The sequence below is a fragment of the Ailuropoda melanoleuca genome, chromosome 4 (assembly GCF_002007445.2).
Source record: "Ailuropoda melanoleuca isolate Jingjing chromosome 4, ASM200744v2, whole genome shotgun sequence".
NCBI lineage: Eukaryota > Metazoa > Chordata > Mammalia > Carnivora > Ursidae > Ailuropoda > Ailuropoda melanoleuca.
In genome coordinates this window covers 99,071,741-99,215,919 of record NC_048221.1, presented here as the reverse complement: position 1 = coordinate 99,215,919, position 144,179 = coordinate 99,071,741, and positions in this window count along the sequence as shown.

The window sequence follows — 144,179 nt, the reverse complement described above, 5'->3', positions numbered from 1 at the left end:
TTTTTGTTTGTTTTGATTGCTTTTTATGTGAGGTCTCTTTTTCACTTTCCTTTCTCTTGTTTTATTTTTGTCAAGGATGGGATGCACATACTATGCTAATCTCATAGAGTTTTACTGCCTAATTTTTAAAACCTTACACATATTAATATGTCTAGCACAGGTTGAAAACTTTGCAGTTCATTTTCTCTTTGGTTTCTTCCCTAAGACAATCCTAAAACCAAAGCTCACACCAAATCCTTTGGAAAACTGTGATCATTTTATGACAATATTATCAGCAGCTTTTCAAATGAATAGGAAAATGCCGATAATTTTTTTCTGTAAATAATTAATGATAGACAAACAACATGACTAAATTTGTATCTTACATTGTGGTTTGTCTATAATCATATTGATAAGGTTAAGTTCATTAAAAAAAAACAAATATGTGTCTCCTATTCACTTATAAGTATATGCAATTTTATGAGACAATATTTGGTTTTGTTTTGCTTTGAGTTTTAAACTGTTGTTTTGTAAAATGATATATCCCTATATAACATTGAATTTAACTAAAATTACATTTTGTCTTGTTTTTATTTAACTTTGGGAGCTCATAGTAGTCATAATTCTCTGAATTAAGTTTTGAGGAATCATAAAATCTGATTTTTTCATCTCAAAAGATATTGGATAAATTGAGTCATTTAATACTAGATGATTCAGGTTGCTTAGACACAAAACATGAAATATCTGGTTGAAAATACCAACTCACTATAATTATAATCTCCTTTTCTAAATCCAACCTGCTTTCAATAGCAAAGAGCCCTATGAAAACTGAGCATCTAAAAATATGTGACTTTAAGTAAAAGTTTTCATGACAGACATAAAAACATAAAGAGTTATTTCAATTTTTTAACACTAAGAAATTTTGAATGGAATTACAAAAGTGTATCAATATTTTATCCCAGGAAAGTTATTCAAAGCTTTTTGTAAAGCCTTTTTATAATTTGCCTTTTTATAAAAGGACTTTTTCTAACATGTGGAATGGGATTGTGTGGCCTCATAAGGATCAACTCTTATGAGAATAAATAGCTATTTTAGGTTACAGAATCTGTGTGTTATTGAATAAATTTGTAAGGTTCCTACCATATAATAAGACAACAATTGCACATACAAGCGTATCTTTTTATTACTTTACTTTTGTAAATATCACTGACTTGATATTTAAATGCTGCTAACAGTTCTAGGAGCCTATGATTTTATTGCTTTCAGGTAAATTGTCTCAATCAAAAATATTAATGTGACGCTTTTCCAATTATTTTCTGATAATTGTAGGTGTGGTAAACTCTTTGTAGATTAATTTTAAAGAACCTGTATTCAAAGACATTTAAAATTAATTGGTCTTTAATGCACATGGTTGTTTAATAGATTCTTTTTTTCTATGTGGGAAAACTGTTCTTTTACTAGGCTAATGAGTTTTAAGTCAGTATTTGTGGTTGGAGGGAAGTACAAAGGCATCAGCCTCCATGATGAGTGCTACTTAAACAAGACTGAAGTGATGATGGCAAGATGTTTGCAAACATAATCCTCACATCTTGCTGACATAAGATTGTATCTTTAACAGCATTAACAAATGATAAGCTCTATAGGTTGTTTGATGGACTCTTCTTTAAATAAATGGTATGGAGTTTAGTAATATACCAAATTGTTTTGAAATATTCAGTAAAAGTGTCAAGTCTCATGCATAATGTTAGCATTTTACTATTTCATCATTTAAGGTGTACATACTATCACAACGTAAATATAATCATTCCTGTCAGTTTATAATCTGTCATTTTGATTTGTGTTTGGAATTCAGTCCCTTCTGTGTTATATTCAAAGTTGTTTAATTCACTAAAATTCAGTGATAGATACCACATTAAACACTACATTTTTTTTCCCTCTTCTGACTTGTGTAAAGCAATCTGTTTCCCTTGAGATTCTTCCATATTCCCATTTGGGAAAAATGACTCAGTCTATTTGATTTCTTTGTCTCTTTTTACAGCATCAAAGTCAACAGTGTCTTGGTTTAGAAGATAAATAGAACAGCAGACTCACTTCATCTCTTCAAACAGTGATAGAATTGTCCATTCATAAACTACCAAAAAACGTTTCTGAGTGATTCTGCTCTGGGAGGGAAAAAAAATTAGTTTTCTTACCAAATTGTAATAAGAATCATTTTTAAATGCAAGAAAAACTTCTAAAAAGTTTATCTAGGTAGACTTTTCTTTTTTTTCCCTTTCTTAGAAAGTAACTTCGGGTTCAGATATTCTTACACTATTTTTAAAAGCAGTGTTGGCCGCTGATTTTTAGTAATAAATGGTAAGACAAGCAATGAATTACAATTATCTATAGTTAATAATAAGGTGAATTAATAATTTTACACTGCACTATCTTCAGTAAAATTTTTCACTTAAGTTGTAGATAAAACATTTGTTTTTCTAATATTTGTGATATGACAGCAAAATAAATTGAAAATGGAAAGTCTGAAGTCGGAAATGAATCTGACTTCTTCAATTTTGCAGCTGGTAATTGGGCCCTGGAGGATTTAGCTAGTAGACATATTGTCTTCACCTGTAGTACCTGTCTCTTCCAGCTTTTTCTCTTGCCAATCTCACAGGATTTTTGACAGGAACCCTGAGGACAAACACCTAAAAAAAGAAAATAAAACTGGCTTTTGGGGTCAGATTAAAGTGATCTGGGCTTATTCAGTTAAGCCATCCTCTTGGGAATTGAATCAAAATCTGAAAGAAATTTCCATTTTAGTCTGAAGGGGAGAAGTTCATTTGAACTTTGGTCACTTATCCTCTGTAAGTACCATTTTGTTTCTGTTCTTCTGTAGAGACTATTTAAATACTTTCAATATTCTGCTGAAATTCTACCACGCCTTGTAACTTGACTTCCATCTCCATGAATTTATTATAGTTTACAATATGTTCACTAAAATCAGAATGTTTCTGAGCGTCATATATAAGGACACAGAGCCCTGTGGTTAAGAGCTACATCCCTGACAGTGAGATTGTTCCTTCATAGCCCCTGAGAATAGGTAAAATGAAAGAATAGGTAAAATGAAAGACTGAAAACCCTAAAAGTTGAGATGGATGTGGAGCAATCAAAACTTATATATTGCTAATGAGAGTGTAAAATGGTATAACCACTTTGCAGAACTGCTTGGCAGTTTCTTGAAAGTTAGCATCTACCTTCTGACTCTGCAATTCTCCTCTTACTTATTTCAGAGAAAGGAAAAGATAAGCCCACAAAAACTTTTGTACAAGAATGTTCAGAGCAGGGGCGCCTGGGTGACTCAGTCAGTTAAGCGTCTTCCTTCAGCTCAGGTCGTGATCCAGGGGTCCTGAGATGGAGCCCCACATCAGGCACCCTGCTCAGTGAGGAGTCTTCTTCTCCCTTTCTACCAATTGTGCTCTCTCGGGCCCGTTCTCTCTCTCTCTCTCTCTCTCTCTCAAATAAATAAATAAATAAATCTTTTTTTAAAAAGGAATATTCAGAGCACCTTTATTTATGATAACACTCCTGCCACTCCCCTTCCCCTCCAAAACTGGAAACTACTCACATGTCCAAGAACACAAGAATGGATAAAGAACCTGTGGTATATTATACAACAGAATACTCATAGAAACTTTAAAAAGAATAGACAATTGATTGGCAACAATATGGATGAAACTTAAATATTTCATACTGAGTGAAAGAAAAAAGGACAAAATAATAAACACTATATTACCATTTATGAGAAAATCATGAACAGGCAAAGTTAAGTATGAAAAGTGGTTACTTCCTTGGGAATAGAGATTGACTGTAGGAAGAGACATGAAGGCACTTTCTGAGATGTTAGAGATGTTCTGAAATGTAGTTTGAGTGGTAATTACACTAGTGTACACAACTGTCAAAACTTATTGAACACTTATGACTTGTGCATTTTAATGTATCTAAATTTTTTCTCAGTTTTGAACGATTAGGGAAAAAAAGAACTTCAAGTCCATCAGTCTGGATTCAAATGCATATTTCATACCCTATTACCTATATGCCTATAGCAAGATTACTTTTGTGTGCTTCTCTAAAGGAAGCGTAAGGATAATAGTATATACCCTAGAAAGTAATTGGGAATAAGCTAGTATTAGGAATATGATAAACTCGGCATATTTTAGCTACTGTCATATTTTAATGGCCTATTCTTGCTGTTATTTTTCATTTATAGCCATTTTAACAACCAATAACTTTAAAATCCTATAAACTGTACTTCAGTGTATATTTTTTAATATGTCATGTTGTTTTTTGTAACATAATTTTGTGTGTGTGATATTCAGAATTGAATACACATACCTATGATAAAAAACTACATTGGGAGAAATTAATTTGCTTCCCAATAATCTGCAAAACTAGATTTGCTGAAGTTATTAATTTAACACAGATCTGTGTGACTCCTCAACCGAGGATCTTTCACAGCCATCTGGGAGAGGAAAAGAGTGCACAGAATAGGACCTCAGAGTTTGAATGACTGAATAAATGGTTGGTTGTTTCATTTTGAAACTTTATACAATTTGTGTATTCTCTGTGTGTGTGTGTGTGCTATACGGGTTACTATTCTTTACCAAGAAGTTAAGAAAATTCACTTTGTCTACTCTGACACTAAATCTGCTAAGCAGTTGTTCATTTTCCATCATCCAGGGTTTTAATATGGCCTCACTTTGTGCTTAAATTTGTCCTATCTACTTTGAGGTAATTTTGTTTCCTTAAACCTAACATAATAATATCTTGAAACCACTTGATTAATACATCTAATCACCAAATCTGATCTACATCAATTATTTTATCCTTACTAATGTGATCATTATATTTAAATTTATGCCTTATGATTTAAAATTAATTGGGCACAACTTGTTTATAGTCTCTATTTCTGCTCTAGGTTCAGCACTGCTGTCATATATCGGTGTTAATTCTCTACATAAGTGACTAACTTTTCCTTAGAACCCATATCTTAGATACTGTGTTGATAACAAGGTGTAAAAGAAGGCCAATAATAGTGAATGAAATCCATAGGACAATATTGTACTCCTTTTGCTTAATTTAGAGATGGCAAGAAGTTTAGGTAAAATGAGAGTGAGACAAAGATCTTTTGCAGAATGATTTCCGTTCATCTTTTGCAGTTTAAAGATTACCTATTTCAATTTTTTTTAGCCCATCTAGATCATTCAACCCAATACATGTTTAGTAATCAGAACTAAAGGAGCAGGAAAGAAAAGAAAAACAAAAAGGGCTGTTACTGTTTGTTGGGTGTAGGGTATTAAAGAAAAAAGTAATAACACCATTTGGTGATCCCCCTAATCTTATAACTGTCGCTCTGACATAAAACAAAACAACAACAGAAAAACCTCTGGATTTTCCTCAGGTTGGGTAGGGGTTTTGTTGAGAAGTCTGGTTCAGTCTCAAGGCATAATCTGATTAGCTAAGGCTTGCATTGCAACACCCTCATACCACCAGGTGCTTTTCTTATAATAAGTTGTTGATTATATAGTGTATTGAAAAGGTGGGTGGAATGTGCTGATGTTGAGTGTTGGAGATAACAGTTGGAAACCAGTGGGAGCTGGTGTTTATGTTTTATTGCCTTTTATATTCCAGAGATTCAGCCAGAGAAATGAGAGAAGAGCTTTACCTAAACTTCATTATCTTCCATCTATTATCTTCCTTAGGAAAATAATATTTAGCAAACATGATTAAAAATAAATTTTCTCTGGCCAGAGTACAATGATCAATACAGAAGTACCTCATCCTTGTATATTAGATCAAAATATTTTAACTTTTTATATCATGAATATGTGAGTATAATGTATGTTTGTCTTTGGAGTTTTTTTAAAGATTTATTTATTTTAAAGAGACAGTGAGAGAGAGAGAGTGTGGGGGAGGGGCAGACGGCAAGGGAGAGAATCTCAAGCCGAGTCCCCACTGGGCGCAGAGCCCAATGTGGGCTTGATATCACAACCCTGAGATCATGACCTGAGCCAAAATCAAGAGTCAGGTGCTAAACCAACTGAGCCACTCCGGCACTCCTATGTTTCTTTATTAATGAAGAAAAAAAAAATCAATATTCCATGGAAAACATCAAAATGCCCAAGATAACGCCTCATCTACCTTTTCATTCTAGGATGGAATTTGTATAGTTTTATATATCAGAAACAGAACAACCAAGAGTCATCACTGCAGACCCTTCAAAACATCATGGTCCTTGAAAATTTTTTTAAATGAATTTCAGTTTCTCAATAGCACTCCATATCCATGGCATATCTATGTCTCTGTTGTCTCAGATTGAGATTTTCTCCACAATATCCCAAATCCAATTAAGAATGCCAGTAAGCAAAACCAAATTGGCTACAGGAATATAAAAATGTATGGTAAATATTACAACTGAGTAATGTTATTATACAGAAATTTTAAACTAGTCCATGTAACCTTAAGAATATTTTCTGATTCTAAAAAAAAGGCATATTCATGAAAGAAATAAATTTCTGTGCCACATATCACTGATTAGTTCACCCATTCTTTACAATGCAGTTTAGGTTCCTTGAATTTATAGTCAATAATTAATTTCTCCAACTGACCCTCCACACACAAACTACACATATACAGAAGGCACTCATTGAAGACTTTCATTTTTAGGGCATATGTTCAGATCTTGCCTCCTTGTATCATGCTTGCATATCCAACTTAGTCTTAGGTAATATGGCTATCATAAATGAAATTATGACATTTAACAAATATTATTTTCTTCAATCAACCTCTCTCTTGGGATTTTGATTGGAATTACACTTAATCTATATATTGCCTTAAGAAAATGTGACATTTTAAAATATTATGCCTTGCTATGAATCATGCATTTAGAAATTGTTTAATTTGTCTCAACAGTGGTAGTTTTTAACTTAGATTTAATTTAGAGGTTTTATAATTCATTCTTTAAATAGCTAGTGTATTTTGATTCTACCATTAATGCTGCATTGTTTTACTTTAGTTTTAATATTTTATTATTGCTGTTATGCAAATATACATTGATTTTTTAGTTTACTAAAACAATTGATTTTAATAGTTTGCCTGTAAATTATTCTGGATTTTCTACAGATACAAACATTTCAACGTTTCATTATTTCCTGTAATGGTTTAGGAAGAAATTTAATGTTACTTAGTAGCTTATTTTGTTTGTAAAATCTACTTTTTTTCTTTTTTTTAAATTTAAATTCAATTAGGCAACGTATAGAACATCATTAGTTTCAGATGTAACGTAAAATCTACTTCTTAAATTCACAGTTGTTTTATATTACTGGATCTTTTGAAAAGACCCATGTTAATTATGCACTGAGAGAAAGTGATTCTGGCATAATCACACATATATATACATATATGTATAGAAGTATATACATATATTATATATACATATATTACATGTTTATTATATGGTTGTTGCACGTTTGTTATATTATATGTTTATTACATGTCAATATTAAATAAATACTTTAGTCCTAGTGGGGTATTTTTAATGGCTGAGATGGGGCCCAGATGCTGCACATTATATTTCTTCCTTCTTAAACTTCTCCTTAGATATCCACCTTCCCAGTATGAGTTTTTCTTTGTGTAGATTTCATTTTATGACTAAATGGGAGGGTTTAATTTTGTTTTTTGGTAGGATCTTGAGAATGCTGAGGGAAATGGAATGTTGATGTGTATCATTTTCCTATCAAGCACTTGAACTACAGTGGAATTAAATGAATAATGTAGAAATGGCCATAAACTAATAAATCTATCAATCTGTTTCAGAAGTAGCTTGATGGAAATTTGATCAAATGATGCTCATTAGAGGTCAATGTAAATGTTAAAGTGGGATTTTGTGACACTCATGGAATAAGAAAAGCTTCTTTGGACTTCAGGTGATATCAACTGATTTTAGGAGGAAAGTTATCACCATTTCTCTCCATAACACAGTGATCGGAGTTGGAAAAAAGAACATTCAGAAATAACATCCTTTCTATATGAGAGACACTTTCTTCATGACTAATGGCAGCAGTATAGCTTCTCTGAGTGATTTTGTAGACAGTGAATCCAATGGACAAGCTGAAGCTGGAACAATTCAGAAAAGACATGGTGACATCGATCACTGATAATCATAAAGGCAAATTTTTAAATACATCTGGAAATAATGGGAAAATATCATCTCTATTAAGTATTAAAATATCCAATAATGTAACTATATCTAAAAGAGTATAAGTTCTTAAGTGTCATTCACTAAAAAAAAAAAAAAAATAGTATTAAAAGCCCAGAGACAGACCCGTGTACTTAAGATCTGATAAATATGGCAGTTAAAATCTGTAACAAACAGAAATTGTCCAAGGACAATACATCAGTTTTCTAACAGCTTAATGATTAAATAATAATAATAAAACAAATTAAGTCCCTTTCTATCACTATAATTATAAGATATATTTCAGCAGTTTATACATGACTTATAAAAATAATGAAACCATGATTTGGCTGAAAAATAATGAAAATAAATATAAGAACTATATTACAAATAATAAACAGCATTAAAAGACAAATGGTTAATATATGTGGAAGGAAAATTATTACACATCTTGTATATTAAAAATTTGCATGATTAAAAATACTTCATTTATCATGTAGCAGATATATATATGGTCATTGTCATGATTTCTTTGTAATGCTATCAAATGTTAAAGGGTCTACATGCTATAATTTTCACAAAGCTTCCATGTGGAACTTTTCTCCCATACATTATATTTCTTAGGAAATTGGATATGGATAAACAGCAAGGAACACTGTTTTAGAAGAATGCCAAATCAGACTTTCTTTTTTAAAACTATTTATTTATTTATTAGGGAGAGAGAGCATGAGCTAAGGGAAGGGCAGAGGGAGAGGCAGTGAGATTCTTAAGCAGACTCCATGCTGAGCATGGAGCCTGGTGCAGGGCTCAATCTCATGAACCTGAGATCATAACCAGAGCCAAAACCAAGATTCAGATGCTCAACCAACTGCACCACTGAGGCGCCCCCAAATCAAACTTTCTAATCAATTATTTTGATTTGGTCAGATATTTCACTAATATTAATCATGAATAATATTGGTCAGAAGAAAAATATGTCATATGAGGGAGTGGAAATGATTGTGTTTATTTTGCATAATTTGAATGTGATTCACGGTAATATACACAGTGCAGCAAGATCTTAGGAAAAATAAACAGAATGAGCATGATAAATATTTGCATGCTCATGATCAGAACATGGAAATGAATCAAGAACATAGTTAGAAAATTAGAATTTGACGAAAAGAAACAGCCAGAATAACTTGAGTGAATTGCTTAGATTCAGCTCTGGTTAAATTAGTGACAAGACCATAGATCAGTTGATGATATAGTTATGAGAAAAGTCATCTGTGATGGAATATTAGCCCAAATTAGAGTAGCAATCTTTGGGAAAGATTAAAATAGAATTAACCAATATACGTGAATATTGAGATAGATGGGAATTGTGATAGATTTGCTTAGACACAAATTTTACAGAGTCTGTTTGCTTGGACATTTTCTAGGTACTAAAATCAAGATGAATGTCCAGGTTACAGAGTACAGTCTCTATCAGTAATGAAATAAAGATGAGAATCCATACAGGCTTACTTTATCTATCACTGATGGACTTGATCTGTCATTGATAGCTCTATTGCATGGAAGAAATCCCCACTTTCAACAATTATAGAGCAAAACAAAATGTGATAAGCCAATTAATAATTAGTTTTGATTCAAATAGCATTCCTTAGTGGAATTGTCTTTAAGATTCTTATTTTTTGATAAGAAAATTTGGTATTTGTTAAATATGTTTTTCATACCTAGCTTAATATTTTAGTTTTTACAAGAACATTGACAATCACTGTGGTAAGTTGAATTTTTCCACCCAAATTGTGGTTTTTTAAAAAATCAATCAATTAGCCAATGAAGTGTTTATTAGATTTTCTTGTATAGTTAGTTCTGCAACAGGAATTATGAGTAGTCTAGAATAAATGAAAACTATGGTCTTTATCTGCAAGAAGAGGATATGAAATTGAAAAGATACGATCAGGGCATTATAAATATGTATATCATATACATCATGATATTTATAATGTACATGTAGCAGAAAATATATGAAATAAATCTGTGATTTCAACAAGAATTATAGTTATTTCAGTAGTATTTCAAGGGGAATGAAGTTTAATGTGTATTGCAGTAGAAATAGAAGAATCCCTGAGGGGATGTAACTGGAATATTGGGTAACCTTTGGTACACAAAATAGGGCAAAAAAAATCACTTCAACAAAATAAATACATGTGAAGGAGGGATAAGAATGATACATTCAGGGGCGCCTGGGTGGCTCAGTCATTGGGCGTCTGCCTTTGGCTCAGGGAGTGATCCCGGAGTCCCGGGATGGAGCCCCACATCAGGCTCATATGCTGGGAGCCTGCTTCTTCCTCTCCCACTCTCCCTGCTTGTGTTCCCTCTCTCGCTGGCTGTCTCTCTCTGTCAAATAAACAGATAAAATCTTAAAAAAAATGAATGATACATTCATGGGTATTTGAGAAGACTTGGTGGACTAATGAGCTACTTGACCTTAATGAGTCATCCTGAAGGAAGACAAGAGTGAGGAAAATAGCCCTCATATTCCCAGACACCTTGCTTACGTTGCCCGGTATAGGATATATGTGTTAAACATTTAAGTGTAGAGGAAGAATATTTTTGAAAGAATGTAAAGGTTGACTTGTGTATGTTAAAGCACTAAGGTTCCTAAATAAAAATAATTCCATGTAAATTTTCAGACTTCATCTCCAAATGGGAAGTTGAAATGATACAGTGATAATATTTAGTGACTGAATAATATTGAAACTGATATGCCTATAGTATGTGTCATACAGTTTAAAAATCTATTTCATTGATTAAAAAAACTGCACTATCCAGAGTTCTGTGGATGATCAGAATAACTGTGTATGCTTCATAACACAGTTCATTCTACAAGTATGTTTTTATCATTTTATGGTTACAAAACAACTTATTTGATTGTCTAGTTTGGTAAGATGAGTAGCAGAAGGTAGCATGTAACTGAAAAACAAAGCAATTTGCCCATTTATGATCTACTCCTGGTAAGCTGCAAGTTTACAAGTACAACAGCATAAAAGAATGAAGCTGAACAATTTACTTTATAGATGGGAATACTTACCAGTGCATGTTTAGATTGTAGTGAGTTCTGGAACGGAATGGCATAGACTTACACAATATTGAATGATAATGTTCCTGTAATAAATCACATGTGTGACTGGTTTTCGAATGAAAATTTCCTCATAAAGTAGNTGTAGTGAGTTCTGGAACGGAATGGCATAGACTTACACAATATTGAATGATAATGTTCCTGTAATAAATCACGTGTGACTGGTTTTCGAATGAAAATTTCCTCATAAAGTAGAGAATGTAAAACTGGGAGAGAGAGATGGGTGGAGAATATGGAGGCTAGCCTGGGAAGTTTCCATGAGCCAGGAAGAGTGGTGGAGAAGGGCACGAAAATTATTGCAGGCTAGGAGTTGCCCACCTAACATCTGCATATTGTTCTAAATGCAAAGACTCTGGGAAATGTGGTCTAGCTTTCTGAACAGGAGGAAATGGAGGCAGGGTTTGGTAACATAAAGAAAGCAGTCTTTATCACCCTTCCTGCAGACCGAAAGTACTGGGATAGTGTCAGAAAATGAGTAACACAAATAGAATTTGTCTCATCCTGGCTTGCTTTAGGTAAAATCTCAAAGCTGTGTGTCTTAATAGTCACCACATTAAAATATCCAGGCTTGAGGATGATTCAGGATGAAAAACAGCCCTATTTATACAAATATAAGTTAATATGGCAAACAACCCTTTGGTATAAATTAACTGTGCATTTCCAGTGATTACACACATATATCAAACCTTTGGAAGTAGTCTTGGTTCATTTTGACATAGACTCTTCTTAAATAAGGGTATAAATTGTTATTAACTTTTAAATCTCTGAGAGGAAGATTCTTCTTTCAGAAGTTGCATATGAACATAAAATTAAAAGAAGGATATACTCTCTTGTAAGAAAAACAAAATTAAGTATCCAGTTGTGTAGACTAGGTAAATCAAGGACCAAGTGTTTACATTATAAGGTTTCGTAGCAAGCATCGTTTCACCATGACACTTTTCAACCCAGAATGTTTAAAAGTGATCTGCTTATAACACACAATTTAAACAGTTTGGGCTTATGTGCCCCCTTATGAAAGAAATGAGGTTGAGCACCATAGATTTAATTCTTAAGGTTTTAATTGTCTCATACTTAAAAGCATATAAATAAAAACAAATTAGGTAGATACTGTAGACGAATGAGAAACTATAGGCAAAACTGACTTGCAAAAATAAATTTTGAAATTCTAAACAAAATATGAGTACACTGAATCTAACACAGACATATGTATATATAACGAATGTTAATATGTTCATATACTTAATATATATATATATACATATTTAATAATATATATATCCATTAATTTGTATAGGCAAGCTACCTTGCATAGTTATGCATAATACCTTGGATTATTCCAAGAATGCAAGGTGGTTCACCTGTATAAAATAAATCAATGTAGTACAGCACATTAATAGGTTACAAAACTGCAGGAGAAAAAGCAATTGATCATTTTAGAAGATGCAGAGAATGTATGTGATAAAATTCAATACTATTCCTGATAAAAGCTCTTAACAAACAATAAGTAGAAAAGAACTTCCTTATCCTGAAAAGGATATCTGAAAAAATCCAGAAGTACATCTTATTGTGATCAATATGGAAATGTAAAAACATTACCTTTAAAATCCANATGTGATAAAATTCAATACTATTCCTGATAAAAGCTCTTAACAAACAATAAGTAGAAAAGAACTTCCTTATCCTGAAAAGGATATCTGAAAAAATCCAGAAGTACATCTTATTGTGATCAATATGGAAATGTAAAAACATTACCTTTAAAACAAACAAGATAAGGATATCTACTATGACCTCTCCCATTCATCATTGTAAGGGAGGTCCTAAAGCACTCGTAGGAAACAAAATCAAATGTAATATTTATAAGAACTGGAAAGGAATAAACTAAAATTTTAAAGATAACAATATAAAAAGAGATAAAAAGAGCAGTGACCCAATATTAAATATCACTTGTATCTATATGCTTAGAAACCAAGTGTTAGAAGATGCAATAAAAAGATACAATTTCAACCACAAAAAATCAGAAAATGAGAAATTCACCAAATAAAATATCTGTATACTATTAGAGAGAAATTATATAACTATGTGGGAACACATTAAAAAAGACATAAGTAACTGGAGAAATTTAACTTCTTCATGGATATGGAAAGTTAATATTTTAGCAATGTAAACTCTCATCAAAATGATCCACAGATTCAATGCTCTATCATTAAATTCTGGTAGAAGTTTGAATGGAACTTAACAAACTTACTCTAAAATTTATATGAAAGAAGACAAGGCCAATAACAGTCAAGACACTCTTGAAGATCAGGTGAGTGTGAAGTCCAGCCATAAATAAATTGGCCAGTGACACTCAGCAGAGAGCCTAGAAAAACACTCACACAAATTATGAACCTTTTGGATCACAAGTAGTATGGGAGCTGAAGGAGAAAAGAAATAACTATTTATTAATATCATGGTATAATCTGTTCTCTCTATAAAAACAATGTAAGAAGTTGATTCATGGGGCGCCTGGGTGGCAAAGCGGTTAAGCGTCTGCCATAGGCTCAGGGCGTGATCCTGGCATTATGGGATCGAGCCCCATATCAGGCTCCTGGGCTGTGAGCCTGCTTCTTCCTCTCCCACTCCCCCTGCTTGTGTTCCCTCTCTCGCTGGCTGTCTCTATCTCTGTCGAATAAATAAATAAAATCTTTAAAAAAAAAAAAAGTTGATTCATGCCCCCACATAATACACAAAACAATTNGTGTTCCCTCTCTCGCTGGCTGTCTCTATCTCTGTCGAATAAATAAATAAAATCTTTAAAAAAAAAAAGTTGATTCATGCCCCCACATAATACACAAAACAATCCCAAGCAGACAAAATATATAAATGCCAAGTAAAATAATTGTTTATAAGAAAATTAAGAAAACTTAATTGATTATAGAAAATAATTTATTATTTAAGACACAAAATAGGATAACCATAATGAAGAGAAAAAGGTACATTTGACTACAATATAATAAAGACAAAGTTTATTCAAAGATACCATAAGAAAACACCAAAGTTATAACACTGGGGGGGGCAGTGGGTGAGGACATGGGGTAACTGGGTGATGGGCATTAAGGAGGGCACTTGATGTGATGAGCACTGGGTGTTCTATGCAACTAGTGAATCACTAAATTCTACCCTGAAACTAATAATACACTATATGTTAACTAAGTTTAATTTAAATTAAAGATTTTAAAAAAGTTATGACACTGGGAGTTGATAGATGCCGCGTAGATAATCAAAATTTTATAATTTAAAACATGCAAACATATACCTACATGCATATAATCTCTTACAAATAAAAAAAAAGTAAGNCACTATATGTTAACTAAGTTTAATTTAAATTAAAGATTTTAAAAAAGTTATGACACTGGGAGTTGATAGATGCCACGTAGATAATCAAAATTTTATAATTTAAAAACATGCAAACATATACCTACATGCATATAATTTCTTACAAATAAAAAAAAAAGTAATAGAACCTAAGAGAAATATAGGCAAGATACAAAAATAGGCAAGATACATGTAAGAAAATGTGAACTGATGAATAAACATGTGAAATGATGATCAGTATTAGTGAAAATTCACCTGATAGCATTGTAACCAGGAAAATGTAATTTAGACACAAAAAATGCTATTTTATACCCATTAAGATAGTAAAAATTTAAGTCTGTAAATTTAAATAATGGAAGAATATAAAAACAAAACCTTATTGCTCAGAGTATAACTTGAAAAATTAATTTTGGAAAAATTATTATATTCTTATAAGATTAAAAGTGTGCATGCACTAAACTCTAGCAATTTCTGTACTAGTTTACCTTTGACTTTTTCTAGTCTGCATTCTGTGTGCACCAAGATACATATATAAGTACGTTCCTAACATCAGTGCTTATAACAATCAGTACCCTGAGATCCTGACCTGAGCCTAAATCAAGAGTCGGACACCCAACTGATTGAGCCACTCAGGTGCCCCACAATATTGTTTTATTAATACATGCATGTGTTCAAGAAATTATAAAGAAAAGCAAAGGAGTTTTCAAATTTTTAAACCTCAGGATATCTGTGTAGTGAAGAAGAGGTAAACAGAATAAAAATGAAAGCACATTAGTGGCTTTGATAATAATGGGCATGTTTTATATTTACTTTAAAAAGGATATTTATATCTTTCGATTAGCTAAGATATTGGCTATTTATGTTGTTTAAGTTTTATCTCACCACTTTAGGTTTGTGAGGATTGTATGATTTTTGCATCATGAAATTGGTGGAGATTTCGTTTGTGACTACTACATAGTTAATTTTTCTCATTGTTATAAGTGGACTCCCTTTGAAGGTTACAAATTGTTAGACAAATGTTGTAAACTCATAATAGCCTCTGCATGATTTTATTTTTTTGTGTAACTCATCTGGAAAGTTTTAAGGGATTTATTTTCTGTTGTTGAATATATAGGAGATACACACATACAGGGAGGGGGAGAGAGAGAGAGGAGCAAGTCACGGCTGCTATGATCATTCTCCCTAGAGGAGGCTACATGTCACAGGATCTTGGAAGTTCTACAGGGTCAGCAGGGAAGACCTGCTATGAAAAACACCTGTATATGTGTATGTGTAGCAATTTTAGGTTCATAGCAATTGGAGCAGAAATCACAGGGAATTGCCCCTCTTACTGTAGTGGTACATTTGTTGCAATCAGTGAATCTACATCAACACATCATAATCACCCAGAGTCCAGAGTTGCCTGCCTTAGAGTTTATTCTTGGTGTTGTGCAGCCTATGGATTTGGGCAAGTGTATAATGAAACATATCTACCGTTATAGTATGATACACAACTGTTTCACTGCCCTAGAAATCCTCTACACGCCACCTATTCAGTCCTCCCTCCTTCATAATCCCTGGCAACTGTTGATCTTTTTATTGTTTCTATTTTTTTGCCTTTTCCAGAATGTAATATAGTTGAAATCATACAATATGTAGCCACTTCATGGCTTCATAGCTCATTTCTTTTAGTGCTGAATAATATTCCATTGTTTGGATGTACCACAGTTTATCCATTTACCTACTGAAGGACGTCAAGTTGCTTTCAAGTTTCAGCAATTATGAATAAAGCTGTTGTAAACATCCATGGGCAAATTTTTGTATGGACATAAGTTTTCAACTCTTTTGGGTAAATTCCAAGGAATGTGATAGCAGGATCAGATGGTAAGGTTATAGTTAGTTTTGTAAGAAGCTACCAGCTACCTTCCAAATTGGTTTAATAATCATTTTTGCATTCCCACCAGGAATGAATGGTAGTTCCCATTGCTCTACATCTTTGGCAGCATTTGGTGTTGTCACTGTTTTATTTTTTATGTTTTTATTTAAATTTCAGTTAGTTAACATATGTAATATAGTTTCAGGTGTACAGTATAGGGAGAGAGAGAGGGAGAGAGAATATCCTCAAGCAGACTTGAGCCAAAGTCTAGTCAGCTACTTAACCAACTGAGCCACCCAGAGGCCCCTCTTTGTGTTTTAATTCAAGTTTTGTATTATTTTCATCATTACAAGGAATAAAATAGATTTAGGGTATAAAAGTTAGAAATGAGGCAGTATTTACCATGTAAAATAAAGATTGTTACTTATACTAGATTTATGGTAGTTGCAGATGAAATGAGCTAAATCTGTGGAGGTTCCTTAATTGCCACAGAGATCTAACTATAATAAAGATGAGACTGAGTCCATACTAGGATTACTAGCTATTTTATATGGATCCAGAATGAGAAAATACACAATTTTACTGAAAAATTTGGGTATTCCACTATGACTATTCTACAAAATTTAAGCTTTTTTAAAAATTTATTTTATTGTTTTAGAGCCTTTGTTTAGAAAAAGTACCTTTGGATATACTTAAATTATTGACTAGACCCTTTTCTGTCTCCTTGATGAATCACTTCAGAACAAATATGCAGAGTTTTCCTTATTCAGAGTTTTATTTCTCATTTTAAGTAGAATGATTGAAATTTAGTTTTAAAAGCTCTTGCTTTTATTTTCAGTGCCGCTGCCAATCTTTCAACAGTTCAATTGACCTTTCTTTTCAATTGGTAATAGTGGCAGAAGTAATGACTTTCTCCTACTATAATGATCATAAGAGAACAAATAATTTTTGTAATGACAGTCTGCACTTAGCGAAGAAATGTTCTATAAAAGATTTATTATCATTATTATATAATTTTCTTGTGTGTAAGGCAGTGTAATCATTAGTCTTTACTTTTATTTCTGGTATTTTCTAAGGACTGCTGAATGCCCTTAAATATGTTTCTTAAACTCCCTATTTGTCAGACAATGGATTGGATCAATGTATGCTCCATATTCTAAAAAAAAAATTTTTGAAGAGAATTACGTGCTTTAGAATGACTCTTTTTCTTTTTTCTCATTTTATTAATTTTTCTGGTAGTTGATGTGCTTCCATTTTTAACTCAGATGAAAAGTGTTTAATAATATTTTTCCAATTAATTTACTGTTATTTGATGTTTTCTCTTTCTAAAACCCTTACATTAAGCATATCAATTATCTTGATTTTTTCCATAACACTCATTAATTTAAACTTTTCCTTTCATTTTTGGAAGAATTCTCTCTTTAAGTCAAATTTCTGCAGGAAACACTTTGTTTAATATACCACTCATTCCTTTTTAGTGGCCTTTTTTTTTTTAAATCTAAATGAGATTTGTGATCACCAATTTTTTCCCTACCCAAAGTTACAGAACTGATTGTTGTTCATAATCCTTATGTCCTACCAAGGATTTACTTAAATTAATTATTGTAAATTATTTTTTTCTTTTTCCTGACTGCAACTGTTAATGACTTTAAATTTCTAATGCTATTTTCTCCTTTTGAGCTCTTGAGTTAAATATTTTTTCTATCATTTCTTGCACTTGCAGACAAAAGCTTATATTTATAAGTAAATGGCATGGGTTTTGAGTAGGATGTGGGAGTCATAATTCAAATATTTAGTCCATATAGATGTTTGCTCTAAATAATAATTTTTTTGTATAATGTCAATTTTCTTCTTTGTTTTCTCCCTATTTTATTTTATTTTATTTTTTGACTCTCCAGGTTATTTCTTGGCAAAATATTCTATGAACCAATATGGAGATGAAGGATATATATATATATATCCACTCTACTAAATAAATACTCATAAAATCCCGGTTTCTCAAGTCAATTCAAAATCTTTTAAAATTTTTGTTTTCCTTTAATTAAACTTAATTATTTTCATTACTTATTTGTTGAGGAGCATTTCTTTACCACATAATGACTGTAGCCATCATTTTTTCTATAAGTCATTGTGTTTTATAATAAATTTGTAACCAATAAGAGTGATTTCAGAATTCTGTAGGGATGTATGAAAAATTGACATGATCTTAACACAGGCTGCCATCACTAACATGCCTTGTAGAATGATGTCTTTACTAAAAACAATGCTTGACTATTTCACACTTTTACAGTAATGGCCTTATTATTGTACTATGAAAGATTAAACCTCAGTAAGCCACATTGAACTCTTTAACTATGTTCCATGAATTCACTTAGTTCAAAATATTAACAAATTAGTGAAAGAATAAAAATTGTATAAAATATTATTTCTCATGGATAGGAAAAAGAATAGGATGAAGTAAATTAAATCTAAATCCATTAAAATACTCAAAGCCCTTCTAATGATAAGCACATTAAATATAAAATATTCCATTTCAGAAATACTTTCAGAGATGTTATAAATGGTGAGAATGTATATCATATATAATTTTCCACTTTATTAACTTGATTATATTATAGCAAAGGAATATTATAGGATAAATTAAAGTTAAAAATGCAAATCAACTGCACATATAAATTGACCTCGAAATTGGGTAGTAAATAATTTTAAATGCATCTTTCAGTTCTCTTTTCATATTATTTTAGAAAAATAATAAACTACAATATACAGATGTACAAATTTGAATGCTTATCCAATATATCTCAATCCCAAGGGTCCTGAAATTCCTCAAACTCCTTCTTTCCTTCCTTCTTTCCTTCTTTTCTTATTTATTTATTGGTAATTTGGGCTCTAAAATTCATTTATTGACAAAATCTTATCTGAACTGATACCTAGATTATAGAAATTTATATCCTTCACTTATCCAACTTGGACTGAGTACTTGTATGTTTCTTTGCAAAATTATTAGTGGGTTTAGTTACAAGATACCATCCCTTACCATTTTTAGTATTATACAGTATACATACTCATTACTATTTTATACTGTGAATTTAGCTATTGAATGTCTACCTACATGCATATAAAAGCCTAAATTATTATAAAATTATTACTTGATAATTGTGATATAGGAGAATTACATGGTGTTAAGAAAGTAAGCTAATGTGATGGACTTTAAGAATTTACAGATGATTGAGCTGAGGCCTGAAAGATAGATGGAAATTAGCTAGGCAAATCACTTGCATGGAGTTTGGAATAATTGTGTGAAAGAGCATTTCCAGGAGTGAGAATAGCATGTGTAATGACCCTTTAGCATAAAGGAATATGAAGTTATAAGAGGTAAGTATGCTTATAGTGATGACCATGAAGGTGAGCAGGGAATAATTTAAGACTAGTGAAAGGGTAGGGCTAAATATATTAGAGTTGATATATCATGATGTTGTCCTTAACTGAAGAGCAATAGGGACTCTTTGGAATGTTGACATGGTCAGATTTTGCTGATTTTGGAGTTTGATGTTGTGTGGCAAACAGTGGTAAGTGGAGTAAGTAGACCAGTGGAAAACTACAGAAATAGTCTAAGAACAAAATATAGCTTCTTAGATTGAGGTAAAATGTTGGGTATTAAAAAGAGTGAACAGATTCAAGAGAGATTCAAGGTATGGGTGGAAGGGGGAAGATATCAAGAAAGAAATCAATGCTAATTTCTTGAATGAGTTGAAGGATAATTGACTAATTAAACAGATTTGGCTGAGAAGAAATCGTGAGTTCTGTTTTGGAAAAGCCGATATGAATTCTTTTTAAGACAACCAAGTGAAGATTTTAATAAAACGTTTGAATATACAGGGCTGAAGCTTCAGTCAAATTGCTTGGGCTGAAGATATAAATTTGTGAGTCATCATTTATACGTGACCATTGAACTACAAATATACATATATATAATTGCCTAGGAGGCCAGAAAGTTAAAAGAGGAAAAGGTCTAATGTTGCATATAAAGTTTAAAAAAATAAGAGGTTGAACCCTCTAGGTAAAAAGAGAAGAAACAAGAATACAAAGTGGAAAATCAGGAATATACTGAGTCATGATATTCAAGGAAAAATATATTTTCAAGATATTTTTATAACTATGTTACTGTAAATAAAAAAAACTTATGCATTGAGAAAAATATTTTTGCATTTATAAAATAAAGGTCATTGGCAGAAAATATACTCCAAACAATTAGCGATTATATAACATGTCAATGACTGATCAGATACTGGTTGTAAAGCTAAAGCAGGGCCCTAAGTGCCTCCTTATGACAATCTTTTAGCTGCAGGTTCTTGGAGAGTTTGGCAAAAGGGCTGGATAAGGTGAAGCTAGTGCTCATGGGATGAAGGGGAGAAGATTGGATGAGGGTGTGTCTCATGGCAGAAGTACTTTGTTATTTTAGCAACTGCCATGGACATAATAATTCTTCATTCCTAAAGACAAGTCCTGGTGATTAGTGACTTTAGAAAAATCTTATTCAATAAACTGATGGACTTGGAGTCATAATAGAGAAAAATGTGAGTGAAAATAATAAAATTAAGTTGTAATGTGATTAAGGTTTTTTACATAGCGTGGCTAAGAGAGACAGGTATGTGTAACTGGATAGAGATAATCAATGGAATAAAGTTGCTTTGTTTAACTAAGAATAGTTTTCAAACCAGGGTGACTGGCAGTGTTGAAATGTAGAGGAAAAACAAGCAAGACATTAAATATTACATGTCTTAAATGACAGTGAAATGATTACTCTTAGAAAGAGGATGGTTCTTTTACTTTAAAATGAGGTAAGGATAAAAATGTAGATAGAGTGGAAGACAGATTTGAGAGAATAAAATGAGCATTGGGGAGAGTAACAGACTAAGCTGACCAGGGAACTCACTGGTTTAGAAATTTTGAAATGACGCTGAATCAGTTCATCATGCTATGAATTTCTGTAGAAATTTGCACTTCTGTGTTGTAAATTTTTTAAACGTTTAGAGTTTTCTAATGCCTCAACATTCCCACAAATAGACTTTGAGTACCTTGCTTAAGCAAGTGGGTGCACCAGTGTGATAAAGCTGGTCCCTGCCACAAATTTCCTTTCCTGCCCTGCCATGACTGTGACTTAATGACATTCAACCACATCAGTAAAATCTCATCAGGGCTTTTGCTTAAGTACTCCACCCTGACCCTCAGGAGTCCTCACTCTCTCAGTTCCCCATCTGCTTGGTTAAGCCCACTCCTTTGGTGCTCCCCGCATGTTGCTTCCTGTGTGGTGTGTCACACCTCCCTAATCTAGGGCATGAGAATGTGATAAATCTCTCTTTTTTTTCATATGCCACTTGACAGTGCTGTTCTGCCTCTGCACCAGACTGATCCACAAAAATCCCATTTTAAGTAATATAAGTATGCTTTACAAAATAATCTGTCTTGTTGGATGCAAGCATGAAGAAATGGGATAATTGAATTTTTAATGTGCTTTATAACTCTAGAATCCACTAGCAACAGTGAGTATAAAAAAAAGGGTCAGATTGTTGAAAANTGAAGAAATGGGATAATTGAATTTTTAATGTGCTTTATAACTCTAGAATCCACTAGCAACAGTGAGTATAAAGGGTCAGATTGTTGAAAGATAAGTATGTATGGAGGGAATTTCTCTGAAGAAAGTTGCTATTGTACTCTAAATGCCACTGTTCCCTAGAAGAAAGTATGTGTATATGGGATGGAGTTCCAGTGTCCCACTTAAAGCCCAGGGAGGGTACTTCAAGTGGGAAATTCAATGATATTCAAAGGAGTTTACTTTAAGCGGAGGTGTTAGTAAGCTGACATGTTATTCCTACCTGGGAAATCTAGAGGATGAGAAACTCTCTGCTTTGGCCATAGAGTAGAGGAGCAAGTGGCTGTTACGTTAAGATTAGTTGTGCTCCTAGAATTAATGGAGCAAAAACTGTGTGTGTGTATCTTGAATGAAAGGGGGTTAACATGAAAATACCTTAGATTGTGAACAAAAGGACTACAGAGAAGTACAAATAGGTTCTGCTAGAGAAGAATCTAGATGTGTACTGATGAAATCGGGATGAGCCACTGATTCAAGAAAGTGCATTAACTCAGGTCAAGGGAATTGTAGAAGGGTAACTGTTACATGGTAGCAGTGTCTCCAAAGAATCAAAAAAAAAAAAAAACAAAACATTCTATTAAAAATCTTAACTTATAGAAGTGAAGAAGCCAAGTTACAAGAGTGTCAATGAAATAAACATACTACTTTCTTACTCTTCCTCTTTCCTCATTTCAGCTTAAGAAGGAGTCAGATGCTGTCTTGCCATTTGGGAAAGAGGTGAGCAAAAAATAGAAGCAAATGCCACCCTTACCCCAACATTGCCAGCACAATCACTATAAGCTGAAAAAGAAAGTAGGCTATATTCATCATTAACTAATCATGGCCCTCCGGACACTCTCTGGACTAACCAATGCCATCACAAAGTATATTTCTGATCATCTCAAGTTCCCCAGGAAGAGCAATCCTCCTGGCTTCTATTTTTATCTAGATTGTTTTTACCTATGGCTCTTTATAGTTCATCATCTGACTCCATCTCTAACCTCNGACACTCTCTGGACTAACCAATGCCATCACAAAGTATATTTCTGATCATCTCAAGTTCCCCAGGAAGAGCAACCTCCTGGCTTCTATTTTTATCCAGATTGTTTTTACCTATGGCTCTTTATAGTTCATCATCTGACTCCATCTCTAACCTTTCATGATCCTCCATATATACCAATTTGTGATTCATCATCAAAACAATCTGTATCTGTAGCCCCATCTTTGAAAGTTTGCTTTCAATTGCTACACTGTTGTTGTTGTTGTTGTTTTATGACAGTCTCAAGAAAATAATTACTTGGCAGTGCCCTTCTTGTTCGAGATGGTATCTTCCTGCCTTTTCCTAAAACCCATCCAATTTTTTGAGGTTATCAGCAAGGTCATTCTCCTTTATAGATGGGTGATTATCAGTACTAGATCACTGCCTTTCTCTCCTTCACTTTTCTTACCACCCCTTCAGCACACTCATCATCAACCTCACCCTTAATTTTCCTGTTACCAATTTTTAATGATCTGCCTTCCCCTTAGCCACACATTCCCTTGACCTAAGTATTTGTAAAGTGAGATCACCTCAAAAATCTCATTATCTGCTTCCCGATCACTACTTTTTACTTTCCTTTATTAACTTCACTACCTTAATATGTAATTCCCATGGCACCTTCCAACCCATCCATCTACCATTTGTTGACAATATATTGCCCACACACATTCCCTCACTTACCTCCTTGTCTTTACCTTCCTCCACAATATCTTCTAAAATATTTTTTTTCTAAATTCATATCCACAACCTCCCTTCCTCTTAAAATGACATCTTCTGAACCCTAAGTCTAATTCCTCCATATACTCACTAAATTGCATTCCCTATACAATTAACCCACCTCTCTACAGTGTAATCTATTTTTCACTTTTCTGCTTTCTCATTTCAATACAATACAGTTCAATACAATTTCAATACAATCAGTACAATAATAGCTGTAATATTTACAATCTTAAAGAAAAAATCTCTTTTGAACCTAGATTCTTTATCAGTTGGTTTCTTAACCTTATCTCCTTTTTCATAGTAAAATTATTCTAATTGTTCAACGTTTTTATTATCTCCACTTTCTTACCTTTCACTCCAAAATTCTCATCAGTCTAGCTTTACTCCCACTGTGTCTTACGGATCCTCTTTTCAAGATCACCAATAAACTCCCTGGCTGCCAATCCAATCTTTAGTAAGCAACATTTGTAAAAGATGGTCATTTTCTTTCTTTCTTTTTTTTTTTTTTGAAACATGGGCAACAATAGGGATAAATGGAGAGCAAGTGAGCCAGAATAATGTGAGTTTATTTTAGAATACTTTGGGTTTAGTTTAAAATCTTGCATGTTTAAGTATTTATTTCTGTATGATAGACTCTATTTTGACCTATTGGAGACCCGTGAGCCACTGGGGAGCTCAGCTAAGTGGGGAACATATGATAAAGATTTTCACATTTTGCTCTGCCTCCGGATCGCCTAAGAACAGGCATACAGCAGAAAAGCCTGGACTGGTAATGGGGTTTTACCATTATACAACACATCAGGGCTATTTCATAGGATGTAAGACAAAGCCTGTAGAATCAGAAGCAAGAAAGACAAAAGAGAGAGGCTTCAAAAGTAGCAGGATACAGAAGGGGTGCACTGTAGAAAAATCATTAGTTTGTAAGAAATGCTCAAAGAGTCAGTGTTCAGAATTACAGAAAAATGAGAAAATTATAAAAACAGAAATAGTGAATTCATTTCTACATAATTGAATTTGCAGTCAAAGTTAAGATACATGCTCTGATAAAGCATGTTAATTACATGCAAATTATTATTTTTACCTTAAGCCACTATTCAAAATGACCAGATATCATGTTTATATACAAATATATGCAGGTATCACTGTGTAAGAGTTATGGAGTACACCTAAAAATAACTTCTGCTTCTACCACCAAATTACCCCTAAATTGAAGAGAAAAGCAGATTCCAGAGCTTGTTTCTTATTATTTCTATAATGATAGGACCATAATGGCAGTCTAATGATAGTAGTCCTAGTGACTCCATTCAGGGAAAGAAGTGAGAATTGCACATTTATTTTAGCAAATAAGCATGCAGTTAATTATAGCTCTTGGCTTTAGTCCGCCTTTCTCTTGCATTTTTGGAAGCTGGATTCACATAGTTCATTAAAATAGCGGTTTTTCTAAGAGTTACAATGTTTCTTTAAAAAATAATATGAATATAAAAACTCATTTACAACCTAAGTAGAAAAAGCTTCTCTTTCATTATAAGAACCCAATAACTATTTTGCGCCTCAACAAATGGACAGCTGAATCACAAAGTATTACCAGTATTGATTTTCATCCAGCTTTCAAATAAGTTCATACTAACCATAGTAGTTGCTTACCCCATAAGCCTTAACTTCTGGCATTGTGTATGTCCTGTATTTGTGTGTGCCATTCATTAGAATGTTAATAGATCTTTTATTTTTTAATTGTGCTTGCAAAATAAGTGTTCAAGTCATATAAATGTAGTTAAAGAAGTACACGGTGCTTCTGAGATCCTATGATGACAGACGATTAAAGTTAAGGGATCCCTCATAAGCTTAGTGTGAAGGAATGAGAACAAAGGAACAGCCAAGTCTGTGTTTGGCAAACGTAAAGGCTTTGTTGGAGTGCCATGGGAATAAATACCTTCCAAAGATAAAAATAAGAACAATTCTAACCATGAGTTACAGAAGAGATGGACAAAAGTTGAATGTGACGTGATCCATAAACTCAATCTATACAAGGAACTAAGTAGTTGTAAACTCTCATTTCACCTCCAATAGCAAGAAACATTAAAATAATCCCTTGAACGTGTCACACTACAGAGGGTTTTTTTGATCATTTTGAGCACCGAGCCAGATCTATGTTGCCTACTTTTTTACTGCAACACCCAAATAAATGAACATCTGCTTCATGGGTCCAGATTCAAGAATAATTTTATTTGACATATTTTTTTTCTAAAACTGGAGGGGAATTAAGATACCTGGCAAGTTCTGTGATCTTTAAGTTTTCAGCAACAATATGAAGCTACCATGGAAACACATGTTATCTGTATGCTTTGATTCAATGTTTTTCTGTTGTTTTTGAAAATCTTTTTTTTCTTTTTTTTCTTCTTTTCTTCATATATTTTATNAACTGGAGGGGAATTAAGATACCTGGCAAGTTCTGTGATCTTTAAGTTTTCAGCAACAATATGAAGCTACCACGGAAACACATGTTATCTGTATGCTTTGATTCAATGTTTTTCTGTTGTTTTTGAAAATCTTTTTTTTTTCTTCTTTTCTTCATATATTTTATTTAATTTATTTTTTAATAATATTTATTTTGTTATATTAGTCACCATACAGTACATCCCCAGTTCTTGATGCAATGTTCCATGATTCATTACCTGAATATAACACCCAGTGCACCATGCAATACGTGCCCTCTCTAAAACTCATCACCGGCCTATCCCAATTCCCCCCACCCACCGACGCCCTCAGTTTGTTTCCCAGAGTCCACAGTCTCTCNCTGTCTTTCTCTACTTGACTTATTTCACTTAGCATAATCTCATCCAGTCCCATCCATGCTGCTGCAAATATTGTGTAATCATTCTTTCTGATGGCTGAGTAATATTCCATTTTATATAGGGACCATATCTTCTTTTTTTTTTTAAAGATTTTATTTATTTATTCGACAGAGACAGACAGCCAGTGAGAGAGGGAACACAAGCAGGGGNATTGCTGGATCATAGGGTAGCTCAATTTTTAACTTTTTAAGGGACCTCCACACTGTTTTCCAAAGTGGCTGTACCAACTTGCATTCCCACCAACAGTGTAAGAGGGATCTCCTTTTTCCACATCCTCTCCAACATTTGTTGTTTCCTGCTTTGTCCATTTTGCCATTCTAACTGGTGTAAGATGATATCTCAAGGTGGTTTTGATTTGAATTCTCTGATGGCTAATGATTTTGAACATTTTTTCATGTGTCTGTTAGCCATTTGTATGTCTTCATTGGAAAAGTGTCTATTCATATCTTCTGCCCATTTATTGATTTGATTATTTGTTTCTTGTGTATTGAGTTTGAGAAGTTCCTTGTAGATCTTGGATACAAGTCTTTTATCTGAAGTGTCATTTGCAAATATCTTCTCTCATTCCGTGGGCTGCCCCTTAGTTTTTTTGACTGCTTCCTTGGCTGTGCAGAAGCTTTTTATCTTGATGAAGTCCCACACGTCCATTTTTTCTTTTGTTTCTCTTGCCTTTGGAGATGTGTCATGAAAAAAGTTGCTGTGGCCGATGTCAAAGAGGTTGCAGCCTATGTTCTCCTCTAGGATTTTGATGGATTCCTGTCTCACATTGAGGTTTTTCAACCATTTGGAGTTTATCTTTGTGTATGGTGTGAGAGAGTGGTTAAGTTTCATTCTTTTTCATATAGCTGTCCAATTTTCCCAGCACCATTTATTGAAGAGACTGTCTTTTTTCCACTGGATGTTTTTTCCTGCTTTGTCAAAGATTAGTTGCCCAAAGAGCCAAGGGTTCATTTCTGGGTTTTCTATTCTGTTCCATTGGTCTATGTGTCTGTTTTTGTGCCAGACCATGTTGTCTTGGTGATCACAGCTTTGTAGTACACCTTGAAATCCAGCATTGTGATGCCCCCAGCTTTGTTTTTCCTTTTCAACAATTCCTTGGAGATTCAGGGTCTTTTCTGGTTCCACACAAATTTAAGGGCTTTTTGTTCCAGTTCTTTGAAAAATGTCATTGGTATTTTGATCGGGATGGCATTGAAAGTGTAGATTGCTCTGGGTAGCAGAGACATTTTAACTGTTTATTCTTCCGATCCATGAGCATGGAATATTTTCCATCTTTTTGTGTCTTCTTCAATGTCTTTCAAGAGTGATTTGTAGTTTTGAAAATCATGATTGTATCTTAAGAATTAGAACTTGTTAAATCAGATAACTATCTTTATATGCATAATTTTAGGATATTTTCCTGATTATATAGCCTTGTGCTAACCATGATAGTATGGCATAAAAAAATATAAGAAATAGACAAAGTGACACAAAGAATTAAATATGTAAGTATGTTTATGGAAAAATAATGAGGTCTCATCCCTCTCAAAGATGTAAGATTTCCCACAATCCCCTACCAGTGCAGCTAACCAACATCACATTTAGCCACCACATTTCACATTAAGCAGTTATAATACTGAGATCAAAGTAGTAGTAACATCTTAGATACAGTACTAGCCCTAACTGGCAGACAGAAGGGAAGGTTGCCCTGAGTGGCTCAAGAAGTGGGCTCATGCTTTGGGAACTTCAAATGCAGTTTGGTTGTCATCTTAATCACCTCTGGTGATAAAACAGTGATGACCCCCAGAATCTATGGGATACGTCAGTGGACAATCAGCATTTTCAAGCCCCTCAAGATACGAAATCCTGCATGCTACAGCCAGGATACTACTGTCCCTATTTTCCATGAGGTCCAGCATCAATAATGCATCAGGATTAAGCAAGCAGGACATTAAATAAAACCTGCATGGCAATTTGTGGAAGATGAAGGATTAAAAAGCTAACAGAATGTAATAATATGAAAGGCACACATATAGTTATGCATACATGAGATTAACAAGGATATGCATAATGGTTAAACAAAGTATCACTTACAAAACATTAAAATAATTCAGCAACATAATTCAGGCAAAAAAAGAATATAGGAGAAAACTTAACTTCCCTTGTGTCAACCTTATTCCTAAGACCATATCTTATATAGTAAACCTCGTTCACGTCCTGTTTGAATAACCCATATCTGTTATCACATTAACAAGTTCATTTTAATGGTAAGGTTTTTTTTAGCCCCTACTATTGCAATTTCACTTGGACTGCATACAAAAACTCTACCTTTGATTTCCACCTCCATTTTTATGTTTTTTTGGTGTCATAATTTACCTCCTTCTATATATTGTGTTCATTACCAAATTATTATTTACAACTATAGTTATTTTTAATACTCCTGTCCTTTAGTGTTTATTACTAGCATTAAGTGGTTAACACATGGTTAACTGTACCATATTACAGTTTTAGAATAGTCTGAATTTGTCTATATACTTACCTTTACCAGTGTGTTGTATATTTTCATACATTTTCATGTTACTAATCAGCATTCTTCCACTTCAGCTTGAAGATCTTCTTTAAGCTTTCTTTTAAGTCAAGTCTAGAGGTGATGAACTCCCTATGCCTTTGTTTGTCTCGGAAATTCTTCATTTCTTTTTCACTTCTGAAGGATAACTTTGTTGAATAGAGTATTCTTGGTTGGCATTTTTTTTCAACTGCTATAGAATTTCAGTAATCCAGCAGTTTTCTTTCATTTTGTCCTCTATTTGTCCCTTTCTTCTTCTTTTTTTTATTACCATATGTTAGTCACCATACAGTACATCATTAGGTTTTGATGCAGTGTTCCATGTTTCATTGTTTGCGTATAATACCCAGTGCTCCATGCAATACGTGCCTTCCTAATACCCTTCACTGGGCCAGCCCATTCCCCCACCCTCCTCCCCTATAAAATCCTCAGTTTGTTTCCCGGAGTACATAGTCTCACATGGTCCATCTCCCCCTCCGTTCCCCCCCCCCTTCATTTTTCCCTTACTTCTCCTAAGGATCTCCCTGCTATTCCTTATGTTCCACAAATAAGTGGAACCATATCATAATCATCTTTCTGTGCTTGACTTATTTCATTTAGCATAATCTCCTCCAGTTCCATCCATGCTGTTGCAAATGTTGGGTAATCATCCTTTCTGATGGCTGGGTAATATTCCATCATATATATGGAACACATCTTCTTTAACAGACGAATGGATAAAGAAGATGTGGTCTATGTATTTGTCCCTTTCAAACAAATCTACTAATATTCTGCTGACCTAATATCCTCACTGTGGAGTTCCTATTTATGTCCAGGAATTTACTCCATTATATAACAGGCTTCTCCACAGGTTTTTTCCACACTACCTCATCTCTAGTTTTGGCTTCTGCTGAGATAGCAGAGGGGATCCATGTGATACATGCTTAATCTTCTCTATGTGACTGAGTATTTTTCCCTTCTGTTCCTTTCTAGGCACTAGCAAAAGGTGGTCCAATCACACTCTTGGCTTATGATACAGCAATTTCATTTTACAATATTTATCCAAAGGAATTGGATTAGGATCTCAAAGAGATAAGTGCACTCCGATGTGCATTGCAGCATTATTCACAATAGCCAAGACATGAACACAACTTTAGTGTCTGTCAGGAAATGAATAGATAATGGCAACATGGCACATATGATGGAATATTATTTGGCACACAAAAAAAGAAGGCTTAAGTCTGTCATACACTACAATATGGTTTAACATTGAGACATTATACTAAGTAAAACAAGCCAGTTATAGAAAGACAAATAGTGCATGATTCCACTTACACGCTGTATCTAAAGTTAGTCAAACTCATAGAAACAGAAAGTAAAATAGTGGTTGCCAGCATCTGAGTGGATGGGAAAATTGCTGTTCAGTTAGTACATATTTTCACTCATGCAAATGGAAAAGTTCTAGAGATCGCCTGTACAAGATTGTGTTTATATTTAATACTGAACTCTGCACTTAAAAATTTGTTAAGAGGGTTGATATCATGTTATGTGATTTTTACTACAATAAAACAAACTTTCCCTCTAGATTTTAGCTCAGATTTCACTTACCATGTGTACTCTCCTTCCACTCTAAAAGGAAGATGGCCTACTTTTCTCATGTAAACACCATAATGACCATACCTCAACTATGCAGTTTGTTGACTAGAATTTGCATCGGGGTTTGCATATATAGCTCTCCTACAGAATGGAGAACTTCTTCATACCAGAGTCTGTGCCCTAATCATTTCTTCATCTTTAATGTTTAGTGTAACATTTGACACATAACATGGATTCAATGTATAGTTTCAGCTGAATCTGTAATTTTTATAAATATATGAATGAATGCATAAATGAGTAAGTGAATGAGTGAATGAAGGAATAATCAATATTTTTTAAAAGACTTTATTTATCTGAGAGAGAGAGAGCATGAGCACAAGTTGGGGGAGGGGCAGAGGGTTAGGGAAAAGCAGACTCCCCTCTGAACAGGTAGCCTGACATAGGTGATCCTGAGATCATGACTTGAGCCGCAGGTAGATGCCTAATGGACTGAGCCACCCAGGCGCCCCAGAATAATCTATATCAATACAGTATTGAAATAACATTGCAGCTGAATAAAGTCCCACTAAGTATGCAAAGACTATAAATATAATCACATTAAAAAGTTGAGTCCTTAATGTTGCTTTAGGCTTCATATTTGAAGAATTTGGGTATGCATGAAAGATAGAGATGAAAATAATTTTTCAAGACGGTATACAATAAGTCTTACAAAGAAGAGAGCTAACAATTTATATTGGTTAGATTCTTTGTAAAATGACTATAATGATATGTATGTGTACGGGGTTTGTAATAAAGACTAATTTTTCTCCTTTGAAAAAAGAGAGTAAAATTAAATAAATGGATCTCAGAAATCCTCTTAATTAGATGTAAAAAGAAAGAAATGAAAGAAAAAAACATTGTACTTTTATTTTATAGTAATTCAAATGGCCTAAAAAATCCATATATTTGTTATTTTTGTGTAAAATAGCATAGCAATAGCAACTTTCTGACCACATGTTAAGATCCATTTCCACTCTAAAGGAAGTGAACTCTGCCGTGTTATGAAGAAGCAATGTGTTTTTCAGGCATCTAATTGTGGAATTTTTCACTATTCCTGAAATGTCTTTTTCCAAGTGTGACTGTGAAGTGGGTTAAATTTTTTTTATAATCAAAATGTATGTTTTTTTTAAGTTAAAAATGTTTATTATCAACTTTGTACTACGTCACCATTATAGGTACTAAGGATATAATTGTGAACAAAACAACAAAAAAGGCACAGTTGTTACCTTTTGAAGCTTACAGTCTAGTGGGAATAACAAAAATTAATCATGTATTTATAAACTTTATCAATTCTAGAGGGTATTATGCTAAGCGAAATAAGTAAGAGAAAGACAAATGACACATGATTTAACTCATTTGCAGAATGTAAGAAACAAAACAGATGAACATAGGGGAAGGGAAGGAAAAATAAATAAGATAAAAAGAAAGAGAAGGGCGCCTAGGTGGCTCAGTAAGTTAAACGTTTGCCTTCAGTTCAGGTCATGATCCCAGGGTCCTGGGATAGAGCCCTGACTGGGCTTCCTGCTCAGCAGGAAGTCTGCTTCTCCCTCTCCCTGCTGCTCATATTTTCTCTCTCTCTCTCTCAAATATGTAAATAAAATCTTAAAAAAAGAAAATAAAAACAGAGAGAAGACAAACCATAAGAAACTCTTAACTATTGGAAACAAACTGAGGCTTGCTGGAGGGGAGGTGGGGGAGGGGAATGGGGTAATTGCGTGATAGGCATTAAGGAGGGCACTTGATGTAATGAGCACCGGGTGTTAAATGCAACTGATGAATCACTAAATTCCACCCCTGAAACTAATAATACAGTGTATGTTAACTAAATTGAATTTAAATATAGATTTTAAAAAATACATCAATACATATATAAATGGTTTCAATTCTGAGGGGAAAGTGCACAGTGCTATGAAGATTTCTAGTAGACTAAACTAACTTCACTTAGTGGGACAGAAAGTTTTCTCTGAGAAATTTATATCTGAGTTTTGTGGACGAGTAGGAGTTAATTTGGTGAAGTCCATGTGAATATTAGATTTATCTTAGATTAAGTAATAATTGTTGAAAATATGGTTATGAAGTTCGCTCCATAGTTGACTCTAGAACAACACAGAGTGGGGGGTGTTGACCTCCACACAGTTGAAAATCCATGTATTTGACACTCCAGAAACTTAACTATTAATATCCTATTGTCCGTAAGCCTTACCATTAACATAAACAATTGACAACACATATTTTGTATATTATATGTATTTTATACTGTATTCTTACAGCAAAGTAAACTAGAGAAAGGAAACTGTTATTAAGAAAAATCACAAGGAAGAGAAAATACATTTCCAATTCTGTACTGTATTTATTGAAAAAAATCTGTGTATAAGTAGATTTGCACAGTTCAAAACAGTATTGTTCAAAGGTCGAATGGATTTGCAAGTAAATAATTTCTAAATAAAAGATGATGCCAAAGCTCAATAATAAAATGATAATTAGGCACAAAGTTATCAGATGGTTTAAACCAAATTCTGATTTGANTAAGGAAATAATTTCTAAATAAAAGATGATGCCAAAGCTCAATAATGAAATGATAATTAGGCACAAAGTTATCAGATGATTTGAACCAAATTCTGATTTGAGAATGTGGCAATAAAATGGGAAAATGGAAAAAGAAGGGTATATTTTATCTGGGGCTGTGATATGAATACTGTATCATGTCTAATAATTATAATAAAACTAGGTTTGGGGAAAATTTATAATAATTACTAATATGATAAAATAGAATATAGAATATTTCAAAAATACAAGAAAGAAAACCATACATCTATCAAAAGCTGAAGAAAACACAATAAATAGGCTCAATAAACAAGAATTTCCTGAACTAAGAAGAAATATATTACCACAAAGTAATCACTGCATCTTTGAAGGGGGTTAATTACCCTATTAAAAGGTGACAAATTTTGGTATATTGTTTGGATTCACTTATATGGTATTTTCAAGAAGAATATGTTATTTGCTGATTGTGGGCAACCTGTAAAATGCCCCCAAAGAATCCCTGCCTCCAAGTATTCTTGTCTTTATATAATTTCCTCTCTTGAGTGTAGGTTGCATTTAGTTAGTCTAATAAATAAAATATGACAGACACAATGATGTGTCACTTTTCATTTTAGATTTATTTTGCTTTGAAAATAAACACGTTGGTATTCTCCCCACAAATCTGTGACATGACAATTGCCATTCAAGTTGTATCTGACAGTTGTCTGTGAAATCCACATCTCCATTTTGCAGGCTAAGAGAATGATATTTGTGTCTGGACCCAGTTAAAGTGTTATGATCAGTCTAATATATTCTTTACCATTCTTGGTTCATTTTATCAGTCTCACTTGAATGAGTCAAGTAATCCTGTTTTTCCATAGGTGCATAAACTAAAGGAAATTGGGGGTGGTTTTGAGAAGGCTTTGTTTCCTGAAAAAAGTTCAAAAGAGACAGAAATAATTGATCATGTCCTTACCTCATGCTCCTTGATATTAAAAGTGGATGGTTGGGGTGCCCGGGTGGCTCAGTCGGTTAAGCGTCTGCCTTAGGCTCAGGTCATGATCTCAGGGTCCTAGGAGGGAGGCCCCACATCGGGCTCCCTGCTCAGTGGGGAGTCTGCTTCTCCCTCTCCCTCTGACCGCCCCCCCCACAGCTTGTGCTCTCTCTTGCTCTCTCTCTCAAATAAATAAATAAATCTTTAAAAAAAATTTTTTTTAACGTGGATGGTTGGTTGGAGCCATGTTGGCCATGTTATAAGCGTCAAGGAAAGACCATGGCAGCTCTTATAGAGAAGCCTTGCCAAATCCAGTAACAGCTCTTTTTCAGACTTCTCGTCATTTGAGAAAATTAATCCTGAATTTTTTTTTAATGTAGCTGGAAGTAAGATTCTGTAACTTGCCCCAAACATCACTGATTTGTTATTCCTGAGAAATACACACACATAGATAGTATTGACATATCAGCATCTTGAGTCTACTCTAAAAAGCCACCAAAATAATAGTCCCAATATTCATCTGAGGAGGAAGTCCAGCGTTTTAGATGCATCGTCCATTAGTCTATCTAGATAACTTGTTCTAAGTATATCATGTGTTTGGGTCCTGAGAAATATAATGGTAGTGTTTGTTAGAATGGGTATTTCTGGCTCATTTACCTTTAGAGATTTACTTCTTTAAATTCTTTATCTAGGCTAAATGCAGATATTGGGGTTTTAATCTGAGCTAGAGTTCTGAAAATAACCACAATCTACCCATTTTAAAATTAGTTATTCAAAGAAAACATTATCTATCTATCATCTATCTATCTATCATCTATCTATCATCTTTCATCTGTCTTTTTCATATCTTCACATATAACTAATTAAACCAGATTCTAATATATAGTTAAAGGAATACTATAATCATCCAGCATTTCATGATGTTTATAGAAAGAGTAGGTCTAAGAACTAATGAANATCTATCATCTTTCATCTGTCTTTTTCATATCTTCACATATAACTAATTAAACCAGATTCTAATATAGAGTTAAAGGAATACTATAATCATCCAGCATTTCATGATGTTTATAGAAAGAGTAGGTCTAAGAACTAATGAAAGCAACATATATCTGTCTGGTCAAAAATTCTACTGATACTTGCTTTTTCTTTTAGAGAAGTTACTGGGATGATTAAATCAAGGAGTTTCATGTTCATTAATCCTAAGTGGGTGGCTCATAACCATTAAATATTTATGCTTATTATAAACTGTTACCAACTCAAAGTGAACACAGTTTTGAAGAATTTGTCCAGGTATCAGGTTTAAAATGTTGATAGATGAGTGGGTTATTTTACTTCCTAGGTAAATGTGAATTATATTCTGCCACCACTCCCTCGTTTTACTAGAACTGTGTAATGTAGCATGGTTTGATATGAAGAAACCTAATCTGGAGTGAGAAGGATCTGAGTTTACTTTTGATTCTGGCATTTATTATATGTGTGATCTTGAACAAAACTCTTCTGAACATCTTTTTTCTCCTATCATCTTACTTCCTCATATGGCTGGTTGGGTGGGGCCAAGTGACTAGTGCTGGCCAAAAGTTATAAACCAAGTACTCTTTCTCCCCTTGGGCTATGGAATTTAATTGTTGGAAATATCAGCAGAAGTTGTCTTTCTGTATGGCAAGCAATGTTGCACGTAGTAGCTATTCCAGAGAATAGCTTTGTCCCAGAGAGGACAATACAAAGAGCAACCCAAGCAATCCCCGGTGGACATATAGAAGAAGCAAAAAATAAGCTTTTGTTTCTTAAGCCTCCCATATTTTGGTAATTTTATTGTATTACAACCTCGTATATATTTTTTTCAACCTAGTATATCTTTAATGACAATAATTAAGAGAACTACAACTAGTACCAAAAAAAAGAAGAAGAAGAAGAAAAAAAAGAAAGAAAGAAAGAACCTACAGCGCTCTGGACCTTAGAGGTTGCCCAGTAAATGACAGTCACAGTCATCACAGTTCCTATTGGTAATAGTCATTATCATTGTCACTTGATACTTTGGAAATTGGCTACTGGGTTCTGGAATAAGATGACTAATTTTAAAGATCAGTGCAGTAATTTCCATCTTTAGGTTGAAAGGTAAACGGGATGAAAAAGATGTGACTGAGAAAAAGGATGGAAGAACTGCTTAATTTAGACTGAGAATATTTATAGGAGCTGCATTCTCTAAACCTAACTTTCATGTCTAGAACTGAGGGTAAACAACAAAGGTGACTGTATTTTAAAGAAACGACCCTCCATGGATGTAGCTTTTTTATTCACAGGAAGCTATTGGCTATAAAGCTTTGACAATTTGTGAAAAAAATAAACTGCTATTTGATTATTGCCATAGTATAAAATAAACATCCATGAATCATTACTGATATAAATTTAAAAAAAACACACAACATGAAAAGTCAGAGATACCATCATAACCAAGAGGAGCCTAGGAGCCTTAGACTACCTTAATAAAAGGTAACATTGAAGTACAGGAGCATTTCTTAGTTTCATGATTACAGCTTGCCCTGGCTATTTAAACCAAATTCTGGATTCTGGCAGCAACCTCTGAGGGTAGTACCATGTAGATAAATAATCAATTCAAGCAAAGAGGAAGCCAAGAAAATAAAGTATTCTGGGGATGATATTGCAGAAAAATGATACATCATTACTGTCTCTGCTGAACATTAGAAGGTATAGTTTTGATATCCAGCTTTCCTTCATCTACATGGTCATCCTAGATAATAAAAATGCATTATGTATTTTTTTGTCACAAAGAGAGGACTCTCTTTCATTTTATTCACCTTCTTTGAGTTAGTTTAGCAGTCTATTTAGTTCCATTAAAATAGCAAATAGATTTATGGTCAAGTTGCCTGGTAAATTTTTTTTTCTTAATATGTGTTTTACAGGGTGTCTTTCCTCACACCATGATTTATTTGTGGAAAGAACCAAAAGAATTCCCCTCTGTTTCTTATATCGATCTGCCCCTTGGCTCTGAACAGTCAATAAGTTATTAGCTTAGGGAAAATGTATTACTTACTTCTCTTTTTATATGGGTATATATTTGTGTGAGTATATTCTGTGTATGCGCTCTACATTATTATTAGCTAACTGTATGTTAGACAACAACCTATATACCCTAATGCAAAGGTCTAGGATTCATACTGCTGCCCCTCTAGGAAATTTCAGGATTTATTAGTTGAAAAGTCACATTGAGTGCATAATTATTGCACTTACTTGTCCCTACAGAATTGCCTTCCTTGGCATTTTAAGGAGGTATTAATCAGAAGTGTTTAAAGGCATCGCATAGCACTCCTTAAACCCCCCTCTTCCCTGAAGAAAATTTCTCTTTTTTTTTTCAGCTTTATTGATGTATAATTGACAAATAAAAAGGCAAGATATTTAAAGAATGTATCATGGTCATTTAACATACATAAACACTGTGAAAAGTTTCCCACCATCTAACTAATAAACATATCCATCACCTCACATATTTATATTTTTTTTATGAGAACATTTCAATTCGACCAATTTAGCAAAATTCAATGATAGAATCACCAGGTTTTACATTAGATCCTCAGAAAATTTCTTTTTAGTCATATTCTTCCATTGCCTGGTAAAATGCTTTACCTAATGAACTCAGCGAGGATAGAATTCAGGTATCTTTGTATATTTTTACAAAAGCGTTTTAGAGTAAAACCCAAGATATAGTACCAATGTATCTACGAAGAGAAAGAAAATCTACTTCTCCAACTCTTTCTTAAAGGCCTACTCACTAATAATAATCAAGATAATCCTTGCACTTTAATTTGCTACATTTTTAATGTTCCACAGTTTTTCTCTATCACATAATATTTCTAGGTGAATATTGGATTTGTTGAATTGGGTCCAGGCATATAATGAGCAGACCAATATTCAGTTCCTTGAATTCTATCTCATTTTCCTCTCTGCTCTTTCATAGTAAGGCCAGTTGTCACAAAATCTTCAAATAACTACCTAGTGGAGTATGACACCAGTAAGCTGGTTTCAAGCTATATTTGACGACATTGTTTCCCCTCACCCATATAGTTTCCAACCAGATTGGAGGTTTGAGAAGAATTTCTGCCTTTTCCCACTGTCAGGTGTTGCTAGTATTTGCCTCCAGGAACTGGAGATATTAGCAAACCTGTATAAGATAAAGAAGGGAAGACATCGCTTCATTTATTCTCTGAGCATATCAATGGAAGTAGTAGGGATTACTCCATTACCTGCTTCTTTTTGTTGAGCCACTTTACCTTTACATGAAGCTTAGCAGAACTCTCCACTATTTTCAGTCATGGAGTTGAATGCTCGCCTTTGCATTGGACACAATATAATCATCTATTAGTAATACTAGCATCTTGGACTCTGTGCCACACATATCTTCCTCAGTTTTTTCATTACCTCATATTCATTTGGTGTATTTTTGGTATACCTTAATATATGTTTAAAATCAGGAGTCAGTATGATGAACTTTGATGCATGCAAAATCTTCTCCATGTTCAGACTATAATCCACTGTAGTCCAACCCAAATGTTAACCATAGAAGGAGTTAATGGATTGTGGTGTATTCATACAATAGATATTATTCAGTTATGAACATATGCAAGTTATGTTATACTCCAGAATGGATGAATCTCACAGATGTAATGTTGAGCAAAAACAGCAGACACAGGAGAGAACATACCTGTATATAATGAATGAAAACAGGTAAAGTTAATGTGCTATAATAAAAAGAAGTCAGCTTGGAGTAAAAATGTCTAGAAGAGGGCACAAGTACTTGAATACTATTATTTTATATTTCTTGGTGTGGGTGGTGGTTGTATAGTAGTCTTTATTTGTAAAAATTTGTTGAACTATATAAATGCATGTTTATTCAATTTTTATGTACACTGTGCTTTAATTAAAATAGTTTAAGTAAAGAAAAATGTAGGAAAATAGGGCACTGCAATAGTTAGACTGATATCCAGATCCTTGCCAATGTATATTTGTATTTGGGAGATTGGCAGTGAGGTTGGAATAGAGATTCCCCCTTTCACAACGTGCTTCATGGAGACACAGCTTGACATACGTTTTCTTTTTCAGAGTCTAAGCGTTTTCTCCTATTTTGGCTTCATCATCTTATATTTACTGAAGTTTCTATTACATAAATTTTGCTCAAGAATTTAGGTGGTTCCCAGTCTCATTTTTGTTATTTTACTGGAAAACTCGCAATATAATCATAATTTGGCTACTTTTTACCACCTTGTTGCCATCACCAGAGTATAAGCCATCCTCTCATTTCTCCAGATTATTGTAAGAGAGTCTTAACTGGGTCTCTTCCCATCCTTCTCCCCATCAACCCCAATCCTCTCTTCTCTTCTCAAGTCAATGGCGGAGTGATTCTGAGAAAATATAATTTGAATCTGATTTTTTTTTCTTACAGACCTCTAATAATAACCCATTTCAATCACATTTTGAAAGCCTTTGTAATCTTTCTGACCTCATAGCCTACTTTTTTCTCAAACACTCCTTTCTAGCCACACCAGCCTTCGGCCTATGCCCACGAGTACAGTTCCTTCTGTCTGGATGTTGTCCTTAGATATACTCTTGGTCAGCTTTCTCACTACTTTCACATGTTTATTAAAAATTTGAACCATTGCCCTTATTCTAAAACCCATGCTCCCTTTTTCTTGATTTGTCTCCTAAATGTTTATAACTGTCTGGAATAGTCTATTTATATAACAACATCTATTTCACTCACCACAGGCAGAGATGTCTACCCTCCCACGCCAATTTGTTCACTGCTGTTTCCAGAATTAACCAAGTGCTTGCTAAGGTAGGTCTTCAATAAACGTTTGTTGAAATAATGAATAAAATATGTTATTTTCAATTATGAAACCCTTGGTTTCTTTTTAGATATGTAGATAAGTGTAATGTTAATGAAGATATCATTTTGTCTATACTGATATGAAATGCAAATCCTGGTTTTCATGTTCTTCTGCGTGGAAATCATAAATTCATAGATCTAAATAATTTAAAACAAGCTCACTATACCTTTGGATAAATTTCTTCTGATAAAACTGAAAAACATTTGTAGCAAATGTTACCGTAGAATCTGGTATTTAGGTACTGGTTATAAAAATGATTAATTCGTGCACATACAAAAAGGAAAGGGGAGAAAGAATTTCAGGAAAAATGCATTTAAAAATAGTTCCTAGCATCAAATGGTGACACTCATTCATAATCTTGATCATGGTTAAGGAAGTATTTTGTGCTCCACACACATAATCATATGACCAAATCTCCTTAGTCTTTCTTCATTTAAGAGCATTTTTCCCTACCACATCCCTGCCATAGTGAAGATATTTTGTTAAAATAGGCATAGCAGCAGCAATACTGTTGAAGCAAGAAAATGAAGTAATATCGTGTTTCTCTAAAGAATTCCCAGTTGTGAAAATGCTGTGAAAATAAGTGTTGGCTTGTATATTCAAAGCTTTTAATGAATCTGAAATGAGAAAATGGGTAAAATGAGGAAGGGTAAATTTAGAAAAAGAGAAGAATCATGGGTGGAAATGTAGATGGACTATATACAGACTCAATTAACTTCTATTTCTTAAATGCAGAAAGCAATGAGGTTATTATTTTTAGTATTCTATCTGGAATCAAATATGCAGTGGTATTTCCTATGTGCTCTATCTCACTAATTCGTCAGGCATTTTTGGGGGGGAAGAGGACAGACATGGTTCAAAATATTTCACTCTTCCTCACTATTTCTGTTTCAATAACTATTGCCCTTCCACCTTTGGAAGACTTTAGAGGCCATGCAGGCAGTGTAAATGATTGTATGTATATTTCCTTGAAATGTTACTATTTCATTATTTCTATAATATACTATTTCTGTCGATCAAGTGGTGTGGGAAATTGACAATAATTTAGAAAAAAGTATGTGACATATGTCCTCATGGGGATTATATTTCAAATATACAAAAACCTTAAAAATGGAAAATTAATAATTGTCAAGGTATGTTTCCATTCTAATTAGACTGCACACCGCAGCTATGGATGCTGCCTCCATCCTTTGCCTTTTTGGATAGGGCCTCTTCAGCAGAGACAAGGACTAGAAGGCAGAATCAATGTAGCAACTTCCATAGATACTAGTGAAACAGTATACAAATAGACAAAACCCAACTGCTGAATGCCAGAAGAAGAATACATTGCATCACCTCCCAGGAAAACAGGAAAAGCTGCCCTACTTGGCATGATGTGGTCTTATAAAACAGACAAGTGCCAGGGAACCTGGTGGCTCAGTCAGTTGAGCATCCAGCTCAGGTCATGATTGCAGTATAGTGAGATGGAGCCCCGCGTCTGGCTTCATGCTGGGCACAGAGTCTGCGTGGGATTCTCTTCCTCTGCTCCTATCCCCATTCATGCTCTCTCTCTCTAAAATAAATAAATACATAAATTCTTTAAAAAAATAAAAATTAAACAAAACAAAACAGACAAGTGCCTTGCCCAGATGTTCTCAATGCATTCCCCCCTGCCCTTTTCTGAGATATTTTAGGTATTTTATACATCTTCCAAATTCTATCCCAGGATTTCCCTACATTTAATGGTTTCAAAATTGTACAGATAGTGCTCTCCTTTATCTAATTATCATGTCTGGGTAATCAATCATCTCTCTGCTGAGAAAAGGTCTTACTGATAATTAAATTTAAATAGAATATTTTTTATTCCTGCATATATGTATAAAACTCTCTGTTTATTACTCGGTATATTCAACTACTTTGTATCAGTGGTTGTCCTCATGATCAATATGGCCCATCAATGTATAGCCAGGAATTTGTATAAATAGTCTTTAAACAAAGTTGTATCTCTCTTCATGTTGTCCCTGTATTGCAGTTTGCTCCTATAAGATATAACCCTGACCCTGTGTTCTTTTTTAACAGTCTGCCATTTGCATTCAAATATGAATTAATAAAATATGCTTTAATTAGTTATCAGGCATTAAATAACTGGTGATAACATTTGACTTTTCTATAAGCTTTCAAATGTAAAATCAAATATAGTGATAAAATCATAGTGGCTTGAGATCAAATCTTAATTAGAGTTGTATAAAGTAGATATTTAAATTTATACTCACCTAGAAAGGGGATTGAAGATGGCGGAGGAGTAGGGGACCCCTTTTTCAGCCGGTCCCCTGAGTTGAGCTGGATAGGTACCAGACCAGCAGGAATATCCACGGAATCAGCCTGAGACGCAGGAAGATACATCTGGATCTCTACAAATGAACATCTCCAGCGCTGAGTATCGAGGTACGAAGCGGGGAGCCGTGAAACCGCGCACAGATATCGGAAGCTAAACAGAAGGGGGAGGGAGCCGCCGTGTCAGGGCGCCGGGAAGCGGTAGCCACCTNCTCTGCTCCTATCCCCATTCATGCTCTCTCTCTCTAAAATAAATAAATACATAAATTCTTTAAAAAAATAAAAATTAAACAAAACAAAACAGACAAGTGCCTTGCCCAGATGTTCTCAATGCATTCCCCCCTGCCCTTTTCTGAGATATTTTAGGTATTTTATACATCTTCCAAATTCTATCCCAGGATTTCCCTACATTTAATGGTTTCAAAATTGTACAGATAGTGCTCTCCTTTATCTAATTATCATGTCTGGGTAATCAATCATCTCTCTGCTGAGAAAAGGTCTTACTGATAATTAAATTTAAATAGAATATTTTTTATTCCTGCATATATGTATAAAACTCTCTGTTTATTACTCGGTATATTCAACTACTTTGTATCAGTGGTTGTCCTCATGATCAATATGGCCCATCAATGTATAGCCAGGAATTTGTATAAATAGTCTTTAAACAAAGTTGTATCTCTCTTCATGTTGTCCCTGTATTGCAGTTTGCTCCTATAAGATATAACCCTGACCCTGTGTTCTTTTTTAACAGTCTGCCATTTGCATTCAAATATGAATTAATAAAATATGCTTTAATTAGTTATCAGGCATTAAATAACTGGTGATAACATTTGACTTTTCTATAAGCTTTCAAAATGTAAAATCAAATATAGTGATAAAATCATAGTGGCTTGAGATCAAATCTTAATTAGAGTTGTATAAAGTAGATATTTAAATTTATACTCACCTAAAAGTAATTTTCTCCTATATTAATTCACTAAAGTATTATAGAAAAGCATTCTTAGAATCAGAAGTGATCTCCCACATACCACTAGTGAAGGGTAATCAACAACTTTGCACATACAGAGAATTTCTATGAAAAAAATGCCATTTCAAAATAAAGACTTTAAACATGATATAAAACCTTTTTATCATTTAATAAGTATTGTTTAATTTTATTATTTAATCTCTCTCAAGCACTGCAACAAAAGTTAATGCACTTTTATTATTTTGCCATGACAATTATTTTTGTTCATTGCAACTGTAAAATTCTATAGTAGCTTATCAACACCTACCTTCTTCTTTTAGGAAAATGTACTTGTGTGATTCTTCAGTGTAATTATTGTGGTTCATAAAAACTGTGTTATTATGTTGGCTTAGTATAATATGCTTTTTACATAAAAATAACTTATAGTTATTCTCTCCTCTGTTGGTAATTATAACCCAAGTCCATTGCAGTAATAAACTTGAGCTGAGTACTTGATGGACCACTTTATTTTATTCTAACTACCCTTTTCCTATTACAACTATTTATTATGTCTTCATAAATGTGATGTGCAGCAATAGTAAAATGCAAGACACTGACACATCGTACTCTCTTCCAGAGGTGTGCTTTTTTTTTTCCTTAGGCATAATCTTCAAGTTGTTATTTATTTGGAACATTGGAAAGTATTCCAAAGCCATATTCTCCTAGTTGTTTTCACCATGAAAAAGAGCTATATGAACACTCATCATTGAACAGCACCAACATTCCCCATGAGACATAGCATTGTTGTGTATGGTGGCTTCACTCCTAACTTCACTTAAATGAAGCATAAAGAAGCAGGGGGATTGAACACAAAGAAATCATTGAGTAGGTGGACATATGCTTAGTGGTGTCTATTACTGAGGTTGCAAAAAGCTGGAAAATAATCTAATAAAGTTTCTTTCCTATACTGATGACAGAAGAGATGGAATCTATACAGTATACTTTTGTAGTATATTTCATATATACCCCAGTCTTTCCATTTCAAGAGGTATCATTGTATTAATTTTTTGGTATTTTTTATGATTGTAGAAATATGAACATTTATCTGCAAAGAATCTAGAAATAAGAGCAAATTAGAATTAGACATGGTACCCCCCCCACCTAAAAGATTTTAAACAAGCGCAACTGTTCACAAGATGACTTGTTTATCACCCTACTCTCTTTGCCCATATAAGCACTAGCTTTTCTTGGGAGACGTGGTATCATTCAGAGGCTTTAAATTTACTATATATGGTACCCCAAGTTAAATATAAAAATATAACAGGAATGTCATGTAGCAAAACCTAACGACCAAAAACCAAGAGAAAATAAAAGACAATGTAGAGACACACCTATAATAGGTTCAGATTTTGTAGTTAACAGATATGGACCTTTAGATAACTGTGTTTAGTATGTTTAAGAAATAGATAAAAGAACATCTCACCAGAGAATCCCAATCAACAAAAAATAATCAGATAGCAATTCTAAAATAAAAATATAAAAACTAAAATGAAAAACTCAATAGACAGGTATTGTAGAACAGAGATAGCAGAGGATCAGAATACCAGTATATTGACCAAGAACACATTAAGTCCATGTAGTCGATCCCCTCCTCAGCTCTGCAAGTCAGCTTTATGGCTAGTTGTGTGTCTTTTGCTGCCTTAGAATTTGACAATAAATTGTGGTCTAACTTCATGTAAAGGTCAGACATGTCTGCGAGTTTCCTTTTTTTCTGGTCCTACTATCTGGTTCTCTATTCTTTGTTCCAATTCTTAGCTATTTTAGTTGCCGTGGGCTCCAGTTTTCTTTTCACAGGAACTTTGATGCTTTTGAGAAGCCTCTAGGTTGCTGCTTTCTGCTGGGCAACACAATTTTGCATCAGGAATGAACCAATGATGGAAATAACATGCGGCAGGGATAGGAGGCTTCTTTCTCTCCCCCTCAAGTCTTGGATTCATTCCTCAATCTTTTATGTCTTCAAACAGTTGGAATTTTAATTTTCTTGATATATTTTCTAGTTTTATAGTTGTTCTCAGGAGAAACACTGGTCTGATACAAGTGAAGTCCTCATAGCCAGTAGAAGTCTGTTTCATCTAGTTTAAGTTTTGTTATCAAGTCCTGTAAAAGTTTGATATCATAAGTTTATTTCAGAGCTCTTCTATGGTCAAATACCATAGGTTCTAATGTATATTTTATTTTCTAGATTCTGAATTTTAAATTTAACTCATATGATTTTAAAGGGAGGTTACTATTTTCCAGTTATAGGCATTATTTGCCTTATATTTTGTTTTTCAATTATAATTTTATTGGCTTTCCATAAGAGAATGACTTACACTATTTCTATGTTTATAAAATGTGTTAAAGGTTTCTTTGTTGTCTAATATATTGTTAACTATGAAAAATTCTTATGGCATCTGAAATATTTTGATGCATGTCCATATCTCTCACAAACTGAGAGATTCTTGAGGGCAAGTGTTCACCACTGTAGATGTAGTGCTTCACAAAGGAAAGCTGCCGAAGGAATCCTGCTCCTTAGAATGCTGAAATAAACACCTCTCGTAACTGATTTATTAGAGAAATAGCCCCTTTAGAGGATAAAACTTTTGTGTGGAGATACATTAATACCTCCAAATAATTCATTTCCCCTTCAGCAGAGGCAATATACTTTTTATTATTATTTTTATAATTTCTTCATCAAGTTGTACCAAAAAAAATCAGATGTATTCTTTTAAAATGATTTTGGTTTTGACCATCATATTGTAAATACTTGTTCTTTCCATTTTCTTTGATTTTGGACATTTCCAGTTCTCATCTACATAGTATTCAAGATTTTTTTTTAAACACAAAGTAGGTATTATTAAATGGTACAAGGAGTTTTAAAATATGATATTGTCAGTGGACTCTTAATTCAGAGAAGTCCACATCATATTGTTTCTTCCCAAAGGATTAGAAATTCTGTGTATTGAAAAGCAAAGATCCTGATGATAAATGAAAAGGAAAGCAGTAACATTTTTAGTAATATTCCCTATCATCTATCTATTGATCTGTCTAGCTCTCTGCTTATCTATATACTGTATATATCTCAGCAAGTAAGTGCACATGAGTGATTGTCACATACAGATTTATTTATACATACTTGTTGAGTTTCCCTGGAAGTGATTTTAATTAGTACAATAAAAATTTCACACTGTTTTCAACATTTCTTAAAACAGACTTGGGGAAGAAGGGTATTGAAAAATTTGTTCTAATGCCCATTGTTCCCTTAAAGAAGACTTCTGTTTAGCATCTCATACACAATGGGAAATGTTCCCATTTTCATGTAAAGTTCAGAATTTTAAAATCTTATTATCTTTCAACGTGATATCAGTAGTGAGCAATAATAAGAATTCCTCTTGAATAGTAGATAATACCATGAAACGTCGGCTTTTATTATGTACATTTGAGTATTCTTAAATGACAACCTTAAAATGAAATTGTGCTCTGACCCATAGATATCAAAAAAGTTATTATAAATTTAACTGTTGCTTCTTATAAATGTACTTTATCAAGAGTGGTATGTTTTTTTTCATTCTAATAGTAACAAAGTAAAGAGCTAAAGCGATAGCAACAACAAAAGTACAGATGAAGAATATTCTGATTTAATATTTAGGTAATTATTTAGCAGCTCATAAGTAGCCAAGATGAAATGACAAGATAAAACAACAAAAATCATACATTGTATGTTGAATATGCTATCATTACAAAATTAACACGTGGCTATTAATATAATATTGGTAATTTAATAAATCATTCTGACACACTACTTAACTCTTTCTGAAATACTTTAGGCCCCCACTCCTTTAGTTGAGAATAAACACACACAGGTACACACACACACACACACACACACACATCTTAATAGCAAATTTTTTACAACTGAAAGATGCATTCTGTTTGGAAGTTAACTAGCATTGATCAAGCCCCCACGATAGAGTAACTAATTTCAGAAAGGTATAAAATTTAGTTACCACAAAAATTACAATGTATGTATTTTATTCATTTTAAAAATACTGTTACTTGTAGGGAAATTGTTCAAATGATTTCAAAATTACTTTTTCAATGTCATACAGCTGGCAAATGTTGAATTCTGAATTGTAACTCTAGGCTGTCAACCTTTGAAATGCATGCACTTTCCAGTATACATCACTACTTTCAGGCTTCAATCTAACAGAGTATGACTGATAAATTGGGGTGAGAGAAGAGAGATCATGGCCTTGAAGGCTAAGTAAGTGAGATTGTTGAATATTGGATGGGGTGATAGATGGACACTGTGCTTGGAAAATTTGATTGCATCATTTGTTCATGTGATGCATAGAAGCAGATAGATACAAAATAAGCAAGGAGATACACACATCTTTGACTCTATTCTAATTAGTTAAGAATAAGTCAATGAGGTTTGGAAAACAATGCCATGGTCATTACTGAAAAAGTAAAAGAAGGAGAGAATGAAAAACTAGGAAGAAAGGAATTTGGACAAATGGTACCCAGGAATGAAAAGATGGGGAATTTAAATTGATGTAAAACTGCTTTGCTAGGGAAATTAGACACAATGTGGATATTATTGATAACTAATAAATGTATCTGATAAATGTTGAGGGGAAGGCTATCTTTAATCCCTCATAGACGAACAATATTGTTCTTTTACAAAAGCTATGTGTGTGGGTATTAGTGTTTATTCCATGAAGAAGTAGAACAAAAAAGAACATTCATGGGATTTGTTATCAGGCAACCCATGATTTAAAAAGTTTCCCTATTCTTTAATTTGTGATCATTAGGAGAAAGCATTATCTTTGTGTCTTTACTAACCTATAAAACAGAAATAGAAATATATGTTTGGTAATATCATTGTGAAATTTATATAAGATACATGTAAGTTATGCCTGGATAGTGTAGGCATTCAGTAAAGAATTCTTGTGGATTATTATTACATTATTATTTTGGCAGTATACTTCATTATTTTCTTTTAAAAATACATTTAAACATTTGGTTTTGTTTTTTAATATTTTTAAAGATTTTATTTATTTATTTGAGAGAGAGAGTGACAGAGAGAACACAAGCAGGGGGAGAGGCAGAGAGAGAGGGAGAAGCAGACTCCCCGCTGAGCTGGGAACCAGACATGATGCTCAATCCCAGGACCTGGAGATCATACCTGAGTTGAAGGCAGATGCTTAACCATCTGAGCCACTCAGGTGCCCTGGTTTTATATTTATAACCAGATTCAAAGGAGTTATTAAGATATCCCTTCTTAGTGTTTTTTAAGTATATACATCACTAACTTTTTTATTTTCTGACTATAGTTTAAGTCATAATTACACATCAAAATAAAACTTTTGAATAAGTGTAAAGCATTGATTTTTTTTTTCAAAATCCAACATATATAGGAATATCTTTGCAAACGAAAACAGCATGTTTGGGCAAATGTTTTGAAAGTCATTCAAAACAATAGTGTTACATCAAGAAATCTAAAGATCATTTGATTGTCTTCCCCCCCTTGTAATTATCAAGCATTGAAAAATATTAGCCTTTGTGTTTTTTTTTTTTTAATTGATTTTACTTTACCAGGACCGACTCTTTGGGGACCCCCGAGCCCGATCGCCAGACTCACCCTGCCGACGGGCCGCCATGTCGATATTCATATAAAGACCTTCTTTAGTACAAAAAAAGATTTATTTGTTCTATGATGCATAATATTTTTTTCACTTTTTTGAACACTCAGGATCACAAATGATCTTTAAGTATTGACTCTTCAACTTTTCTTTCATATCTGTTATCTTCACTTTTTTTCATTTAAAAAAGTAATACAGAAAAATCTCTTTGAGTTTCTTTTCCATGTAACAATCTTTTTATTTTTTTTCTTTTGCTGTATTATGTCAGTCTCTTACTTCTGCCTGTTTTAATTTCTTACATATTTTATTTCATGCATAATCTTTTCCCATCATCTATTCCATTCTCAGATTTATCTCCTTTTGACTTCTTGCTACTATTTTACAGAAGCTATATAGTCTTATATTCTAAAGGATATAAATGGTTTATCCTGAAATTTGTATCATATACTTTGAAAGACATTCTTTTTCTTTATGATTTTTAATGTTTCTGACATGGCTAAGTATATATTCACAAGAAATAAGGAGGTTGAATTGTAATTGGTCCTGTTTACTATTTATTTCTTATTAATAAGATCAAAATATTTCTCTGATCAACAGAGGAAGTACAGGTGAATATGTAGAAATCTAAGTCAAGGTCATAGGTTTAAAGATCAATCCATAACAAATATTGCTATCTGGTTTCATTCAATGTTTTTCTCTTCTCTATTATTTTACTCAGATCAAACCAGAAATTATAATATCCATTTTCTTGGCAATGTGAAAAAATGCTGTGAAAATTTAAGGGATTATTATCTTAATTTTTCATTTTACAATGTTTTGTTCCTTTTACTATGCCTTGAAACAAAGATAATATCTAGATCATTGGAGGTAAGTTTCCATAGGAAACAGACTCTGAGACAGATTTTATACATGACGTAATTATTGAAGGAAAGCTTTGAGGAAAAATGTACATGAGACAGTGAAGAGAGAAGGACTGATTAGAGAAGATACTGTCCTCTGATGCAGTTGCTACTGAGTAGGGATTCCAAAAGTAGGGAATAGACTCCAGAATCCCTGTTCCAGCTCTCATAGGTCAGGTGTTTTGGGAAATAGCCTCTGAACTGGAGATTTACTTGCAGGGGGCTTGTTGAGGAAATCTCAGGAAACTATGAAATGGGAGTGTTTTCACGGAGGGAGAGACTGAACTGAGATATTGCCTCTGAAGCTCCAGCAATTTCTATAAGCAGCTGCAGCTGGGATGGCAGTTCAGCTTTGTTCTGAACAGGAGTGAAAAGACTGGTTCTTTTAAACCTGCATCATCCAGTTATTGTTATTGAACATGGGCCCTGTAATATTGTGATTAAATATGTATTTTGTCTTTGTCCCTGTTTCTGACACAGAGCTTCTAAAACTCTTGGAATATCCTAAGTGATGCCAGTGATAAAGGCATTTTAATGTTCCTAACAAACCCCTATCAGCCACATCTGAGTTTATGTTAATGCGGTGACTTGTGGAAAACGGTTAAGAATGAAACTTGTTGCCAGGGGATCCAATCTTATCATTGGAGGATTGGAAATTTCAGTCCCGCCTCCTGACCTCTGGGGAAGGAAGAAGGGCTGGAGGTTGAGTGGATCACCAGTAACCAATGATTTAATCAATCATGCTGTGTAATAAAAACCTAAAAGAAGAGGGTTTGGAGCTTCTGGGTTGGAAAGCACATGAGGATTTGGGGAGCATGGTGAGCTGGAAGAGGGCACTGAAACTCCATGTCCTTTCCCACATACTTTGCCCTGTGTATCTCTTCCATGGTGCTGTTTCTGGGTTAGATCCTTCTATAATAAACTGTCATCCAGTAAGTAAAATGTTTCTCTGGGTTTTGTAAGCCATATTAGTAAATTAGTAGAACCCAAGGTGGGGGTCATTGGAATCTCTGATCTACAGATGGTTAGCACAGGGTAATAACCTAGACTTGCAACTGGGGTCTGAAGTTGGGTGTTGGGGGACAGTTTTGTGAGATTAAATCCTTAATCTGTGGGATCTGATGTTATCTCCAGGTGGATGGTATCCATATTGAACTGTAGGACACTCAGCTGGTGTCTGAGAATTGTTTGGGGTGTGGAAAAAGCCCCCATACTTTGAAAATTGGTATTAGAATTATTTTAGGCCCCCCTCAGAGAGGGCTGGTAACGTTGGTTGAGATAACTCCCTTCAGCCAGGGTCAATTGATGGAGAGGGACAGTCCTGCACCATTAACAGGCAATATTCCTGGCAGCTTGGGAGAATGAGTATCCTTGTCTTGAAGGGCACCACTGTGTCTACAACAAGGATATGAAAAGCCATTAAAATGTGTGTAATGGGAAGGCATATTTTTTAAATGTTTACTCATTTACTCTAGGTTCTTGTATACCTTTTGCCTTATAATTCCATACTGACTGTATCCACAGATACATATCCCCTAGAATAAAATGCAATCATTAACTTAAAAGTCTCAAATAGTTTTTGTATAATAACAATACTATTACTTTAAGAGTTATTTTTTAGTAAGAGAATTTCTAAATCCTTTAGCGTGCCAGTAACTTATCAGGAGCCAGAACTGCAGAGCTGTACCTCACTGTTTCATGGAATGGAAATCTTATCAGAGAAGGGGAGAGGTGGAGAAAGTATTTCCATGTCAGAGGGCTGCAGATTGGAAAGAAACAGGCATGCCCATCTTTGTGCTTTTTTTTTTCCTCCTCCATTTTTATCTCTTGCTATGGAACTCCAGAGAGAGAAAATGTTAGAAAATCCCAAAAAATCAGGCAGCCAAGGTTGAGTAATTGCACCCTTGGGCTGGGAGGCATAGCTTGGGAGATTCCAACCTCTAAGCCATCTCCAGTATGTCCTGGAGAGAGAGTATATCATTTGTTGTAACATGTGGCATAATTGGTGGCTTTACAGAGCATTGCTGGCTCAGTAAGTTCTATGCAGGGCATGCGCACATTCCAAATATTCCAATGAGCCACAGGGAATGTGGGAGGGCTGGACAAGAGGAGGCAGTCTGGGGTAGAATAAGCAGGTGGAGAGAGTGGATACTTTTGTTCTGGTACAAATTTCTGAGTCCACTGACTATGGCAATGGCTAATGTCCCAGTGTCCAGAGACTAGATTGAGCAGGTTGCAAATTAGTCATAAATCCAGTGATCCGATCAGCATAAGCCAGCACAGACCAAAAAAACCCCCAAAAAAACCCAAAAAACAAAAACAAAACAAAAAAACCATTCTGCAGCCAGGATTCTGAAGCATATTCCCCTATCCCAAGCACTCAAAAAGTCATCCAGAAGATGAGCAGGCAATAGAGAGTATCTGAACAATCACCTACAAAAGGCTGAGTCATCAAAAAAAAAAAAAAGACTTTAAACTAGGTTAAAAAAGGACTATGAATCTGAATTGATTGCATATTTAAGTGTTCATACTGGAGGAGATCATGAAATTATTAATTAGCAAGCTACTTTTTTACTTCCCAGGTAGGATAGGACAAGGGAAGTAATTACCCAGTTACAGGACACAAAGGTGCCACATTTTGAATAGCATAAGTAGTTGGAGTGAATTTATTATGATATTCCATATGCAGGTGAATTGACCTCACTTCAGAAACCTCATTTAATCACTGCCTTTCTTTCATTTACTTGCTATAGTTAGCACGTAAAACCACTAGAATTTAAAAATAATCTCATTGACTGAGAACCACATTGATCAAAATCCACAAATATCTATCAGTTTTAAAGTAAGTGAGAAGGATCTTCTTGAACTCAATAAATCTAAGGCAAAATTGCAGAAAAGTAAAAAATGAACATAAAAGAAAGTCATGCAATGTTGCAAATATTTTTGAAGAATTAATGTGTCAGAAAGATGAGTCGTTTGGAATCCTGAATAGAAGGGCCTAGAATCAAACTGATCTTGTTCATACTTCACTGTCTGGCAGATATGAGAATTCCTGTCGTAAGAAAAGAGTAATCTACTTGAGGTCAAAAGGTACATTTATTCATTTATTCAATCAATAAATACTTGAATGCTTAAATAATTGAGGCCCCCATGCGGTGCAGGAGGCATTCAAAGATGAGTAAGAAAATGGGCCCTGTCTCTAATCACTTCACAGTCTTCTGGAGTGATAGACAAAAAGAAATAGTATCTCATAAAGGGTATTAAATGCTATAATAGAAGTTGCGGCGAGCATCAAAAGCATCTGGCTTGGAATGGCCATGGAAGGTCCTCTGAGGAAGTTGTGCCTCCTATTATAGTTAGGAAGTGGGCAGAACCATAAGCAATTGAGCCAAATTATTGGTGATAATATTCCTAGAATAAAGAATAACATGCTATATTCTAAAAGACAAAAATGTTTTAACAGGGTATTGCACATTTAAAAAAGGACCTACATTTCACATGGGAAGAAAATAGGATATATCATTGTGAAGATTAACATATTCTTCTGAATTGTAGATAAAGACCAATTCATAAAGAACATTTAATATCACAATAAAATGTTTGAATTTTATCCTTAAAGTAATGATTTAAAGCAGGAATATGTTCTGATTATATATGCTCTTTAGTAAAAGCAATAGTCTTGGGTATGGTAGAGAATTATGTGAACAGAAACAAGAATAGATTGTGAGGAAGTAATAGAAATATATTCAGGTTTTGAAAATATACAAGCATGATGAACTAATCTGAAGCATTTAGACTAACAGTAAGGAAAAAATACAAGAGTTAATTAAGTTATTGAGCAAATTGGATTTGCTGATTCGATGTAGGGAAATGAAGAGAAAGGAAAAATCAAGGACGAGCCTTGATTTCTACTTTATTGGCTAGATAGAAGTTAATGCCACTCCCTAAATGTAGAATGTAGAAGGAGCTGTTTGTCGGATTGTTTGTTTGTTTGTTTGTTTTTCAGGGCAGGGATGGTGAGAAAGAGGTGAGTCCACTTTCTATTTGATCCACCCTGAATATGATATGCTTAGGAATAACTCATATTTATCAAAGTGCGTAACAGGTAACCAACTATGTATGTCAAAGCTCAAGAGAATATTTAGTGCTGAAAATGTTCATTGTGCTGTTCTTCAAATGGTCAGTGGCATGTGAAGCAATGTGTGTGAGTTAGAACAACCTGAAGAAATGCTCAGAATTAAAACTGAAGAGGAACAAGAAGGACAAACCCAAAGAGAATTGAAGTTTTAGATGGTGAAAACAGGCGATCAGAAGCTATATGAGGAAAAGAATACAAGTGCTGGAATTAAGGAAAGACAAATAGACTCCATTCTCAGAGAAGTGCGCTGGAGATCAAGAGGAGGTATAATTTTAAAATTAAAGTATTTATTAAACGATTCCATACCTCAGAGATAGTAAGTCAGAATTAAAAAGTCCCCAATGAATGCATGGGCATCCCGAGATAGGTGAAGTGATTGAAAAATAAGGAAAATATATAGGATAGACTAGTAAAATTTCAAGAAATTTAGCTACAGATTAGGGAATTGTACTTGAAGTTACGTGGAAAATGCCAGATTAAATTTTATTCTTTTTAAGACTGGGGATAAAAAGATTGAGGAGGAAAGGCTATTAATAAGAAGCTGTGATATTAAAATAGAAAGGAATTGTTGACAATGATTCATTAGCAAATCATGGTATTACTGGCTTGTGCACAATAAGAGACCTTGTTTTCTGTGGTAAGGGTTTAGATTTAGATGAGGCTGCAGATATTGCTGGGGGGGTGGGTGAGGAGGGAGATTTGAAGAGGTTTACATTTAATGACCTTTCTACTACAAAAGACTGTATAGTCCTCTACTGAGAATATAGGGAGAATACATCTCTGGGGCTTGAAGAGAGTGGAAAACATCTAGAAAGGAGGTTTACAAAATGGCAGAGTCAACACGCAAATGCTTGCTGGTCAATGGGGACAACCAAACTAATATTGTTGATCATGAATTTTCATTAGATCCAACTCACATGTTCCTGGAATTCCCTCATGCAGTGCTGGATAAAGTAATTTCAAAGGCAAATTTTATAGTTTTGGGTTGATATAAGATCAAGTGTCACAAGAGGTTAAGTTAGAGGGCAATGGCTTACTGGATTTCAGATCTAAGGAAACAGTTGAGGCCACAGAAAGTAGTATGAGGTTTGGAATGAATAGGAAATAATAAATCCAGCACAGAGATAATAGGAAAAATGGAGATGCCAGGAGACAAGGGCTCTATCAAGTTGGAGAAGAGGAGCAATGGGAGGAAGAAGAGAGAGCTGGGCAAATTCTAGGGATTCAGAGTGTGATATAATGTTTAAAATGCCAGAAGTGGACTTTCCTAGAATGTTATCTAATAGAATAATCTCATTGGCCTTAGTATGATACAGTGAGGATGATACAACACATTGAGACAATCAAGCCAAAATGCTAAAATATTTTAAATCCCTGTATCCAGTCAGCCTTTCTTTGAAGCATCATGCTCTGATACAAAAAATACCAGTTGTTTAACATTGGACTATCCACAAATGTTCCTTGTCTCAGTTACTTATTCATACAATGCTGAATTCATATAATTCTTGAAAAATTGTAATGACTCAGCTTCGCTGAATGTTAAATAAAAATATGTAAAACTTTCATCCTCACTAGAGTTCAGAAGATGAGTAAATGTTACCATTTTAGTTATTATATATGCAAAAATTAAATGGACTTAAATATTACCTAGTATGTGGTCTATAAAATGTAGTAAGCATCAATAAGCAATAATTCATTCAAATAATCATATTACCAGATCGCAGAACTCTGTAGCTTGCAAATATAACCCAAAAATCTGAATCCGGTTCCCTGTATGGTTTTAAGGTAAGCAGGTTCATTTAGGGGTAATGGAAACAAATGCTGGCAGTGTTTCAAAGCTAATTTGAGAAAGAGTTGCCTACTTAAAAGGTATTTGTATGATAATAGCCTCCCCTTATTCATTTGAAGTTTCATATAATTAGTTGTTGTTATTGTGGAAGTGAACAAAACATATAAGAAAAATTCACATGGGTATTCATGCAAAGGCTTTTGTGTTGGATTAATTGGAATCTAAAAGGGTAATACAAACCTAAGTATATTTCATTAAAAGGAAGGAAAAAATAACAGAATATAGAGATTCACCTAATTTTTTTAGTTCCTCATTGCAACCAGCATCCTAATGATACATTCAATTTTTAATCTTTATATGTCTTTTGTTTAATTTAATGGAATCTGTTTAGGTTTCAGGCACTAATCTCAGAACTTCATAAACTGCTTCCTTTCATCAATGAAACCATCTGGGGATAAGTTTAGGGTATTTATTAGGGAGATTTTAAAAAGCGCTAATGCAATGCCTTAATTAAAATCTTATAAATTTATAAGTAGTGAGAAGAATCCTATTAATTTAAACCATTAATCTTTTACAAATGCTCTGTCTAAAAATCTTTCGGATCAAACCAGCGTGAACAGTAAAGTATTGTTGTACATCTAATTTTCAGAATTGAAATTATAACAGTAAATAATTGAGGCATATCTAAAGGATTAAATATTGTTTAATGAATAGTGTCTTCACAACATCTCCTAAATACTACCTTTTATTTTTAACATACTTTTTTTTCCTATTACAGAAGTATTTCCAGAATAGTAAAGAAAATTTGGAAAGTAAAAAAGGGAAACACACAAATTCTGCAGTTTCATCACCCCAATAGAGTGTAAATTTCTGTATTTATATTTGACTGGAAAAGCTCCTTCAGTATTGCCCAAGAAATTCACTGAAGGGAGGATAATCCTTGCGGGAAGAATCCTATATCTATAGACAAACAAATACCAAAAACAAAAATAAAACAAAACCAAAAACACAAACAAAAACAGTTCAGGGGCGCCTGGGTGGCACAGCGGTTAAGCGTCTGCCTTCAGCTCAGGGCGTGATCCCTGCGTTATGGGATCGAGCCCCATCAGGCTCTTCTGCTATGAGCCTGTTTCTTCCTCTCCCACTCCCCCTGCTTGTGTTCCCTCTCTCGCTGGCTGTCTCTATCTCTGTTGAGTAAATAAATAAAATCTTTAAAAAAAAACAGTTCAACTTAAACCTCAAACCTTATAAAAATTAATTAAATATGAATTATAGATTTAAATATACAACTATAAAACTTTTAGAAGTAAATATAAGTGCAGATGCTTGGGATCTGGGGCTAGAGGAAGACTTCTCAGATATGACACAAAAAGCATAATCCATAAAAGAAAAAAATGGATAAACTAGACTTCATCAAAATAAAAAGTTTTGCTATATGAAAAACACTCAAAAACTAAAGGCAGTTAAAGAAAAAATATATTTGTAAACCACATATCTGGAAAGGATTTATATCTAGAACATTTAAAGACTCTCAAAACTCAACAAAAAATGGACAAAAGACATGCACAGACTTTTCTCTAAAGAGGAGATATGAATAGCAAATAAGCACATGAAAATATGTTGAGCATCCTTAACTGCTTGAGAATCACTGGGTTAAAACCGTAATGAGATATTACTGCACACCTATCAGAATGGCTAGAATGTGTTTGTTTTTTAAAGGCTAAATGCTGGCAAGAATTTGGAGTAACTAGTTTTCTCATATATTTCTGATTAGAATATAAAATGATACAATCACTATAGAAATTATTTGGAAGTTCTTTATAAAATCAAACTATACTTATAAGATGACCCAGGTAATTGGGCTGTTCAACAGTTCTCCCAGAGAAACAAAAACCTATGTTCACACCCAAATTTATACATGAATGTTCATAGCAAATTTATTTGTAGTTGCCAGAAATTGGAAACAACCCTGTCCTTCAGTGGATAAATGGCCAAGTAAATGGCGATACACATGTATCCATGGCATTTTAGGGGGCAATTAAAAAAAACAAAAACAAAAACTATTGATACATGTAACAACTTGGATGGATCTCAAGGGCACTGTCTGTAGTGAAAAAAGCCCATCTCAGAAGGTTACATGCTACATGATTTCACTTACATAACAGTCTGTAAATGGAGAAACAACTGAGAACAAAAATAAATTAGTGATTTCCAAAATGATAAGCAAGAGCGCAACTCTAGATTAGGAAAAGAGAATTTCTTGGTGGTGAGGAACAGTTCTATATCTTCATTCTGGTGAGGACTGCATAAATAANCTGGTGAGGATTGCATAAATAAATCTTTATACATAGAATAAAACTGCAACAAACTTCACAAGCACATGGATACTTATAAAATTTGGTGGAACTGAGTAAGATCTATAGTCTTGCGTTCATTAATGTACCACTGTCAGTATTCTGGTTTTGATACTATATTTATATAAAACGTTACTGCTGGGAAAATCTAGTAAGGCTGCACAATATTTGTATTATTTCCACAACATCCTCTAAGTAATTTCAAAATAAACAAGTTAAAAAATCAAAGTAGAATAAAGAAAATTAACAGTATAGATAGAAATTGATTGATTTGAAAATAGATGCATTAAAGAAGATAATATAAAATGCTGTTTAATTAAAGAAACAAATAAGATAGCCAAGTGTCTGACAAACAAGGATTAAATAGATAATATTATGGAAATAAGGACACAACTAGGGGCGCCTGGGTGGCACAGCGGTTAAGTGTCTGCCTTCAGCTCAGGGCGTGATCCCAGCGTTATGGGATCGAGCCCCACATCAGGCTCCTCCGATATGAGCCTGCTTTTTCCTCTCCCACTCCCCCTGCTTGTGTTCCCTCTCTCACTGGCTGTCTCTATCTCTGTCAAATAAATAAATAAAATCTTAAAAAAAAAAAAGAAGGACACAACTAGAGAGAGGATATTTTCTAAGCTATAGGTTAAAAAAAATGCCCAATGTACATGAAAAACCTTTGAAACACTTGATTTTTTATAAATAAAAATATGAAAATGAGATAAACCTTAAAATAGTTGGATCAGTTTTAAAAATCTACTCACATAACATATCTGTGCCAGACCATTCAGAGATAAATTATACAAACTTCAAGGAATGGAAATAAACTATTTTCCACTAATGTTATAGAGGTTAGTTCCAGAGGCAATGTGTCCAATTTTGTTATTGGGCTAGGGTATTCCTCAGAAGCCCAAATCAATGCATGTGAGACAGATAAGCCTTACTATAATCTCTGTTATGAACAGAGAAGCCCAAATCATAAATACAGTCAGACAAAATAAATCACATGTATGCAAAATTGAAATTCAGAAGAAAGATATGCTCTTCTCAGGACACTAAGAATTATTTATATATTAGAATATCAATTAGTGCAATATGTTGTACTAAATAGAGAGAGACATATCATATCAAGAGTTGTGAAAAATGATTCCATCGATTTACTATCAGCAGATACTCAAACTTTTAAAAATATTCTTAGCAATGGAAAAATAGAAAGGAACTTCCTTAGCTGGAGTAAATAGGCAAGTATGTAAAATAAATATATTTATCATTGGTAAATATTAAAAAGGAAAATTTATAGGAAATAATATTTATAGGAAAATAATATTTCTTATACTGGTAATAATAATTGGTAGAGTAAAACAAGAAAAAAAAATCTTAAAATATGAGTTAGAAAGGATGAAGTCAGTAGTCACTTTTCACAGATAATATAACCATGATCAAGGAAGATACTAGAGAACACATAAATTATTGGAGTTAATTAGAGTTTGGCAAGTATGGGAGTATGAATCAATTTTGAGAACTCAATTATATTCCTATGTATCAGCTATAAACAGTACATAAATAATATATCATTTTAATGTCCCATTTATAGAGATATAAATATAATGTATGTGGAAATAAATTGAAATATGTATAAGACTTTCATAGAGAAAATTCTAAAATTTTAGAGAAAAATATTTAAGATGTCCTAAATAAATTGAGAGATATTTTGAAGCCCAGGCACCCAAGATTTATCCAATCTAATTCCAAATGAAATTTCAACAAGATTTTTCAGCAGGAAACATTTTATCTCATTTAAGAGAAAAAAATTACCAGTACCAGTACAGTAATATAGATTATTCATATGGGGAAAAAATCTATGCTTTATAAATAGCTTAAAAGTGAGAAAAAATATATAAACATTGAATATTTGTAGAAAAAATATAGGAGATTATATCTTTGTAATATGTTCTATATAAGGAAAATTTTCCTAAGTAGAATGAAATTAAATAACTTCTAAAAGATTGAGTCAATAAAAATAATTCACATAATTTTGTGTATGAAAAGCTATAAAAATGGGGGGGAAGCTATAGACTTAGAAATGGCATATCTAAAAAAATATAAATGAAAAGGATTAGTATCCCTCTAGAATATTTCAAATTTTTCATTAGCTTTGGGCATTCTGAAATGTCATAGCTAGTTGAGAATGTTTAAAAAACTGGGAAATTTTCTTGTTTCTCTCATTATTTCTTCATTNCTTTGTTTCTCTTATTATTTCTTCATTGCTCTTTTCTCTATCCTTTTGCAATTCCTTGTAGATGTATTCATTTCATAAATTCTTTATATGTAAGCTCTGTTGACATATAATCTGAAAATTTCTGGACTTTTTCTTCAGTTCCTCAGCATATATATGTGAATTGGCATGCCAAATGGGGGCTCTCCTTTCTTATCTGTTGAACAGGTCACTTTGGTTACCTCTCCTCTTTCATTCAAGTAAAGCCTACCAGTCTATATGCCTTTTTTTTTCCTATAGAGAGATTGAAGATGTTAAAACAGGCTGCTATGAAAAATGGGGATTAAAAAAAGGAAAGAGTTGCTGATAGAGATCCATAATTAAGTAATTATTAATGCATTAAATTAAAATTGATAAAATAATTAATAATTAATTAATTAATTTTAAATATTTTATTTATTTATTTGCCAGAGAGAGAGAGAGAGAGACAGCGAGAGAGGGAACACAAGCAGGGGCAGAGGGAGAGGGAGAAGCAGGCTTCCCACCAAGCAGGGAGCCCAGTGCGGGGCTTGATCCCAGGCCCCTGGGATCATGACCTGAGCCGAAGGCAGACGCTTAACGACTGAGCCACCCAGGCACCCCATGATATCCTTATTTATATGTAAATATATGAAAAAATGAAGATCAAGAAAATAGGAAAGAATTAATTATATATGTATGTATATATTAATTATATGTGTGTGTATGTATCAATAGGAAAAAGTGATTATATAGGTATGTATTGATTATGTATGCATGCATATGTCTATACATAATATATGATAAATTTATACATATATATATATATATATATATCAGCCTGTTTTACTGTTTTATCATTTTTGATCTCTCTACAGGAAAGACTGTCTGGTAGGCTTTATTTTACTTTCATGAAAGGGGAGTGAAAGTCATATTGACCTATTCAGTGGAAAAGGAAGAAGAGCTCTCATTCGATGTGTCAGTTCACATTCTGAGACTCTGTCTTTCATTTAGCCTATCATTTATAAACGCATATAAGCATATCATTTAGTTTCTTTAAAGGGTTTACATGTGAGTGCCTGGGTGGCTCAGTCGGTTAAGCATCTGCCTTTGGCTCAGGTTATGATCCAGAATCCTGGGATCTGGCTCCCTGTGCCAGGCTCTCTGGCTCCCTGCTCAGCGGGGAGTCTGATTTCCTCTCTCCCTCTGTCCCTCCCCTAGCTGGTGCTCTCTCTCAAATAAATAAATAAAATCTTTTTTGAAAAAGAATTGTTTTGTTTTTAAAGTTAAAACATTTATCTTTTCTATTCAATATATTCTATTTATATTCATTTAGTTAAATGAATATATCTTTAGTAGAAAGTTTGCCAGAATGGAAACAAAGTAACTTGGCCCAGTATTTATGATAATAGTTAATAGTTTTGAAGCACTTAATATTTTTGTCAGGCATGACGTTAATATACCTTATGAATGTGGCATTTAATCACAACAATCATATAAGGTTTGTATTATTTTGCTATTTTTTTCTGAAAAAGAAACTAAGGCTGAGGAATTTTAAGTAATTTACTCATCTCAAAGCTAATATATAATAAATGAACAAAAGTAAGTCAGTCTCTAAAGACTTTCTTCTCTGTGCAATGATTTATTTGGGGCTTTTTAACCTGACATGGATTTGGAACTTTTGTTCTTTTGGGGCATTTCCAGCAATCCTATATGTCTTTAAATAGGAAACCAGACAAACCTATGTAAAACCAAAACCGAAATGGCAGTGAAGAGAGAAAATGGAAGTGGGAGAAGGAGAGAGAGAAGGCAGCAAGCATTCTGGTAAATGAGGAGAAATCGCTATGAATTTCTCTGTCTTAAGAAAGTTATACAAAAGCTCACTGCTAGTAAAACTGAAGACTGTGTGTCAACAATAATTAAAATAAAATAAAACCACAAAGACTTCTAAGGGTTCCCGGATCTCCTGAACTGTGTGTAACTGTGCTTGTTTCTACCTTTGCTAATTTCTGCAAAGTGGCTAAAAAAGTGACAGCCTTTAGAAAATTGGAATAGCCAATAGATGTCTGTAATCACAGGAGAAATGACATATCCAGCACTAGTCTGAGCTGCTCTGCATGCACCACTGATGCTCAATGTAATTTTGTGATTAAATCCAGATGCTTCTTTCCACTTGTAAAATCATATTAAAGAAAGTATAATGTACAACATTAATCATGTCATTTTACTTGATAAATCATAAGGGGTTCTTCTAAATAATCAAAGACACTAAATAATCTAAAAACATAAATGCCATTAAGAGAGAGTAAGTGAAATTCTCCCATGGGTTAACAGTTCAATTAAAATGGATATGCTTCATCAACACCTGCAATTTGCAAGACAGGTAGATTAGGTAACACCATCCCTAAGGTAATGGAGAAAAAAGTCAGGGTAGCAGCATCAGCATAAAGGTTTTTAGAGATGGGTTCTAAATTTTAAATAGTCAAGCTTAATTTACAGCAAGCCCTCTTCATTAACAAACTGCAGGGTTTAATTTCAGTGATGCAAAATTTTTTATTCAATGCCTAGCACACAGTGTTTATTTGAAAGAAGTGTTCTGTTACAAGTCCATTTATTTGAAATATCACAATCTAATTGGGAATATATATGTATATATATATATATATATAAATACAAAGTTCAAATTATGTTATAGGCACATAATGAAATTATACTTAAACACAGAAGATGAATAAGCTATTCTTGGGGAAATCTTAGGTGCTTTCTACAAAGAGATTTCTGGGTTGTAAAGGAAACATGGAATTTTGTGAATTCTATTTATTTGAGTTTAAGTCTACAAACAATGACTACACAAATGTCTACTACTTTCTGGACACTGCAAGAAAAAAGGATAGTGTTACCAGTCGCTTTGGGGCATATACTTTTGTGACAGTCTGACAGAGAAACAAATTATTTCAAATATAATGTGGTATTTTGAGATGTTAATAGAAAGCTAGTCACAAATGGGATTATGAGGAGTAGCAAGAAAAGGGATGGAGACTGGGGTATTGGAGATTTAGGGAAAGGTGTTTGCAAAGTCATGTAGTTCTGAAGGTGCAACTATTTTCATCGCCCACCCCCAAAGAGTCAATATGGTGAATGAGCCTCGAGTGGACAACTTTATGAAGTTGCATTTATTCTGGCACAATTAGAGACAGTGGCTTTTAAACAGAAGAATGGTTGAGCTGACTTTATTTCTCAGGGGTTAATAAGTATAGAATGGAGAAGAGGAGGCTGGGGAGGGAAAGCTGACGAAGATCCGCACTCATTCTCAGAGGCAGTCTAAAGGGAAGAGCCAGGATTTTAAAGACATTTTTGTAATACAATTGATGAAGACTGGTGAATAAATGGATGTGAAGTGGAGAAGGTCAGAGAGAAAAAGTAAAAAAATATGTTTTAGCTTATAGCTTTGGTTTTAGTGTCATACGTAGAAAGCATCACTCAAACTATGGTACTGTCACCTGATAACTGTAGTTAATAATACTGTATTGTAAACTTGAAGTTTGTTAAGAGAGAGTAGATCTTCTTTTTTTTATTTTAATATTTTTTATTATATTATGTTAGTCACCATAGAGTACATCCCTGGTTTTTGATGTAAAGTTCGATGATTCATTAGTTGCATATAACACCCAGTGCACCATGCAATACGTGCCCTCCTTACTACCCATCACCAGCCTATCCCATTCCCCCACCCCCCTAAGAGAGAGTAGATCTTAAGTGTTCTCACCACACACACACACACACACACAAATGTATGCACACACACAAATGTACACACACACACACGCAAATGGTAACCGTGTGAGGTGATATATGTGTTCATTAACTTGATTGTGGTAATCTTCTCACAATGTATATGCCTATTAAATCATCATGGGGTACACCTTTTTAAAANAGAGAGAGTAGATCTTAAGTGTTCTCACCACACACACACACAAATGTACACACACACACGCAAATGGTAACCATGTGAGGTGATATATGTGTTCGTTAACTTGATTGTGGTAATCTTCTCACAATGTATATGCCTATTAAATCATCATGGGGTACACCTTTTTAAAAAGCACATTGTATAATATAACTTAATATATACAATTCTTATTTTCCAGTCATACCTCAATAATGCTGGAAAAAATATGCATATGATACGATCTGATAAGTGCTGCAAAGGTGCCATAAGGTCAGAGAAAGTCATGAAACAAGACCAATCACTGTAACTATTCAAACAAGATACTTTTTTTTCCCATGGAGGGGGAAAAAATATGGTACTCTCAGGCAGTATACTTAGAAGGTGGGGGCTGGGGTTATACTAGATCTGAGATTTATACCATTTTGTGGATTTTTTTAAATATTTGGGAAACTTATAAAATATACAAGTGGAACTATCCTGCAGGCAACTGAAATTCTGCAAATAAATGACAGAAAATTGCAGTCATCACCATTTAGATGCTGGTCGAAGCTATAGGAATACTTGTAACCAGTCAGGTAGAAATTACAGATCAGAAATACGAAGTCTCTTCTGTTATTTAAAGGCTTATCAGTACATACTCTTAAGATACCAGTTTAAATTTGTTGGAGAATTTGAATTCTCATGGCCAATTTGAATCAAAGAGCAAGTGTTTTTTTCTTCCTAGCTTGTAATATGGAAAAGTGGTTTTCTGTATTAAAACATGTAGATAATATTCCACATTCAATTTACCCAGAGTTTCCCCTCAAGACCTAATCTACCAGAAGTCAGGGAAAAACAACAACAACAACAACAACAACAACAACAACAAAACAGTAAAAGTGTTTGCCATTTATTCTACTTGGGGAGCCAACCTTNAGTGTTTCCCCTCAAGACCTAATCTACCAGAAGTCAGGGAAAAACAACAACAACAACAACAACAACAAAACAGTAAAAGTGTTTGCCATTTATTCTACTTGGGGAGCCAACCTTTTTTTTTTTCAGAAGCTAATTTTGCAATTGTCACAGCTTACTTTTATCAGAGATGTGAAAAGGAGTAGCTGACCATTAGACTCAAGGTGAAGTAAAGACCCAATTCAGAACAAATGAGAAAAGAGGGTAGCTTGTAGAGAAAACTTAGAAGTTTAACTCCCCNTTTTCAGAAGCTAATTTTGCAATTGTCACAGCTTACTTTTATCAGAGATGTGAAAAGGAGTAGCTGACCATTAGACTCAAGGTGAAGTAAAGACCCAATTCAGAACAAATGAGAAAAGAGGGTAGCTTGTAGAGAAAACTTAGAAGTTTAACTCCCCTGATAGTAGTACCTTTGCTTTGACTCTTTCCTGGCTTCAGAAAATATAGGTTAAAAGTAAGGAGAGGGAAGACTTCTAAACATATGTCAGGGCCTTGCACAGCAATGTATAAAAGGGAAAAACATTGATAGCATACAAAATGACATTTCAATGATTTGCTTCTCTGGATCTTAATTGTATCTGGCTTCTTATTCACAGTCTCTATCCCCAACCTCTTCCCCCAAATGACCGAGTTCTTCCAGCTTCTAAATAAACAGTATGTGCTTGTTGCCATATTAAACTTTGATTCAGATCCTGCTTAATTTCCATAATCTTTTTAGGCCCCTACATCTCACTTAGATAATGACCCTTTAGCTTGAATTAAACCATGTGCCATTGATCATTTACTTGTTTTCTCTTGGAGTTTAATTTAATCATTGTAGTTTAGTTCAAAAGGACAAATAGCTTTCCACACAGTGTTTGGGTAAGGGATCTATTCAATTATGACCTTACTCATTATTATTGCCTCTGCAAGTTCTGCTTTTCTTACTCTTCTCTCTCTCTAGCATCATTCTAGGGAAATGCTATTAAGCCCAAATTTCCTCACATCACCCCTCCTCCCTCAGAAGCACACAGTTGCACTGAGCCATCCCTCCCTCCATGTGCAAACATTATTGCAGAAATCTCCATATTTGGGGACTCCTGTGGGACACTAACCAACTTGGTTAACATACATGGTCCTGAATTGATATCTACCACCACCTTAACCCTTAATGATACACAGATATAAACAATCTATACATTGTAGTTACATTGCTGGATGTAAATGCTATATCCTCAGCTACACTGATTTTGATATTTTGTATCTACACCTCTAATGCCACAAGCAATGTTGTTATCAAATCTTACAAATATGGGAATGGGAAAAAGACAGCCCCTGAAGTAGGGAGATAACCAGTCCTCTGAGGCAAGAACAGCAAACAATGAAACAAACATAAGGCAATGCAAAATTTTAAGGCTTCATAGTAGTTGCAGTTTTGAAGCTAGGAGTATGATAAGCAGGTAGACACTCATCCATGTATGCCCTTTGCCCAGGGACTCTGAGCACTTTTTCAAAGCCATTTTTGCATGGCTGATTTCAAAATGTGAGAAAATAACTGATACTGGTTTTCCTGATCTCAGCACACAAGCCACTAAATCTGCTGATCAGAAAAATAACCTTCTGTTCCCACATTTATATCACATTTTCTATGGGTCTTATTTTCAGTTCCAATTCTTGCACATGAAATAACTTTGATTTGTAGTCAGGTTTGTTAATCATCTATATTTAGTTACAAACCTTTGTAAGAATTTAAGTATTAAGAATTGCTTGATATTTGAATTTACTTTTCATTTTGCCTCATAGGTTGAGTATATAATTCAGCATTTATCAGTTCCTTTGAAAAATGAAGAATGACTTTCTCCAAGTCTGTTGCCAATGATATATATCCTAGTGGTGTCTGTTAACCCATCCCTACCCATTCATTTTCATGAGTTCTGTATTCTATTCCCCATCAACCTGTTTGCATATCCCAAAAGACCTGTGGTTCTTTTATTTTCAAATCATTGTTATTCAAATAATGTACAGAATATTGTTTTTCTAGAAATAATTATATTGATATTTGTCTTATCTTGGGCTGACAAAGCAAAATACCATAGACTGGATCACTAGGCAACAGAAATTTATTGTCTCACAGTTCTGGAGGCTAGAAGTCCAAGACTAAGCTGCCAGCCAATTTGTTTCCTAGTAAGGATTCTCTTCCTGTCTTGTTGATGGTCACCTTCTCACGGAGTCCTTATGTGGCAGGGAGAGAGAGAGAGGGAGAGAGAGCTCTCTAATAGCTCTCCTTAGGACAATATTAATCTGAGGGTCCTATCCTCATCATTTCATCTAACCTTAATTAAGTCCCAAAGACTTCATCACCAAATACCATCACATTGGGGGTTAGGGCTGCAGCAAATAAATGGGATGAGGAGTATAAACATTCAGTCCCAATAATATATGTATTCAATTTTATAGTAAGTTACATAAATTTAGTCTCATCACTGTTTAAACTATTTCCAGAATTCTCTGCCATACTTGTTTAGGGCATGACATGTCCAATGCAAACAAATAAGTTTTACTTATCTTTTAGCTATTTCTTTTATATCTTCCAGTGATTTATTCAATAAGGTACATGAATGCTATTTATGAGTCATTCCTTATTTAAGAATGTTTTCTGGTCATCATCTATATTAAGAACAATTTAATTTGCTTTGGTGTAAGATTCTCCAAACATGCCCTCTATCCAAAGCTTTCTCCATTGTCTCTTGGCTTTTACTGTTGGAGAGAAGTCTTAATTTAATCTGATTTATGTGTGGAATTTAACCTTTAAGTGTCTCCCTGCATTTAGGATCTTAATTTGTTCATCCAACACTGACAACAAAAACAACCATATCTTGGTTAGGATGTCTTTTAAATAATTTGCCTGAAACATTGTAAATACTTGCAGTGGGCGTACAGAAGTTTACTTCAACTCGGGAAATACTTTCTTATACTTAGCTCTTAAATTACTGCTGTTTGTTTTTCTGTTCCTTAGAAAAACTGTCCCTGTTAGTGGTGGTTCTGAGTTCTTGCAGCTATACACATCTCAACTTTTTTTGTTGGTTTTATGCCCCTGCTTTTATACTCTGTGCAGTTTCATGTTTGTCCACAACATTTGGATTTGATTTTTGAGAGGAATTTTTGTTTTATTTACCTTTCCCCGTGTATGTCATAATTTTACCCTTGTGTTTTACTTTCTTGAAAATACTTCTTTATCTCATGAGTCTTCTCATAATTTCTAGAATCTAGAAATCATCCACTTACTAGTTTCTAGTGTGTATTATCCTACTATAGGCTTGCTCTCCCTTTCTGGCTTTTTCTTGCCTTCACTGAATATTACTTTCATCTAGTTAAATGAATCACTATTAATTGTTAAACTGGCCTAGCATTTTCCTCTATCCATCTTATTTTAGTAACCTGAAGTTCTCATGCTTCCCTCTTCATGCTGAAAATTCTGCTTATTCTTGACTCTTTTTCTGACAACAGCACAATTGTTTTGTGCTTAATTTATTTCCCAGGAGGTGTTGTGTCATCTTGCTCTGTCTCCCTTTTTGCTCTCCATTGGTGTTGGGGGGAGAGGTTTGGGTGTGGTGGAATGAGAGTGCCTGGGCTCTACCACTTGCTAGCCACGTGTCTTAGGCAAGTTATTTCATCTCTCACTTAACCTCTTTAAGTTTTATATTCCCTGCATGCAAAATTAGGATTTTAATACTGCTTCCCTATAGGTTTGTTTTTAAGAGCAAACGAACAAACCATGCAAAGTGGCATATATATGGCACCTGACATATAACATGAGCCCAGCATGAGTTAGCTAGTGTCATTCCTCTGAGCTGCTGAATTTAGTAAACATAGGTAGACCTCAGTGAACTGGTCACAAGAACAGTAACAATTAGTTTTGGGACAGAGCCTCACCTTCTGAGTTTAGGCGTAGTCAGAGAGACAAATCTTACTATTAAACAGTTGATCTTGTTTAAATGAGTTAAAGCTCAAAAATACCAATGTACTTTGTCTAAATTGGTCCATAAATTCCTGGCTAAGGGTAAGTTTCCTCAATTAAAATTGGGATTAACAATTGGTCTTTTTTTCTTCTTTTTTGTACATGTTTTTATAAAAATGATTTTTGGTTTAGAAGATAGACCGAATGAGAGGGCCTTATTCTGATTTCAGTACTCAAAATCTGCCATTTGTGCTGGCTGACTTTCATCATGCACTGGGCCATTAGGACTCATCTTTCTCTTTCTGTTTTATTTTTTCTTTCCTAATTTACCTCATGTAGTTATTTTAAGTAACCTTTACCCTATTAAATCGCCTTCTTTCAACTTTAAGATTCACTTGTATAGACTGTGCCAAGCTTATTTCTTTATGTGCAAGATATAATAAAATCTACACAATTATGTACATGCACAGACATGCCACTCATATTTAGTTGAGAGGAAATGAATTATTTAGATAGATGCCTCATGCCAGTCTATAGTAAACAGGAAATATTTTAGATGATTGGCTTTTAAGAGAGAAGAGGAATTCATTGTCTATTTTTTTTTAATATGGCTTTTTATTTCTTAAACTAAACATATCCATGAGTTATCCTTTCAAATTGCTTTGTTTGCACACATAAGTCAACTTTTTTAAGACTTTAAACATTCTAATAAAAAAAAACAACAGGGCTGCTGAGCTTAATTTTTTATAAATTCTACAGTTAATACCCAAAACAAATAGACTATGTAATAGATATTCTAAGATGACACTCAAGAGTGAGTAAATAATTAATGTTTGCTATTCATAGTTTTATTATTAGAAAATTTCATTATAAGTTTTTTTAAAAATAAAAATTTTCATCGTAGTTATGCTTTAAACTGGGTGAGAGCAAGAGTCTTCATGCTAACTGCTATTTTTGGTGCTTAGCACAATGCCTTGCTCAGAGTAGGTACTCAGTTGATGATTCTTAAATGATTGAATTAACAAATAGGTATTATCATGACTAATAGCCTGTCTAATACCATTGAACTGATGGCAGGATTAGAAAAGATGAATTCCTTTTTATAATGACTTAAATAACTTGGTCTTAAGATAATTTTAAGCAGTGTTTAGAAAATCATAAACTTATTGAGGACGATCCAGCAAAGTAGGTTCTTTAAACACTTCTAGCAAAAAGTAGCACTACGCTTACAAAGAAAACAGAGAAGCAAAAATATACAAACTATGTTTGCCTCAGACCAAATTAATAAACTGTTTTGTAGTATTATCTATGCTTCCACCATGAGGCCTAATTATCCACAAGTTCACCATGCAGGAATTGCATTGAGACTCTAAGTTTGTGTGAAAGGTTCCCACTCAGATTTCATGGGGACTCTAAACTGGATTTTTCAATTCCTCCAGAAGCTATTTCAGTTCTATTTCACTCTATTCAGTTCCACGTATTATCTATTCCTCTCATCATGGTGTGGGGGTAAGAACACTGTTCTTTTAGTGTGGATTTTATAAGAGCTAGGATAAGGTCCACAATCCTCTGTGCCAGAAACTAGCCAAGTTTGACTCCATCCCCATTCTGGGTTGATGAACACCTTTCAAGTCCTCAGTGATCAGTGGTTCTCATTCTAATAACTGCCTCATCTTAATAACCAACAGAGTTAGCAGACTGACTCAGGATGTTCTGTGTATTTCTAATGTTTTGCCAAAAATCACATTTTTTTACTCTTTATATAACTGATAATGACAGGAAGTTTCTCTTAGAGAAAACTTGCTAGAGGTAGAATAACTGGTCCCTTTTTATAGAGAAAAACTTTCTCTCCAGTCCTGTCTTTGTTCCATAGTACGTGGGACCAAATTTTCATCAGACTGAGCACAGAGTAACATGACACATTGAACATATGAAATTTGTGGAAGTGAACTGTTAAAAAGTCAGCATACATGTGAAAGTGTTCCCTAGCATAGTTCTAAGGAGTTTTGAAAAATACCACTTTTGTACTACTCATGTTTAATTTCAGTGTGTTTTAACAAGTTCTTTTGGAATCCTGTCCTAGTACAGTTTCTCACAAAATTTTCCATTAAAATTTTCCAAATCCCCCCAAATCTGGAAATCCGTAGCTAAAAGAAATGATCAATTTTCCCACCATTGTCATCTTCTGTATTGAATACTAGTGTATAAAAGATACTAAATAAAAATATTCCTTAAAACAAGGAATGTAATAATTATAGGAATTCAACTGAAAATAAATTGAAAGATTAAAATGTATATTCAGCATATTCAAACAGATTCATTAGGATAGATAAGTGACTTTTTAATAGACCAGGAATAATAACAACACATCCTGAAAAATTCATGTTACTAAAACAACAAAAATAAAAATAATCTTACATTCATTTATCCAACAAAAATTCATTGTATATCTTCCGTGTGCCAGGGTCTTTTCTAGGTGCTAGGAACCTTTCAGTGTCTAGATTGCACAGAGTGAATAAGGATAATAAACAAACAAACAAATTGTGATGTATATGATGAAGATATAAAGTTATGTACCAGAGTGTTTGCTTTACTTTAAGCAGAATTTTCTGAGGAAGAGATAATTGACCTATGGTCTACTTGTCAGGTGCTGTGCTTGGAAAAATCCGTATTTTATTAATAGAAAGCAAGTATCTGGAGAGCATAAAATATATATTAGTTTCTCTGGAACTACAAAATTGCAAGAAATACAGTCCCTTCCCTCTAGGAACTTGCGATATGGTTCAAAGACCTGGCACTTGCCCTCAGATCTAATATAAGGAAATGGGCTTAAATAATTTGCTTTAGTTTCTGTGTACTGTGTTCTGGCCCTATTCTGAAATTTTTCCATATTTCAACAATTTTAGTCCTCCTATAACATTATAAGGTTGCCCTAACTATCGTATATGAAGAAACTGAGAATAAAAGAATAAGTTTTCCAGTATCACAAGTATGATAGTGTGCTGCACTGGAATTAAATTCAAACAGTCCAGCATACAGTTCACATTCTCAATTTCTAGAAGGAATGAATGTTATGACATAAATGCAGTACTATAAAATCATTTAAAAATAGATTTCTGGATGAGGTCCTCTGAGAAGGTGTCAAGGTATATTTGCTCCTCTTGAGCACCTCATTGCCTTTCCAAGGAAATGTGAGAGAAAGAACCCTTTGGAGATGCTTTCAGTACAACAGTGACAGCAATTATGGCAGCTAACATGACAAACCATAGCTTAGGTTATAAAAGAACCTCTGGTTCCACCTGGAAATTTCTCTTGGGTCATCTGCAATATATCAATGAAGGGTTAATATTATACTAATAAAAATATGTGGGTAATGATTAAAAAAAAGAGATATGATTATTAAGCAATAATAAAAATATAAACAAATGTCATGGAAATATGTTCGTTCTGAAGAGTAATCAGTAGGGTGGCAATTTAAAGGTAAATCATGTTCCAATAGCATTGACAAAGGAGAGAAAGGAAGAGAGAAAGAAAGGAAAAGAAGGGAAGGGAGTGAAGAATGGGGAGGAAGAAAAGAAGGGAAAAAACGTTCAGCCCTCCAGCTATGGCAAGGACTCACAAAGCAGCAACCTTCATATATTGCTGAGGAAAGAACAGCTGAACAATATCTTCAAAAGCCTTCTTAAAATTCATATCCTTTGACAAAGCAGTTTCACTTCTATGACATAAAAAACATATGTGAATATCTAACTTTAACGAAATAATTTTTAAATAATTTATATAATTTAAATTATTTAATGGACTATCATGAAAATATTAAAAATATTAAAAATACATTTATTAATATGTAATCTAGTCAAAATAAAATGAGTTTAAGAGTTGTATATACAGATTTACCTCTGTTGCCTATAGAGGGAAATATATTGGTTTTATCTGTCAGAGTCAATTTTATTCATGTTCGTTCAAAAATGTAGTGAATGGCAATTCAACCTTCTCTAATTCTATTTAATATATGGCACTATAACACTATTATGTTATACGAAATAGATCAGCTTTAGAATTGCTTTATTGCGCGTTTGAATGCATTTATTATAGTGTATCAGTTTTTTGGTCTGGTTTAAGTGCAACCATTTTCTCCATCATTTAAAAAGCATTCTCTACAATTTAGGCATTGTTGACTTGCATATTTCTAGCATTAATTTTAGTTCTTTTGTTTCTTTTAAAAAATATTTGCTGGAGATAATCTGTGCAAACATATCATTTGGCTTTCCCTTATATTTTTAATTAATCTTTTCATATGGAGTTAATTGTAGAATCACATTGAGTTGTGAGAAATAACACAAAGGAGTCTTATGTCTGCTTTACTCATTTTCTCCCAATGAGAAATCTTGCAAAACTATAAGAGCATCATGGAATATTGGTATTGATACAGCTCAAGATACAAAACATTTCCATCATTTCAAGGATCCCTCATGTTGCCTTTTATAAGCACACCCACATCCTTTCCCTCCCCTGCTCCTAAACCTTGGCAACCACTAATTTGTTCTTCATTTCCATAAACATTCCAGTTCAATAATGTTATTACAATAGACTCACATAGTAGGTTAAATTTTGTGATTGGCTTTTCTCATTCAGTATAATTCCATAATAATTCATCCAAGTTGCCATATATATGATTTCCTTACCTTTATTGCCTAGTAATATTCCACAATAGAAACATTTCACAACCTGTTTTACTATACACCTATCTGTTGTATTGGTTTGTTTCCAGTTTGGGGTTTTCACAAAAAACAAACAAACAAAAATTGACATTTAGAAACTGTTAAAGAAATGGAATGTATGGCTTTCTGAGATTGACTCTTTTCAAGAAGCATAGTGTCCCCGAGATCTATATAAGTTGTTACACGTACCAATATTTTGTTTTTCTCTGAGTTGCATTGCATAGTATGCCTGTGTCACGATTTACTTGACCAGGCATCCATTGAAGGACAGAGTTGTTTCCGGTCTCTGGCTACTACAAATGAGGCTATGAACATTCATTTACAGGTTTTGATGTAAACATAGGTTTTCAGTTCTCTGGACTAAATGCCTAAAGTGTAATTTCTAGCCAGATCTTAAGTACATGTTTAGCTTTATAGGTAACTGTCAAATAATTACCAGGGTGGCTATATCATTCAGTATTCTCACCAGCAATGAATGAGTGACCAATTTCTTCACATTCCTGCCAGTATTTGATGAAAATCACTATTTCATTTTTAATTTTAGCCCTTCTGATAGGTGTGTAGTGATACCTCGTGATTTCAACCTTGCAATTCTCTAGTAGTTAATGTTTCAACATCTTTTCATGGGCTTATTTGCCATCTGTATATCCTGTTCAGTGAATGTCTGTTCAAGTCTTTTTTTCCCATTTTCTGATTAGACTGTCTTTTTAAACCAAGCATTGAGAATTCTCTAAATATTTTCGAGATACAAATCCTTGGCAGCATAAGAGGCTTGCAAATACTTTTCTTCCATCCTGTAGCTTATCTTATTAGTCTCTTAATAGTGTCTTTCACAGAGCACAGGTTTCCAATTTTGATGAAGTTCAATGTATTTTTTTTTCTTTTTATGTTTTGTGCTTTTTGTGTCAAGTCTAAGAAGTCCTTGCTGTCCTCAGTTTGAAAAATTTTGTGCTATTTTTTTTGTGGAAATTTTGATAGCTTTGTATTTTATGTGTAAGCCCAAGATCCAGTTTTTGTTAACTTTCATAAACAGTATGAAGTTAAAGTCATTTTTTCCCTGTTTTCCCTCTTTTTTTCCTTTTTGGCTTATGGGTATCTTTTTGTTTAAAAGATTATGTTTCTTACATTGAATGTATTTACTGACTTTGAAAAAAATCAATTGAACATATTTGTGGGGGTGTATTTCTGGATTCTCCATTCTGTTTTCATCAGTCTATCATCTGTCCCTCCAACAGTACCACATTCTCATGATTACTAAAAATATGTAGTTAGCCTTAGTATTGGGTATAGATAGTCCACTCAAGTTATTCTTTTCCACAATTGTTTTAGATATTCTGGGCCCTGTACCTTTCCATATAAATTTTAGAATGTGTTTGTCTAAGTGTAAAAAAAAAATGTCGAGATTCTGATAGGAGTTTCATTGCCCCTATAGATAAGTTTCTATAAAAAAACATCTTTACTGCATTGAGTCTTTCTATCCATGAATGCAATATCCCTTCATATTTATTTGGGATATCTTTTATTTCTCTCATCAACATTTTGTAATTTTTAGTATATAGATGCTATACAGGTTTTATTAAGTTTATGCCAAGGTAATTGATTTCCTTGGAGCAGTTATATATTATATACATTGTTTTAAAATTTGGTTTCCATAAGTTCATTTCTAGTATATAGAAATGTGTGTGTGTGTGTGTGTGTGTGTGCACGCGTGCATGCACACTATTTTGCATGCTACAACTTTGCCAAAATCTCTAATTAGCTCTTGAGAGGTTTCTTAGATTCTTTAGGATTTTTTACATATATCAGCATCTCATTTCAAATAAGGACAGTTATGTTTCTTTCTTTTCAATTTGGAAGCCTTCTTTTTTCATTACCTTATTACAGTGGCTGAAATTTCAGTTTTATATTGACTAAGAGTGGCGAGAGTGGGCACATTTGTTATATTCCCCTTTTAGAGTAAAAATATTAAATATTTCAACATTATGTGTGGTGATAGCTTGAGCTTTCTTCTCTGTATCTTTATCAAGTTGAGGTAGTTTCCCTGTATTCAGAGTTAAGAGGTTTTTTTTTTTTTTTATTATGAATTGATGCTACATTTCATCGAATGCTTTTTCCTGCCTTGGTACGATCATATAATTTATCTTCTTAACCTGTTGGTATGTTGGATTACATTTACTAATTTTTGAATGTGGAACCCACCTTCTGTACCTGCAATAAATCCCACTCAGGTATATGATACTTTGACACATTGTTAGATTTAATCTGCCAGTATTTTGTTGAGTAATTTTGTGTCAAGGATCATGAGAGATATTGGTGTGTAGTTTTTGTGTTTTGTTTTGCTTTTATTTTTACTATCTGGTTTTGGGATTAAGGTAATTGCCCTGAAAAAATGAGTTGGTAAGTGTTACCCCCTCCTTTTCCCCCCCTTAGTTGTCAAATTCAAGAGCATAATGTTTGTAGTATACTCATTATTCCTACAATGGCTGCAGGATACTCTTTATTCCTGATATGGTGACTTGCGTCTTCTTGCTTGCTTTTGATCTCTGTCAGCCTTACTAGAGAGGAATAAATTATATTGCTTTTTTTTCATTTCTTTCTTTTTAAGAACCGATTTTATGTCATTGATTTTCTCTATTAATTTCTTCTTTTCAATTTTTTGATTTCTAGTCTTAATTATATCCTTTATTTTGTTTTATTTTGGTTAAAATCTTGTGACTCTTGTGACTTCAGGTAGGAACCTAGATGGCTGATTTGAGACCTTTCCTCTTCTTAATATACATGTTTACTTTTAAAATTTTCCACCTCAGCACTGATTTACCTGCACCCTACGTATTTTGATATGCTATATTGTCATTTTCATTCCATTCTCTCTCTATATATGTATTTTAAAGATTTTATTTATTTATTTGAGAGAGAGAAAGGGAAAGAGAGAGAGAAAGAGAGCGAGCAGGAGTGGGGGGATGGGCAGTGGGAGAAGCAGATTCCCCACTGAGCAGGGAGCCCGATGTGGGGCTTAATCCCAGGAACCTGAGATCATGACCTGAGCCAAAGGCAGACAACCAACTGAGCCACCCAGGTGTCCCAATTTAAGTATATATTTTTAAGTTACTTTGAAAGTTCCTCTTAAGTTTATGGATTATTTTGATGTATCTGTTTTAATTTTCAAGGATTTAGATATTTTTCTATTTTCTTCTAATTCCTATTTTGAATTTTTTATAGTCAGAGAATATGTAGCATTTTATGTTTTTTTGTTGATTATTATTTTTATTTGTTGATGAGTTGTTTTATAGCCCAGGGTATAATATATCTTTGTGATTATTCCATAGTGCCTGAAAGAAAATGTGTATTCTAATGTTGTTGGTTAGAATGTTCTATAAATATCAATTAGAATGTCTTAGTTGATTGTATTCAAACCTTTGGATCTTTGCTAACTTATGTCATAACTCTATCAGTTACTAAGAGGGGAATGCTGAAGGCACAAACTTTCATTGTGGGTTTGTCTATTCTTCATTTTAGTTCTATCAGTTTTTGCTTTATGTATTTTGAGGCTCTGTTGTTCTGGACACACATACTTAGGATCTTTATATCTTCCTAGTGGATGAACTTCTTTGTTTTATAACATTTCTCTTTATCTTCAGTAATTTTCTTTATTAAGAAGTATATTTCATCTGGTATTAAAATAGTCACTATTGCTTTTTCTTTTAAATTAATGTTTTCTTGGTATATCTTTTTCTAATCTTTTACTTTCAAATTACCTATGTTATTAAATTTCAAGTGGGCTTCTTGTAAACAACCTAGAATTGGGTTATGATCATTTTCCCCCAATTCCTAATGATGTTTAGCTTTAATTACTACTTTAGAGATCTTTTGCATTTAAGGTCATAATTGATATATTACGGCTTCAGACTTTCATTACTTGTTTTTATTTATTTCTTTCATGTCTTATTCCTCTGTATCTCTTTTCATGACTTTAGAAGAAAGTGCTAACTCGTTAATTTCATTTTGGCCATTAGACATTTGTGTACTATCTTTCTGACTTTCTTTCTCAGTTTTCTCATACACATTCCATCAAGAACATGAAATTACCATCAACTCCTTGTCTGTCCTATGCCCTTATCTGATTTAGCAGATTTTGTTTTCTTTGCCTAAAATATCCTTCCTCAAATTTTCCTCTTGGCTACATCTATCTGTTTTTCAAGATTTAGCTCTACCTCTTATTTTATGGGAAACTTGCTCTACCCCATTCTTTCCAGCTCACAACGTTATGGTCAACATTTTACTGTGTAGGTTAAGAATCATTCATCTAAATTTCTATCTAATTCCATCTTTTCTTCAATTTTGGCACATGTTTTGTTTAATAGTTATTGTTTACTTATTCCTCTCCGACACCAGACACTGGGCCATTTGAAATCTTTGCCTAAATCATAACTTTGTCTGTATCTGTCACTTAGTACTGTGCCTGACATGTAGAATTCACTTGATAAGTGCTGATTATATAACACATAAAAGTAATTCACATATACTCGACATGATAAAAATATGTAAACAAAGATTATTTTTTATAATTTTTATTTTGTTGTATTAGTCACCATACAGTACATCCCCAGTTTTTGATGCAATGTTCCATGATTCATTATTTGCGTATAACACCCAGTGGAACATGCAATATGTGCCCTCCTTGATACCCATCACCAGCCTATCCCAATCCCCCACCCCCTCCCCTCTGAAGCCCTCAGTTTATTTCAGAGTCCACAGTCTCTCATGGTTCATTCCCCCTTCTGATTACCCCCCCTTTCTTTATCCCTTTCTTCCCCTACCGATCTTCCTAGTTCTTATGTTCCATAGATAAGAGAAATCATATGATAATTGTCTTTCTCTGCCTGACTTATTTCACTTAGCATTATCTCCTCCAGTCCCGTCCATGTTGCTGCAAATGCAACGTGATGCCCCCAGCTTTGTTTTTCCTTTTCAACAATTCCTTGGCAATTCGGGTCCTTTTCTGGTTCCACACAAATTTAAAGGCTGTTTGTTCCAGTTCTTTGAAAAATGTCATTGGTATTTTGATTGGGATGGCATTGAAAGTGTAGACTGCTCTGGGTAGCATAGACATTTTAACTATGTTTATTCTTCTGATCCATGTGCATGGAATATTTTTCCATATTTTTGTGTCATCTTCAATGTCTTTCAAGAGTGATTTGTAGTTTCTAGAATATACATCCTTTACGTTTCTGGTTAGGTTAATTCCGAGATAACGTATGATTTGGGTGCTATTGTAAATGGAATGGATTCCCTAATTTCTCTTTCTTCAGTCTCATTGTTCATGTATAGAAATGCAACTGATTTGTGAGCATTGATTTTGTATCCCGCCACATTCCTGAATTGCTCTATAAGTTCTAGTAACTTGGGGGTGGAGTCGTTTGGGCTTTCCATATACAGTATCATGTCATCTGCGAAGAGAGACAGTTTGACTTCTTCTTTGCCAATTTGGATAACTTTTATCCCTTTTTGTTGTCTGATTGCTGTTGCAAGGACTTCTAGTATTATGTTGAATAATAATGGTGGGAGTGGGCATCCTTGTGTTCCTGATGTTAAGGGAAAGGCTTTCAACTTTTCCCCATTGAGAATGATATTTGCTGTAGCCTTTTCATAGATGGTTTTTATGAAATTGAGGAATGTACCCTCTATTCCTACACTCGGAAGGGTTTTAATCAGGAAAGGATGCTGTATTTTGTCAAATGCTTTTTCTGCATCAGTTGAAAGGATCATATGGTTCTTGACTCTTTTCTTGTTGATATGATCTATCACACTGATCGATTTGCAAATGTCAAACCACCCTTGCATCCCAGGGATGAATCCCACCTGGTTTTGATGGATAATCCTTTTAATGTATTGTTGGATCCCATTAGCTAGGATCCTGTTGAGAATTTTGGCATCCATATTCATCAGGGAAATCGGTCTATAATTCTCCTTTTTGAGAGGGTCTTTGCCTGGTTTGGGGATCAAGGTAATACTGGCCTCATAGAATTAGTTTGGTAGTTTTCCTTCTGTTTCTATTTTTTGAAACAGCTTCAGGAGAATAAGTATTATTTCTTCTTTGAATGTTGGTAGAATTCCCTGGGGAATCCATCAGGCCCTGGACTCTTGTTTTTGGGGAGGTTTTTGATCACTGTTTCAATCTCTTCATGATTAGTTGGTCTCTTTAAATAATCAATTTCTTCCTGTTTCAGTGTTGGTACTTTATAGGTTTCTAGGAAGGCATCCATTTCTTCCAGGTTGTTTAATTTATTAGCATAAAGCTGTTCATGAAAGTTTCTAATGATTCTTCCTATTTTGTTGGTGTTGGTTGTGATCTCTCCCCTTTCATTCATAATTTTATTAATTTGGGTCCTTTCTCTATTCTTTTGAATAAGTCTGGCCAGTGGCTTATCGATCTTATTTATTCTTTCAAAAAACCAGCTTCTAGTTCTGTTGATCTGCTCTACTGTGCTCCTAGTTTCTAATTCATTGATCTCGGTTCTAATCTTGATCACCTGGCCTCTCGTGCATGGGTTAGGCCTGTTCTTCTGTTCCAGCTCCAGCTTCTTGAGGTGAGAATATAAAGACTGCATTTTAGATTGTTCTATTCTTTTGAGTGAGGCTTGGATGGCATGTATTTTCCCCTTCGGACCACCTTTGCAGTGTCCCATAGGTTTTGGACCGATGTGTTTTCATTTTCATTGGTCTCCATAAATTGTTTAAACTGATTTTTAATTTCCTGATTTACCCAATCATTCTTGAGCAGGATGGTTCTTAGTTTCCAAGTGTTTGAGTTTCTTCCAAATTTTTCCTTGTGATTGAGTTCCAGTTTCAAAGCATTGTGGTCTGAGAATATTCAGGGAATAATCTCAGTCTTTTGGTATCGGTTGAGACCTGTTTTGTGACCCAGTATATGATCTATTCTGGAGAAGTTTCCATGTGCATTCGAAAAGAATGAGTATTCTGTTGTTCTGGGCTGCAGTGTTCTGTATATATCTATGATGTCCATCTGGTCTAGTATGTCATTCAAAGCTCTTGTTTTTTTGTTGATTTTCTGCTTAGGTGATCTGTCTATTGCTGAGCGTGGAGTTTTGAGGTCCCCTACTATTAACATAGTATTATCTGTATGTCTCTTTATTTTGGTTAAGAGTTGGCTTGTGTATCTACCTGCTCCCCTGTTGGGGGCATAGATATTTATAACTGTCATGTCCGCTTGTTGGATACATCCTTTACGAATAATATAGTGTCCTTCTGTATCTCTAACAACAGTCTTTAGTTTAAAATCTAATCTGTCTGATATGAGAATTGCTATCCCAGCTTTCTTTTGAGGTCCATTGGCATGAACAATGGTTTTCCATCCCTTCACTTTCAGTCTGGACGTATCTTTAGGTTCAAAATGAGTCTCTTGTAGACAGCAAGTGGATGGGTCATGTCTTTTTATCCAATCTGCAACCCTGTGGCATTTTATGGGAGCCTTTAGGCCATTCACATTGAGAGTGATTATTGAGAGATATGATTTTAATGATGTCATGTTGCCTATGAAGTCTTTGTTTCTATAGATTGTAAATTTCTGTTCTGTATAACTCTTGGGGCCTTTTTACTTTTATAGAACCCCCCTTAATATCTCATGTAGGGCTGGTTTTGTGGTTACAAATTCCTTCAGTTTCTGCCAATCCTGGAAGGTCCTTACCTCTCCATCAATTCTGAATGACAGCCTTGCTAGATAAAGGATCCTTGGCTGCATGTTCTTCTCAGGTAGAGCTTTGAAAATACCCTATCAACCCTTCCTAGCCTGCCATTTCTCTGAAGAGAAGTCTGATGTTATTCTGATATTTTTCCCTCTGTACGTAAGGATTTTCTTCCCCCTGGCCTCTTTCAATACTGTATCCTTGGATCTAATATTTGCGAATTCCACTATGATGTAACGTGGTGTAGGTCTGTTCTCATTGACCTTGGGAGGGGTCCTGACTCTTGGACACGAACGCTTGTTTCATTTACCAGATTAGGGANTGAATGCTTGTTTCATTTACCAGATTAGGGAAGTTCTCAGCTACAATTTGTTCAAATATCTCTTCTAGACCTCTCTCTTTCTCCACCNCGAACGCTTGTTTCATTTACCAGATTAGGGAAGTTTTCAGCTACAATTTGTTCAAATATCTCTTCTAGACCTCTCTCTTTCTCCACCTCCTCAGGGATGCCGATGATTCTGACATTGGAACGTTTCATTGAGTCAGTAATCTCCCGTAATCTACATTCTTGAGATTGGATTTTTTTAAGCCAAGTTTCTGTTTTAACTTTCTCTTCTACCATCCCATCCCATCCTCCAATTCACTAATGCGTTCTTCTGCCTCATTTACCCTGGCCATCAGAGCATCTAGTTTAGACTGCATTTGATTCATACCATTCTTAATTTCTGTCATATNGCCTCATTTACCCTGGCCGTCAGAGCATCTAGTTTAGACTGCATTTGATTCATACCATTCTTAATTTCTGTCATATTCACTCTCATTTCTGCCCTTAGAGATTCTATATTCTCGTTAATATTTTCGTTTAATATTTTTTTCGAGCCTACACATCATCTTGACCATTGTTACTCTGAACTCCATTTCTACAATTTGGTTATATCCATATCCATCAGTTCTGTGGCAGACACCACAGACTCATTATCTTTTCTTTGTTGGGGGGGATTTCTCCTCCTCGTCATTCTGATGAAGAGAGGTTGGGGGGATGCCCAGAGCCCAATTATTGAACAGGACCCAGGCAGTGTGCACTTGTTTTATTGGGACCTTAGTGATGTGGGCTTCTTGATTTTTCAGCCCGTCTTCTGGGGGAGGGACCTGCCATGCTGATATTCAGGCAACCCTGTTTGGGTAGAGTAGCCCTGTCCCCTGCAAGGGGAGATGGGGATGGGCACAATGTGAGCTAGTATTTCTGGGCTTTTGTCCTTTGGTGGCTTTCCCTGGCAGTTTTCTGTGACTTTTCTGAGAGTCAGAGTAGCCGTGGCCATATCATATCCTCTGTCTCAAGACAGAGAGAGCGTGGTCTGCTCTCCACTGAGCTCTCTTGGCCACTTTAACTTTGTTCCTGTTGGTGCTGCTAAAAGCCCTGTAGCATCCCGGGTTGTGCGCCCCACAGCCACTCTCCCAGCCCTCACTTCCAGGTCCGGTACATCTCTGTCCTTTGTGCTTCTAACACCTCCAGCCATCCCGGTCCCACGCACTCCCAAGCTCCCTGTTTTGATGTGGTTTGTGCGCACTCTGGAGTGTTGGTTTTCAGTCAGATTGCGTGCGAGCTCCCGAGCTCTCAGTTTCAGTCTAGTTCGAGTGTGCACTCCGGGGCACCGGTTTTCAGTTTGGATGCACATGCGCACCAGAGCTCCCAGTTTTAGTCCGGTACCAGTGAGCGCTCCAGAGCTCCAGTTTTCAGTCTGGTCACAGGCATGTTCCCAGGCGGGTCAGTCTGCTTTTCCGGAGTCCGGCCCGCCCCCAGTGCAAGTGGCTACTGCTTCCTGGTGCCGAGCGCGGCGGCTCCCTCCCCCTTCCATTTATCTTCCGATATCTGTGCGAGGATTCAGGCTCCCCGCTTCGTACCTCAATATTCAGCGCTGGAGGTGTTCATTTGTAGAGATCTAGATGTATCTTCCTGTGTCTCAGGCTGATTCCGTGAGTTTTCAGGATGGTCTGGTAGATATCCAGCTGGACTCAGGGGACCAGCTGGAAAAGGGGTCCCCTACTCCTCTGCCAACTTTTCTCCTCCTTGCAGAAAGTGGTAGCTTTTCGGTTCATAGAGTTTCTGCTGCTCTTTTCTTTGTTCTCCAGTTGCATTCATAGGTATTCAGAATGGTTTGGTAGCTCTATAGCTGAATTCCTGGGACCAATCGAACTTTAGGTCTCCTGCTCCTCCACCATCTTGGAACCAGAATCCAAAGATTATTTGTTATTGTTTATTTTAATCTGCCCTATTTAGACAATAAAGTGGTAAATCAGCAAGTAGTAAAGAATTTGCAACTGTGTACCCAGTACTGAATTGGGAAGAGCTGGAAATAAATAAATCAGCTCCCTATCCACAGGTTGATAGTAATTTTTTTGATAAGGCATGCTTATACTACAAGGTAGTGTAGACTATCCAAAAACTAATTGGGGTTCAATGCATACCTGCGTCAATGAGCTTGTGCACTAATCAAGAAAGGATAGACAACGTGAGTCTGGAAGCAGTGCTTTTCAAAATGTAATTTGCAATCTATTATTATATTTACAAATTTATTTTTTTCAAACCAATTTATTTATAGTTAGGACCAACAATAAAATAGAAGCGGTTTTGTATGCAAACTTGGGAAGCGTAGTTAAATTACTGTGCTATTTTTTTCTCCTTTACAAAAAGAGGGTATTGCATAAAATCTCATCCCTGAGTGTTAATGAAATAGGAAACAAAAGTCTGTGTGTTATAAAAATTGGGGACCTTTGAAATATAAGCAGAAATGTTGCCAATTTGCTTATAACAATGAAACAATATTTTTGTTGATGGAAAATACTGTACTCTAACATTTTCAATACAAAATATTTTTCATGAACAAATATGTCTGAACAGTGTCCTCTCCAAAGCCCATAAACATCTCTGAAATATTCTCATATTAATGAGCTTTAATGATGCACTTGAGTAATACCTAGGTGACTATAGCGCTACTTAGAAAAGAAATACACCTTTCAAACTAATTAGAGTTCTTGAATGACATTGAAAGAAGGAGCTGGTTAAATCATTTTCTCCAGCACTAGGTTTAATTGACATAGATATAATGCCAGTGATAATTTTATGCAATTGCAAGATCAGGAGTTTAATATATCTGGCAGTAAGGCAGGGATTTGCTTTCTCTGACAGTGTCAAATAAACCTCTCTAATCCTTTTCTGTTAGCTTTCCCGTATTTTTCAGCTTAAATTTAATAACAGGCTAAAAAAACCAAGATTCCACTAGTCTTCTCAAAGCTCAACCATAGAGAGAGAGAAAGAGAGAGAGAGAGAAAAAAAAAGATGTTATCTCAGAGAGGTTGTGGCTCAGAATCATTAAAAAGACTAATGGCAGGATTGTAGGGCTAAGTTTGTAATTACCCTTGCACATCACAGAGGCACCATCTCTCGTAGTAAACACTTTATCTACTTTCATCTTGCTTCCAAATCACCAAAATGAAGGCAACAATCCAAGAGGGATTGGATGATTATAGTTTTACAGGATGCTTCAAAATATTTTGTTGGATGTTCAATTTGTCTTACATATGAAGCTTGTTTATTCATTTACAGGTCATTCTAAAGCTTTGCTATGTAGAACTAAGATATTTTGATTTAGTGAATTTCTCCAGCATATTTCCTGTAACATTTAACGCTTTGCAGTTTAAAATTGTGATGGTCTGTCTGGGCCATTTGGCAGAGGTTATAAAAAGCATAATTTTGTTAAAGCCTCTGAAATAGGCCAAATGATTTCCAATGAAACAATCTTTTTTACTTTGTTTCAATTATAAATTACAAACTACAGAGCTCGAACATGTCTGAAGTCTGGATCTTTTTACCCTTTGTACCCTTGGGAAATTCCCTAAGTTTGTTTCATGCTTTTCTTTCTGACTTGTTGAAAAAAATGCCTAGTTCATAATTTTCTTTCTTTCTTGATTGTTGGTCAATATTATATAGGTGTTCATATGCAAGGTTCTTATTTTTATTATTTTATAAGGCTTCTATTGTTATGGTTTTTATTAATACTTAGACCCAAGAGTTATTTAATTGAATATATTTTGTGTTTTGATGTGGCTCTTTTTCTCCTTTACAATCTATTTTTAAGCATACTTTAGGCTGAATGTGACCATGGAGTGTAGCCTCTGAATTGTTTCCTTTTAAATTCATTGAGGTTTTCTTTGTCTAAAGTATAATTTTTTTTAAAGTACAATTTTTTAAAAATAAATATGCTGTGGGAATGAAAAAGGCAAATTGTAGAGTACAATTCAATACATACTTTTCAAGTCTTCTGAAATCAAAGAATATAATCTGCAATAAACTTATTGTTAAAAAATTAACAACATTATTTTAGTAATAAAAATGGAACAAAACACATAACAGGAAATAGCTAGAAAGATTTAATTGCATACAATAGAATAATATGCAACTGTTAAAATTCATGGTGTAGAAAACATTACCATGATATATTATTGAGAAAAGCAGGTTATGAGTATACAAATTATGTTTAAAAAAATGCATCTTATTTTTCTCCATAATTCAAGTGTGAACTTGAGAACAGTACATAACAGCAATAATGAAGAATATAATGCAATACAATCTTATGAAATGAGAAGTGATTCTATTTACTTAGTACTGCGCGTTGATATCTTCTCCCCCTCCTCTTCCTCCTTCTTCTCTTCCTCCTTCCTTTCCCTCTCCCCCTCCTCCTCCTCCCTCTTCTCTTCCTCCTCCTTCTTTTGATATGGGAAGGGAGAATGGTTTGAATATGGCAATGACAAGCAAGAACAGTGGCACAAGGATCTTATTCCAGGTCTAGTGAGTGAGATCTGTGGTAACTAGAGTTAACAAAGATTCTTAGGGGGAGGTTCAGGTTTCCATTAGAACAAAACTTGAAGGAAATATTTAGAGTACATGATGAAAGTATAAGGTATGTGGCTGATAATGGACCATGAATTTCAGAGGATATATGGGAATGGTTTTAGGATTTGAGGAATGATGGAAAAGAAGACAGAATGGTAGATATACAAAAACATGTGAGGATTATTGTGAAATCCGTAAGATACTACCTGGGTGTGGGAGAGTTTTCTTAAGACATAACAGAATAAAGTATTATTTTAAAAATTAATTCTGTTATGTTCAAGGCAGATTGTGGTGTTTGGGTCAAGATGTGTGTGGGCGGTGGGGGGTGTCTAGTGCCCTCTCTTCATCACAGTGTTGGGTAAATAGATAGCAAGAACTGGTCTTAGACCCTGTGTGGCAGTTCCTTCTCATTCCCTATTAAAGTAGCAGAGATCTTATTCCCAGTGTATATGCACTATCTTGATGGCTTGCAGAATTCTGGAGAACATGGATGTGATACCAATCACACAGAGCACTCTTCATCTTAATTAAGTTATGCCTGTATCTGTGCATCTATGAAAATACTTGCAAACTTGCACTCTTTCTGTTTTGTTAAATTCTGAAAGTGATGCATTGAAATCCTCTGTTTCTTTTACAAGCATACCCAGAATCTAGTTGCTGTTGTTGTTTTCCTTTTCTGTTGTTGTTGTTTTTTTCTCTTTCTTTTTCTTTTCTTTTCTGTACAAAATGGTAAGACAGAGAAATTCACCCCAAAAGAAAGAATAAGAGGTAGTACTCACTGCCAGGGATTTGATCAATAAGGATATAAGTAAGTTGTCTGAACTAGAATTTAAAATGATTATTAAGATACTAGCTGGGCTTGAAAAAAAGTATAGATTACACTAGAGAATTCCTTACTATAGAGAAAAAGAACTAAAATCTAGTCAGGCCAAAATTAAAAATGCTACTACTGAGGCACAGTCCCAAGTGGAGGCTATAAAAATGAGGGTGAATGAATAGGAAGAGTGAATCATTGATATAGAAGGTAAGAAACAAGAAAAGTCTGAAATACACAACCTAACCTAGCACCTAAAGGAGTTGTTAAAAGAACAGCAAATAAAGCTTAAATCCAGCAAGAGCAGAGAAATAATTAAGATTAGAGCAGAAATCAATGATATAGAAAAAAACAAACAACAAACAAACAAACAGTAGAACAGATCAACAAAACTAGGAGCTGGTTCTCTGAAAGAATTAATAACATTGATAAACCCCTAGCCAGACTTATCAGAAAGAAAAGAGACAGGGCCCAAATAAATAAAATCATGAATGAAAGAGGAGAGTTCACAACTAACACGACAAAAATACAAACTATAAGAGAATATTATGAGCAACTAAATGCCAACAAATTGGGCAATCTGGAAGAAATGGATATGTTCCTAGAAACATATAAGGTACCAAAACTCAAACAGGAAAAAATAGAAAACCTGAACAGACCCATAACCAGAGAAGAAATTGAATAAGTAATCAAAAATCTCCCAATAAACAAGAGTCCAGTGCTGGACAGCTTCCCAGGGGAATTCTACCAAACATTTAAAGAAAAATTAGTACCTATTCTGAAACTGTTCCAAAAATTAGAAATGGAAGGAAAACTGCCAAACTCATTCTATGAGGTCAGCATTACCTTTTCCCAAACCCAGACAAAGATCCCACTAAACAGGAGAATTAGAGACCAATATCCCTGATAAACATGGACACAAAAATTCTCACCAAGATACTAGCTAATATGATCCAACAGTACATTAAAAGGATTATACACCACAACTAAGTGGGATTTGTTCCTGGGCTACAGGGGTGGTTCGACATCCACAAATCAATCAGTGTGATGCACCACATTAATAAAAGAACGGACAAGAACCTTATGATCCTCTCAATAGATGCAGAAGTGGCATTTGACAAAATGCAGCATCCTTTTTGATAAAAACCCTCCACCATGTAGGGATAGAGGGAACATACCTCAATATCATAAAAGCTATATACGAAAGACCCACAGCAGATACCATTGTCAATGGGGAAAAACTGAGAGCTTTTCCTCTAAGGTCGGGAACGCAACAGGAAGATCCACACTCACCATTGTTGTTGAGCACAGTACTGGAAGTCCCAGCCTCAGCCATCAGACAACAGAAAGAAATAAAAGGCATCCAAATCAGCAAAGAAGGAATTAACCTTTCACTCTTCACAGATGACATGATACTCTATGTGGAAAACCCAAAAGACTACACCCAAAAATTGCTAGAGCTGATAGAAGAATTCAGCAAAGTCACAGGATTTAAAATCAATACACGGAATCAGTTGCATTTCTATACACTAATAATGAAGCAGAAAAAAGATAAATCAAGGAATTGGTCCCATTTACAATTACACCCAAAACCATAAGATACCTAGGAATAAACCTAACCAAAGAGGTAAAGAATCTGTACTCTGAAAACTATAGAACACTTATGAAAGAAATTGAGGAAGACATAAAGCAATGGAAAAAATCATTCCATGCTCATGGATTGGAAGAACAAATATTGTTAATATGCCTATGCTACCCAAAGCAATATACAGATTCAATTAAATCCCATCAGGATTTTTCATAGAGCTGGAACAAGCAATCCTAAAATTTGTGTGGAACCAAAAAAGACCCTGAATACCCAAGGTAATGTTGAAAATGAAAACCAAAGCTGGAGGCCTCACAATTCTGGACTTCAAGCTGTATTAGAAAGCTGTAGCCATCAAAACAGTATTGTGCTGGCACAGAAGCAGACACATAGATCAATGGAACAGAATAGAGAACCCAGAAATGGACCCTCAACTCTATGGTCAACTAATCTTTGACAAAGCAGGAAAGACTATCCAATGGAAAAAAGACAGTCCCTTCAACAAATGGTGTTGGGAAATTAGACAGCCACATCACAGAAGAACTAAAGTGGACCACTTTCTTACACCATACACAAAAATAAACCCAAAATGTATGCAAGACCTAAATGTGAGATAGGAGTCCACCAAAATCCTAGAGGAGAACACAGGCAGCAACCCCTTTGACCCCAGCCACGGCAACGCTTGCTAGACAGGTCTCCAAAGGCAAGGAAAGCAAAAGCAAAAATGAACTATTGGGATTTCATCAGGATAAAAAGCTTTTGCACAGCAAAGGAAACAATCAACAAAACTAAAAGGCAACCTACAGAAAGGGAGGATATTTGCAAATGACTTGTGAGATAAAGGGCTAGTATCCAAAATCTCTAAAGAACTTATCAAACTCAACACCCATAAAACAAAACAAAACAAAGCAAAATCCAGTCAAGAAATTAGCAGAAGATGTGAACAGATATTTCTCCGAAGAAGACATACAAATGGCTGACACATGAAAAAGTGCTCCACATCACTTGTCATCAGGGAAATACAAATCAAAACCACAATGAGATACCACCTCACACCAGTCAGAATGGCTAAAATGAACAACTCAGGAAACAATAGATTTTGGCAAGGATGGAGAGAAAGGGGAACCTTCTTACACTGTTGGTGGGAATGCAAATTGGTATAGCCACTCTGGAAAACAGTATGGAGGTTCCTCGAAAACTTAAAAATAGAGCTACCCTACAACCCAGCAGTTGCACTACTAGGTATTTACTTAAATGCTACAAACATATTGACTCAAAAGGGCACATGCACCCCAATGTTTATAGCAGTATTGTCCACAGTAGCCAAAATATAGAAAGAGCCCTGATGTCCACTCACAGATGAATGGATACAGAAGAGGTGGTATGTACACACACACACACACACACACGCACACACACACACGAATATTACTCAGCCATCAATAAGAACGAAATCTTGCCATTTGCCACAACATGGATGGAACTAGAGGGTACTATGCTAAGCAAAATAAGTCAGTCAGAGAAAAACAAATTTATTATTTCACTCATATGTGGGATTTAAGAAACAAAATAGATGAACACAGGGAAGGGAGAGAAAAATAAAATAAGATAACAGAGAGGGAGGCAAACGATGAGAGACTCTTAACTATAGGAAACAAACTGAGGGTTGTTTGAGAGGAGGTGAGTTGTGGGATGGGGTAATTGGGTGATGGTCATTGAGAAGGGCACTTGATTTAGTGAGCACTGGGTATTATACACAACTGATGAATCACTAAATTCTACCTCTGAAACTAATAATATGCTATATGTTAACTAAATTGAATTTAAATTAAAAAATAAAAAATAACAAGTCCTCATTCCCAATATATTTCTACTTATTTATTTATGTTATCTTAGTACACTACTGTGTTTATACATTGTATATTGTATACACTAAGCAAATGTTCAAAACATTTGAAATTTTAAGTTTAAAAATTAGATATAAATACAAGTTTTAATATTTTCTCCCAACACAGTGATGCATTTCCTTACACACCATTTCATTGGCTTACATGAGACTTCAGAGACTATTACTCTAGATGAGTGATCCTTAACATCCTGTTCTGGAAATAAATGCTGTCTGTGTTAAAAATTCACAATAGTGAGTAGTGAAATAAGATAAATAAGATGAATCTAATGTTTATGAGGTTATACTATATATTTAGAGGACAGTCCTTTAATCTGAAGTTAATTCCTTTTGCTTAACATACTAGATATCAGCGTTTTATTTTCTGCAGGCTACTGACCATATAATGTGTATATATTTCAATTTTTAACTAATAAACTCTATGAACTCCCAAAGTCTATAAACTACAGTTTTGAATAAAGTTATTATATAGGGGCACCTAGGTGGCACAGCGGTTAAGCGTCTGCCTTCGGCTCAGGGCGTGATCCCGGCGTTAAGGGATCAAGCCCCACATCAGGCTCCTCTGCTATGAGCCTGCTTCTTCCTCTCCCACTCCCCCTGCTTGTGCTCCCTCTCTCGCTGGCTGTCTCTATCTCTGTCGAATAAAATAAATAAAATCTTTAAAAAAAAGTTATTATATATGTGCAAAATAACTAGAATGAAGAAGCCACACAGGTGAAGCTGATGAAGTTTGCATTCAGGTTATAATTATATTTACATTCTGAATAGATCTTCACTAAGTCATAGGATAATGTCACTGATGTTCTACATGATAACCAATGAGAAAAACTGAAAATTAGGCCCAATTATGAAAGTTTCCACAGGGGACTACTTAATAGTGACCTTTGATGGGTCCTATTCCATCTGAAGTGGAAAATGAGACTCCAAAGAAATATACCTCTCACTAGCAAAGATATATGTCTTTTGAGTACTTTTGCAAAGAGAAAATGCAACTACAGCAAATACCACTGAAGATGAGAATAGTTAATTGACTGTCATCTTAAGTCAGATGTAATAGTAAAGCTGAATATCTAAACCTAGAAAATACATGCTAAAGTGATGTTAACTTGGACTTAGAGATTAAAGATCTACTTTGGAAGAATCACAGAAAAAAAGAAAGGGAGATCTAAATATTATGGAAAACTCTACAAGAGCAAAAAGAAAATGTAACATGTTTTAATAGTCTGAAATTAAACACACACACGTCAAATATGTTTTAAACCTGATGTAGAATTTATTTTCATTTATTTCAGTATTCAACTTATCTTATGAAAGAATGTGAATAATTAGCAGTATCTAAATTTGATTGGTGAACATGGTGTTTTAAAAGATTATTTCATTAAAGACTGTATATATATATAGTATATATAATAAAGTATATATATATAATATCAGTATATATATCAGTATATATAATAAAGTACATATAATAAAGCTTTTTTTGAGAATAAAGTAGATACACATTTTTGGATTAACTGAAAATCTGTTTTTTCAGTACCCAAAAACACAGGAGCATAAATGTTTTATGAATATCTAATTGATAGGGACCCAGTGGTTTAGACCACCCACTGCACAAAACTCCAATGTGAAAAATAAAGGCAGTGCTGCTCTTTAGAAATGGGCATATTATCCAGAATCCTGCTCACAGGTGATATCTTGAAAACTTGAAGGCATTTTCACTGAACCTTAACTGGTTCACTGGGAATCACTCATCTAGGTCATGCAAATAGAAATATGCATTGTCTTGAAATATCAAGTTGTTAAAAAATAATTTTAATATAAAAAAGTTGTTTTCCCACACAAACATTTTAATTCTGTATTTGACACATTTAATTTTGTGTAAATGCTTAAATACATAACCAATAGCAAAAAAAAAAAAATTTAAAGTAATTAAGACCAAATTTGATCTCCATTGTGGAATCTACATGTTCTGACACAGGAGGAGCTAGGAAAGAAGCAAAATAAATCACTGGGTGGATACCTGCTGAATATATGAATAGGGCCAACCCAGAGAATATTCTGGGAGATGTTTCTCACAGCTAGAAGAGACATCTTTAGGTTCTTTGTTCAATGAAATGTCCTCAGGTGGTCCTCAGAGCTATGAGACTTTTTGAAGTTCTTATAAACACTTATGTTAAATGCAATATAGGCATTTTAATGTTCTGCATACTTGCATGGCAAAAATAGAAGTTTATAGAGTATCTATTTAAAAATTATCAATATAGTAAGTATTTCAGATGTTCTTAGCCAGCAGATAAATGTGGTGAGATATGCAGAAGAATTAGAAGTTAACTCTTTAAGTATTTAAGGTATTAATTATCTTGAGAGGCACAATCTGCTTCGCAACCATATACACATAATCTATGAAGAATGGGGGGAAAGTGGCCACATAATACATGTTATATTATGTAGTTCAAAAACGAGATAAGCAGGAGGGCAGTAGGGAAGTCTTTTTAGAGGAAGTACAACTTAAAAGCAACATACAGAAAGAGGGTCAGTTTCCAGTGTGTGCCCCATCTTGATCCCTGGTCTAAAAAGACTTATAGGTAACTTTGGCTACACAGTGTTGGAAGACATGGATGCAGCCTAATTGTGATGTCAATAGAGTTTCTTTCAGGCATTATACCATCTGTCCTTTCTTCCTTTTCAACACATCACAAAAGATTGGCCCTTCTTTTGTAAAAAAACAGTAATACTGTCAAGAACTTGAAAAGGAAGGTATCAAACTCATGAGTCTATATTTAAAGCACTTCTCTCCTGAATAGCTGCTCAACATCAATAATGTTCATTGAAGAGAAAGTGACATTGTCTCTTCCTTCCTGACCTGAACAATCTGTGGAGGTTTCCTCTGTGATCTTTTGCAGGAAGTGTGTGTGTGTGTGTGTGTGTGTGTGTGTGTGTGTGTGTGTGTGTGTTTGAGACTGATTTGCAGTTTGAAGTTGTAGAAATAAGAGTGCTACTAAAATACACAAACTAACATCTACTGAATGTGATTTCACAGCATCATGATTGAATTTTAATAAATGGGCAGGATTTTATTTAAAAACAATATAAAGAGTGTCTAATACATTTATCATGCAAGATAAAATTACATAATACTGAGTATAGACCATTTTGAAATAGTTGCTTAGAAATTCATAACGGAAATCAGAGGAAAGAGGAGAGACTGTATCCTTATCTCCATGCAGTAAAAACTGACAGATACCCTTCATGTGAAGATTGGATCAGAGTTCTTGAATGAAAATAAAAATTTCTCTTTTAATCCTATGCAGAAATAACACGTGGAAGACATTTTCAGAGATTAGGAAATAGAATACTGATTTTACAAAATATAAATCAAAATGAAACCTAGAGAAGTATAAGGAAAATAAAAACAAACACTTTTGCAGGGCCATATAGTTCTGTATCTTTAGAGGCAAGCATGGTATTAAGTTCAGAAATAGAAACTTAGGCTATCTTTGAATAAAGTATACACTTTGCAATGTTAGCCATCCAATGAAAAATTATTATTTTTCACAGTTGAGAATATTCTTGGTCCTTTGAATGTCTGTATGAATTTTAGGAAAATATCCATTTTTATTAATAAGTTATTGGGATTTTCACTGGAATGTCATTGAATCTATAGATCAATTTGGAAAGAATTGTTAACAAGATTGAGTCTTCTGACACACGGAAAGGGTACATTTCTACACTTATTTAGGTCTTCTTCAATTTTGTTAGCAACGTTTTACAGTTTTCAATTTTCAGATCTTTCCCATTAGTTCTCAGATTTACCTTTATGTATTTTCTGTTTTTGCTGCAACAGCAACTTAAATTCCGGGAACTAAAGGGGACAGACTGACTTAGAGGAATTTATGCCCTTTGGGGAATATAAACAAGAAAAGATAATTTGAAATTGTTAAAAGGCAATAAGGAAACTAAGAAGGCTTTTGGGGATATTATCTGTACTTAGAAATAACACTCCCACTGATAAGATTGAAATGTAAATGTCTCCCTATCTCCTCCATTCTAGGATTCTAAGGAAGGTAGAAGCCTAACTTTAGTCAGTGCTTTATTCCAAGTTGTAAAACTACCTCCAATCTTAAATAAATCAGTTTTTTCTTTTTTGTTTGTTTTTTGTTTGTTGTTGTTATTGTTTTGTTTTCCCTTTGAGTAGTGTCAATTAGCTAACATAGATGGTCACCCCAATTACCAGATCAAGTTAGGATGAATTGTGCATGTCTAGGGGTGCTGTCAATTCCTCTTACTTGAGGACTAGTTATTGTTTATTTCGAAAAAGATGTATGTACAGGTTGTATCTTCTTGCCTACACAAAAGTGTGAGATTACTTTCTGTTTTTAGGATCTCTTAGGGGATTGCTGATGATGTGCATCACATTCTGGTTCAATGATTATTCTATGATAAAAGTGTTTTCCTTCTCTGCTAGCTTTGTGGGGAGAATTTCTGGGTTGAGAGAAGATTTTTTTTTAAATTATATTTCTCCTTCAGTATCCAAAAGATAAGAAAATGCTGGAAAATCGTACTCCAATGAAATAGCACATATAAAGCCCAAAAGTGGAGAAAGAATTTGACTTAGTTGAAAGACAGTACAAGAAATCAGTGAAGTTGATTGGTGTGAGTGAGATGAAGTTGGAAAGAGTTCTATCAACCTATACTATGTAAGAATATTATGCTATAATCAGAAGTTTAGATTTTATTCTAGTGTCAATGAATGGATGTTGAAGTGGTTCAAGCTGTATCTAATTTGCATTGTAAATGATCAAACCAGCTGTTGTGTTGAGAATTAATTTAAGAATTAAGGGGGGAAGGAGAGCAGTTGGTGTTCCAATATCCTTGGAAGGAGCTGTGATGGCTTCAAGAATAGGAAATACTAATACTAAAAAAAAGTAGCCAGATATATTTTGTCACTTAAGTACAGAATAAAGGTTTGGACGAGATGTAGGGGAAAACAAGGTATAAAAATGATCCATATTTTTTTGACTTGAGCAACAAAGTAGATGTTGATGCATTTTATAGAAATGTAAAAAACGGGGGAGAGACAGATGTGGGTGGAGGGAGTGACAGGCAAGAATTATATATTACTTTTCACTGTCTTTGAGCATAATACAATATATTTTTTAAATACTTGCTTTTTGATGATGCTATGGTATTTCACCCTGTGGACATATGCTAATTCAAATGAGCATCCCTCTGATTGTTGAATATTTCTCCATTGTATATTTCTCCATTGTGATTAATATACTTTTAATTAAAGATGCATATAGACTAAACTTGGATTCTTTTCTAAGGATAAATTTGTGGAAACAGAATCTTTAGTTCTATGTAATATTTCAGATGCTTTGATATTGTTGACTTTTGCCCTCCCAAAGACTACCAGAAAAAAAAAAAAAAACCTGTTGATTAAGCAAAGTTAAGTTTATTAGACTTCCTATAATAAGGCGGAATACCAGCTTGACGTATTATCAATAGTGTTTCACCCTGGGGGAAGTGAGGAGAGTACATTTATAGAGTTTGAGGACCTGAGTTGTGTGACAGTAAGGTGAGATTTGCAATGTATGAAATTGGTTGAGATTAGGCAAATATTTATGATAATCTATCTTTGTGGGGTTTTATTGTTGTTGTTTGTTTGTTTGATAATCTGTCTTTGGTTTGGTGTACAAAATAAGGTAAGTGTCTTGAAGTGAGTCTTAAGCAAGCTATTAGTCTTGATGAGAAAACTATTTTAGTTTGCCTACTGTCAGATCTCCCAGAAGCAGATATTTGCTTGTCCCTAACATTTTAAGATAAGGCAAATGGTCAGTATTGTTCAATACAGGGACAGGAACTTATGTTGATTTCAGTCCTCAATATATATTTTCAAATTACTCTTAACGAAATTTGCGTCAACTAATATTTCTCTGTATTTACTGTTTGGAATTTTATTGTTGCCGCTGATTATATTTTTAACTGAATGTGGGGTATGGCTATTGTTAATCATATCATAACCTGCCATGCCACATCTGATTTGTGATACATGTCATAGTCTTAATATAAATCTATACCCTAGGAAAGCAAAAGATAAACTATAATTGATCATTAATTAGTTGATAATTAGAATTACTAAAAATATTCATATGCAAGCCAATCATGCATCTTCTTAGAAGATACTTAGAAGAGAAAGGTGTTGAATATTAAGTCCTAAACTTCAGGGCAAACGTGTCCTTAGAGGAGTCTTAAAGGAGTCACTTCTGCAATATTTCCATTATAGCATTTCATCTGCCAGCAGAGATTAGTGAGCAAAAATGGCTTTGGCGTATTTAAAGAATGAGGTCAGTATTGAATCCTTCATTTAAGTAGGTACAGCAATGTTAGATAGATGGTGATGGAGTCTCTTCCCAGTGGGAAGACATGGGGTGCATCTCTCACTTATCATCCTTGTGCATAGTGACTATCAGTAATAGCTGTGGGAGATTAGCCAGTTTGGCCCATTATATCCAGGCAAAGCTCTAGTAGCAGGTATCAGAACAAGGACACCTAGCACTCTTAATCCTTGTGAAATATAACCTAAGGGGGAGAAATTCCATTTTTGTATAGAAACTTTGCAGGGAAATGCTTTACAAAGCAGTAAGCATTTCAATCTAATTATTTTTCTGTTGACAAAATTGACCTTTCTCACTACAAAAGTCATTCCTTAGAACCTAAAATACTCACAAGAAGAATGTGTTCAGTATTCATTCTTTAAAATTGCAGATAAATATAAAAATTTAAAAACATACATATATGATCTTTTTGATTCAAAAAAGCAAAATGTTAAGGTAACTAACATACTTGTAATTTTTTGACATGTTGAGTGAAGGTATCATAGAGTGTGTATTTAATGATTTCATATTCTAATTTTAGTAACCTACTATTGTAAATTGACATTATTTAATTAATATTTTACTTACGCTTTCCACATATGAATTTAATATACAACATACTTTCTTACGAAGCAGTACAGAGTAATTTTAGATTCTTAGACAAAAATAGATAAGCCCAAAATAAAAAAAATCATTTAAAATCATACCATCAGAAAGTATTTGTTAATATTTTATATGATATTAATATAACATATACATATAAACAATCAGAAATTTAGATCATGAAGTAAAGATTGCTTTTCAGTTTGTTAACAATTTAAACATTTGCATGTATGAGAAAAAATGAACTGTTTGGTGGAGCTGGAAGACAGGATGAAATCATAGAACTATAGAAAAGGAGAGCATACCCTCCTTATATGTCCATACATGTTTTCATTAACATTCTATAAGGGAGTCTAGTTTCTGTTTATTCTTCACCAATGATTTTCAAAGCATGGTCCTTGGAACAGCAGCAGCAGTAACACTCAGAAACTCTCTGGAAATGTAAATTCTGGAGCCTCACCCAGACATACTGAATCAGAAACTCAGAGAGACTCAGCAGTCTGTTTTTAATAAACCCTCCAGGTGATTCTCCTTCATGCTCAAATCTGCAATCCAGTATCTTAAACCTAAGATCCTTAGTAGTCGTGGAATAAGGAAGACAAAGGAAGAGAACTTGGGAGACTTTCCTAAGGGGTGATATCACTGGGAAATTAAGTAGTATTTGAATAACCAGATGGCTAATCATTTGCTTCTTAAAACTTGAATCAAGTTCTCCACCTTTGTGTCATAGGAAATTCATATGAGATACCTCATTCACTTTCTATTTTTGTTCTTATGTTGCTTCAGTTTTAAATTAATTACTAATTAGGTTAGTAGTAACCTTTAAGGAATTGTGCAGAAATATCTTTGCTAAAATAAAAAGTATGCCTTAATTGTCAATGTTGGGTTTATAAAACAAAGATCATTCTCTCCTAAGTAGAAAATTAGTATCATATTCTGAAACATGGAATAACTTTGTTTAATGGTTCAGCTATAAACCATTCTACATAGGGGTCCATGATATGAAGGCTGACAGTTTGTAATGTAGGGTTTAATTAAATTGGGCCCTGCTATAATTAAAGGTTTTGAGTTATTACTGCATCACTCTGGCAAACATTTAATTTTTATCTTGCTGGTGAAACCCTTATTAAAACAGGATATTAGGACAGCTAAATAGAATTTGCTTCAGAAGTGGTTTGGATTTTTAGATGTAATTCAGCACAATACACTGCAGTGATTGTTTTCTTTTTAAATAAAAAAAAAAAAAAAGAGGACTTTGGAAGCTCCAGAAAATGAGCACAGTATGAGATACGAGAGCAAATCCATTTTAAAAAGTCATAAATCAGGTACAGTGAAACTAACTTGAAGAAGAATCTCTCTAAATGCTCAGTGTTGGAAATTTGTCTGTGCTCACCACAAACCGCCCGGCATTTGGGTTCTCAATATTGAGTCTGAGGTTTCAGGTTATCTCAGTATCACTTACACTACTCTAACAGATATTTTCCTATTTGCATGTATAGGAGGCAAAGGAGCAGATGCATCATTAACCTGTTGATTCACAGTTTCTTCTTAGAGCTAATCCTAATTGAAAACATCATCTGTATTTATCCACTGTGGGACCAGATGATTACCTTAAGGAGAAGTATTTTTTTCTAGCCAAAATTCCAATGCAGATTCAGTGTTATTGTCCCTTCTCTGATACTTAGAAACTAAATACGGAGTGTAGAAACACAAAATTCAGCATTGCTTAGAATTTTAAGGAACACTACTAGTCCCAGGGTTCAGTCGGCCACACAGCAAACCCAACATTCAATAAAATTGTGTATATTACATTTGATATCCCCCTTTACAAGACTCGAATTACATGATAGTCCATTACAAACTCTGAAGAGTCTTGTGGTTAAGAAATGTAGGCAACTTTATATCAACATCTGTCAAACTTAATGTACCACAGGCCTCTCCTCCTTTCCTGACCCATCCTACTGTTCCATAGAGCGTGCAATGGAAAATGCTCTTGTAATGAAAAGAGGGCTGGTTGAAGCAGTAAGAAACCCCAAATCAATCCTGCTTTCATTATTTGCTAACTTGTATGAGCTTAGAGAAATTAATTAAATGCCTCAAGGTGCAGTTTCTCATCTCTAAAGTAGGGTCAATAATTACAGTATAGGCATACTGCAAATTAAATGAATAGATAGGTTCAGAAACTTGGTAAATTTTAAAGTGCAATTGAAAAGTTCATTTTAATTTCTGTCTCTTATTCAGAAATTTGTCATTAAACCTGTGAGTTTCCCAGGCACTTTTTTCTCCTCTGTCATCCTATGTATTCTATTGGGCGTCACTCAATATGCAGCAAGTGACGGGTGGGTAGGAGGAGTGCTTAGAAGTGCTCATTGAGCATCATAGGGCGGAGCTTGTTCACTTCGCTAAATATTTATCTCCTGGATATGTTCAGGCAACACTTGTTAGAGCACTGTGCAGGAAATACTATACAAGGTTAATTAACTTCAGGTTCTTTCTTAGGAACTATGAATCAAATTCTTTACCTTTGGAGACACTTCGACTTGAAAAAATAAATTAATCCTCATAATGTAAATAATCCATTGACTTGATCATACAATGAATAAATATTGGCAGGATAGACTATTCAGGTATAATGAAGGGGTACAAATTCATATTCATGTAAGTTTCCACTAATTAGCAATAGTTACATTAAGGAAAATTGTAGTGTCTTTGTATAACAGGGGGGAAAGTCTATGTCAGACATGTAATATGAATATTTTTCGAGACTTGATCCATGAATAATTATGGACTTAGTATAGATATTTGAAGAGATAGTTAGAACAGCATAAGGACTTTTTTGTGAAAATGAGAGGATCTTATGATCAGTTTAAGGACAGAAGTGGGAAGAAAAGATTGAACAGTAAGCCCATGAGTCTCTTCTGGAGATGAAAATCTTTGAGAAGATGGAATAGAAATGACTGACCTCCAGTAGACTTTTTCCTAAGTATGCTTATGACCTGGACCAGACCTCTTGTCAACATGCTAATGGTAAAGAACAGAGTTCTTATTTTTTAAAAAGTAAATGGTGTTAGCAGGATGTATGTGTTCTCTGTAATGCCTCTTATAAATAAACCTGGAATTATAGATTTAAAGAGCACGCATGACTAGAGAATGAGAGGTAGTCAAATAAACACTTTACATTCCAGTAACTAAAAGCATAAACCTGGGAAGCACCAGAATTCAAACAGTTTCTTTTGTGAACAATGTTTTTTGCTTACATCATTCAGAATTTATCTCTTAATCCAATTCCAAACATAGAGCTAATGTAAGAGAAAGAAAATTCTTGGAAACTGTGATTGTTGCCTGCTCCACCAAAAGGAAGTCCTCCATTTGGTCTTGATTCATGTTCGAATCTTATTAATCAAGTTTGCTGTCACAGAAGAATTATCATTATATTAACAATTTAGCCCTGTGTGTCAACAAGGACAGTTATAATATCTCTGTTGTTTTAGCATATCCATCATGTCCATGTTTCTGTGGACAACGTGCCTCACTTACTGGGTTGCTCTTTCAATGTCCCACTCAGAATGAGAATCTCTGGATTTAGATTTTGTTGTTGTTGTTGTAAACTCTCATACAACTGTTAAGCTCCATAACATTTTAGAATTGCTGTCATAGGCTGCCTTTTTATTGACTTCAATTGTATAGTAATGGTTTCATCCAGGACATTGTTCATATCAGAAATTTAATCTTTCAGATACTAAAGAGTCACAGAGCCCACTAAAAGAGAAATTCATATATTTTTATACCCCAAAAAGTGACTGACAGGAAATGATTTCAGTACACGATAGTCACATCTAGGATTTTACTCATTTTACGTAAAGAAGGATCTAACCATATCATTTAATGTCTTAAATGTTTAAACACATTTAATTTTGAAAAGTGACTGTTATTTATGGAGAACATAATGCAGTAAAAATTCCTGCACGAAGAGATGAGATATCCTTACATTTGCTAGTTTGGGAAATAGTCTTTCACTCCTTGACTTCTTTCCAGAAAACTCTGTGATGGTGGCAATCTTTATCAATCTTATAAAAATCACATACGTTAAAAATGTAGTGCAGTTATCTTACTTGACTAGTCCCTATTTAAATGCAAATTTTAGGTTCCATCTGTCATAAAATGAATTTTTCAATAAAAAAAGAGGTGTGTATTTTTTAAAATGTTAATGGTCAGTTTATCCCACTGCATGACTTGGCATTAATATCCAAGCACAAGAGGTCTGTCTTTGGGAGGGGATAAAATGAGATAGATGTCCAGGAGAAGTACCTAAATTTTCTTTGGGGTTAGGAGGGAGATTGACCAACGGAATATGAAAAAGGTTTTAAAGAATCATTTTGAAAATGGTCTCTCAGCATACCTAATTCCATTTTATAACAAAAGATAAAATCATCTTCGTGACTATATATTCCTCAGGGAAAAGAATTTGTAGTTTTTTATAAACCTTATTACTTCATAAAGAGATATGGCTGGGTTTGTTGATTTGAAAATGTAAACTGTGTTTGCCTTTTATTTTTCTTAATGGCTTGTATTTTTGAAAGGAATGTTGAGTGTTGAACGTGTATTGAAGGCGTTATTTATTGAAGGCCCCTATGTACAAGGCACCACGCTAGTCAGTGGGAGGGGAGAGTCAGTCTGTGCTCTGCTTTCTTAGTTTTACTCACCTGAGAAAATATGTTTCACATTTTCAGACACTATGAATTCTTACACCTATTCTAACTGAGGAGGAAATTGGATAGGTGCCATATATATGTAATTACTTCAAATACAAGGCAAAAAGTTATAAGGACCTTAAAGCAAAAAAGAAACAACAACAAAACAAAAACAAACAAACAAAAATAATAGTCAGGGCTGGGGGAAGGGATAGGGGGCAGGGAGAGGAAAAAAAACTGTATGGGTTTCAGAAACCTGCATCATTTAAACCTTAAAAGGGAGCATATGCATATATATTCCTGAGAAATGGTGAAGAAAGTGAACTTTCCACTGGGAAAATTAAATAGATGAAATAATACAACATTAAATATTAAGAATTTAAAATTTTTAATTTAAAATTGCTTCGCACAGTAATTTTAAAGCAACACAAGATAAATTATAAAATAAAGGAAATTTGGTTAGGATGAAATTGTGGAGGACTTTGAATGGCAAGGAACTTAGTTGTAATTGGGGTGATAAATAGAAAACGATGCAAGTCTTCTAAAGAGAAGATTCAGATGTCAGAACTATGTAGATTTATTGCAAAAATTCATAATTTATTTCTGATTGCATTACTTAATGCATATTGGTCCTGTTCTGTAATGTCGATTCCATTTGTAAATGTAACAAGAGAGGAAGGTTATCTCTGATCACTCTAGCCCCAAGGGAGAAGAGCACCAGACTCAAGTTAAGGCTAAGAAAATGACCCTTTGAACCAAAAGGTGGATTTCCCAAATATTGTAGCTTTGTGCTCTTGTGTTCTTTTATCTCCAGGGGATGTCAGCTTGACTATCTCTCTCCTGTACAATGTTGCCTCCCATTTGCCTGATGTAGTAAAATGGATTTGGCTAAATTTCTCACCTGCAAATTTCTGGGGATTGGTAGTTTAAGTTAGCTCTGCTGTGGATCATAGGAACAGACCTCTTTTTTCTTTTTATCCCTCTTTCACCCTCCATTAGATTCATTAATTGTTCACTTCCTCTCCCCATCAGAATGGATAGGTAAATGATGTAGTTCAAAAGATTGACATAAATGTAGCCAATGTGATAAGGGATCTGAGAGGCCAATCATATTAGACCCTCATACTTAAAGTCTAACTTTATTTACAACTACATTTCTGTATTTAGAAGAAAACCCTGGCTTCTGTATTAGGAGAGAATTTAGAAAAAGAATCTGGGTGGCAGGAATTTTTTCTGGGGCTGGATGAGCTATACAGAATATCTTACATCTCCAAAGAAGAGAGTAGGTTCTCAGAATTTTCCTGCATCCTTCATTCTCCCACTTTCCCATCTCTAACCAGGAAATGATCTGTTTTCTAGAGACAGAGCAAAGGCATCTGAGAATAGAAATTGTTTTATGGTGAAAACGTATGGGTCTTCTTTCACAAGCTTTCCAATGAAGTTATTATTTCGTGTGATACAAGTTCACACTTCAGCTATACTCTCGTCTGCAGTATGTCTAGTAGGCATATAAAATTTCTTTTTAATGGATGTTACCTCCCTTTAGTTTCAGTTGCCACAGATTCTTCTTTTTTAATATTTGTATATTTCTGTGCTCTCTTCAGTGAGGAACGTGAGGGAGGTTAAGGGAAGTGGGTTTAGAAGGATGTGCATAAACACTTCTCTGTGTCTAAGTAGAGAAAAGACTTTTCAGTGGTGCTTGGAGAACACTTTAAGATGCTTCAAAGGTAGCAATATTTCTGATTAAAAAGAGAAGCAATACTGATTGAAAAACTCATTCCTTAGGTCACTTATTTTTTTCCTTAAGATTAAGAATGCTTTTAAAACCAGAGCCAAAATCTTGAGGAAACATGAACAAAAATTCAGCAATATAGAAAGCCAAAGGGTTTTGAGGGGCTTTTTCTTACCATTTATTCTGATTCAAGAAGGAAAGCTTCTATGAAGTGAGAATTGCACTTATAAAGTGCAATTATCCTGTTGAAGGCAGAAATAGGCAGAAAAAGATGTTGCTTAGACTCACTGTTAATAAATTGTTATGGAGGCCCATTCTACTCACATAATTCAGGGATTGAAATATGAAGTGCAGCCTTCAGATCTTAAATTGATAATAGCAATTCTGGAAACTAGAAGAGAAGGAAAACAGGTGAAGTTATCTAAAACAGAAATTGCTGCTGAGAACCCTATAATGTCTGCAACAACAAGTAGAATTTAGGTTCTAGTACAGCATTTCAATAAGAAGAACAAACTTGGGGCCCATCAGAGCTAAAGGACTTATGTCCAAGCTATATAAAGTTAATTTTTCTGGAATAAACTCATGTGAACTCACTATCCATTTACATTGTTGACAAGAGACGTATAAGCTAACTTTAACAGCAAAGATAAGAATCTCTTATAATTTTAGCTTCTATAAACTACAGAAAGGAAATCTGAAAATGGTAGGACATCACTCAAAGAAGCCAGTTATATCTTTAAACTACAGTTCCAAATTCTAACCATTCTGTTTCTTTCTTTATCTCTCCTGATTGCCAGAGGAAGGGACTTAGGGAACTTGGATATTTCATTTCATTTATTCATTAATGAAAATACATCCAGAGTGTGAGTACTGAGTACTTAACTATGCTCTTTGATCTCCCCCAAAGGGTATTATATAGGCATATAAACATTAAAAGTAGTTCTAATTCTTTTCATGACCATTATTTATATATATATTCCATTCAGATTTCTTGAACTACTTAGTCTTAGGTTTCTCTCTCATTTTTCTATTTTTTTTAAAGTATCCTGAACTTCAGTTTATTTTCTTCTAAACTTGCAGATCTCTATTGAACTGAGAATTATACTGTGATTATTTCCATTGAAATTTATATTTACCTTAAATGTTTGACTTATTTTTATTATCAACCAAAGTACAAAAAAAGTGTCCCTACTTTCTTCACTTTTGACAAAAAAAACCAAAGTGTCATTTTTTTATTCATGAGTCGTGCCACTTAAGGCTAGAATATATTTCGGTCTTAATATGGAGGGCTTTTTGAAATGGATACTTTTAATTTCCACAATATCTGGAGTACTGTGTGAGGGGAATTATTCAGGATCAAATAAAATAATGGTTATAAAATTCATTTCATTAAAATAGTGCTCAACTTTAATACTCTGTATTATGCAGGCAAAAAGGTCAGTCTATACAAAGTCTGAAGATGAATATTAAAATAAAAAGAGAAAACAAAACAGCTCCAGAATTATCATGTGCATCAAGTTAATGTGTATCCTATTGAAAAAGACACTGAGTAAAATTGCTCAATGACTCTATAAAGGGAAATAACAATCTGCTCAACATCTTGTTCTGGCTTTCAAAAGGAAATCATCATTAAAATAAAAGTGAAATTCTTTCCTTGCACGTTGAAATAAAATAATCAATATATTCTTTAAGTTGTAATAAAAGATTTTTTAAAACCATTGATCTTGATCTATAAAAACAAAATAGCAATATTTTGTTATCTGTGTTTTCTAGCTAGTATACTGTAGGGAAAGAAAATGCAATTATTGTTTCATTGCATTTCCCCATGCCTGATTAAGAAAGAATTGCATTTTATACTTAACTGAAAAACAAAATCAACTACACATCACGGAGTCCAAAGCAATATAGTATTGAATCAGGGATATTGTATATTGTAACTTTTATTAAACTGTAGGTTAATATATACCAATTTGTGGATATAGATGTTATATTAGGCACTATAAACAGGGCTCCATTACGCATTACCCCAGATGACCTCAGTCTCACCTATCCTCTGGATCTGTGCTCTTTGCCTTTGTTCTGGGCTACAGTTGCCTCAGTGATAGGTCATTCCTATGGTATAAAGCCCTGGCTTCAGCTGGCATGACTTAGCATAAGGTTGTCATTAGTGAGCAGACCACACCATTGATCTGAAAAAGAAGCAGGAGACGCAGCACGAGTTTAAGCACAAGTCTTAAACTCAGCTCCGATAAAATTAGAATGACCAAAGCTCTGGCTTTTCCAGGCTACCTAGAAGGGCCAGGTAACATGAGCAGAAGTACCAGTGAAGAGCAGAGCAGGAAACAGGAAGGAGCAAATAAAAAATATAGCTTGTCCTTCCCCTAGACTGTTATGAGAACCAAGGGCTTAATTGGAAGTGTTTTAAAATACTGTCAATCGTCTGTTTTCTTAAGAATTATATCCAATCTGTGATGTATCTCCTTGTGTTTGTTTTCCTTCTTCACTCTCCTCAACCCTGCACCATTTACTTTTTCTCTCAGTCAGTCCTTCCTGGGATTCTACCTCCTAACAGAGAAAATGTATTTAGGGTCTGTTTCCTGGGAAACCTATTTTCTTCTCTTGAATATCCTCTTGATGAGAAGTTCAAGGTTTCTATGGAATACTTTATTATTTTATGTTACTAAATTACAGTTTTCTTAGTGATGTTGACACCTTTATGTCACCTTTGAGGGATAAAGAAAAGAAGAGCAAATGTCAGCCTGTGAAAGGGGAATTTTCTAAAGAATGCTGTTAGGATCGCTTCTCCTTGAAAATATAACTAAACAACATTTTGAAAAGATTTGCTTTTAATCTAAAATGAACCAGAGATAGCCTTGTACTGCTCAACATTAAAATTTTACAGAAATGTTTTAAAACCCAATTATTGTTTAAACTGTGATCTTTTCAAAAAAGCCATTGAGGCAAGAGCATTTAAGCTTCTAATTATTTGACTGATGTTAAAAGAATGTAAGCTAGTAAAATATAACTCCCAATTCTAATATAAAAACATGGTGGAGAATGTTCACTAGGAAACTGCCCTTTGTAGACAATGGAGACATCATAAAGTACCTCTCTAAATCTTTGCCCAAATGTGATGAAATGACCTCATGTTAGCAACAATTCTGTGCAATACCACACCTTCAGGATTACTGAAAGAGAATGTCAAAAGCACAAAAACTATGAGGAAAAAGAGAATAACAATAAATATCAGTGCCAAGGTCTCACATGCTCCCAACTACCCCCACTCTGCCACAGAGCTTAGTAGCAGAACAAGAAAAACTATAGGAAATACATAGTGTTGGGACAATAGGGAAGAAGCCTGAAGGTAAGTTGAAACTAGGAAAATTAACTCCATTCTAAATATGGAAATCCTAAAAAAAAATAACCACAAATATCAGATTATGAACTATGTGGGAAGTATTCAATCCTTATAGGGAAGAATATCAAAAAGTGTCAAACATGTAATTTAAAGTGACAGGCTTTATTTATTTATTTATTTATTTATTTTTTAAAGATTTTATTTCTTTATTCGACAGAGATAGAGACAGCCAGCGAGAGAGGGAACACAAGCAGGGGGAGTGGGAGAGGAAGAAGCAGGCTCATAGCAGAGGATCCTGATGTGGGGCTCGATCCCACAATGCCAGGATCACGCCCTGAGCCGAAGGCAGACGCCCAACCGCTGTGCCACCCAGGTGCCCCGACAGGCTCTATTTAATGAAGCAAGCTGACTCAAAAGTCAAGCACAATGTTAGCAGACAATCTTGACCCATAAATTCTGGTGGAGAGAAAACAAGCCAAAAGGGAGGAAAGAAATGCCTGTTGGTAATTAGAGAGCCAAGAAAGAAGAATAAGGAGATTTACGGTACTACAGATGAAATAAAACCACAACCCCTATCACCAGAGAAAAAAACAAACAAGCTCTACTAAAGTAGTTGGAATTTGCTAGACTGACAGAAAAGAGTGTCGTTAAACTAAGAATCAAGTAAAATACCTCAATATAATAAAAATTAACCTAAGTAAAGAGCATAGAGAACTACTAGAGAAAAGCAGGGAAATTAAAACAAGGGAAGTAGCTATGAAGCAAAAGAAAACCGTAATCTGCTTTTCAGACAGAATTAAATATACTCAAACAGATATTTTAGAATATGAAAAATGACCTTGAGATAGAAATTCAGGAAAAAAAAACAATAAAAAAGACAAAACAAGAATAGCAGAAATAAAAGAGTTATTTGAGCTCAGGAATGAAAAAAGACAAAATTATCTGAGGATCGAAGAATAAATTACAAGGTTTCCAAGAGAGAATATACTCAAATTAAATTTAAATAATGGTATGGAAGGCAGTTAAACAACTAATAGAATAAAAAAAAGAAGAAGAAGAAGAAGAAAAAAGATCAACAAGAAAGTAATGAAAACGGAAGGCAAAGAAGGGATCTGTGTTACTGGAATCTTTCATGAAGAAAAAGAGAAAAATGAAACAGAGCAAATATCTAAACCATATCCCATGAAAACATACCGAAAACTGAAAGTGACCAAACATTAAAACATATTATAAATCCTCTATAATTAAGAATATGGTAATGAAGTAGACAAAATAACAGTTAAGTAGAGAATAGTATCTAAAGTCCAGATTAGACCCAAATAACTGTTAGAAAAATAAGTTACAAAAGAGAAGTTTTGGCTAAAATGAACCGAATGGTATTGAATTGAAAGTCAATATATCAGTACAAATGCATGGTGTTTAATAGATGATAGATAAATAGATAATGGGATCTCATTGAAAAAACAAAACAGTAAATCTTTAAATTCTCCAGATGGCCAAACCGGAACAATTTGAGCAAGAAAATAAATTATGATACTATTAGATTATAACGTTAAATAAAATAAATATCCATGAACCTCTGCCAATATAATAAATAATTGATTAAATAAACACGTGGAACACAAAGGACTGATCTTCCTTATAAATGTAATATGCAAGAGTACATCCAACTGTAATAATTAATAGAGACTGATCCACTGATGTATGTTAAAATAAGAAGATAAAATTTTGAGGAGAAATGGGATTGCATAATCTCAAAGCATATACCCAAGATATTTATTAACTTCAAAGGGAATGATAGTAATTTACAGTGGAGAAACTGGAGAAACCACCTTGCACAAATAATAAAGATCAACATCATCAGTAATAATATATATCAACATCATGGTTCCTGGGATGTAATGCATGAGAAGAACGTAGTATCGTTTCTATGGTAATCTTGGTGAGAAAGCACAACCTCAGTCCATTTATGAGAAAACATCAGACAAATTCAAGCTGATGGGACATTTGGGTAAAAAAAGGAAAAACTGATCAATGGTCTTCAAAAGTGTAAAGGTCTTAAAGACAAGGAAAGAAAGAGGAAATGTTACAGACTTAAGAGACTAAGGAGAATGAACAATCATCTTTAATGTGAGATACTAAATGGGATCTTGGAGAAGTAAAAATAATAGCAGTGAAAAAACTGGTGAATTTCAATAAAGTCTGTAGTTTTGTTAACAGTATTGTATAAGTTAATTTCCTGGTTCTGTTAATTGCACAATGGTTATATGAGATATTATATATAAGATATTTTAAGGTATTATATATAAGATATTAGCATTAATGAAGCTATCTGAGAGATATATGGAAACTCTCTACTGTTTCTGCATTTTTTATGTAAATCTAAAATTACTTTCCAAAATAGTTTTTAAAAAATCAAAAAAGAAAGTGGCCTCCTCTGATGCACTGAAAAGGGATGGCTTGCTGCTATGCTGTATTCCTCTTGTTTCAATGCAACCCTGAGGTGCAACCTTATGAACATAGCTCTCCTGGAAGAGGAAAATGGAAGACAGTCTCAGATGAAACATAGTCCAGATTGTATCATAAATATGGCACCAATTATTAGCTACATATATGTGGAGGAGAAAAATGTCCAGAACAAAAAGACAAGGCTATACTGGGACCAGATATGAAAAAAAAGTGACACAATATGGTTCTGATATGCCCTTGTCGAAAATGTCCACTAATGATGACTTTCTCTCAAAAGATCTTTAGTTCTTTTATAATACTTGGCTCAATTTAGATTTCTTATGCATAGCTAAATAATTTAAAGATGCTATTCCAGTAGTTCTCTAATTTAGATTTCTCAGTTTCTACATCTTTACAGTGCAATTTTAAATTCCCATGGGTTTAGATAAATATTCCATTTTTAATTGCTTTATTTCTCCTCTTTGAAATTTTAGGAAATGGCACAGTCAGGATGAACAGGAGGAAGTTTGGATATCCTATATAAATTACATTAAAGTCCTTCCTGCACTGCAAAAGTACAAACGTACCTATTCAACCTAGGAGTTTCCAAGATGAAAGTCATGTGCTTCTCCAAGTAAGTAAAAGCTGTGTGAAAAAGAATATTAACTTGTGGCCAAAGAAGTCATTGCTTAAATTAATCCTCCAGGAAAGAAAGCTAAAAACAAGTGAATATTGGATGGAGGTAGATGAGAAGAAAAGTTATGATATATGTATCACTTTTTGCAACTGTGTGGTGATAGATGCATGACAAAGGTTTCGGGTTAACGTAGAAAAGATTAAATGAATCAAGGGCACGGGAGATCAAACTCTTTAAAGAATTTGGAATATGTGAACAGTAAAATCATCAAATCTAGGACTAATTATTATAATGAAAAGAAACATTCAAAATAAGTTAAACTTTTCTCTCAATTTCCTTTGGGTTCTATTCAAACATCTATGATAACACTAATTTCATTGTACTGTTACTGTACTGATTCTCCTCTTTGTGCACTTAGTCATGAATTCCTAACTTAGCACAATGCCTGGCACAAAGCAAATACTCTATGTATGCGCTTTAAAGCACTGAGTAAAAATAGTCTATTAGTCATTTCAGGAGATGTTTCATAATAGGGTTCCTATCTCCTAAATTTATTCTTTTCGAAGGTACTGCTATTTCTTAATGCAAAACTTGTGTATATTCTTTTGAATAATTTGGAAAATTAAAACCAAAACCACTAGGAATAACCACTACTGATGTTTTGAATACTATGCTTTCAGTATTTTTTTTCTAATGGGTAACTATGCTTACATGTCTATGTATGCTTATCTCTTCATCTCTATCCATACATTAGGTACTTGAAAATTGTTTTTGCATTTATATGCATATCATGAATATTCATCCTGTCACTACGTATTTTTCTATGATGTTAGTTGTAATTATTTAACATCATTCCATTTCAAGGAGGTACCATATTCGAGCACGTGTTTTTGATTATTTACATTATTATAAGTATTGGTTATTATTTATAACTGTGCAATAAATATTCTTGAGGCTAAATTTGAGCACAAGTATAATTATGTATTTTGTATTCCTCAAGGAAGAATCACTCCATTTAAGTACGTGTACATTTTAAGTTTTTTCTATTTATTGTCAAATTGTCCTCCAGGAATGTTGTAAATCCCAACAGTGTGGATAAAAATAGCTGTTTCCTAACAAAATATGTTCTTTAATATTACTATGAATAAATTGTTCCAATCCAAACAAATTCTGAATTATTTTAAATTATATCATAGAGTCAGACCATAGAATAATATGAGCTGCTTCAAGAATTAAGAGACAATATGAAGAGATAAAAGGAGATAACTTATCTGGTCTGTAAAGCTCACTTGCATTACAGAAGACAATATTTGTAGTTACTTGCAAATTCTTAGTAAGATGAATCTATACACATCTGTCTTCTTGTGGTAAAAACCAAGAGTTCAATATCTACACAAATGCCATTTTATAAAAAGTATCCATTAAAGCTCCAAAACAAAACAAATCAAAAAACAAAAAAGATTGTCACTTCAAGGAAATTTAAAAGTGTTTCCTCAAAATAATTATTACTTCATATGATCCTTTTCTCAAGTTATATAGCTAAGGGTACAGAAACTCAGCTGAAGAGTGGCACCCATGGGAAGCATTGAAGCACTTGCAGCTTTTCCACATGCGATTACAAAGTTTTTCCCCTGAGCACTAATCTCTTAGTGCCACTGTCAATGTAGGGAAGAGACTTGTTGAGACCAAAGCAATTAATACTACACACCACATTGTGTAACGTGGACATATGCATATATTATAACAGATATCTATATATATTATAAAACATATCTATGTGTATATTATGAAAGATATATATATATAAAGCAAAAGGGTTCGTGCTTTCTTTTTCTTGAAATCTTTCTATCTATAGTAAAAATTATACACACACACACTAACATTTGGGGACGCTTCAAGAACTGCTTTGAAAAATATCCCTAAGAGAAAATATACACCTTCTGAAGCATTTTTCTTAACTTTCTAACCTCAACCTCATTCAGCCTCTCCCAGGCCACATTATACATTGATGGAAACATCCTTAACATTAGCCAGTGGGGATTCCTGAGCAATTTGCTTGCCTTTAGCATTCATGGTTAAAGAAGCTCATTTCATCACAATATTCAGTCTGCTTTGAACATAACTTTCATTTAAGGACATGGATTAAGATTTGGGGAGAGAAATGAGTACAGTGATGTAGAAATAATGACATTTTTCCTAGATACTATCTATAGGACAAATTTTTTGAAAACTAGAATTTCAAAGCATCAGTTACCAATATATTTTATTTTTCTTTGTAATAGTTCATTTCCCAGAACAAATACTATGTGCTTGCTAACTTAGACAAAGTATTTAATGGTGAAAAAGGTACAGGCTTTGTTATCAAGAAGATTAAAATATATTAGGGGTCTCTAAAATATGAACCATTAACTATAAAAAAGTTAACATTTGGAAAGTACCATAAGAAAAGTACACGGTGCTATCAGGTATATATATCAAACCTGCACTACTCAGAAAAGCTTTAGGAAGAAAATGGCATATTATGTGAATTTTAAATAAGTAGATTTCTTTCTTGTAAGAATTTTCTCAAACTCTTGCAATATATATTGTATCTATTACCATAAATCCCACAGTAAAATATTATGGTACTGTTTTTCCCAAAAAGTTTTATATTTTTATGTTTAACTTCAAGTCTATGACCAAATTTGAGTTAGTTTTATATGATGTTTAAAGTTCATTTTTTTTTCTATGTCTAATTGCTCCAGAACCATTGTGGAAAAGGCTATCCTTCCTACATTCCATTGCTCTTGTGACTTTGCCAAAAAATGTTTGGCATATTTGTGTCTATTCTGTTTCATTGATTTATGTGTCTGTATCTCTTCCCACATCATACTATCTTGTTTAATAGAGCTACATATGTAATAAACCTTATGGAGTAGAGGGATTTCTCCTTTAATATTATTTGCTAAGATTATTTTAGGTATTCAGGGATCTGGATATTTTCATATAATTTTATAATAAGCTTGTGTATGTACACTAAAACCTGGCTGGCTAAGATTTTGATAGGGATTACATTAACCCTATTGTCAATTTGGAGAGAAATAACGTCTTTACTATGTGAGTCATCTGATCTATGAACATAGTATGTTTTTTCATTTATTTACTAGTTTGCCTTCTTCTTTGCGCCTTTCAAAGTTCTCTTTTGGTTGCCTCTTGCATTGTTGCCAGAGTTCATGATTGTACTTATCAGGAAGAAACTGGGAGAAACAGTTTATGCCATCACATCCGAGTGGAAAGTCTGTGGCTGCCTTCTGTCAGCCCCATAGTATTACTATATAAACAGCCATATGTGTTTTAAGAAAGCTTAGTCTTTTATATTTATCTATATAAGTATCATTTCCTCTTTCCTGAAAATCTGACTTTCATTTGACATCACTTCTATTCATTCTGAAAAACTTTCTTTAATATTTATTAGCACAGACTGCTATTACTAAACTTTTTTAATATCAGAAAATGTATTTATTTAATATTCTTAAAAATTATTTTCATTAGATATAAAATTCTGAGTTGACTTTTTTTGATCATTTAAAAATTTTAGATCCCAAACTCTGGTCATCTAATAAGAAAAATATTGCAGTATGTGACTATTAGCATATAAAAATTTATCTGTTCATAACTATTTATTTATTATATACAAACACCCAACTGCACTGATAAGTAGGATCACAAATGCACTTGAATATCTTCTCACTTTGTATTTATTACCTTATAATTAGAAAAATACAAAACTTTAAAATTTTGGAAAGAGTGTCTATAGTATACTGATTTTGAAATATTTAATACTCTCACTATAAAAATTTCACTCCTCTTTATTATATTTCTCATAGCTTGCAGCCCTATTAAACATAAACTAACAAGCAAAAAATAAACAAGAATATTTTGATTTATTCCCAGCAGTATACATAGCTAATTATGGCTTAATGTGTCATGTTTCTGGAGAGTTTAGCTTCCTTCTGGAATCATAGTGTAGTGACATAGAATGAATAAAGTGCCTGGAATGGAAAAGGAATTGGAATGCTCTTGTCTTTGGAATACTGCCATTTGTTGCCCCTCTGATATTGAGCATTTCACTCAAATACTTTGAAGCTTGGTTTCCCTGCCTGTAAAATGGAAATAATAACTATAGAATCTCTGATATGTGGTAGATTTCCTTAAAATGTCACTTGAAATATTCCTTAATATCTACCTATAGATAAAATGACACCGCATATGCTAAACTGTTTTGAAAACTGTCCAAAGGTATACAATTTTCAATTATTTCAGTGTAAATATATTTTAATGGCCTAAAAATTGGAAAATTTTGAGGGGGTCTTTGGGAAGTGGCTGAAATGAGGCAATATTTTATTTAATTGATTCATCCATCAAATCATATCAATACAGTTTAAGATACATATTGAATTTGTGTCATTTGCCAAATACTGGTTTTAGATTCAAAGCAAAACTAGACACAGTTCCTGTCTTGGGAAATCTCACATGTGGTGTGGCAGATGAAAACAGAAATAAGAAAATGTTTTAATATGGTCAAAGAGATGTGAAAATCAGGAGGAGATTGCCAACCAAGCAGCTAGAAGAGTAGCATAATTAGCCTAAATATGGGACCTCATTGAAAACTCAGAGGGAGATCAAATCTGCCCTCTCAGTTGAGATTATTCTCACGCTGAGCGCCCTGCTTCTAAAAGGAACTTTGCAATGTGCTGTGCAATTTAATCCTCACATTCCAACTTGAAAACTTGAGAGGGTTAGTTCCAGAGTTTGCCCACTCTTAGTATTCTTCTTTTTCATAATTTGTCAGTTTGATCAAATTTTGACTAAAGAATGTGCATTGATTGCTGAAAATGCATTCATTTTTTACATAATAATTTGGTATATATTCTTTTAAATATTTTATTTATTTATTTGAGAGAGAGAGAGAGAGAGCGAGCATGAGCAGCAGGGAGGGGCAGAGAGAGAGAGAGGGTGAAGCAGGCTCCCCCCCTGAGGAGGGAGCCAGACTCAGGGCTCCATCCCAGGACCCTGAGATCATGACCTGAACGGAAGTCAGATGCTTAAGGGACTGGGCCACCCAGGGGCCCCTATTTTTATCTAATATATAAATATGTCCTATAAAAGAAACTTTTTTTCAAAGCTTAAAATTTCATTAATAAATTTATATGTGGCACAAGTAAAGCACCTATATTTAACATTTTGCTAACTTAATCCATTTGTCCTTTTGTTTTACTTGCCGATTCACGAAACAGTAAACTGGGAGAAAGGGAATGGTAGCTTGGGATCTATGGCCAGCTTGTATCGTGATAATGGAAAAGACAGTTCTGATATTTTTGTATCCTATCCCATTTTCCTCCTTACAAAGCATGTTCTCTTCGTGGTAGTGATAGTGATTTTCAAGAAGACCCACCTAAACTACCTGCCACCTCTAAACAGATCAATGGGTATGACAAAGTGAAAGCTACTCCCCTCTACTGACTCAGTGTCTCCATCCAGTGGTGTCAAACAGTCACTTCAAGCAATAAAAGCTGCAGGAAAAGCAAGTTTTGCTTCAATGTTCACCGTTTTTGTATTCAAAAGTGTATAATGGCAAATGCTTATTATCTATTACTCATAAACCTGCATAATCAAGTAAATCTTTAGTTTTTTACTCAATTAAATAAGATGCTGATAATATTCTGGAGGGGGCAGAGGATAAAATGAATACTTTGTAAAAGAAATAATTAATTGAGCTTCTGGACTGAAATTTCCCTTTAGTTAAAAACAAGGGATCAGAAAACTAGGCATTTGGAGCAGATTCCATAACTGAAAATGTGAAAATATTTCTTTTTCATTTTATATATGTTAAAACTTATCTCAGTATAGAAAGAAATTATGACTGTGAAAAGTAAGATATTAATTATAATGAGATAACTAAAGAAAAATAGAGTTGAGTTTTGGCAATAACTTACACTGATCAGTGTAAGTTATTAAGGGAAACATCTAATACTTTTTTTCTCTCAATTCTTGATAATTTTCATAAAATAGCACCTTTTGTTGTTTAAATGTTCCTTTGCTCCTAAAGAAATACTCAACAGAAGTCAAAATTTCTACCTCTGACAAGAAGCATGGTTGCTATGGAAATAATTATGACTTTTGGTATGAAAGGATAAAAAAGCTGGAGAATTTGAAATGTTAAGAAATAAATACACTATTATCATGCAAAACTGCCTGGTAGAAAGAGACATTTAAAAAGTATATACTGAATTAATCAGAACTTTTCTAAATAGAGCATTTTCCAAAATCTTTAAAATTTTGGCAGCTTCAAAACTTCAACAAAGTGCAGCAAGTAAATGGGAACTATGACTATGAACAAATGTTCATCAAATTACAATGGGATTATAGCCTGAAATTGAAAATATTAGAAGTTGAGGATGTCTTTAGTACACCTAACCTACCAAACATCATATTTAGCCTTGCCAGCCTACAGTTTGGCAAAATCATCTAACCCAAAGCCTGTTTTTAATAAAATGTTGCATATGTCATGTAATTTGTTGAATACTGTACTGAAAGCAAAACAACAGAATGGTTTTATGGGTATGGAATGGTTGTACGTGTCTCTGTGATTAACCTTCTTGATCATGTGGTTGACTAGGAGCTGTGGCTTGCTGCAGTTCCCCAGCATCATGACAAAGTATCACGCCACAGATCACTAGGTCGGGAAAGTTCCAAATTCAAAACCCTAAGTATGGTTTCTATTCTATGCATATCGCTTTTGCACTATAATAAAGTTGAAAAATTGTAAGTCAAACCATCTAAGTCAGAGACCATCTGTAATTAGATTGAATTAATTTTTCCAATTAAAAAGCTGAAAACTAAGGCTACCTGGCATATTAATACATGGTGATCTAAAAAATATATATATATATAAATTTGCTTACTTTGCCACTTCAGCACTGTCATACTTTCCCTTTTTGTCTCACTTTTAATACATTACTAATGAAAAAAATGTCAATATAATACCTTTTTTAAATTATATGTATTCAGTTACGAACAAAAACAGTAAATGAAATTCCTTTCCATACCCTTTCAACAGGCAACTTTTATTAAATATATTTTTGAAAACTATGCATATATAAAGAGAGTATATTCATGGGTGAATACACACAAATTTTCAAAGTCTTTATTTTACAGGGAATGTTTACACTATTTCTTTCTTAACTTAATATCATGCATATCATGTAGATTAAGATTTTACCATATTCTTTTAAATGGCTGTATAGTATTGAAACTATGGTGTATTATAGTTAATTACTTAATATGAGTTTGATAGATATTAAGAATTAAAAAATATAAATTTTATATATACATATATAATGCAAATATCACATAAGTAAATACTGCATACGTATATAAATATATATATGCAGTACCAAACTTTATTCATTCCAATTTTGTAAAATCTATGTTTATTCCATATTTTGGACATACAGAAGATATTTTTTAGGCTAAATTCCTGGATATTAGGTCATATTGAAAAAACAAATATATTTTTGAAGTTTTGATAAAATTTGCAAAATTGGCCTTCTGAAAGACTGAAGCAGTTAATAACACCATTTACTGTTAGTAGTGGGAAATTTCAGTATTTTGCTACTTGAATTTAGTATATAAATATTTATAGATTGATTATCATGTGAGGCATTTTGTCAATTCCTAGGCATAAACTAGTTAATGACTAGTAATAGGCACAAAATGTGCCTTCCTATGGGGAAGGTAGCTTTTTAAAAATCTCAAAAACTTCAATGAAAGTTACTACGTAAAAATACTAATTGCTGTTGATATGTACTGGGAGTTCTGTGGAAAAAAAATATTTTGAATGGAACCAGGGGAATCCAATTTAAGTATTGCATTGATATACTATGTTTTGTTTACTGTTTTTATCTAACATGACTTTTTTCCTGCAATTATACTTAATATGCTGGAATACCTTGAGGTATTTTTTCTGAAAATATGGGTTAACTGTAAATTTTTCTGAAAATGTGGGTTAACTGTAAAATCCTAGAACTTTTTGAGACCTGGAAATATTAGTAGTAATAGCCTACAGTAAATCACTGAAATATCCTATTAAAGGCAAAGATTAAGCTACCCTGTGCTTGTACCACACTTATAGGAGTGAACTTTTATGTTCTTTCTTTACTGATCAAGTTTTTTTTTTTTCACATTGCAATATGGTTTACATTTACCCTATAAAACCATAAAACCCATTCCAATGATAAATACATGGATACCATCAGGAGCAATGGCAGCTACAAGTCCACATGTAACCTTTACTCCAGTACAGAGGGACTGATGCTCAATGGTCTCATATACATTATCATTAATATGCATTGTCAGCACAAAAAAACATGGATGGAGCATAATGAATGAATGTTGCTCAACCAGTTATTTCAGAAGAAAAGCAAATGATAACACAAATGTACTGGTCAGAAATTTGATTAGCACGTGGAATCAGATATGTTATTCATGGAAAATCAGTCACTATTTTGATTATTGTTCATGGGATACAAATAAACAAGTTTTATATCAAGTTAAAAGATAAACACCAAAATTTTAGCACAACAGTCCTTAGCAAGATGTGGCATCTGTGATTCAGTTTCTGTATTTTAACAATGAGTTTTGACTGATTAATACTTAGAAACTGCTTTTTGGTTCAAAAAACTCCCAAAATTCTGGTGACAGGGGAAATGGTCAAAATTTCTGATCACCTTCCCAATATTTAGTATTAAAAATATGATTGTGTAGCCCTGGTTTAGACATTTTGAGAAAGGTGAATAATCCCAGTTCTTACTAAATCAACCCCCAGTTTACAAGAGTACAGCAAAATGATATTGCAGAATGTCACTGTTTTGTCATGATGATGGTGATAACATTAGTAAAGATAACAACTGCTATTCATTCATTGCTGAAATGGTACAGAGCTTAAGGGAAGCGCTAAATCAAGAAAGAAGTTTATGTTGCATTAGGGTACACATGTACCACACACACACAGAGTTTAATTCTTGCTTACACCAAATCTTCTGTGGGTCGACTAAATCTACAAATCAGCTGACCTTCATAGTGCTGTTCAGTGGTGAGCTTCTGCAGTTCTGTGGTGCTGGCATCTCAATGCATGGCCTCTGAAAGGGATGAGAGAGGGAGGAAAAGAGACTTCTCTTCTCAGCCCATTGGCTATATGGCTCTTCCATTTCTACATGGGAAATGAAGGGAAGTAAGGGATGTCTGATGGGCAAGATGATCTCAACCACAAATACAATATGTGGATTACTACATTGAACATTCATAACTGTTCAATAGAAGAGAGAAAATCACCCAAACGATTAGGAAAGCTTATGTTTAGAGATACCTAATTTCATTTTTATACACTTAGTTAATGTCTTCAAATTGAAGAAAATGCTCAAAGTACATGATTAAATATTATGACATAAGAGTACTCATTTGGACTTACGAATATATGGAACACATTTTTATGCCTTACTCTGAACTTTTTAAAACAGTTATAATATAAAAGCATTTAGTATATCAGTAGTGAATGACAGCTTAGATTAAATAATATTCAGTATATGCATATATAATGAGATAAATCAATATTATAAATAATCAGGAAACCTAACAGTTGAATAGCAGTTTTCAAAGTACCTTCAAATCATGCTTTCACTTTTGATGAAAAGCAGCTAAGCCCACTGATTAACAGTACAGGCCCTGTAGTCTGATTGCCTGGCGTGCATTTGCTAAATACTTAACCCTGTGCTTCTTTATCCTGTCTGTAAAATATCAGCAATGATAGGACCTAGCTCATGAGACCATGTGCAAATTAAATGATTGTACACATACAATGTTCTTAGAATCATGCCTGGAATATAGCAAACGTGCAATAAATGCTAGCTGGTTTTATAGCTATTATGTAAGCCTCTCAGTTGCTCGTGGGGTCAGTGTTATCAGCCAGATTCCTGAACTGATGGAGACAACCAATCTTAGAAAGTGGAGTAATTTGTCCAAATATCACACAACTAGGAAGAAGTAGAACAATAACTAAAACTCAGAGGTTATTTTAACTTTAAATGCAGCTCTTCAATTCTCCCATTACTCAGGTCATAAAAATCAGTAAAATTTCCATGCATGCTTTTAGTGTTTAGGTAGTTATCACCTGGGAACTATTTTTTTTTAATTTTTAAGTTTTTATTTTAGTTCTACTTACTTGACATACGGTGTTACATTAGTTTCAATTCTACAATATAGTAATTCAACAGTTCCATGCGTCACCCAGTGCTCATCACAAGTGCACTCCTTAATCCCCATCATCTATTTAACCCATCCCCTCCCTCCCCTCCCCACTGGTAACCATCAGATTGTTCTCCATAATTAAGAGTCTGTTTCTTTCTCTTTCTGTCTCTCTTTCTCTCTCTCTTTCTTCCTTTTGCTTGTTTTGTTTTTTAAATTACACCTATGTTTTAATATAAAAGTTGCAGAAGTGAGTAAAAACTAGCTGTCCATTTTCCTAAAACCTTGTAGGAGCTTATGCACAGAATCTATTTCATAAGTTATGCACTGACAAACACATGATGTGTCTCAGTGATAAAATCTTCACTAACATTTTTTTTTCTTTCTGTTATGTTCATCCTCTGAGTTCAAGTACATGGGCAGAGAGCAGTGTGGAGAGACCTAGTGATGTGTTTTAGTAAAAATAGAATGTTTTTCTTAGTCACACAGACTAGATGCAAAATATACTTCTGTCATTAACCAGCTGAACAACAGTAGAAATGTCTTTTTAAATTTTAGCCCTCCTCTGCAGAAAAGGAATTAAAATAGCTTTTCTGTATGTTATTGTGAATATGAAAAGGTAGTTTAAGTTTCCCTTGGCAAATTAAAAATGATTCAATGTATATATTTTCTGTTGGAACACAGATTTTCTTGAATTTATAAAATGGACAAGTAAGAGTCAAACCATAATTACCCATTAAAGGAAATAATCCACTACTATTATTAAAATGATGGTATTCTAGGAGTCATTCAGAGCTCTGGCATAGTTTGCCCTTCGAATAAATTAATCTAAGGTCAGATAAAGGAAAAATAATAGTTGGCTTTCTTTACTTTTTTATTTAACGAACACAGAGAGTTTTTAAAACATCAGAGGCAATCCTAGCCAAAAAAAGAGCAACTGGCAATTATCTGAAGCAATCTGTCCCAATTGCAAACTAAAATATCTACAGGGAACCAGAAATTATGAAAAGGAAAAAAGACCCTGAAAATTAAGACTAAGGCAAGACTAAGGGAGAATTTAATCTACAGTTTTGGAGTGTTCATCAACTAAAAGGCATACAGTACTGAATTGAAAAAAAATATATATGCAGAATTAACAGAGATCACTGGGGTTGGGGAAGCGGGAGGGAAGGCAGTAGGAAAATATTCTGTGCTTATCCCTTTTCTAACTCTGGCTAGGAGACCAAGAGACCTATGTTTTTCACCATCCTACTAATTGGTGAGGTGGACTTCCTTTTCAGAGGCCACCTTCCTACACCTCTTGTATATCTCAGAAAACAACAGGGCAAAAATGTAATAGTTGATGGTGCCCTGCAAAGTAAAAGTTATGACATACTGATTCAAAATATTGTTTCTGAAATGAAATCTTGAACAAGGTGTTACAGTTAATCTATAAAATATAATACCATGCTTACCTGGTAGAATCGATGTGAAAATTAAATGAGGAGGAAAACTTAAATGAGGTAATACATTTAAATTTATCAAGCACATAGTAAGTTTCCAATTAATGTTAGCTAAAACCAGTATTAGTTGATGTGAATTCTGTTAGGCAGAACTGGAGATAAAATTGTTGTACCATTTCAGCCTACGTGTTTTTCTCCCATGCTCTTTAGGAGGCTAGCGGAGGACTGGGCTGCCCAGCCAGTTCTGAACTCAGTGGAGTTGAAATAGGGCAAAGCCTGACAGAAATGGCAGTTATGTGCTACTTTGCTTTTGATGGCTTTAGCACATTTGAGTGTGCCCACCCACATCCCAACCCCTGTGTGTTTACGCCTGACATTCTCTCCTAATAAAAAGGATATATTCTTTTGCTTCTTCTAGCTGCAGGTGATTCTTACTCTGTGTTCTAGATTTCTCTTCCTGTCCCCTATTCAAGGAAACCACGCCAACTACTTGCCACCGTCCCCACCCCTGCTTTGTCATTTTTTTTTGTTTCTGTAAGAAACACCTATTAGCTTCTACGTTATTTAATTCACCCGGTTCCCCCTCAACTTTACTGGCCGCTCAGTCTCAGTCTACTTTGCTGCTAACTTCTCTTTACCACTTTACTTCTCTTTGTGAGGTTCTAGATTTCTGAGACCTCTGAGTTTATTTCCAGTATTCTTCCCCTGACGCATACTGATCAGCCACCCTCGCCTCCTTTCTGTTCCCAGAACACACCAGGCATTCGTTTGCTTCAGAACCTTCATGTATGTTCCCTTTTCCTGGAATGTTTTTCACAGAGATATCTGCATAACTCTGCCTTTGCCTGATAAATGTCTCATATCATCATTAAATATTTGGCCACAATATTTAAGATTGCAAATACACATGCAGAGACATCCTTTTCTTTGCCACAGCATACTCCTTAGACCATATTATTGTCTAACATACAATATATTTCTTATTTGTTCTATGTATGATTGTCATGGGCACTTGAATGTCACTTTATAAACAGTTCGGTTTATTGTTGCAACTATAGCACATAGAAGAGTGTCAGGCAGATAGTAGAGGTCAGTGTATATCTGTGAAATTAATAAGTTAATCGTGAGGGAAAATACTCAAAAAATGTAAACCATCATAGAATTAGACATTTAGAGACACTATGCAGCAAACACAGTGCTATAAAAATCAGATCAATGAGGTAGAAAGCAAATGTAAATGGGCTTTCAGAACTAATACAACTTTCTGTCAAGGGCTTATTATGTCAGCAACATGACTGAAAATTTTATGTTTTAACAGATCTTTTGAGGCTGATGTGTTATCATGCCCACTTTTCAAGGAACAAACTGAGGCCCTGAGCATGTAATTCTTGAGTCAAGTCACACAACTAGTGAGTGGTAGACTTAACGAAGAAAGGCCTGCTAGTCTGACTTCAGAGCCTGAGCTTTGTAAAAACATCTAAGTTATAGGTTAGATTGGAAGATTAGATGACTTAGTACATTTAAAACTTCAAGGCAATTCTTACGCATAATTAATGCTCAATACAAGTTATAATTTGGTTCATAATTTATATTTTTATGTTTATGTTTCTTTATGGTTTGTTTGCTATATTTTAATACATGACACAAATCCTTTTGTTTTATGGGTGGGTATGTGTGTTTGTTTTCTTCTAGCAAATTAGGGAATATATAATCTGCCATCTAGGGTCATTTTTTAGTATACAGATTTATAAAGCGTATATTTCTCTCCTAATCAACTTTAAGGATACAGCGGTGTTTATTTAGTTCCCCTACATAATCACAATAATACACATTTTTGCTTTCCCCATTTCATCTTGCCTCTTAGATTCATTAGAATGGCTCAGAATTTTTAATCTTGTGAAACCTTACTAAATAATGATCTCTTATTTAAAAGCTAAAGAAAACATTGAAAACTGGGTACAGTGATTGTAAATGATCTGAATTCCTGGAAATGTGAGAATGACCGCCTACACAGATCAAAGTCACTTTTGCTGGATATAGAATTCACAGGTGACAAAGTTTGGTTCAGAATTACATTCAGTTGTCTCACAATGCAATTTTGTGCAAGAGTCTAAGAAAGCTTTATTTGAAATTCAACATTAAAACTCACTATGAAATTAAGATATCTAAGCCCTTGATTTTTATGTGGATTCAAAACTCATCAGGTAATGGGATAGATTTACTGCTAAAAGTTCACACATTGTATCTAAATAAATAAATTGATTCAAGTGACTGAAGGAAGTTGTTAATGTGGAATAAAACCCCTAAAACTTTCCTTCCCCTAAACGATTCAGTTATTCCAGAGCTGTCATTTATTACTAGGGATAAATTAAGGAAAATGAACAAATATATAAAGGAAAGGATGTGTTTTAAAATAGTATAAAAACCTAGAAATACATTCACAGTTATGAAGAATAAACATCTAATAGAATAATGTTCAGTCATTAAAAATAATGACACACAGAGGAAAAAATAGGTGTATGAAAAATAATTCTTACTATGTTAAAAAACACACTTTTATAGTATTTATAACATGGTCCATTTTACACATATTATTTTGTTTTTTTAAAAATTCTAAAATGACATATGTAAAATGTTAATGTAATTTTCTAGGTATTGACCCATAGTTTATCTCCTTTTTAAATTATTTTTGAGATTGAGAACACTTAATAAAATAATTCAGGAAAAATAAAATCAATATTTAAAATCTAACAGGCATTTTCATATTTTGTGTTATTTGTGGTACTTTTAGGATGAAATGACATTTTCCCTGAGCAAAAAAAATTGTTATTTTTATTTGCTTGCTTCTCTTTTCTTTACAGCACTCTCTCCCCCAATCCAGTTCCTTTTTGTCTAACTTACGGACAATGTTCTCTATTTCCTGTAAGATTTGTCAAGTTTCAAGAACATACCATTTGAGAACAGTTAAATTACCTGCCAAATAATATGTTTTAAATAAATGATAGCTATTATCAGATATATGATACTATCTCATATCTCATTTAGAATACCAAGTAAAGGGCCATTTTCATGTGTGTGGTTGTGCATTTTCTAGTCTGCTTTTATGAGAACATTGGCTCTGTTTTTCCAGAATTCCTTAATATGTCTACATCTCTGCACACTTCCATATACGTATCCAGGGGTTATTCTTTGTTTACCCATTCTTATAGGAGACATCTCCTTTCCCACTAGGGTGGTTTAATATGAGTCCTATCAAAGACTGTTTGTTTCTGAGCAAATCTTTAGTCACAAAAGGAAAAAGGCCTAAGTTTATATTTTCCCTGATATTGTTTTCAGAAATTGTGGTTCTGATTGACTTTGACAAGTAGGGAGGAAGTTAATACAGAGGTATTCTAGCAGCAGAGAAATCTCCTTCTATGCTTAAATGTTTATTTTTCTTGGGTTTGGGGACAACCTTTATAAGTAAGCTAATGCAATTATGCTCTTGCTTTACTTGGCATGTGTTCCAATGACATCTGCAAAGGCAAGGGAAGGCTTGTTAGTTGTTATATCAGTCCCTTAGTTTTCTGTGAAAGGTCTTTATCATATGGGCTGTCTTTGGTCACCATTGCATTTAGTCTCTGCTACTTTAGCATCAGGATATTAGCTATAGATGCAACTTTACTGATAAGTAGGTTACTAGTAACCAGTATCTCTTCCTCCAGCGTGCATCTAGGAGTTTGTGGTACTTGGTGTTTTCCCAGGGAAACAAGCCAATTACATTTGATAGTCCTGTTGTTCACATTTTGAATCAAGAATTGTAAACACTTCCTTTCTTTTTTTTCAAATTTTAATTCTATCATTGATAATGCTGCTATAAATATTGGGGTGCATGTATCCCTTCAAATTAGTATTTTTGTACCCCTTGGGTAAATACTGAGTATTGCAATTGCTGGGTTGTAGGGTAGTTCTATTTTTAGCTTTATGGGGAACCTCCATACTGTTTTCCAGAGTGGCTGCACCAGTTTGCATTCGCACCAACAGTGCAAGATGGTGACCCTTTCTCCACATCCTCTCCAACACCTGTTGTTTCTTGTGTTGTTGATTTTAGCCATTCTGACTGGTGTGAAGTGATATCTTACTGTAGTTCTGATTTGTTTTTCCAACATAATGAGTGATTTTGAGTATCTTTTCATGTAAGCACTTCCTTTCTAAGGTACAAACTTTCTGCAGTATATAATTTTGAAATACACTATAATTTCAGTCTACGATAACACACTTTTCTGCTTTGTAGAAATGATTTTTTAAAAATTTTTATTTGTTTTAATTGTTTTGGTTAATTCAATGATAATTTGAAAATGAATATAATCAAAATATTTGGATTTAAATGAACATCTTGGAAGCAAAGCAATTGGTTTCTATTTTTTCTATTTTTCACAATAAACATGTGTCTCTTTTATCACAAGCATAACACAATTCTTTTTAAATTAAATCACTGTTTTCTTTGCTTAACATTATGCCCCCAACATCATGGATAATTTGTATATCAGCTAGGAAGCATGAAAGTATAAAAAAGATTTTGTGGTTTTGCAGTGTTTGCCCTTTGAGGGAAATATTATTATCTTTTTCAGACGAACGCAAAGCTGTAATTTTCAGGAAGTGTAATCACATTTTTAAGTTAAAGGTATGCCTTTTTACCACTTTTGACCTTTCTAATAGTCAAGGCAAGATATGTAATTGTTGCTTATTCTTTAATGGCTCTAAAGGAATGAGTAAAAGTGACCTTTGGTAGAGGCACTACTTAGTGATTGTGCCAAGGCTGCATAATAGAATTTACAAAGTTGGGCCCAGGTGTGTGAGTGTGTGTGAATGCGTGTGCTCTTTAAATATCCAGAATGAAATTGAAACACTAACTCAACATAGGCTTTCTGCCAGCTGGCCCTAGACAAGTAACATTCAGCTCTTTTACAATTCACCTTCAGGTGATGGACATTTACATTGCAAGATTTTTTTAATTCCGCTTTTGATTCAACTCTATATCCATTCTAGCAATATAAATTAAGCAATATGATCAATTATATAGCATTTCTCTGTTTATGAAAATACTTTCTCATTCATTATCCCATTCACCTCTTTCAGCGTGTAAGATAGAGACTAATATAGTAACATTTTTCACATAGGAAAGAAAAAGCAGGGGCTAACTCTATACAGAGATGAAATTCAAGCCCAAATCTTATGATTATACATTTTGTGTTCTTTTCATTACAACATATATAGTTACAAAGATAGGAATACTATAGAATAGTTTATAAAGCAACAATTCTGCAATACATATGAAACACATACATTCTGAAATATGTATGAGGAAACTTTCAGAGATGCTTACATATTTTGTTTGGATTGCAAAATTACATTTTACTTCATTACACTTACTGCAAGGGTGAAAATCCATCAGAAACATAATCAATTCACAATTTAGCACGTTAGAGTGGCAAATAAAAACATGCCCTCTTCAGTTTATTCTAACTCCACAATTAGCTTACAATAAAGGAAACACATTTAAAAAAAAAAAAAGAAATAAATAAAGATGAAAAGAAAGGCCTGCAATTTTCTTATTTCTTAGAGCCAGACACCAAGGAACAAAAAAAAGGCAAACTCATAGTTATTGTCCCACTTTTGAAGAAAACAAATAACTGATAGTCTTTAAAAGAAATTACAGGGACAAATATATGAGTCTTTCAAAAATCAATTATGTTCCTCCATTTCTTAAAGAAACTCAGTTTCTATTTAAATCTAAAAATAATTTATATTTATTGAGATTAGAAATTAGAAATGCCTTAGGAAAGTTTAAAATTACCTACAGAGAGTTACTTCTGGTTTTGATATAAAAGGACTTATAAGATATTTACTTCCATGAAAACACTTTAAAGATCTGGATAAAAGACTTATTAAAGAGCATTGTTTACAAGGAAGCACAGATGAACTGAATTCAGAACATCGTGAATGAACAGAGAGTGATAATAATTTCATGGGGGCAAATACATGGTGTTATTATAAGCTGGCAGATGATATAGACCTGTTGAAAAATTATCTAAATGGGGGGGGGAGTCCAGCTGAGCTATTAGCAAAGATGGGGGGGTTCAAATGGAGCATAACAGAGTCTAGAAGTCTTGAAAATGCAACGGTAATTTATTCAACATGACAATAGTCCTTGCTCCAGCAAGGATAGCGATAATCATCCAAAGTTCAATGTTAGTTATTTGAATAATTAAGAAAATTGTTAAACTCCTAAAATGGTTTTCAAAAAAGAAGGAGGAGAGCCTGGGTGGCCCAGTCAGTTAAGTGTAAGACCCTTTGTTTCAGCTCAGGTCATGATCTCAGGGTCATAGGATGAAGCCCAGTGTCAAGCTGCACACTCAGTGCAGTGTGCTAGATATCCTCTCTCTCTCTGTACCCCTTCCTGACACACACACTCTCTCATTCTCTCTCTCAAATAAATACAGCATTAAAAAAGAAGAAAAACATGGATATTGGGATTTATAGAGGGATATTACCACCTGTCCAAGACTTTAAAAGATATTAAGAAAATAATATGAACAAATTTCTACTGAGAAAATTAACAACAAATGGAAAGGACACATACTTTAAAAAAGTTTGACTTACAAAACTGATACAGGATGAAGTAGACAACCTCACAAGCCCTACATGTGTTAAATAAATTCATAGTAAATTTATTAAAAAGCTAAAGAAACATCTGGCCCCAAAGCTTCTATGGTAAATGTTACCAAACATTTAATAACAAATAAATAAGTTGTTCACAATTATGTCAGAAAGATGGTAGGTGAAAAAACATCCCAACATGTTTCATGACCTACGTAAACCTAACATCATATTCTGTTAAGGATATTATAAAAAAAATCAATACATGCCAAGGAATATCAAAAACATAAGTTCCAGAATCCTTAAGAAAATTATTAAATTAATTCCTGAAATACTAAAAAAAGAAAAATACTTTATGATCAAAATGGATTTATGTTTGCAGAAATGCAAAAGTGATTCAATATTTCAAAATCAGACCATGTATTTCTTCACATTAATAGAACATATTGAAGAAAATCTTTTTATCTCGATGCCGAAACATTATTTTACAAATAATGATGTTCTTGATAAAACTTTTTAGCAAATTAGGAACAAAGAGGAAACTTCTTAAACCAAGAAAGGGCATCTAGAGAAAACATTACTTATCAGGTTTGGTAAAATATGAATTGATTTCCTCCTAAGTTTAGGAAAATGTCAAAGATAAATTCTCCTACAACTTCTTTTCAATATTGACTATTGGTCCCAATCAGTGCAATAAGGCAAGAAAAATGAATAGCATAAATAACAGAAAGAGAAAGGTACATTGTTTTTTACTAATAGAAGACATAATTGTTAAGTAAAAATACAAAGAAATCTACCTCCAACCTGTTAGAACTTAAGAAGTGAAATTAGCAATAGCACACAAAAAATGTTATGATGTGAAATCAAATGCATTTCTATTTATAAACAAAAGCTATATAAATTGAAAAAGAACACTTCTGACTATAATAGTAAGAAAACATATAACATAATGAGAAATATAATAAAAGATGTGCAAAATATGTTTACTTCAAACCATAAAATAATAGTGACAAGAATTAACAATGATCTAAATAGGCAAATAATGATCATAATTGTTATAATCAGTATTAAAGAAATGTCTATTTTTTCACAAATCAATCTATAGAACCAATGCAATTCAAGTTAAAATTCCAGATTTTTTTAAAGAAATTCATAAATTAAGAATGAAACTTATATAGTGTTACAAGATCCATGGATTTGTCAAAATAATATTGATAAAGAAGAATAAACAAGAGGCTCACAAACCATATTTAAGTCTTACTATACAATTACAATAATTAAAATAATGTGTTTGTGTAAGATTAGACAGTAGTTGTTGGAAGAGAAGGCAGAATTAAGTACACGTATAATCAGTAAAATGATTTATCTATTTATTTATTTATTTATTTATTTGAGAGAGAGAGCATAAGCAGAGGGAGGAGCAGAGGGGGAGGGAGAAGCAGACTCCCCACTGAGCAGGGAGACTGATATGGGGCTTGATTGCAGGACCCAGAGATCATGACCTGAGCCAAAGGCAGATGCTTAAACGACTGAGCCACCCAGGCTCCCCACTTTGACAATGGTGCAAATGAAAGCAAAGGGAATAGATGTTCATAAGAATTTGTAAAACAAGATAAATCCATATAAGAAAAAAAAAGGGGGGGAAAAACCCTTGAGCTATACTCACACCATATGCAAGTTGACAAGATGGATTGTAGATCTAAATGTGAAAGTGAAAGCTATAAAGTATCTAGAAAGAAACATAGAAAGTATTGATACTTGGAGGAAGAAAATATTTTTTTAGGCAGAACTCATAAACACTAAGCATAAAAGAAAGGGAAACTGATTGAGATCATCAAAATTAAAAGTCTTTGCTTATCAAAATGATAAGCCTCACATTTGGAGAAAATATTAATAATATGTGTATTTGACAAAGGCCTTATTCTGGAATAGATAAAATAATTCCTACATCCATTTTTTAGTGGACAAAAAGTTTGGAGACATTTCACCAAAAAAGACATATGATTGACCTATAAGGATATAAAAAGATCCCCAGCATCACTAGTCATTAGTGAATTGCAATTAAACCAAAATGAAATATTACTAGAAACCTACTAGAATGACTAAAATTTAAAGAAGTAAGCCAAATGTTAAAGATATCTGACAACTGGTACTCTTATACATTACTGGTACAAAATTCTTTGGCAATTTCATAAAAGTTCAACACGTGGTCAGTATATGACCCAGTAATTTCATGTCTTTTGGAATATCTATAGGAGTATCAATCAAATATTGATTTAACCTTGGGGTGGATGGTGGTTCAGTATTTAGGCATGTGAAGGGTGATCACTGGAGTTTTGTTACACAAGTGTATATATACTTGTCAATAATCATCAACATTCTTCCAGTGTCAATTAATTTTAGTTAATTTTTTAAATGCACTGTGAATTTCTCAGGTTTAAAAAAATTTCACCTCTAATGCCTAGACTAATAATAAACTTCTTACCATTTTCGTATGTATCTTTCCTATAGTTTTTCTATGCATATTTTTAGAGTTTAGCTTATATTAAGTATAAAATATAGTTGCTGGACTTCCTTTTTCATTTAATATTCAACCAATACTTTTTCCATGATACTCTAATTTTGTTAGCTGCTTTTACCCCTTTCCCTGATATAGAAATACATACTTATTTGAATAATATAAATATATGATAAGATATGTAAGAATTCCATTGGAATTCCACTCCTATTAACTATAATTTCATGGAAGTGAAATTAATAAGTCAGAGTTATGAGCATTTTAAAATCTACTTGTCGATGTCAGCAAATACCTTGCAATAGAAGAGAACAGGTGCTCATCAAGCAACTTGTATTTTAGATATTCTTAAGACTTCATGGAGTTCTAGTTAAGCATAGAGACATATATATGCGTACAATTGCTTTTCAAACAACATATTTGAGATAGTACCAATATATATTTATTGTGAAGCTGATTTTCACAAGGAGGTCTGAATTAGAATATAATCCGCCATTTGCTTCAAATACTAAAGGATAATTTTGTCATTTAGATATGTTCTTTGTTCTGTAGGACAAAGTCAAATCAAGATGTGTAAGTGAATCCAGAATCAGATTCAGTAAGGAAAATGTTGAGTTAAAATGTATAAAAGGGTTGAAATTATATATAAAAATGAATTCAAAATTGGAAATGTTCAAGACATTTATATTCACTGTATTCACTCCCTATAATTTTTCCTAGCTGTCCACATGGCAAGCTTTATCATTGCCTTCTCTCTATCCCCCTTCTCCTGCTTTATTTTTCTTCACAGCACTAGCCTGTGTGTTTGTGTGTGTGTGTGTGTGTGTGTGTGTGTGAGAGAGAGAGAGAGAGAGAGAGAGAAAGAGAGGGAGAGAGAAACAGAGACAGAGACAGAGAAACAGAGACAGAATGTATATTTTTTACTGCTAAAATATAAGGTCATTGAGGTCAGGGATTTTGTCTCATGGGTATCTCTCACTTCTGGGACAATAAGCAACACATAATAGGTGAATAAACAAAGGAATTGTTAGTAAGTCCATGTAGGTTCATGATTTTTATAGCTTCTTAGGTTAGTTTGCCCTTTTTTCATGTGCTTCTAGGTGTGTGTCTTTTGGTATAAGAAACAAATAACTGGGTATTTTTCTTAGCTAATATATTAATTCTATTTTTAAATGTTATTTTATTCGCACACATATAATTGCTGATATCCATATTTGCATTAGTTTATGCCATTTTGATTTGCATTTTGTTTACTCTTCAGTTTTCTTGTTTTTCCCCCCATTTCTGTGGCTTTTGTTTGAATAAGTCAAATTTCCAAAATTACTTTTCCACTCTGATTAGAAAATTTAGATTACATTTCCATCCCTTTGGTGTTTATCTGTAGATTTTAGGGGCTGGATATAATTATAGTCCTTTTATAACAAATCCTACAGTTATTGAATTATTTTTTTCTCTTTCTGACAATGATTAGCAACTTAGCCTATTTCCACATCTAGTTAAATGTTTTCAGAGATTTATTATTACATTTTAAGCACAAAATGTTTCATTGTATGTATTTTAGTATATATTTTCATTTAAAAACTTTTATTTTTAATTTCTGAGTTAAATAGCTTCTCCCCCATACCTCTTTCTGTATTCAGTTTTCTTCTTGATGAAACTGATCATCTGTGTGTAAATCTCTGAGTTTAAGAAACATTTTAAAGAATTTCTCCTCAAATGCTACTTCTTCATTCCTTCCAAGCTCTTCACCTTCCTTTTACACAGAATTATAACTTCTTTATCTGGCTTCCATCTTTATTGATATCTTCAATTCTTTAACCTCTTATCTAAACTGTATTTTGCATGAATGTCTCAGTATTGTTTTCCAACCCACTGATTCTGTTGTTAAACTTTTCCTGCATAGAGATCATTTTATTTATAGCATTTTATAGCATTTTAAATTCCAGTCACAATATTTTTCATATCAATATTTCCTACTTTTGCTTTTATAGTTTTCCAAGCTTGATTTCTCATTTTTGTGTGCTCTAATTTATTAATTTAAGTAAAATGATGCCTTTAATTTTTATGCTCCGAGAATATTTAAAGTCTTCTATTTTATAAAATGTATTTAGTATGAAACAAACTCTCTTTTTTTTAAGATTTTATTTATTTATTTGGGAGAGAGAGCAAGCATGATCTGGGGGAGAGGGAGAGGCAGACTCTGTGGTGAGCAGAGGCCCTGATGTAGAACTTGATCCCAGGACCCTGGGTTCATGACCTGAGCTGAGCTATAGGCAGACTTAACTGACTGAGCCACCCAGGTGCCTTCATGAAACAAAACTCTTGATTTTATTGTTTATTTTGTTAGTTGTGTTTTTTAGCATTAGAATATCTTGTGCTTTTTGGAAGTTTTGTATGCCATTCTCTTTGTTATTTGTTGACAGTGGTGATGGTGATATTTTCTTTTTTCTTTTCGCTCTGCACTTAGATTCTGTCCACCAGTTTTACTGCTACTTTTACCTAGTGCTCTGGGCCTGTGATCCAAACCATGGATTATTATTAGGGCTTGAAGTACTACTGTGCTCATAGAAACATTGCGGAGTAGGGGTCTTGACTCAATTCTGTTAATAAGATGTGTTTATCCCTCCACTTACAATTCCCAACCAATTAAGTCAAAGTCTACATAAAGATAAATCCCAGTCTTTCAGACTGACAAAACTTTAATGCAGCTACTCATCTCAGATGGGAGCCCCTCATATTAGCTCCTGGGTTTTATCAGTCGTGTTAGCTCTGATATCCTATTTCATAAGCAACACCTTTAATATCTCCTCTTTCATCTTCCTTTGCCTTTGTTGTTCCTCCTCCCCCATCTCTATCTCCTCCTTCTCCTTCTTTAGTCACAAACAGAACTTTGAGAAATATTTATTATTATGAAAAATATTAAGTAGGACATTTTTTAAGAGATCTGGATGTTCCTGCTCTACTATTTTCCTTAGGATAAATCTGTCGTTGAGGATTTGTTGGCTCAATTCCTTGCTTCAATTTGTTGTTTGTTAAATGTGATTTTGTAGGGGTAGAAGCATCCAGTTTTAATTAATTAAAATTTGCTAATTAAAGCCAATATCTACACTAATTCATTTTCCTCAGGTTAAGGTTCTAAAGAAAATCTATGAAACATTTCTTGTGTAACCATATGTAATCTACTTTAATAATCTTTTGCCATTTGCCAAACCAGAATGTTCTAGGGGCATGTTAAAGGTTTTATCATTTAGGTAATAAAAGACATCATTGATTTCTACTAAACAGCATGTCATAACTGATTTTGTTATAGAATTCCTTTGCCTGAGATTATCAATTTTCTGCTAGTTTATGACTTCATGTGCTTATCATAATATATTATAGAGAAATATAGCTCTATGAGTGGATATAAGTTTTATGTTTGTTAGTTTTGTTATTTATTTGAGAGAGAAAGAGAATGTATGTGCTTGACTTCTATTAGATAGTATGCTAAATGAAAGCAGAAACAATTCATATGTTTCCAAATCGTTCCATTTTGGAAATACTATGTTTGAACATCTTTATATTTAACTGTCCTAGACAACTGAGCAGCTGACCAGTTTACATTCAGTTCTGGCTGTGTATAACAAGATTCCTTCATATCACAGAATATGGTAGATTGCTTTCCTCTATTGTATTTCCCTCCCTTTTCTCTCATACCTTTCTCCTTCAGAGCTTTTTGTGTCCTTTAGTTTTGTCAGTTATCATACTAATGGTATTTTCATGTGTGAACACTTTCCAGAAATAAACAAAACATGTCTTCAGACTTAATTCTGACTTCCTATCTTAAATGCTTCATCTATTCATTTTTACTCACTTATTTTTTCCAGAGCTATTTGTTACATAATATATTGAATTTATTTTTTTTTAATATACTAAATTTTCAATGTCATTAAAACTTTGTGTTTTTGTTATATGTTGGTAGATGTGTCACTGAATGGTTACAAGGTTAATGTTGCTGTTTTATTTTACAAGGCAAATCTATGATATCAGTTATTAAATTAATAGTTAATAGATTTGTCTCGGTCCCATTTCATGTCTTTACAATATTTACATTGTTATATTTTCATTTTTGTCTTTGCTACAAATTGAAATTCATTTCATTCAATATTATAGAAGGATTATTATGAATTTTGAAAAAAATTTTTCCAGGTCTGTCCTTACTTGTAAATCATTTTAATTGAACATCACTTATGTATTAAGCCTCATATATCACCCCCTTCTGATCTAAATAAGGGTATACTTAAGTAGTGAACCTACACTGGCATATCTTTGCAACAAACAAATGAGAGAAATTAACATTAATATTTGTAAGCAAGATGCATAATTTGGCAGTCTTCAAGATTTCATGAGAGCATGCTATACACATAAACACATTAACATATTTTGTTTTCCTTTAAAATCAATCTGTTACTATCAATTTGAAAATCAGCTCTTGAGTGAAAAATCTTTTAATATGATGAAGTTGCTGTTACATCTCATTCTGGAGTTGCTGGAGAATAGTGCTCTAGATCAGTAGTTTGCAAACATTTTCTGTACATGTATATTTGAGATTTTATGGGCCACACAATCTCTCTTGCAACTGCTCAACTCTGCTGTTATAACCAAAGGTAGCTCTAAAGAGTATGTAAACAAACAAGTAAAGCTGTGTTCGAATAAAACTTTATTTACAAAAAGCAAGGAGGGACCTAGACTTTGCATACGAGCTATGTTTTACTGACTCCTACTTTAGATCAAGCATTGGGAAAAAAGAAACAAATTAATAGTGGCCTTTTGAACTATGTAAAAATATTAATTTGTTAATATAAAAGTATTAAAATACTGATATAATTTGTATTATATATCAAAGATGTGTACAAATGGATATTTTTATTTACCCATAATAGCTATAAATATAATAATTATCTTAATGGAACAGGACCCAAGGACTATAATCAGAAGTTTTATATTTTACTATCACTATCTCTCTACATTTGTTCTATGTGAATGATACTTTACTGCTTGTGAATGAAACTTAGAGTGAGCTCCATGATTTTTTGTGTCACAGGAAAGATAACAGTGTCAATTAATATGTCTAGTTCAGTCTAGCAACAGTGTCAATTAATAAATAATTTGTCTAGTTCAGTCTAGCATAATCATAAAACATTTAGACTTGACTCATAGTTGTAGCTGCCTGTACTGAAAGCAGGTTGGTCTTCGGCATGATAGAGGGATGCATGGTCACCACATACATTTCCCACCCTGTTAATGCATCATGATTTCTAAGCCATTCCAGTATGCCCAGTGGAGAGAGAGGTGAGAAGTCCCTATTTGACCAATATGCTTATGAAGTAACTTTATGTTTTTTTAGATATGAGAAGTAATCAATATTAACTCATTTTCTATGGATCCCATTGTGGGAACTTAGAAGAAACCTAATACCCTTAATTGGAGCTCTCAAAACTGAAGTTCCTGTGAAATGTAGGGAGGAATGCCATTGAGCAGATATTGATTACACCTGTGTGCTCAGCCTCCAAGCATTAGAGTTACCTCCCTTCATTTTGCTGAGCTATTTCCCCCATTTCAGGTGACAACAACATCTTGCACCTCTTGCCACTTTGGTCTACATCTTGTCCAGGGGAATCACTGCATTTTGTTTTAAAATGCATTGACCAATCCTAATACAGTCACCTCCCTTTGGACCCATTGTTACCAGCCAGACTGACGAACTCTCATCTTTTATACTCTCTAGACAGAAGTCAAACACAGGGTCCATTATTTCCCCCGAACTGTAGATATCATTTATCAAGTTCTCCGAGAGAGAAGGTCTCTTTATAACAACTCTTTTTTTTTTCACTTGGGGTAAAGAGGAAATACCATCAAATTTGAAAATATTAAAATATGCTGTTTGCTCTCCAACAGCTTCCAGCACATTATAGTCTTCCTGTGAGTGAAGATTTTAGGATTTTGTAACTAGGTCAGTTACAATCTTTGTAAACCCTACATTGTGGCTTCTCTACTCACCTTGGAGTATGGCATCTATTGTTTTCCTAACCCAGGTAAAGAGCTGAGCCTCAGAAAGCCAGTGAAGTTTGTACACAGCAAAGTTATAGATACTGTGTGAATGGAGCTTCCTGAGACTGCCATATGTGGCAACAGCAAGAACTAATCAAAACAATAAAACAATCTGATTGAAAAATGGGCAGAGGAACTTAACAGATATTTTTTTCCCAAAGAAAACATCCAAATGCCTAACAGGTACATGAAAAGATGCTTAATATCACGAAACACCAGGCAAATGCAAATCAAAACCACAATGAGATATCACCTCATAACTGTTACCATGGTTATCATCAAGAAGGCAAGATGGTAAATGTTGCCACTTTGTTGGAAAAAAGAGAACCCTTGTACACTGTTGGTGGAAATTTAAATTTAAGCATTCAGTATGAAAAACAATATGGAGATTCCTCAAAAAATTAAAAATAGAACTATCACATGATCCAGTAATCCTACTTCTGGGTAGATATTCAAAGGAAATGAAAACAGGGTATGGAAAAGATATATGCACTCCTGTGTTTATTGCAGCATTATTCACAATAGCTAAGCTATGAAACAACCTAAATGCCTGTTAATGAAGGAATGGATAAAGATGTGACATATACATACAATGGAATATTATTCAGCCCTGAGAAAGATGGAAATCTTGTCGTTTGTGACAACACAGATGGAACTTGAAGACATTTTGCATAGCAGAATAGGACAAGCAGAGGAAGATGGATATTATATGACATGACTTCGTGTATAATCTAAAAAACTGAACTTGTAGAAACAAAGTAGATTTCTGATTGCCAAGGGCTGGGGGATTATGGGAGAACTGGGGACATGTTAAAAGTGTACAAACATTGGGGCGCCTGGGTGGCACAGCGGTTAAGCATCTGCCTTCGGCTCAGGGAGTGATCCCGGTGTTATGGGATCGAGCCCCACGTCAGGCTCTTCCGCTATGAGCCTGCTTCTTCCTCTCCCACTCCCCCTGCTTGTGTTCCCTCTCTCGCTGGCTGTCTCTATCTCTGTCAAATAAATAAATAAAATCTTTTAAAAAAAAAGTGTACAAACATGGAATTAAAAGATGAATAAGTTCTGGAGATCTAATATATAACATGGTGATCATACTCAACAATGCTGTATTATATACCTCAAATGCTAAGAGATTATATCTTAAATGTTCTTAGCATAAAAAATTATAATTATATTATCAGCTATGCTGATAATCATATAAAATCATCACATTGTGTACCTTAAGCTTGCCCAATGTTATATGTCAATTTTATCTCAATAAAAAAAGGACTGAATTATTAATTAATTATTATTTATATATTTGGTACAATACACTAATGAAGCCATGTTGCCCTGGCCTTTCTTTGTGGAAAGTAATTTTAATGAATAATTTTATTACCATTCATTCTAAATTTTCTTCAGTGAATATGTATTGCTTTGATAGAAATATTAAAGAGCCACTAGTAATAAAGTTAAAGTTCAATTGATACACTAGGGATAATATTTATAACAACTATAAGGTACATAAAATTTATAAATAGAATTCTCTACTGCATAAAGAATCTATGCATAGCAATGAGAAAAAGATAAGTACTACAAGAGAAATAACTGAGAAAGAACTGGCAAAGTTAAGGAGAGTAAAGCCCAATAACATAACGTTGCTAATTCCGGGTAGGATTATTACATGCTACAACATTTCTTGAGGACTGTTTGCAATTATGTACTAGAAAAAAACACATTGTATTTAATCAAGAAATCACCCTTCTACTGATTTCTCTTAATGATTTATTGGATTATTTTTGGCAATTTGAAAACACTTTTTCCTCCTTTTCCAGTGTTCTTGCATCCTCTCTTGTTGATGTCAGCTGTAGAGGGTTATTTGCTTATTTTGACATCATTATCTTACCTCATGCTTCATCTCACCTACTTTATATAGGGAATGCATTAGGATATATTAATTTTTGTAACACATAGGTCAAAAACTGTATAAAGGATCATATGTGGTAGAAGCTTATTTTTTGTTCACGTAGAGTGCAAAAGATGTTTCTGATTGATGTTTTTCAAAATGGTGATAGATGTATTCGTGCCTCCTCCATCTTGGGGCTCTGCCATCTTCAACGGGGGCTTTCAAGTGAGTGAGTAAAACTGGAATAAGTGAGTGAAACTGGAGAGAGTTTGAAGGAAAATATATGGATTCTTTTATGGACAGATAAAAGCGTTTGTTGTTCACACAGCCCCCTCCCTGACATCTATATGATAGGCTGGTGAATATAGTCTAGGTCTCTGTGAGAAAGAAGATACAATCTTGGTAAATACCCTGCCTGTCTCTGCCATAATATAAAAGAGAAATTATGCTCCCAGGGAAATGTTTTCAATAACACATATTAGTTTTCTCTTTTGAGCGTTATGAATTTAAATTTATGCTATTTAGCACCCATCACATATTCTAATTCATTTTAAAATCTGAAAGTTCAAATTATTCATGCTTGATTTAAAGTTTTCCATTTCTTTACTCGCTTTATTCTGCCTCTGCTATGTAACAAACATCCACATTTAAAATGCAACCTTATTTTACCGATGCACTCTTACTTTTTTCCCCACTTCCAACTATCTTGTGATTTTTTTCTATCATCCAAAATCCTCTATAAAAACTTTAATATTTACCTAATAAGATATGTCTTATCCAAATAAAAACTAACAGTGTTCTGAATATGCATAGTCTTATGGACAATTAATAAACACCACCTCTGAATGAAGGGAACAACTGGGAAATTACCCAATGTTTGTCTTTTTTTGCCCTACAATACATCTCTGAATCCCTAGATGTTACTTATTTTCAAATTACCTTTACCAAAGTAGTATAAGCCATTGTATTAAAAAATAATAATAAAGTCTAAAAACACTTATAATGAAAAACAACGTGCCCATCCCCTATTTCTACCCTCATACCCAGTTCTCATAGTTAACCCCTCCATATTGTTTAGTCATTTCTTCTTGCAGGTACTTTTCATTGTTTTTCTAAACAACATTCCTACTGTTAGTTTATTCCAAATGCTCAAATTAAGCTGTCATATACCTATCAAAATTTTTGCCAAAGTTAAACCCACAAAGCATCTGGCTGTTCGATCTTCCCCATTATCCTTCCCACTTATCCGTGGAGATCTCCTTACAGTGCTCAATCCTCAAGTGTCAAATTAAACTTGGCACTGTTGGATTTGTTCCCAGTTAAGAGCTGGGAGTTCCTTTCGCCCCTATTTTGCTTGTAGGATATAAATCTACCCACTTGCTTTACAGAAGGTGGACACAAGAAAGGGTGGATGTGCCAGTTAATATGTAGGTTTTTAATTAATTCTCCAGTTTGCAAAAGGTGATTTACTCCAGCCTTCTGAAGTGGCTTATGCTCTTGCATCTGGAGTATTTCACATTCAATTTACCCAGAGAATAAATTTTATGGGCCCTGTAAGTATAGAAAAAGATTGTTGCTGGATGGCTCTCAATGGGAGAGGGGACCTGGAGATTCCATCTGCTCTGTACTTAGATTTTGACAAGTCTTTTTTTCAGTCCCAGACTTCTGCAGTACTGAGTTGGTTCCTCTGCATAATGAGGCTTTAAGGGTTCTATGGAGCATTAAGGTTCTCTGGCTTTTAGCTCATTGGTATTCACACTGTAGGAACCCAGGTAATAACTTTGTTCCAAATCAGTTACCACTTCTCCATTTTCCTTTTTCTCTTCAAATTTTGTAGAAATATCAAATCTGTTGCCTTTTCTCCAGTTCTCTTTGTCCACGGGAATATAGCCTCTTTTAACTTATTACTGGACTGAGAAAATACGTGGATAGTCAACCTCCAATCATTCATGGAAATTTATTCTAATTAAGTTTTAGAGTGATAGCAGAGATGATAGCATATATGCCTGAGCTGTTGATTTTTTTGCCATGTTTATTACTGAAATCTATGTTTTAATTCTCTAGAGAGCTAGGCTAATTAGTCTAGAAATATCAAAAATTACTTTCAACTATTAATCCTAGATCCAAGCTGCACATATTTAATGTTCCATGCATTCTTGCCCTAGGAACCACCTTGTCCTCCACTTAGTGCTGTGTATCACAGGAGTGACATATCCCAATAAAGGAGGCAAATTCAGCTCCCTTTTATCAGCTCAGAACCACAAAGAGAAGACAGCAAAGGTTATAAGGAAGAGGAGGAATTAAAGAAGTGTTCAAAAGAGAGATTGTTGTACTTTGCCCACCTTTAACCCTAAAAAATGATACTGCACTTTTCTCAGTATTTTTCATCTTTTAAAAATATGTGGCATTAAAAAGCCTCAGTTTTGCATACAAAACTATAAATCTCACTTAAGCCTCATTATATGGAGTTATTTCCATTCGGTCAAGAATATTAATTGAATTATTTAGCTCTTATAATAAATTAGACAAAATATATGCTAACATCAAAAATATAGCTAAGATATTTTTAAGGCAAATAGTACATTGCTGTAGAGTATTAATGGAATGGCCTCATTTCTGAAGAGTAAATGATAAATTCAATAGATAATAACACACCAACAGAAAACTGTCCGGAAAGTAATGCATTCAATAGTTCATAGATGATCACTTTGAAAAAATGGCAACATAGTAGGCTTTCTGAATTTTGTGTTCCTATAATGTTCCCACTTTCTTACAATACACACATGTAAATAGTTTAATAATGAAAAATTAATTATGTCATATTTATTGAATATATCCCATTTGCCTAGCATAATGCCAGGAATCAATGGGGTTATGAAGAAGAATAAGGCAGTGATTCCAACTTCAGGTAACTTGTATTACCAAGACAAGAAACATAGATATAAACTACATAATTATACAAAAAAGTATGTGAATAATTGTCAAAATAAGTGGTTTGTTTTAGTTCATTGAGCCAAAAGTTCAGAGTAGGATAGAATAGCAAAATGATTGAACTTGAGATGCATATTAATAGAGAAATTCTATTTGTATAAGCCAACTAGAGTTGTAGAGTATATTAAAGTGAAGGTTATTCAGGCTACAAAGACCCAAGAGAGAAATTAATATCAGCAAATTATTTTAATACTGTGTATTCTTAATCTGAAAATATTCAGGTTTATGAATAAGATAGGGTTATCATCATGCTAAATAATGATTTATACAGAAAAGAAGCAATAAGTAAAGGAAAATAATGCTTGCCCGAGAAAATATGAAGGGTATATGAGACCAGAAAATTGTATTTCTCCTTTTATTCCCCCACTGTTGGTTGGCATAGTATTTAGTACCTTTTAGGTACTTATATTATTTAGGATATTGTTAAAACAGCTGTAAAACAGACCAAAAATTATGAGTTTTGTAAGTTACAAGTTTGTTTCATTTTTTGTTTATTATTTTTATATTTTTCAACGTGGGGCTTGAATTCACAATGCTGAGTGGAGATGAAGAGTCAGACACTCAACTGACTGAGCCACCTAGGTGCCCAGAAGTTTATTTTTTTAAAGAAAGTCCATTTTTCCAGGTATATGACCCAGGAGTAAGAATGTTTTTGGGGTGTTAGCTGTTTCCATTTGTGGCTGTGCAGTTTTTCAATGTGAATCTTCTAACATTTGATCCAATATTCCTGATCCAGTTTCCACTCTCATAATTGTTTTTCAGCTAACAGATGTTGGGGAGAAGAGTACACCAAGACATAATCAATCAAAAACAACCAAGTTAAGTAGAACTCAATCTTGGCTTCCATTAAAATCACCTGACGCCTCCTTAGGACATTTCAGTTAGAACCTCTGGGGAACCAGTAAACAGCAGTTTCAAGAGCTTCACTGGTCACTGCAATGTGCAGCCAAGGTTGAGTACTGCTGAACTTAGGTGGACTCAGATTACTGAGTGGAAAGGGAATCTGAATATAAAGAATAGTAGTTTCCATTGAAGTAGAACTCACAAAAAATCCACATGGGAAATTAAAATACACAGAAAAATATAAGAGTTTACAAGGGAGTAAATTAAGAAAAGATTTTCCAAATACTCTGATCAAGGACTTTGAATTTGAAAATTTAATAGAGTAGATGTGAGATGGCCACTATTAAAAACTAGCTAAATGTTCTGGAATTTCAAGTAGAATAAATATCTTAAAATTCATAGCAAAAATAAGAGATGAAAAAATGAGTACAAAGATAAATGACTGTATACATATACATCAGCTACAACAAGGGACATATAAGCCTTCCACAAAAAGAAAA